Source organism: Barbatula barbatula (assembly GCF_947034865.1).
Source record: "Barbatula barbatula genome assembly, chromosome: 2".
NCBI classification, from domain to species: Eukaryota; Metazoa; Chordata; class Actinopteri; order Cypriniformes; family Nemacheilidae; genus Barbatula; species Barbatula barbatula.
The window spans coordinates 20,642,917-20,787,095 of record NC_136767.1 but is presented as its reverse complement, the minus strand read 5'-3'; the positions used below and the strand labels follow the sequence as shown (position 1 = coordinate 20,787,095).

Sequence of the window (144,179 nt, the reverse complement as noted above, 5' to 3'; positions counted from 1 at the left end):
GACGTACGTGTCGGAGGGTCAGAAGTTCCACATAGTGTCCCGGTCATTTGGCAGAATGCACGAAAGAAAGAAGATGAGTACTTCTCTCCAATTGAGGCATTCTACGTAATGTGTCAAAAAAAGAATAAAACAGGCATTCAATTCACGTGACTTCTCACCATATTAAAAACCATGTACCATTTACCAGGAGGTGTTCTTGTGTGACCCAGCTATCAGGTGGAAATTCACCCAGCCCGGAGAGGAAAAACTGGATGCAGGCGTTCCAGTGCATAATAAGAAACAGCACCACTGCAACAAACAAGGTTCTAAAGAGTCTTCTCACTGCTACAAGCTGGATGTGTAAATCCTACAAGCACGTACGAAAACACCATGCAACCATTACAATCACTCTCCATACAACAACAAAAATGTCTACTTTTGTATGCAAGAAACTGGCTATTCCTTACTTCTTCAAGTTCCAAGAAAAACCTGGTGAGTTTCGGGACACGGAGCAGACGTATCATGCTCAGAATCCTCACAAACATGAGGATCCTCATGATCTTTGAGGCCATCAGCGAGCTCGTGTCAACGTGATAGTTTTCCTGAAACAAATCAAATATGGTTTTATAGTAAGACGTCGAATAGTTGATATCATCAATGTGACTGATATTAATAAGGCCGAATAAGCAAACTCACCAAAATTATGATGAAGACATCCGCCGGAAACGCAGCCAGCAGGTCTGGAACAAACCACGAGCTTAGATAGTCTTTCTTTATCAGCTGAGGATCAAGAACGAGCACCTAGACGGAACAAAAAAGTGCGGACTGAAAATCTGTTTTGAATATAAAAACATAGACAGGTGCAGCTAAGTAAGATAATCATATTTACGTTGTTGTCATCAGTTAAACTGGACTATTTCTAAAAATGTGTGATTGGCATTATTAAGGCGTTCATCAGTAATCTGGCTAATGCAAAGGTTTAGTTTTCATTTCGTTTCTTGTTTTTCACCCAGAACGCTGTTATGGCTGGTTTCCTACCTGACCATGTTCCTTGAAGAATCCCATTCGAAAGTTTATCAAGATGTCAAAACAGAACACTATGTCTGAGATGACATTTAAAGATAACCAAATCTTGTGTGAGCTTTTGTGGATATCCTCAGAAAAGGCCATGTCCAAAGGGATGGCAAACAAGTTGAAAGATGTAAGGATGATCATGAACAGCAGGTATACATTTCTGCGGAAAAAAAAAGGCTTTGAAACACAAAATCTATTGTATGTTGCTTGGTTAGCTAATTCACTCAAAGTCCCACCGCATTCAATAATGTGTCGTTGTGTCACTCATCTTTTAGCACTGAAATAGCATCTGTAAAAGTTTTTTTCCTGTGATTATGATTTATTCATGCCTTAAAAAGGCTGAAATGTAACATTTGTACTGTATACATAGATGCTTCATTTGACGTGTGAGCAGCGTGTGCTGGTGTTGCAGAAGCAGAGCTGAAACATCAGTGATGGTTATATACTGTATGTAGTATATGCACCATCCACATCTATGCCTCACATGAAGTTGTAAACAGAGGCAGTTTCAAACAGCATTTTTTAAACCGTCTTTGGTAAATATATGGAGAAAATACTCTACAATGGATTCAAGTATTGAAATTGCACACGGTTTATCTTAAAGCGTATATAAAAACACGATTATCGATTTATCGATTGTTCAAAAGAGGGAGTTTAACTCAAATTAAATTCCTTTATGATTTTGTTTTCACATTTTCCTTCATATGCAAAGATATTTCTAGTAACAAAAAGTCCAGGGCCCTTTTCCAGTGGAAGGAATGAATGCCTTTCATGATTTAACCTCCTCAAATAAGCATTAATACAAATGATTTGTACCCCGACCCCCAAAAACACAAGATTTTGGTTAAATGTGGTGGTGCATTATTAATAAAATGAGATTTTTCCGGTTACCTGGCCCGACTCCGCGGATGTATAATACAAGTCTCTTTGTCAGACGGTTCTCTGTATTTCAATGGCATCCTTCCTGTAAGCAAGTTTCAGCGAAAGGTGAAAGACGATCTCTTCTGATGCTGGTCGTGAAGCGAAGTGTACAGTTGACCGTTGCCTCCGTTGTTTTTTAAATTGCATCGAGTGAATTTGAATGATGCAGATCATCGTCATATTCATGCCGCTCCACCAGCAGCGGCTCGCCCATAGAGGGCGCTGGGGTGCCGACCTCCCTGCCAGTTTTTTATTTGTATTTAAAAAAAAAAATCTTTTAATAATCTCTCATTTTGAAAAATAATCTGTGTTAATTACATGATATTAATGGTTTTAATCTAGAATGTGTTTAGAACTCTCCAGAATGATATTTGGATGTTGGTGTAGTAGTAGTAGCCAATAGGCTGTCTTCCCTGGGCTCCAGTTCGCTCAGCCCTACAGTGCTGGAATTTAAGCCAATGGTTCCCCGGTTGCTACGCAAAAAAGTTTATATTTCGCCAATCATCGTCGTGTAATTTTAAGGTTTAGGGGCTCTGAAAATATCGCCTGTAGTACCAAGATTAGTGATGGGCGATACCACATTTTTTTGATGCGATACGATACCGATATTTTTTCTTTAAATTTAAGCGATACTGATACCGATACCGATACTGCTATCATTTTTAAAGTGTATGAGAATTTTTCATTTTTATAATAGAATATAATTACAATTAAAGACAAATTACGACTTGTACTGGCCATTAATAACATATTTATTATAAAAGGTTAATTTAACAAAAAAATTAAATGTTTAAACCACATTCTTCCAAAAATTATGATGAAATAACGTAAATCCTAAAAACATTAACTGTGCATTTTTTCACTGTCATTTTAAACAGGCCATTTTTCTTGAACTGTTACACTTACTGTACAGAACTATTACTGAACTGTACTGAAGTTTCCTATTGCAAACTTTCATTTGTGTGCGCGCACAAACACACTTATTTTTATTTGCCTATTTGTACCAAGTGACAAGGGATTACACGTAATAGGTTAACTAATGACCAGCTCTTTGTACCTGGATACTTTTTGCCTCCCTGGAAAGTCTCCTGTAACGTCTTTTGTCGGACAGAGGAAGACTGGGCACGGGCAGCTTGGTTTCGTTCAACCTCTTTATAAGTTTGTAAATGTTTAAAAAGGTTGCTAGTATTATTGCTGTGTGCCACTTTTTTATCACATATATTGCATCGTGCAATATTGTAGAAAAATAGCACCACACCACGCTACTTTTCCTCTCTGCCATCGTGCCGCTCTGTTTAAAATGAATGCGTCGTCCACGTGACCACACAACTCGCGCTGCACCATCAAAATACACCCGCAGTGCATGCGGGTATGACATCAATTACGTATGGGTAAAGTCCACTACGTCATCGCGCTACAGACTGCACGCACGCACAGCCGGCTGGAAAGTTTTAACATTTTAAACACCGCCACCGATTGACATAAACACTGCACAGCTTTGATAACATTTAGTCATGCCTTAATTAAGATATCGATACTTTATATGAAATATCGATACCTAAACAGTAGCTTTCGAGTATCGATATATCGATACTATAGCATCGATGTGCACATCCCTAACCAAGATTAGAGCAGTGCACCACTTTTTACCTTTTACCTCAGAGCGGAGTGCGAGTGCAGTATGGCGGCGCCGGCGACGTTGAATATCAATAATGTAGTCGTGGGAGTTAATCTTGCCCCAAATTCAGTAAAATCTCTACACCTGTATCCATTCGAAAGAAGAACATTAGCGGAAAAACTAATTGTAAAAGAACTCGGACCAGACAAGCCAGAAGTGAATATAACGCAAAAGGCGCGAGAAAAGGAGAAAACCTACAAGAGAACCTTTCCCCGAGGTTGGTTCGATCGAAAGGTTTGGCTTACTAGCTGCGGTTACGCCAATGCAATCTTTTGCTTCCCTTGCTTACTGTTTAAAACAAGTGCTTGTGATAGCTGGTGGACACAGACAGGGGTGACAGACCTGAAACATATGTCAGAACGCATTAAGAAACATGAACGGGCAAGAGTGCATATGGACAACTCTGTGAAGCTAGCCATGCTAGGCCGAATTAGTATAGCCACACAGCTAGATGAGGGACACCGCATTGCCATAAGAAGGCACAACGAGGAGGTGGACAGGAATCGGCATATTTTGTCAAAGATCATTGATGCCGTGAAATGTTGTGGTGCCTTTGAACTTGCTTTGCGTGGTCACGATGAGAGTGACGCATCAGAAAACCCTGGCATTTTCCTGGGTCTAATTGATCTTATGGCCTCAATCGACCGTGAGTTGGAGGTGCACCTGGAGAACGCCACTGTTTTTAAAGGCACTTCGAAGACCGTGCAAAATGAACTGTTAGACTGCGCATGTTGTCAGTTCTCAGAGACCGCATTCTGGAAGAGGTGAAACAGTCGGACTATATTGCCATTCAGGCAGACGAGACAACCGACATCTGCACTCATTGTCAGCTTGTGCTTGTGCTACGGTACATAGATGGCCACAACAACATTCAACAACGTTTTTTTGAGTTTATCGCGCTTCCAAATGCGACCGCTGATACGATTGCCACTGCATTATTGGAAAGGCTGAGCACCATCCTTCCTGCGGGACAAGAGAGAAAATTAATTGCCCAGGCCTATGATGGTGCCGCAGTGATGAGGGGTGCTACAGGTGGAGTGCAGCGTATAGTGCAAGACGTCTACGGGAGTGCATACTACGTTCACTGTTATGCGCATCAGTTGAACCTCATTATGCAGCAGGCAACATCCCACATCCCAAAGATCGGGCAGTTTTTTTCAGACATTGGGGGGTTTTCTACATTTTTTTCCAAGTCATTCAAACGAACGGCAGTGCTGGATGAAGTGGTGGCACACAGACTTCCAGGAGCTTCAACAACGCGATGGAACTTCCACAGTCGTGCTGTTAACACAGTTTACGAGCACAAAGATGAACTGGTTAAGTGCTTCCAAACCATTCGAGACAGAGGAGACTTTGATGCCATATCGAAGAGAGAGGCCGGGGGTTGTATGAGAATGTTGGAAGATGAGGTTTTCTGTTTCATCCTGGCGTTATTCCACAAAATCATGCCACATGTAGACATGCTGTTTAACCATCTGCAGAAGAGGAACATAGACTCTGTCTTCATCGCAGGGATCACCCAGAGGTTCACTCACAGCATACAGGTGATCAGGTAGGCTATGATTTTGCATATTGGCTAAAAACATGCTTATGCAGCCTAAAGAATAAAAACATAAATCCATATGGCTTAGCACAACAGAACCTATCATAAATATTACAATTTTGCCACCATGTTAGACTAGTGAATTTATTTGTGATGAATCTAGATAACATTGACTAGGCCCAACACAACAATAGCACATATTTTAATACAGGTTTATTAAAATTATGTTTATATCTCCAGCAAGTTGGTTTCTGATACAGTAATTTCAGGGTGGACAGTGACTTGTGAAACTTATTTTGGATCAGGGACTCCGTTCCTTCTCTAGTTGAGGATGAGGAGTATAGGGGACCCGTACAGGAACCACCCCCGAAGAGACGGAGGGCAATGGGAGAAGAAACGCAACAGCATCTGGCAATAGAGGTAAGCAGTAATAGAAATTCTGTTTCTGTATTCTATAGCCTATATGTATTTGTGTTTGTTTGCACATTTTTGTATTCTGAATTGTCGAATCTATCTACTTTTTTTTCACATTTGTGATTTTATTAATTAGTGCTATATGGTGTGTATGTGTGAGTGAGTGAGCGAGAGAGAGAGTGATAGAGACCGCCAATAAAGCGAGTGAGTGAGTGAGTGATAGAGACCGCCAATAGAGCGAGCGAGCGAGCGAGTGAGTGAGTGAGAGCTAGTGTCTGTATTGTAATTAATAAAACTTACTTGCTCATAACAAAATTGTAACTGCTATGAATATGCTGATTTTGTTGTATTGTTGAACTGAGAAATGTGAAAACTTAATGTTTTCTGTGCTTACTCTTCTACAATTATGTCTAATTTCATAGGTGTGTGATACCATTATGAGCCATGCCAAGGAGAGGTTTTCTTTCACCAATCATCTCATCAGTGCCACTCTGTTGCAAGGAGACTTGTTCCCACAACACAGCAGAAAGTTCCCAGATTCAGCACTAGGAACCACGGTGGAAGCCTATCCCATGTTGGACAAAGCCAGACTTAAAACAGAACTGTCCCTTATCTATGAAAATGAGGACTTCCAGGGTTGCAGTGGTGCACTGGCTCTCTTTCAGGTTGTAATGGAAAATAACCTTCAAGACACATTCACTGAAACTGTAAGTCTTCTCAAGATCCTCATCACCACCACACCAATGACAACAGCAGAATCAGAGAGGTGCTTCTCTACTTTAAAGAGGATCAAAACGTTCCTTAGGAACACTATGGCACAAGATCGCCTCAACGCTCTGGCTATGCTCTCTATAGAGAAGAAACTCACACGGGACATTCCAGATTTCAACACAAGGGTCATTGAGAGATTTGCCACTCAGAAAGATAGACGAGCAAAGTTCCTGTACAAATAAGAGTTCTCCATCCCCTTCACTCACTCACCCCGTTCAATTAATATTGTCTTTTTAGACCATTGGTATTGACTGGTTTGAGTTCTTTTATTGGTATAGGCAAGGGACATGGACTAAAATGCACCAGAATGCAGGAAATCACATCTATGAAATTAAAAAATTTCTGGGGGAGGATCCCCCCAGATGCCCACACACACACACAAACAGCCCCACCTAAAATATTTTTCACCAGCCGCCACTGGTGACAGGTCTGCACGCGCAGCTCACTGCATCACAAGCCTTGCTGTCTTTGATCTCATGCGCCTATTTGACACTTAAGCATTCTTGTTGTATTGCCAAAAATGCAAGTTTTTACTGCAACATTGCATGTAAACACGTTCGTGCAGAACACCTGTTTTGGCAGATATCCATAAATCAGGACAGGGAAACACCACTCCCACAATCCGACAATGTGTCTATTATTCTATTCTCTTGAGGCGTATTCTCCTCCCCTCGCAGTGACAAAGATTGTTGCATTATACACCAGGGAATGTTATTCTAACTGTCAACGTCTGTGACACCCAGACAGAAAGTAAGAGTCCCCGGCATGGAGGAGAGAGCGTGGCGGAGGTCCTGCGGGCTCACGGGGTCAAATTCGTCTTTACGTTGGTGGGAGGACACATCTCGCCCATCCTGGTGGCCTGTGAGAAACTGGGCATCCGCATCGTCGACACGCGGCACGAGGCCACGGCTGTGTTTGCAGCCGATGCCGTGGCGAGACTTTCCGGTAAGAACAAATCTAAGAAAGCAAGAGGGTCCTTCGTGTTGCATGAGGATGTTAGATGGTGATAATCTAGTGTTTTGCCCCTGTAGGCACAGTGGGTGTGGCTGCAGTCACGGCCGGACCTGGACTGACCAACACTGTCACTGCGGTGAAGAACGCTCAGATGGCCGAATCTCCTCTGCTTCTTATCGGTGGTGCAGCTGCTACTCTACTGCAGGTCAGAAAGTTACTTCAAGGTGCACTTTACATACTCTCTGCTCAGCCTGGCGTGCTGGAACACCTCTGCCTTATCTGTTCCTCATATCGCTATTGGTGTGAGATTATATCAGGTAACTGTCCGTCACAGAGGTAACCCCCTGACCGCAACAGTGAGGCTCTGAAAGTAGAAATCATTTTATGAATTTAATTCTAAAACTTGAATATAACATTTCATGCGCAAGTTGTGAGTTTAATATTGAGTCTGTCAACAACTGTGTGTATAAGAATGCTTAACATGCTTTCTCTGCACTCATGAGATTGTGGTAGTGATGAAATTACAGGGTTTTATCTCCATGTATCTCTGACACAGTAAACTGGATGTGTATTCATCACCTCACCTCAAGGCTTATCTTAACTCTCCTGGTTCCTCCCGCCCAGTACAAGTGTACACACAGAGAGCAAATAAGTCAGCAATTACTTTTATATTATTATTGAACCGCTCTAACCGGGATCTTACGAAGCATGTTGAAGAGAAGAAACGCACTAGAAAGAAAATAACAAAGCAAATGATCTCATTTCAGTATGAACAGAAGAACAGGTGTACAGGGATGAAGCTTAAGGAACGGAGCTAAAGAAGAAACTTCAATGTTTGCTTCATTTTTTCTTAAGAATAAAATGACATGCTTTGTTTCTACTTGCCCGGTCAAGAGCTTACAGTATACTTATCTATCAAACCTTTCAGTGTAACAAGCACATCGCATTCTCATGTATATATTAACACGAAGTGTTGAGTGACATTAATGATCAATTATTGTGGAGGGATTCTTTCGCTCATAATTTAATATAGAGGAGTCTCTGACACCATTGTTTGCGCATAATATTTCCTTCTGGAAGACGTATGATGCCAAACAATAAGCTATTAAAAGTAAACTGTTAGCTAGCATTATGATGTTGTGAACACTTATTCTTGTATTATAAAGTCGTTACTTTATATTTGTCGGAATACTTGTGACATTCAATGTTTCGACTTGCTCTGAACAAGAATGTCATTATATCATCATCATTATATTCAAATGAAATTCCGCACTGCTAAAATAATTTATATTTTTGACGAAAAAGGGTTTAAGGATAAAATAAATAAGTCTATTTATCACAAAAATCTATTTATCACATATAAAAAGAGAATAGTTACTTTCACACTAAATGCTAATGATTTGTAAAAAAAAAAATTTCGGCCAATGGTCAATAATCTTTTTTACATATTTAAAGCACAATAAAATGTAAATGTTCCCCTAATTATTTTATATATTTTAATAAGTAAAATTCTGAATTTGTACATATTGTGTTACGCTGAATGACAATGTAACAGTATTTCAACCAAATTGTGACTTTATTGTCCAAGAAACTTTACGGTGTAAGTAAAAAGACATTTTACTTACATTTAATGTGCTTTCTATGGACACAAAATCACTTCATTATCAATTTATTTCAACCCATGTATAAAACATCTGTGAAGCTATTCTAACTTCTGATGATCTTTATGGCAAGAACATAAAACTCCTTTTTTTAAATAAAATTAGGATGTGGATATAAATATGTGAGTATTGTCCTCCTAAGAATGTTTTGTCAATCTGATCCCATAAATTCTCATTGGTGCTGAAAAGTTGCAGACATAGTATATCTTACTGTAAAATACATTTGATATGAACATTCTGTTGAGTCGTGTGTGTAACGTAGAAGAGATCCTAGCTTAAGACATTCATTGTTTATGTTAATACAGCGAACAGTAATATTTTAAGTGTGTGTCATATGTGATGGTTTTGTGATCTGTTATAAATATGAAAATCTACAATTTGTACAAGAATAACCCACCACTCTTCCTCTTGACATTCGATTTTTGTGTTTTTTAGGGTAGAGGAGCCCTGCAGGATATTGACCAGATGTCTCTCTTTAAACCCCTCTGTAAGTTCTGTGCTTCAGTGAGAACAGTGAGAGAAATCGTTCCTACTGTGAGAAAAGCATTGGCCGTGGCACAGTCTGGCACACCAGGTTATGCTGCGAATGACCATTTTTTCATTTAATCATTTATCATTTTTGTGAGTGATTGAAACATGTCACTTTTCAGACAAGTTAAGATATAGTGAATCACACTTTTTAGAGAGTACATGACCTGACTCTGTGTGCATAAGTACAGTTTGATGTGTATAACAATTTCACAGGCCCAGTGTTTATCGAGCTTCCCATAGACACGCTGTACCCTTTCCATGTGGTGGAAAAAGAGTTTGCCCCTAAAAACACTCCCAAAGGTCTTATGGGCAAAATCACTGCACGGTAAAACATTTCTCACTTTTTATTTCCTCCAATTTTCTTACGCTTTATTTCATTATTAAAGGAAAGGCAATCACTTTTACGTTGAAAGTGTTTTTGTTTGTTATCCGCCAGGTATCTTAAAAATCACTTATCTAACTTATTTGCTGGAGCTTGGGAAAACCGTGATCCCTCCCCACTTCCCGTTCACATCCCGCAGGCCACAGAGGATGAGGTGAGACCTGTCAATCATTTAATGGCCATTTGAGATGTATTATTAATTGCTTTTATGGTTGCGTCACATTAGATCTCATTTGATTCTCATCATCTTTAACATGAACCATAACAGGGCAGAATGAAACGATCTAGAAAGCTGTGACTTTTACTTCAGACATGGCAGATTAGATCTTATTTACATGACTCGGTATTCAAGTTGTTTCATTCATTTCCAGATTCAAAGATGTGTGGAACTGGTGAGCCGAGCCAAGAAACCCGTCATACTGTTGGGCAGCCAAGCAACCTTGCCGCCTACACCTGCAGATGATGTCAGGTCATTTAGCCATTCTGTCTTTACCCAGTTTGTGTCATACTCGTTCATGGAGTAGTTCATCAATCCCCTTCTGGATATTAAACCTATTGTCTTTGTGGTGCCAGTCTAGATATTTAAAGACACCCCTCTTTCATTAAACAGTAAACATTAAACATTTAATATTGACATATACTGGTTGACACCTTTACATTTTTTTAAATCATATCGTGAAAAAACCCGTTCTGCTACTTTAGACCTGCTTACTATTTATTTTTCTTTGCAATAAAGGGCATTAGAAGTATAAAATAACACTCAAAAAATTTTTTCTCAAAAAATTATATTCTCATGTGGTTCAAAACTTCTGGTTCATTTTTATGTGGAAAAGAAAATATGTTGAGAAATCATTTTGGGGCCAAGTCAATGGGGCGGTGTTGTTTGGCTACCAACAAATATCTTCTTTTGTATTCTGCAGAACAAATATTTATTTTTCTTACAAAAAAAGAGTTTAAATCTTGGTGTGAACTATCCCTTTAGGTCCGTAGTTCTCAAACGTTTTCCTTGTTGTACAGTGCATTTTCGACCCTCCCCAAAATAAAGTCGCATAATCCTAAACTAGAATTTTAAGAAACCAAAAACATATTCAGTTATACAATGCTGAAACATAAATAATTTTGGTTATTTTTCTAGTGTTTGATTGCGTGAAAAGTATGATACAAATTCCGTGTCCCCCTGGATCAATCTTGGGGCCCCCAGTTCGAGAACCACTGCTTTAGGTCCAAAGGGTTTTTATGCTCCATATGCAACCAACACAGTTACTGTATGTATTGAATAAATTGATCATATAGAATAATGCTTTAGTTGTGTAAGCATGAGCCAAAAACGGCAACAATTATTGATTTATAGCACCCGGACATGTAACTCATGGTTGAAGTTTGAACTCTCTTTTTGGATGTGTGTCTTACAGAAAGGCCCTAGAGTCTTTAGGCATTCCTTGCTTCCTGGGTGGGATGTCTCGGGGCATGCTGGGAAAGAACAGTCTACTGCACATCAGACAGAACAGGAGAGATGCCTTGAAAGATGCTGATCTTGTGCTGCTGGCGGGTGAGTAACAGCGCCATCTAGTGTCTTTTTATTTTCTATGGTTTTATACTGTTCGGAATGCTTAGAAAACTAAGCTATTCTTTTTCTAGATGTCAATACATGATTTGTTTTGGTTTGTAGGCACAGTGTGTGACTTCAGATTGGGTTATGGAAGGGTGCTGAACCGACGGAGTAAAATCATTGCAGTTAACAGAGACAGAAGTCAGCTATTGAAGAACTCGGACATGTTCTGGAAACCAACAGTGGCCATTCAAGGTGAAGAAGTGCAGTTTAATTTCTTTCCTGAATACATAATGTATAATACATTAATGAAAATAAAATTCTCTGTACTATAGTATTAACTATAGTATCTAACTAGTTTTAATTCATTAACTGTAATAGGCCTATACTTAATTGAACACCCTATACCGGAGTATCTTGACATGATCAAGATGTTTTTCAGAAAAAGGATATTGTTGCATGTATGTTCTTTGACCTGTGATGTCATATTACTAACCATGGAAATTATTTACTTGAATGTTGTTGTACCGTACAGTTCAACTACGTGTAAAATCGCTTTAAAAGAGAAGTCTGGGTCACAGTTATTTACCATTTTTGTTATTTAGTAATTTATTGTTGAGTCTTCCGTAGCACCTGTGACATTATAGGATTGCATAGTGTCCAGCAGTTGTACACTCAAGGAATACAGCAGCACTGACATTTGACTTTCTTCTATACTGTATTTGGATACAAAAGTATGAATTCGTTTTTTTCTTGTTTTCTGCTTGCAGATTATCACATCGTAGCTGATGGCTATGGGGGCAAGGGTTACCTGGTTGGGCGACAGGATGAGTCACAACTTGATGACATCATTAAAAAGGCACAGAAGGAAAGAAGAGAGCGAAAAGCCATTCTGTTAAAACCAACAGTGGCCATTCAAGGTGAAGAAGTGCAGTTTAATTTCTTTCCTGAATACATAATGTATAATACATTAATGAAAATAAAATTCTCTGTACTATAGTATTAACTATAGTATCTAACTAGTTTTAATTCATTAACTGTAATAGGCCTATACTTAATTGAACACCCTATACCGGAGTATCTTGACATTTTACTACAGTTTACTACAGTAAATATTATAGTATACTCTACTACAGTATTTTATCATTTGGGCACATCATTTACATTACACACTTACAATCTTGTGATCAATGTTTTGTAAAGAGACTGTACTTTATTGTGTATATTTATATGTATATAAAATATGTGGTCTTAAAGCACATGGGACATCTTTTGGGACCTTTTGAAGTTTAAAAAGCTCTGCACTAAATAAACTAGAATCAAAATCCATCTGTAGTGGACATGAAATGGTAAATGCGTCACATGATTTGGGAGGGGTCGTGAGATATGTAGGAAGTGGTTATCGGGCACCTGCTCACCTGTTGTGGGTCAGGAGGGGGTGAATGGGGAGTAAGTGTACTCTTTGTTGACCAGCAATTTATTTTTGCAACATGTTTGTGGAGTAATAATTGGAGTATTGGAAAGCTTTCTGTTTTTTGTATGTATGATGTCCTTTTTGATGCGTCACAAATACAGCACTCCCAGTTTAGCCGCTCAGCGGATTACAGCTACATCATATTTGTATAACTTAAGTTATAACCTGTGTATACATACAGTACATATACACTACTAAAAAAGGGGTTCTACACTGACAATTTATTTTCCAAATGTTTCAGGCGATGCTGGCTCTTTCCTCCTGCGTCTCTCTAAAGCCCTCAAGGGACACAGATGCCCAGAGGAATGGCCTCAAAGTCTGAAAGAAGGAGATTACGTCAAAGAGAAAACTAAGAGGTGAACTTTCCCCACCTTTTCTATTCTTGCTTGCATGTCAGCTTTGTCTCAGGAGACTGAATGTGTAAACCTATGACCTATAACTCCCTTTAGTTTCATCTCGCTGCCTATTTGTTTATCTCAGAGCCAAAGCAGATGAGAAGACAGAGATGCATCTGAATCCTCTGAATGTTCTGCACCGGGTGGATGAGCTTTTGAATGAGGACAGCATCATAGTGGCCGCCGGGGGAGATTTTGTCGGCAGTGCTGCTTATATCATGAGGCCGCGGGGCCCGCTGCGCTGGCTAGACCCAGGTTAGCAGGACTATCGATATTTTTTGACCTGTTTGTGAACATCTAAAGCACCGTTTTGAAGGAATTGATGATTCTGTTTTCTGCTATTCACTCCAGGAGCTTTTGGGACTCTGGGTGTTGGAGGAGGTTTTGCTCTGGGGGCCAAGCTCTGTCGACCTGACTCTGAGGTAAGACTGTAAAGAAGTTAAATTGTATTGAATGCTTTGATATTGATCTCTGTTTGACCAGAGGACCTAGCTGACCTGACTGTAGTGACATTTGCCCCAGTTATTGAAACAGCTTTTCCCACGTGGTGCGATGTGTGTGTTACAGGTTTAGATTTTTTTTGGATCATTTACGGTGATGGTTCCCTTGGATACAGTGTAGCTGAATTTGATACCTTTACACGCCACAAGGTGGGGAAAACACGGCCAAACCTCACATATAAATCCCTTTTATGTACTGGGGACAAAGTAGTTTACATATCTATTTAAAAGACAGGACAGGGCGTAATAGGGTTTTGGATTACATTTGATTTATTTACAAATGAATTAAAAAATCATAACATTTTTAACCCTTTCCATATGCGATCAACAGCAGATGAAGCATGTTATGTGATTGTCCCCATAGACTTATATTGTAAGTGCATAATGCATAAATGCAGTATATAAGCCAGAACGATTGTAAATGAGCTGTTTTTTCACGTCATGTCAGACACCGGTGATCGCTCTGGTCGGAAATGATGCCTGCTGGAGTCAGATCTCCAGAGAACAAGTGCCTTTGCTCGGGAGCAATGTAGCCTGTGGTCTCGCCTTCACAGGTGAGATGGTTTACTCTAATAATATTTTCAAAATGTTGTCATAAATGTAGGATTTAGCACGAGTTTGAAGTTTACAGTACACCTCCCGAGTCTTCAAAAAAATATGTGGATCAAGATGTTTTTCAGAAAAAGGATATTGTTGCATGTATGTTCTTTGACCTGTGATGTCATATTACTAACCAGGGAAATTATTTACTTGAATGTTGTTGTACCGTACAGTTCAACTACGTGTAAAATCGCTTTAAAAGAGAAGTCTGGGTCACAGTTATTTACCATTTTTGTTATTTAGTAATTTATTGTTGAGTCTTCCGTAGCACCTGTGACATTATAGGATTGCATAGTGTCCAGCAGTTGTACACTCAAGGAATACAGCAGCACTGACATTTGACTTTCTTCTATACTGTATTTGGATACAAAAGTATGAATTCGTTTTTTTCTTGTTTTCTGCTTGCAGATTATCACATCGTAGCTGATGGCTATGGGGGCAAGGGTTACCTGGTTGGGCGACAGGATGAGTCACAACTTGATGACATCATTAAAAAGGCACAGAAGGAAAGAAGAGAGCGAAAAGCCATTCTGTTAAACGTTCTGATTGGGAAAACCAACTTCAGGGAGGGCTCTATCTCCGTCTAAACAGCGACACTGTGCACGATCCTGCCTAGAAACCCAAAGTTCTCTTTTATGTTTTACATTTCAATTTTATGTTTTAATTTTAAAGCCTAATTAATTTATATGCGGTGCACATTTCAGTACATTTACAGACTGACTTGTTAAAACAAAAAGAAGTTAAGTTATTGGAATGGAAGCAGAGTATCAAATGTGTGCAACAACATACCAGATTGCAGCGGTGTTGTAACTAGGACAGTTTTTAAAGTTAAATTGGGTGAAACTCAGAAAAAGGACATGTTGTGGTCATCTTTCTCTCCACCAGAAATAAGACAATATTTCGCTCAAAGAGAGCTGATGTTTAATACATTTTTACATTGTGACATTATTTTATAAGTAAGCACATACATTTACCCAATGTCTCAGTGTTGTATTGGGGAAATAAGGCTTATTTTTTTCTTGTAATACTTAACTTGACAAGTACCATGTTGTAGAATTTGTTGTACTGGCTTTAATTTATGCTTATTTTATTTATATTACGTACTGTATTACAGTATGAGAATCACCATTTAGAATAATGAGAATTATTGAAACCTCCTATACAGGACCCATAACAATGAATTTTTTTGATTAATGTACTTAAAGTAGGTCACAATGTCACAATCGCAAAAATTATTTATTTAAGAAAAATATAAGTTGTATACGGTGGCCTGGACATGTTTTTTTTCTTGAAGTTCACCCATTTCCTTAAGGAGCAGCAGTGCCTTAGTGTGTCGCTTTGGAAGATCAGAAATGTTGTGGTCCTTTCAATATTTATTTCATGTTTTCCAAGCACATTAATATATGACAATGAAGGACTGATCTGTGTGTTAGTGTGGCTGCTTGTGTGATATATGCAATAGTGTTGAATCTTTTTCATTCAACGGTGTGCCTGAAGCTGAAGACCATGACTTTGCAGTTACAGTTATTGTGCATGCTTACTGTATGACGGAATCAGTGGATCATCAAATTGAAGTTTAGAAACATGTTAGTTTTAATCTAAGTATGACCGTAAAATATATTTATAAGAACCTCTGGAAATAAGTAGTCTGTATTTTTTCAATCTGAGACCTTTCTATATCACAGTTCTTTTCCTCAGGTTTGTGATTCACAGAATCATTTAGGTATTGTTATATAATTCATCAAGATGTTTTGATTGCAATAAAATCACGAAAGACTCATAAACATCATTGAGAACAGCATCTTATTTCACGCCTTCTGATATTCAGAAGCTTCTGGGGCTTGTGAGTGGGCTCCCAGTGGAGAAGATGATTCTGGTAAAGGTTGCTGGACAACCTGGTCTCCTTGGTCCGGCCTCAAGCTGAGTCTCTGGAGCATTTGAAGAAGCCGCTTTAGGACCAAAGGCCTTAACCAGGATCGCTTTAAAGCTGATTTAGGTCATAACCACCAAATGTGGATTTATAATCCCGCTTACTTTCTCCTTCCTCCATAGCATTACACTACTGCAAAGGTATTTTCATCTTCAAATAATGTCAAATTAAAAGATAAGATGGCCAAAACTGTGACTTGAGCACTAAAGGGCAAACCACTAAATGTTTCCATATGTTAACACTAGTATTGACAAGAACCAACGAAGCCCAAAAAATCAGAGACAAGTGTGTGAACGTTTCTTAGTTTTAATTAATAAGCACTCCATCTTCTTCACACTTGATCTTCATTTTCATCCTCCGCAGCACCTTCTGTAAAGCACACAAACAAAACACTTTAGCAGAGAGTTAATGCACACATAATACACCAACATAAGCTGAACTTCTGAGCTTTGTTTTGAGCATTGCTAAATGGACTGTAACGTCACTGGCATTGTTTTTTCAGCATAAAGACTTTTTTTAAAGCCACTACACCCAGTCTGACTGCTTTGAAAAGGCTTCGTACGCTCGATATCTGAAAGGTGCTGATGAGCCGCTTCCCGCAGATCAGCGATCACATCAGGAAAGCTCTTCTCAAGTTCCTGCAGCTTGTCCACAGACAAGGAAAAAAGTGTGCAGGAACTTAAGGCACGAAGTTGAGCAGGCTGCTGTCCTCCCAAGAGCAAACTGATCTCTGCAAAGACATAACAGAGAAATCCAAATAGAAAAAACATTCAATATATAAGCAAGAAACTTAACTACAAGCCAAATACGTCATAACACTTTTATAGAGTACGGCATTTCTCCATCAAATGATGAAAACAAGTAGATCTACAGTAAGTCAACATAAAAAGTAGACTGGCGGTACAGTATATACTGTATGTATATTTTCTTTTAAATATACCAATGGCACACTTAAAGGTTTTTCGGTCGTTTTCCAAGTTGTCCGAATTATGTCTGAATTCTTTCACACATACTACCAGCTTCCTGTCAAAAGTAGGAAGTTCTTGGTAAAAATGATATGATGTGTGTCTCTGTAAAGTTCAAACTGAATTAAAGCAAGTTTCTCATACACCACCTCCAAAGTACTCTCCAGACAAGAGCTCCTGCTGGAAAGACTTGATCTCCTCGTGTACCCGTCCACGCTCGATGAAGAACATCCTGTCAGCAGGACCGTTCCGTTGGATGATGATGTCGCCTGTCTGGAAGATTTCGCACTCCAGCTTCATCAGAACGGCCTCGATCAGCGTGACATCGCCACTAGCAAACAGCCATCCCTTCATCAAGTTTGGGCACATGACTTTCATAACATCCTACAGTACGAAACATGAATGTCTTTTAGCTTTGAGCTCATGAATATGCTAATTTGCTCCTACACATGAACAAAATAAACGTTTAGAAGGTATACACATTTACACTCTTTTGATCGGTCAGTGACAACATTTGACAAAATGGTATAACTGCACACGTCAGTTCATATTTTAAAAAATCTAACTTTCTCAATTTGACAAACCTTTTTTAGCGATTCTTGCAGGAGGCCAAGACAGCTCCTTTTCTGTTGCCATCTGTAGCCTGCAATGGCACGCTTGCGCAATGCCTTGGGCAGATGTTCGAAGTTTTTCAGCTACAGATGTAACATATCAAATATGCCATTATATTATCTGACGTACCTTCAGTTCATTTAATAAAAATGAGCAAATGTTACAAAAGAGCACCTCTTTTACGTTCGCATTGCTAGCTGCAAATGTTGCTATCTGCCATGCAACAAGTGCAATAAACATCGATCCGCCAATCACAGTACTTATGATGGCGGCCCATTGTTCTTCAATACCTACAAATCAGAGAAACACATCCATGCAAACGCCATTATTGCATCTTTTTACATCCTTTTTGAGTGCTGCTTGCTTTTACTAGGTTGTGGTAAGTTTTATTGTTAAGGATTTGGTCAAAGCCCTGAGTTCGTCTAAATGCAAGCATCGCTGAATTTAAGTATTTCGAATGCATGTTGGAAGTGTGACGTACGTGTCGGAGGGTCAGAAGCTCCACATAGTGTCCCGGTCATTTGGCAGAATGCACGAAAGAAAGAAGATGAGTACTTCTCTCCAATTGAGGCATTCTACGTAATGTGTCAAAAAAAGAATAAAACAGGCATTCAATTCACGTGACTTCTCACCATATTAAAAACCATGTACCATTTACCAGGAGGTGTTCTTGTGTGACCCAGCTATCAGGTGGAAATTCACCCAGCCCGGAGAGGAAAAACTGGATGCAGGCGTTCCAGTGCATAATAAGAAACAGCACCACTGCAACAAACAAGGTTCTAAAGGTTCTTCTCACTGCTACAAGCTGGATGTGTAAATCCTACAAGCACGTACGAAAACACCATGCAACCATTACAATCACACTCCATACAACAACAAAAATGTCTACTTTTGTATGCAAGAAACTGGCTATTCCTTACTTCTTCAAGTTCCAAGAAAAACCTGGTGAGTTTCGGGACACGGAGCAGACGTATCATGCTCAGAATCCTCACAAACATGAGGATCCTCATGATCTTTGAGGCCATCAGCGAGCTCGTGTCAACGTGATAGTTTTCCTGAAACAAATCAAATATGGTTTTATAGTAAGACGTCGAATAGTTGATATCATCAATGTGACTGATATTAATAAGGCCGAATAAGCAAACTCACCAAAATTATGATGAAGACATCCGCCGGAAACGCAGCCAGCAGGTCTGGAACAAACCACGAGCTTAGATAGTCTTTCTTTATCAGCTGAGGATCAAGAACGAGCACCTAGACGGAACAAAAAAGTGCGGACTGAAAATCTGTTTTGAATATAAAAACATAGACAGGTGCAGCTAAGTAAGATAATCATATTTACGTTGTTGTCATCAGTTAAACTGGACTATTTCTAAAAATGTGTGATTGGCATTATTAAGGCGTTCATCAGTAATCTGGCTAATGCAAAGGTTTAGTTTTCATTTCGTTTCTTGTTTTTCACCCAGAACGCTGTTACGGCTGGTTTCCTACCTGACCATGTTCCTTGAAGAATCCCATTCGAAAGTTTATCAAGATGTCAAAACAGAACACTATGTCTGAGATGACATTTAAAGATAACCAAATCTTGTGTGAGCTTTTGTGGATATCCTCAGAAAAGGCCATGTCCAAAGGGATGGCAAACAAGTTGAAAGATGTAAGGATGATCATGAACAGCAGGTATACATTTCTGCGGAAAAAAAAGGCTTTGAAACACAAAATCTATTGTATGTTGCTTGGTTAGCTAATTCACTCAAAGTCCCACCGCATTCAATAATGTGTCGTTGTGTCACTCATCTTTTAGCACTGAAATAGCATCTGTAAAAGTTTTTTTCCTGTGATTATGATTTATTCATGCCTTAAAAAGGCTGAAATGTAACATTTGTACTGTATACATAGATGCTTCATTTGACGTGTGAGCAGCGTGTGCTGGTGTTGCAGAAGCAGAGCTGAAACATCAGTGATGGTTATATACTGTATGTAGTATATGCACCATCCACATCTATGCCTCACATGAAGTTGTAAACAGAGGCAGTTTCAAACAGCATTTTTTAAACCGTCTTTGGTAAATATATGGAGAAAATACTCTACAATGGATTCAAGTATTGAAATTGCACACGGTTTATCTTAAAGCGTATATAAAAACACGGTTATCGATTTATCGATTGTTCAAAAGAGGGAGTTTAACTCAAATTAAATTCCTTTATGATTTTGTTTTCACATTTTCCTTCATATGCAAAGATATTTCTAGTAACAAAAAGTCCAGGGCCCTTTTCCAGTGGAAGGAATGAATGCCTTTCATGATTTAACCTCCTCAAATAAGCATTAATACAAATGATTTGTACCCCGACCCCCAAAAACACAAGATTTTGGTTAAATGTGGTGGTGCATTATTAATAAAATGAGATTTTTCCGGTTACCTGGCCCGACTCCGCGGATGTATAATACAAGTCTCTTTGTCAGACGGTTCTCTGTATTTCAATGGCATCCTTCCTGTAAGCAAGTTTCAGCGAAAGGTGAAAGACGATCTCTTCTGATGCTGGTCGTGAAGCGAAGTGTACAGTTGACCGTTGCCTCCGTTGTTTTTTAAATTGCATCGAGTGAATTTGAATGATGCAGATCATCGTCATATTCATGCCGCTCCACCAGCAGCGGCTCGCCCATAGAGGGCGCTGGGGTGCCGACCTCCCTGCCAGTTTTTTATTTGTATTTAAAAAAAAAAATCTTTTAATAATCTCTCATTTTGAAAAATAATCTGTGTTAATTACATGATATTAATGGTTTTAATCTAGAATGTGTTTAGAACTCTCCAGAATGATATTTGGATGTTGGTGTAGTAGTAGTAGCCAATAGGCTGTCTTCCCTGGGCTCCAGTTCGCTCAGCCCTACAGTGCTGGAATTTAAGCCAATGGTTCCCCGGTTGCTACGCAAAAAAGTTTATATTTCGCCAATCATCGTCGTGTAATTTTAAGGTTTAGGGGCTCTGAAAATATCGCCCGTAGTACCAAGATTAGTGATGGGCGATACCACATTTTTTTGATGCGATACGATACCGATATTTTTTCTTTAAATTTAAGCGATACTGATACCGATACCGATACTGCTATCATTTTTAAAGTGTATGAGAATTTTTCATTTTTATAATAGAATATAATTACAATTAAAGACAAATTACGACTTGTACTGGCCATTAATAACATATTTATTATAAAAGGTTAATTTAACAAAAAAATTAAATGTTTAAACCACATTCTTCCAAAAATTATGATGAAATAACGTAAATCCTAAAAACATTAACTGTGCATTTTTTCACTGTCATTTTAAACAGGCCATTTTTCTTGAACTGTTACACTTACTGTACAGAACTATTACTGAACTGTACTGAAGTTTCCTATTGCAAACTTTCATTTGTGTGCGCGCACAAACACACTTATTTTTATTTGCCTATTTGTACCAAGTGACAGCGGATTACACGTAATAGGTTAACTAATGACCAGCTCTTTGTACCTGGATACTTTTTGCCTCCCTGGAAAGTCTCCTGTAACGTCTTTTGTCGGACAGATGAAGACTGGGCAGAGGAAGACTGGGCACGGGCAGCTTGGTTTCGTTCAACCTCTTTATAAGTTTGTAAATGTTTAAAAAGGTTGCTAGTATTATTGCTGTGTGCCACTTTTTTATCACATATATTGCATCGTGCAATATTGTAGAAAAATAGCACCACACCACGCTACTTTTCCTCTCTGCCATCGTGCCGCTCTGTTTAAAATGAATGCGTCGTCCACGTGACCACACAACTCGCGCTGCACCATCAAAATACACCCGCAGTGCATGCGGGTATGACATCAATTACGTATGGGTAAAGTCCACTACGTCATCGCGCTACAGACTGCACGCACGCACAGCCGGCTGGAAAGTTTTAACATTTTAAACACCGCCACCGATTGACATAAACACTGCACAGCTTTGATAACATTTAGTCATGCCTTAATTAAGATATCGATACTTTATATGAAATATCGATACCTAAACAGTAGCTTTCGAGTATCGATATATCGATACTATAGCATCGATGTGCACATCCCTAACCAAGATTAGAGCAGTGCACCACTTTTTACCTTTTACCTCAGAGCGGAGTGCGAGTGCAGTATGGCGGCGCCGGCGACGTTGAATATCAATAATGTAGTCGTGGGAGTTAATCTTGCCCCAAATTCAGTAAAATCTCTACACCTGTATCCATTCGAAAGAAGAACATTAGCGGAAAAACTAATTGTAAAAGAACTCGGACCAGACAAGCCAGAAGTGAATATAACGCAAAAGGCGCGAGAAAAGGAGAAAACCTACAAGAGAACCTTTTCCCGAGGTTGGTTCGATCGAAAGGTTTGGCTTACTAGCTGCGGTTACGCCAATGCAATCTTTTGCTTCCCTTGCTTACTGTTTAAAACAAGTGCTTGTGATAGCTCGTGGACACAGACAGGGGTGACAGACCTGAAACATATGTCAGAACGCATTAAGAAACATGAACGGGCAAGAGTGCATATGGACAACTCTGTGAAGCTAGCCATGCTAGGCCGAATTAGTATAGCCACACAGCTAGATGAGGGACACCGCATTGCCATAAGAAGGCACAACGAGGAGGTGGACAGGAATCGGCATATTTTGTCAAAGATCATTGATGCCGTGAAATGTTGTGGTGCCTTTGAACTTGCTTTGCGTGGTCACGATGAGAGTGACGCATCAGAAAACCCTGGCATTTTCCTGGGTCTAATTGATCTTATGGCCTCAATCGACCGTGAGTTGGAGGTGCACCTGGAGAACGCCACTGTTTTTAAAGGCACTTCGAAGACCGTGCAAAATGAACTGTTAGACTGCGCATGTTGTCAGTTCTCAGAGACCGCATTCTGGAAGAGGTGAAACAGTCGGACTATATTGCCATTCAGGCAGACGAGACAACCGACATCTGCACTCATTGTCAGCTTGTGCTTGTGCTACGGTACATAGATGGCCACAACAACATTCAACAACGTTTTTTTGAGTTTATCGCGCTTCCAAATGCGACCGCTGATACGATTGCCACTGCATTATTGGAAAGGCTGAGCACCATCCTTCCTGCGGGACAAGAGAGAAAATTAATTGCCCAGGCCTATGATGGTGCCGCAGTGATGAGGGGTGCTACAGGTGGAGTGCAGCGTATAGTGCAAGACGTCTACGGGAGTGCATACTACGTTCACTGTTATGCGCATCAGTTGAACCTCATTATGCAGCAGGCAACATCCCACATCCCAATGATCGGGCAGTTTTTTTCAGACATTGGGGGGTTTTCTACATTTTTTTCCAAGTCATTCAAACGAACGGCAGTGCTGGATGAAGTGGTGGCACACAGACTTCCAGGAGCTTCAACAACGCGATGGAACTTCCACAGTCGTGCTGTTAACACAGTTTACGAGCACAAAGATGAACTGGTTAAGTGCTTCCAAACCATTCGAGACAGAGGAGACTTTGATGCCATATCGAAGAGAGAGGCCGGGGGTTGTATGAGAATGTTGGAAGATGAGGTTTTCTGTTTCATCCTGGCGTTATTCCACAAAATCATGCCACATGTAGACATGCTGTTTAACCATCTGCAGAAGAGGAACATAGACTCTGTCTTCATCGCAGGGATCACCCAGAGGTTCACTCACAGCATACAGGTGATCAGGTAGGCTATGATTTTGCATATTGGCTAAAAACATGCTTATGCAGCCTAAAGAATAAAAACATAAATCCACATGGCTTAGCACAACAGAACCTATCATAAATATTACAATTTTGCCACCATGTTAGACTAGTGAATTTATTTGTGATGAATCTAGATAACATTGACTAGGCCCAACACAACAATAGCACATATTTTAATACAGGTTTATTAAAATTATGTTTATATCTCCAGCAAGTTGGTTTCTGATACAGTAATTTCAGGGTGGACAGTGACTTGTGAAACTTATTTTGGATCAGGGACTCCGTTCCTTCTCTAGTTGAGGATGAGGAGTATAGGGGACCCGTACAGGAACCACCCCCGAAGAGACGGAGGGCAATGGGAGAAGAAACGCAACAGCATCTGGCAATAGAGGTAAGCAGTAATAGAAATTCTGTTTCTGTATTCTATAGCCTATATGTATTTGTGTTTGTTTGCACATTTTTGTATTCTGAATTGTCAAATCTATCTACTTTTTTTTCACATTTGTGATTTTATTAATTAGTGCTATATGGTGTGTATGTGTGAGTGAGTGAGCGAGAGAGAGAGTGATAGAGACCGCCAATAAAGCGAGTGAGTGAGTGAGTGATAGAGACCGCCAATAGAGCGAGCGAGCGAGCGAGTGAGTGAGTGAGAGCTAGTGTCTGTATTGTAATTAATAAAACTTACTTGCTCATAACAAAATTGTAACTGCTATGAATATGCTGATTTTGTTGTATTGTTGAACTGAGAAATGTGAAAACTTAATGTTTTCTGTGCTTACTCTTCTACAATTATGTCTAATTTCATAGGTGTGTGATACCATTATGAGCCATGCCAAGGAGAGGTTTTCTTTCACCAATCATCTCATCAGTGCCACTCTGTTGCAAGGAGACTTGTTCCCACAACACAGCAGAAAGTTCCCAGATTCAGCACTAGGAACCACGGTGGAAGCCTATCCCATGTTGGACAAAGCCAGACTTAAAACAGAACTGTCCCTTATCTATGAAAATGAGGACTTCCAGGGTTGCAGTGGTGCACTGGCTCTCTTTCAGGTTGTAATGGAAAATAACCTTCAAGACACATTCACTGAAACTGTAAGTCTTCTCAAGATCCTCATCACCACCACACCAATGACAACAGCAGAATCAGAGAGGTGCTTCTCTACTTTAAAGAGGATCAAAACGTTCCTTAGGAACACTATGGCACAAGATCGCCTCAACGCTCTGGCTATGCTCTCTATAGAGAAGAAACTCACACGGGACATTCCAGATTTCAACACAAGGGTCATTGAGAGATTTGCCACTCAGAAAGATAGACGAGCAAAGTTCCTGTACAAATAAGAGTTCTCCATCCCCTTCACTCACTCACCCCGTTCAATTAATATTGTCTTTTTAGACCATTGGTATTGACTGGTTTGAGTTCTTTTATTGGTATAGGCAAGGGACATGGACTAAAATGCACCAGAATGCAGGAAATCACATCTATGAAATTAAAAAATTTCTGGGGGAGGATCCCCCCAGATGCCCACACACACACACAAACAGCCCCACCTAAAATATTTTTCACCAGCCGCCACTGGTGACAGGTCTGCACGCGCAGCTCACTGCATCACAAGCCTTGCTGTCTTTGATCTCATGCGCCTATTTGACACTTAAGCATTCTTGTTGTATTGCCAAAAATGCAAGTTTTTACTGCAACATTGCATGTAAACACGTTCGTGCAGAACACCTGTTTTGGCAGATATCCATAAATCAGGACAGGGAAACACCACTCCCACAATCCGACAATGTGTCTATTATTCTATTCTCTTGAGGCGTATTCTCCTCCCCTCGCAGTGACAAAGATTGTTGCATTATACACCAGGGAATGTTATTCTAACTGTCAACGTCTGTGACACCCAGACAGAAAGTAAGAGTCCCCGGCATGGAGGAGAGAGCGTGGCGGAGGTCCTGCGGGCTCACGGGGTCAAATTCGTCTTTACGTTGGTGGGAGGACACATCTCGCCCATCCTGGTGGCCTGTGAGAAACTGGGCATCCGCATCGTCGACACGCGGCACGAGGCCACGGCTGTGTTTGCAGCCGATGCCGTGGCGAGACTTTCCGGTAAGAACAAATCTAAGAAAGCAAGAGGGTCCTTCGTGTTGCATGAGGATGTTAGATGGTGATAATCTAGTGTTTTGCCCCTGTAGGCACAGTGGGTGTGGCTGCAGTCACGGCCGGACCTGGACTGACCAACACTGTCACTGCGGTGAAGAACGCTCAGATGGCCGAATCTCCTCTGCTTCTTATCGGTGGTGCAGCTGCTACTCTACTGCAGGTCAGAAAGTTACTTCAAGGTGCACTTTACATACTCTCTGCTCAGCCTGGCGTGCTGGAACACCTCTGCCTTATCTGTTCCTCATATCGCTATTGGTGTGAGATTATATCAGGTAACTGTCCGTCACAGAGGTAACCCCCTGACCGCAACAGTGAGGCTCTGAAAGTAGAAATCATTTTATGAATTTAATTCTAAAACTTGAATATAACATTTCATGCGCAAGTTGTGAGTTTAATATTGAGTCTGTCAACAACTGTGTGTATAAGAATGCTTAACATGCTTTCTCTGCACTCATGAGATTGTGGTAGTGATGAAATTACAGGGTTTTATCTCCATGTATCTCTGACACAGTAAACTGGATGTGTATTCATCACCTCACCTCAAGGCTTATCTTAACTCTCCTGGTTCCTCCCGCCCAGTACAAGTGTACACACAGAGAGCAAATAAGTCAGCAATTACTTTTATATTATTATTGAACCGCTCTAACCGGGATCTTACGAAGCATGTTGAAGAGAAGAAACGCACTAGAAAGAAAATAACAAAGCAAATGATCTCATTTCAGTATGAACAGAAGAACAGGTGTACAGGGATGAAGCTTAAGGAACGGAGCTAAAGAAGAAACTTCAATGTTTGCTTCATTTTTTCTTAAGAATAAAATGACATGCTTTGTTTCTACTTGCCCGGTCAAGAGCTTACAGTATACTTATCTATCAAACCTTTCAGTGTAACAAGCACATCGCATTCTCATGTATATATTAACACGAAGTGTTGAGTGACATTAATGATCAATTATTGTGGAGGGATTCTTTCGCTCATAATTTAATATAGAGGAGTCTCTGACACCATTGTTTGCGCATAATATTTCCTTCTGGAAGACGTATGATGCCAAACAATAAGCTATTAAAAGTAAACTGTTAGCTAGCATTATGATGTTGTGAACACTTATTCTTGTATTATAAAGTCGTTACTTTATATTTGTCGGAATACTTGTGACATTCAATGTTTCGACTTGCTCTGAACAAGAATGTCATTATATCATCATCATTATATTCAAATGAAATTCCGCACTGCTAAAATAATTTATATTTTTGACGAAAAAGGGTTTAAGGATAAAATAAATAAGTCTATTTATCACAAAAATCTATTTATCACATATAAAAAGAGAATAGTTACTTTCACACTAAATGCTAATGATTTGTAAAAAAAAAAATTTCGGCCAATGGTCAATAATCTTTTTTACATATTTAAAGCACAATAAAATGTAAATGTTCCCCTAATTATTTTATATATTTTAATAAGTAAAATTCTGAATTTGTACATATTGTGTTACGCTGAATGACAATGTAACAGTATTTCAACCAAATTGTGACTTTATTGTCCAAGAAACTTTACGTTGTAAGTAAAAAGACATTTTACTTACATTTAATGTGCTTTCCATGGACACAAAATCACTTTATCAATTTATTTCGACCCATGTATAAAACATCTGTGAAGCTATTCTAACTTCTGATGATCTTTATGGCAAGAACATAAAACTCCTTTTTTTAAATAAAATTAGGATGTGGATATAAATATGTGAGTATTGTCCTCCTAAGAATGTGTTGTCAATCTGATCCCATAAATTCTCATTGGTGCTGAAAAGTTGCAGACATAGTATATCTTACTGTAAAATACATTTGATATGAACATTCTGTTGAGTCGTGTGTGTAACGTAGAAGAGATCCTAGCTTAAGACATTCATTGTTTATGTTAATACAGCGAACAGTAATATTTTAAGTGTGTGTCATATGTGATGGTTTTGTGATCTGTTATAAATATGAAAATCTACAATTTGTACAAGAATAACCCACCACTCTTCCTCTTGACATTCGATTTTTGTGTTTTTTAGGGTAGAGGAGCCCTGCAGGATATTGACCAGATGTCTCTCTTTAAACCCCTCTGTAAGTTCTGTGCTTCAGTGAGAACAGTGAGAGAAATCGTTCCTACTGTGAGAAAAGCATTGGCCGTGGCACAGTCTGGCACACCAGGTTATGCTGCGAATGACCATTTTTTCATTTAAACATTTATCATTTTTGTGAGTGATTGAAACATGTCACTTTTCAGACAAGTTAAGATATAGTGAATCACACTTTTTAGAGAGTACATGACCTGACTCTGTGTGCATAAGTACAGTTTGATGTGTATAACAATTTCACAGGCCCAGTGTTTATCGAGCTTCCCATAGACACGCTGTACCCTTTCCATGTGGTGGAAAAAGAGTTTGCCCCTAAAAACACTCCCAAAGGTCTTATGGGCAAAATCACTGCACGGTAAAACATTTCTCACTTTTTATTTCCTCCAATTTTCTTACGCTTTATTTCATTATTAAAGGAAAGGCAATCACTTTTACGTTGAAAGTGTTTTTGTTTGTTATCCGCCAGGTATCTTAAAAATCACTTATCTAACTTATTTGCTGGAGCTTGGGAAAACCGTGATCCCTCCCCACTTCCCGTTCACATCCCGCAGGCCACAGAGGATGAGGTGAGACCTGTCAATCATTTAATGGCCATTTGAGATGTATTATTAATTGCTTTTATGGTTGCGTCACATTAGATCTCATTTGATTCTCATCATCTTTAACATGAACCATAACAGGGCAGAATGAAACGATCTAGAAAGCTGTGACTTTTACTTCAGACATGGCAGATTAGATCTTATTTACATGACTCGGTATTCAAGTTGTTTCATTCATTTCCAGATTCAAAGATGTGTGGAACTGGTGAGCCGAGCCAAGAAACCCGTCATACTGTTGGGCAGCCAAGCAACCTTGCCGCCTACACCTGCAGATGATGTCAGGTCATTTAGCCATTCTGTCTTTACCCAGTTTGTGTCATACTCGTTCATGGAGTAGTTCATCAATCCCCTTCTGGATATTAAACCTATTGTCTTTGTGGTGCCAGTCTAGATATTTAAAGACACCCCTCCTTCATTAAACAGTAAACATTAAACATTTAATATTGACATATACTGGTTGACACCTTTACATTTTTTTAAATCATATCGTGAAAAAACCCGTTCTGCTACTTTAGACCTGCTTACTATTTATTTTTCTTTGCAATAAAGGGCATTAGAAGTATAAAATAACACTCAAAAAAATTTTTCTCAAAAAATTATATTCTCATGTGGTTCAAAACTTCTGGTTCATTTTTATGTGGAAAAGAAAATATGTTGAGAAATCATTTTGGGGCCAAGTCAATGGGGCGGTGTTGTTTGGCTACCAACAAATATCTTCTTTTGTATTCTGCAGAACAAATATTTATTTTTCTTACAAAAAAAGAGTTTAAATCTTGGTGTGAACTATCCCTTTAGGTCCGTAGTTCTCAAACGTTTTCCTTGTTGTACAGTGCATTTTCGACCCTCCCCAAAATAAAGTCGCATAATCCTAAACTAGAATTTTAAGAAACCAAAAACATATTCAGTTATACAATGCTGAAACATAAATAATTTTGGTTATTTTTCTAGTGTTTGATTGCGTGAAAAGTATGATACAAATTCCGTGTCCCCCTGGATCAATCTTGGGGCCCCCAGTTCGAGAACCACTGCTTTAGGTCCAAAGGGTTTTTATGCTCCATATGCAACCAACACAGTTACTGTATGTATTGAATAAATTGATCATATAGAATAATGCTTTAGTTGTGTAAGCATGAGCCAAAAACGGCAACAATTATTGATTTATAGCACCCGGACATGTAACTCATGGTTGAAGTTTGAACTCTCTTTTTGGATGTGTGTCTTACAGAAAGGCCCTAGAGTCTTTAGGCATTCCTTGCTTCCTGGGTGGGATGTCTCGGGGCATGCTGGGAAAGAACAGTCTACTGCACATCAGACAGAACAGGAGAGATGCCTTGAAAGATGCTGATCTTGTGCTGCTGGCGGGTGAGTAACAGCGCCATCTAGTGTCTTTTTATTTTCTATGGTTTTATACTGTTCGGAATGCTTAGAAAACTAAGCTATTCTTTTTCTAGATGTCAATACATGATTTGTTTTGGTTTGTAGGCACAGTGTGTGACTTCAGATTGGGTTATGGAAGGGTGCTGAACCGACGGAGTAAAATCATTGCAGTTAACAGAGACAGAAGTCAGCTATTGAAGAACTCGGACATGTTCTGGAAACCAACAGTGGCCATTCAAGGTGAAGAAGTGCAGTTTAATTTCTTTCCTGAATACATAATGTATAATACATTAATGAAAATAAAATTCTCTGTACTATAGTATTAACTATAGTATCTAACTAGTTTTAATTCATTAACTGTAATAGGCCTATACTTAATTGAACACCCTATACCGGAGTATCTTGACATGATCAAGATGTTTTTCAGAAAAAGGATATTGTTGCATGTATGTTCTTTGACCTGTGATGTCATATTACTAACCATGGAAATTATTTACTTGAATGTTGTTGTACCGTACAGTTCAACTACGTGTAAAATCGCTTTAAAAGAGAAGTCTGGGTCACAGTTATTTACCATTTTTGTTATTTAGTAATTTATTGTTGAGTCTTCCGTAGCACCTGTGACATTATAGGATTGCATAGTGTCCAGCAGTTGTACACTCAAGGAATACAGCAGCACTGACATTTGACTTTCTCCTATACTGTATTTGGATACAAAAGTATGAATTCGTTTTTTTCTTGTTTTCTGCTTGCAGATTATCACATCGTAGCTGATGGCTATGGGGGCAAGGGTTACCTGGTTGGGCGACAGGATGAGTCACAACTTGATGACATCATTAAAAAGGCACAGAAGGAAAGAAGAGAGCGAAAAGCCATTCTGTTAAAACCAACAGTGGCCATTCAAGGTGAAGAAGTGCAGTTTAATTTCTTTCCTGAATACATAATGTATAATACATTAATGAAAATAAAATTCTCTGTACTATAGTATTAACTATAGTATCTAACTAGTTTTAATTCATTAACTGTAATAGGCCTATACTTAATTGAACACCCTATACCGGAGTATCTTGACATTTTACTACAGTTTACTATAGTAAATATTATAGTATACTCTACTACAGTATTTTATCATTTGGGCACATCATTTACATTACACACTTACAATCTTGTGATCAATGTTTTGTAAAGAGACTGTACTTTATTGTGTATATTTATATGTATATAAAATATGTGGTCTTAAAGCACATGGGACATCTTTTGGGACCTTTTGAAGTTTAAAAAGCTCTGCACTAAATAAACTAGAATCAAAATCCATCTGTAGTGGACATGAAATGGTAAATGCGTCACATGATTTGGGAGGGGTCGTGAGATATGTAGGAAGTGGTTATCGGGCACCTGCTCACCTGTTGTGGGTCAGGAGGGGGTGAATGGGGAGTAAGTGTACTCTTTGTTGACCAGCAATTTATTTTTGCAACATGTTTGTGGAGTAATAATTGGAGTATTGGAAAGCTTTCTGTTTTTTGTATGTATGATGTCCTTTTTGATGCGTCACAAATACAGCACTCCCAGTTTAGCCGCTCAGCGGATTACAGCTACATCATATTTGTATAACTTAAGTTATAACCTGTGTATACATACAGTACATATACACTACTAAAAAAGGGGTTCTACACTGACAATTTATTTTCCAAATGTTTCAGGCGATGCTGGCTCTTTCCTCCTGCGTCTCTCTAAAGCCCTCAAGGGACACAGATGCCCAGAGGAATGGCCTCAAAGTCTGAAAGAAGGAGATTACGTCAAAGAGAAAACTAAGAGGTGAACTTTCCCCACCTTTTCTATTCTTGCTTGCATGTCAGCTTTGTCTCAGGAGACTGAATGTGTAAACCTATGACCTATAACTCCCTTTAGTTTCATCTCGCTGCCTATTTGTTTATCTCAGAGCCAAAGCAGATGAGAAGACAGAGATGCATCTGAATCCTCTGAATGTTCTGCACCGGGTGGATGAGCTTTTGAATGAGGACAGCATCATAGTGGCCGCCGGGGGAGATTTTGTCGGCAGTGCTGCTTATATCATGAGGCCGCGGGGCCCGCTGCGCTGGCTAGACCCAGGTTAGCAGGACTATCGATATTTTTTGACCTGTTTGTGAACATCTAAAGCACCGTTTTGAAGGAATTGATGATTCTGTTTTCTGCTATTCACTCCAGGAGCTTTTGGGACTCTGGGTGTTGGAGGAGGTTTTGCTCTGGGGGCCAAGCTCTGTCGACCTGACTCTGAGGTAAGACTGTAAAGAAGTTAAATTGTATTGAATGCTTTGATATTGATCTCTGTTTGACCAGAGGACCTAGCTGACCTGACTGTAGTGACATTTGCCCCAGTTATTGAAACAGCTTTTCCCACGTGGTGCGATGTGTGTGTTACAGGTTTGGATCATTTACGGTGATGGTTCCCTTGGATACAGTGTAGCTGAATTTGATACCTTTACACGCCACAAGGTGGGGAAAACACGGCCAAACCTCACATATAAATCCCTTTTATGTACTGGGGACAAAGTAGTTTACATATCTATTTAAAAGACAGGACAGGGCGTAATAGGGTTTTGGATTACATTTGATTTATTTACAAATGAATTAAAAAATCATAACATTTTTAACCCTTTCCATATGCGATCAACAGCAGATGAAGCATGTTATGTGATTGTCCCCATAGACTTATATTGTAAGTGCATAATGCATAAATGCAGTATATAAGCCAGAACGATTGTAAATGAGCTGTTTTTTCACGTCATGTCAGACACCGGTGATCGCTCTGGTCGGAAATGATGCCTGCTGGAGTCAGATCTCCAGAGAACAAGTGCCTTTGCTCGGGAGCAATGTAGCCTGTGGTCTCGCCTTCACAGGTGAGATGGTTTACTCTAATAATATTTTCAAAATGTTGTCATAAATGTAGGATTTAGCACGAGTTTGAAGTTTACAGTACACCTCCCGAGTCTTCAAAAAAATATGTGGATCAAGATGTTTTTCAGAAAAAGGATATTGTTGCATGTATGTTCTTTGACCTGTGATGTCATATTACTAACCAGGGAAATTATTTACTTGAATGTTGTTGTACCGTACAGTTCAACTACGTGTAAAATCGCTTTAAAAGAGAAGTCTGGGTCACAGTTATTTACCATTTTTGTTATTTAGTAATTTATTGTTGAGTCTTCCGTAGCACCTGTGACATTATAGGATTGCATAGTGTCCAGCAGTTGTACACTCAAGGAATACAGCAGCACTGACATTTGACTTTCTTCTATACTGTATTTGGATACAAAAGTATGAATTCGTTTTTTTCTTGTTTTCTGCTTGCAGATTATCACATCGTAGCTGATGGCTATGGGGGCAAGGGTTACCTGGTTGGGCGACAGGATGAGTCACAACTTGATGACATCATTAAAAAGGCACAGAAGGAAAGAAGAGAGCGAAAAACCATTCTGTTAAACGTTCTGATTGGGAAAACCAACTTCAGGGAGGGCTCTATCTCCGTCTAAACAGCGACACTGTGCACGATCCTGCCTAGAAACCCAAAGTTCTCTTTTATGTTTTACATTTCAATTTTATGTTTTAATTTTAAAGCCTAATTAATTTATATGCGGTGCACATTTCAGTACATTTACAGACTGACTTGTTAAAACAAAAAGAAGTTAAGTTATTGGAATGGAAGCAGAGTATCAAATGTGTGCAACAACATACCAGATTGCAGCGGTGTTGTAACTAGGACAGTTTTTAAAGTTAAATTGGGTGAAACTCAGAAAAAGGACATGTTGTGGTCATCTTTCTCTCCACCAGAAATAAGACAATATTTCGCTCAAAGAGAGCTGATGTTTAATACATTTTTACATTGTGACATTATTTTATAAGTAAGCACATACATTTACCCAATGTCTCAGTGTTGTATTGGGGAAATAAGGCTTATTTTTTTCTTGTAATACTTAACTTGACAAGTACCATGTTGTAGAATTTGTTGTACTGGCTTTAATTTATGCTTATTTTATTTATATTACGTACTGTATTACAGTATGAGAATCACCATTTAGAATAATGAGAATTATTGAAACCTCCTATACAGGACCCATAACAATGAATTTTTTTGATTAATGTACTTAAAGTAGGTCACAATGTCACAATCGCAAAAATTATTTATTTAAGAAAAATATAAGTTGTATACGGTGGCCTGGACATGTTTTTTTTCTTGAAGTTCACCCATTTCCTTAAGGAGCAGCAGTGCCTTAGTGTGTCGCTTTGGAAGATCAGAAATGTTGTGGTCCTTTCAATATTTATTTCATGTTTTCCAAGCACATTAATATATGACAATGAAGGACTGATCTGTGTGTTAGTGTGGCTGCTTGTGTGATATATGCAATAGTGTTGAATCTTTTTCATTCAACGGTGTGCCTGAAGCTGAAGACCATGACTTTGCAGTTACAGTTATTGTGCATGCTTACTGTATGACGGAATCAGTGGATCATCAAATTGAAGTTTAGAAACATGTTAGTTTTAATCTAAGTATGACCGTAAAATATATTTATAAGAACCTCTGGAAATAAGTAGTCTGTATTTTTTCAATCTGAGACCTTTCTATATCACAGTTCTTTTCCTCAGGTTTGTGATTCACAGAATCATTTAGGTATTGTTATATAATTCATCAAGATGTTTTGATTGCAATAAAATCACGAAAGACTCATAAACATCATTGAGAACAGCATCTTATTTCACGCCTTCTGATATTCAGAAGCTTCTGGGGCTTGTGAGTGGGCTCCCAGTGGAGAAGATGATTCTGGTAAAGGTTGCTGGACAACCTGGTCTCCTTGGTCCGGCCTCAAGCTGAGTCTCTGGAGCATTTGAAGAAGCCGCTTTAGGACCAAAGGCCTTAACCAGGATCGCTTTAAAGCTGATTTAGGTCATAACCACCAAATGTGGATTTATAATCCCGCTTACTTTCTCCTTCCTCCATAGCATTACACTACTGCAAAGGTATTTTCATCTTCAAATAATGTCAAATTAAAAGATAAGATGGCCAAAACTGTGACTTGAGCACTAAAGGGCAAACCACTAAATGTTTCCATATGTTAACACTAGTATTGACAAGAACCAACGAAGCCCAAAAAATCAGAGACAAGTGTGTGAACGTTTCTTAGTTTTAATTAATAAGCACTCCATCTTCTTCACACTTGATCTTCATTTTCATCCTCCGCAGCACCTTCTGTAAAGCACACAAACAAAACACTTTAGCAGAGAGTTAATGCACACATAATACACCAACATAAGCTGAACTTCTGAGCTTTGTTTTGAGCATTGCTAAATGGACTGTAACGTCACTCGCATTGTTTTTTCAGCATAAAGACTTTTTTTAAAGCCACTACACCCAGTCTGACTGCTTTGAAAAGGCTTCGTACGCTCGATATCTGAAAGGTGCTGATGAGCCGCTTCCCGCAGATCAGCGATCACATCAGGAAAGCTCTTCTCAAGTTCCTGCAGCTTGTCCACAGACAAGGAAAAAAGTGTGCAGGAACTTAAGGCACGAAGTTGAGCAGGCTGCTGTCCTCCCAAGAGCAAACTGATCTCTGCAAAGACATAACAGAGAAATCCAAATAGAAAAAACATTCAATATATAAGCAAGAAACTTAACTACAAGCCAAATACGTCATAACACTTTTATAGAGTACGGCATTTCTCCATCAAATGATGAAAACAAGTAGATCTACAGTAAGTCAACATAAAAAGTAGACTGGCGGTACAGTATATACTGTATGTATATTTTCTTTTAAATATACCAATGGCACACTTAAAGGTTTTTCGGTCGTTTTCCAAGTTGTCCGAATTATGTCTGAATTCTTTCACACATACTACCAGCTTCCTGTCAAAAGTAGGAAGTTCTTGGTAAAAATGATATGATGTGTGTCTCTGTAAAGTTCAAACTGAATTAAAGCAAGTTTCTCATACACCACCTCCAAAGTACTCTCCAGACAAGAGCTCCTGCTGGAAAGACTTGATCTCCTCGTGTACCCGTCCACGCTCGATGAAGAACATCCTGTCAGCAGGACCGTTCCGTTGGATGATGATGTCGCCTGTCTGGAAGATTTCGCACTCCAGCTTCATCAGAACGGCCTCGATCAGCGTGACATCGCCACTAGCAAACAGCCATCCCTTCATCAAGTTTGGGCACATGACTTTCATAACATCCTACAGTACGAAACATGAATGTCTTTTAGCTTTGAGCTCATGAATATGCTAATTTGCTCCTACACATGAACAAAATAAACGTTTAGAAGGTATACACATTTACACTCTTTTGATCGGTCAGTGACAACATTTGACAAAATGGTATAACTGCACACGTCAGTTCATATTTTAAAAAATCTAACTTTCTCAATTTGACAAACCTTTTTTAGCGATTCTTGCAGGAGGCCAAGACAGCTCCTTTTCTGTTGCCATCTGTAGCCTGCAATGGCACGCTTGCGCAATGCCTTGGGCAGATGTTCGAAGTTTTTCAGCTACAGATGTAACATATCAAATATGCCATTATATTATCTGACGTACCTTCAGTTCATTTAATAAAAATGAGCAAATGTTACAAAAGAGCACCTCTTTTACGTTCGCATTGCTAGCTGCAAATGTTGCTATCTGCCATGCAACAAGTGCAATAAACATCGATCCGCCAATCACAGTACTTATGATGGCGGCCCATTGTTCTTCAATACCTACAAATCAGAGAAACAGAGAAACACATCCATGCAAACGCCATTATTGCATCTTTTTACATCCTTTTTGAGTGCTGCTTGCTTTTACTAGGTTGTGGTAAGTTTTATTGTTAAGGATTTGGTCAAAGCCCTGAGTTCGTCTAAATGCAAGCATCGCTGAATTTAAGTATTTCGAATGCATGTTGGAAGTGTGACGTACGTGTCGGAGGGTCAGAAGCTCCACATAGTGTCCCGGTCATTTGGCAGAATGCACGAAAGAAAGAAGATGAGTACTTCTCTCCAATTGAGGCATTCTACGTAATTTGTCAAAAAAAGAATAAAACAGGCATTCAATTCACGTGACTTCTCACCATATTAAAAACCATGTACCATTTACCAGGAGGTGTTCTTGTGTGACCCAGCTATCAGGTGGAAATTCACCCAGCCCGGAGAGGAAAAACTGGATGCAGGCGTTCCAGTGCATAATAAGAAACAGCACCACTGCAACAAACAAGGTTCTAAAGGTTCTTCTCACTGCTACAAGCTGGATGTGTAAATCCTACAAGCACGTACGAAAACACCATGCAACCATTACAATCACACTCCATACAACAACAAAAATGTCTACTTTTGTATGCAAGAAACTGGCTATTCCTTACTTCTTCAAGTTCCAAGAAAAACCTGGTGAGTTTCGGGACACGGAGCAGACGTATCATGCTCAGAATCCTCACAAACATGAGGATCCTCATGATCTTTGAGGCCATCAGCGAGCTCGTGTCAACGTGATAGTTTTCCTGAAACAAATCAAATATGGTTTTATAGTAAGACGTCGAATAGTTGATATCATCAATGTGACTGATATTAATAAGGCCGAATAAGCAAACTCACCAAAATTATGATGAAGACATCCGCCGGAAACGCAGCCAGCAGGTCTGGAACAAACCACGAGCTTAGATAGTCTTTCTTTATCAGCTGAGGATCAAGAACGAGCACCTAGACGGAACAAAAAAGTGCGGACTGAAAATCTGTTTTGAATATAAAAACATAGACAGGTGCAGCTAAGTAAGATAATCATATTTACGTTGTTGTCATCAGTTAAACTGGACTATTTCTAAAAATGTGTGATTGGCATTATTAAGGCGTTCATCAGTAATCTGGCTAATGCAAAGGTTTAGTTTTCATTTCGTTTCTTGTTTTTCACCCAGAACGCTGTTACGGCTGGTTTCCTACCTGACCATGTTCCTTGAAGAATCCCATTCGAAAGTTTATCAAGATGTCAAAACAGAACACTATGTCTGAGATGACATTTAAAGATAACCAAATCTTGTGTGAGCTTTTGTGGATATCCTCAGAAAAGGCCATGTCCAAAGGGATGGCAAACAAGTTGAAAGATGTAAGGATGATCATGAACAGCAGGTATACATTTCTGCGGAAAAAAAAAGGCTTTGAAACACAAAATCTATTGTATGTTGCTTGGTTAGCTAATTCACTCAAAGTCCCACCGCATTCAATAATGTGTCGTTGTGTCACTCATCTTTTAGCACTGAAATAGCATCTGTAAAAGTTTTTTTCCTGTGATTATGATTTATTCATGCCTTAAAAAGGCTGAAATGTAACATTTGTACTGTATACATAGATGCTTCATTTGACGTGTGAGCAGCGTGTGCTGGTGTTGCAGAAGCAGAGCTGAAACATCAGTGATGGTTATATACTGTATGTAGTATATGCACCATCCACATCTATGCCTCACATGAAGTTGTAAACAGAGGCAGTTTCAAACAGCATTTTTTAAACCGTCTTTGGTAAATATATGGAGAAAATACTCTACAATGGATTCAAGTATTGAAATTGCACACGGTTTATCTTAAAGCGTATATAAAAACACGATTATCGATTTATCGATTGTTCAAAAGAGGGAGTTTAACTCAAATTAAATTCCTTTATGATTTTGTTTTCACATTTTCCTTCATATGCAAAAATATTTCTAGTAACAAAAAATCCAGGGCCCTTTTCCAGTGGAAGGAATGAATGCCTTTCATGATTTAACCTCCTCAAATAAGCATTAATACAAATGATTTGTACCCCGACCCCCAAAAACACAAGATTTTGGTTAAATGTGGTGGTGCATTATTAATAAAATGAGATTTTTCCGGTTACCTGGCCCGACTCCGCGGATGTATAATACAAGTCTCTTTGTCAGACGGTTCTCTGTATTTCAATGGCATCCTTCCTGTAAGCAAGTTTCAGCGAAAGGTGAAAGACGATCTCTTCTGATGCTGGTCGTGAAGCGAAGTGTACAGTTGACCGTTGCCTCCGTTGTTTTTTAAATTGCATCGAGTGAATTTGAATGATGCAGATCATCGTCATATTCATGCCGCTCCACCAGCAGCGGCTCGCCCATAGAGGGCGCTGGGGTGCCGACCTCCCTGCCAGTTTTTTATTTGTATTTAAAAAAAAAAATCTTTTAATAATCTCTCATTTTGAAAAATAATCTGTGTTAATTACATGATATTAATGGTTTTAATCTAGAATGTGTTTAGAACTCTCCAGAATGATATTTGGATGTTGGTGTAGTAGTAGTAGCCAATAGGCTGTCTTCCCTGGGCTCCAGTTCGCTCAGCCCTACAGTGCTGGAATTTAAGCCAATGGTTCCCCGGTTGCTACGCAAAAAAGTTTATATTTCGCCAATCATCGTCGTGTAATTTTAATGTTTAGGGGCTCTGAAAATATCGCCTGTAGTACCAAGATTAGTGATGGGCGATATCACATTTTTTTGATGCGATACGATACCGATATTTTTTCTTTAAATTTAAGCGATACTGATACCGATACCGATACTGCTATCATTTTTAAAGTGTATGAGAATTTTTCATTTTTATAATAGAATATAATTACAATTAAAGACAAATTACGACTTGTACTGGCCATTAATAACATATTTATTATAAAAGGTTAATTTAACAAAAAACTTAAACGTTTAAACCACATTCTTCCAAAAATTATGATGAAATAACGTAAATCCTAAAAACATTAACTGTGCATTTTTTCACTGTCATTTTAAACAGGCCATTTTTCTTGAACTGTTACACTTACGGTACATAACTATTACTGAACTGTACTGAAGTTTCCTATCGCAAACTTTCATTTGTGTGCGCGCACAAACACACTTATTTTTATTTGCCTATTTGTACCAAGTGACAAGGGATTACACGTAATAGGTTAACTAATGACCAGCTCTTTGTACCTGGATACTTTTTGCCTCCCTGGAAAGTCTCCTGTAACGTCTTTTGTCGGACAGATGAAGACTGGGCAGAGGAAGACTGGGCACGGGCAGCTTGGTTTCGTTCAACCTCTTTATAAGTTTGTAAATGTTTAAAAAGGTTGCTAGTATTATTGCTGTGTGCCACTTTTTTATCACATATATTGCATCGTGCAATATTGTAGAAAAATAGCACCACACCACGCTACTTTTCCTCTCTGCCATCGTGCCGCTCTGTTTAAAATGAATGCGTCGTCCACGTGACCACACAACTCGCGCTGCACCATCAAAATACACCCGCAGTGCATGCGGGTATGACATCAATTACGTATGGGTAAAGTCCACTACGTCATCGCGCTACAGACTGCACGCACGCACAGCCGGCTGGAAAGTTTTAACATTTTAAACACCGCCACCGATTGACATAAACACTGCACAGCTTTGATAACATTTAGTCATGCCTTAATTAAGATATCGATACTTTATATGAAATATCGATACCTAAACAGTAGCTTTCGAGTATCGATATATCGATACTATAGCATCGATGTGCACATCCCTAACCAAGATTAGAGCAGTGCACCACTTTTTACCTTTTACCTCAGAGCGGAGTGCGAGTGCAGTATGGCGGCGCCGGCGACGTTGAATATCAATAATGTAGTCGTGGGAGTTAATCTTGCCCCAAATTCAGTAAAATCTCTACACCTGTATCCATTCGAAAGAAGAACATTAGCGGAAAAACTAATTGTAAAAGAACTCGGACCAGACAAGCCAGAAGTGAATATAACGCAAAAGGCGCGAGAAAAGGAGAAAACCTACAAGAGAACCTTTTCCCGAGGTTGGTTCGATCGAAAGGTTTGGCTTACTAGCTGTGGTTACTGTGGGGATTTTAATGTGTTTTAGAAGTGCTATTACATTTAATATGTTTCATATGCATTATTACTTTTATTCATTCATATGCTTCATATGCAGTATTATTCTATATGCATCATTACTTTTAGAAGTGTTTTATTATTCTATTACTTGCGTACAATAACCCTTAACCTCAAATAATGTGTTGGAGTTAACCATGAAAAGTTAAGGGCTGATACTGTGTACTTGAAAGAGGAAGTGTGGGTGTCAAAAGGGGAAGTTGCAGGAGACAGCTGAGGTCTCAGAATATATGCATGCAACTGAAACGCCAAAAAAGGAGAAAATGTACACACACACACATATTCCATTGTCTGACCTTTTAAACTATGTTGTTGCTGGGTAGAATTGGGCTGTGTAGGTTGTCATTTAATGTTTTGCAGACATTCTGAGAACGATGGGGTGAGAGCTGATTGGACTAATACCAGGCAACACGTCACCGGTCCACAGAGAAGATAGACGGCGTGAAATAACTATAAATATGATGCGGAACTGTTTTCCGGGGTTGTTTTCTGTAAAGACACTTTGTCTAAGGCAACCCAACGGCTGTTGTATTTTTTGAATCTTCTGATCAATAAACTTCAAGATTTACTTTGACTGGCCTCCCTCCAATTTTGAACACGCAGGGACACTTTAGAATGTCCTACATTACGCCAATGCAATCTTTTGCTTCCCTTGCTTACTGTTTAAAACAAGTGCTTGTGATAGCTCGTGGACACAGACAGGGGTGACAGACCTGAAACATATGTCAGAACGCATTAAGAAACATGAACGGGCAAGAGTGCATATGGACAACTCTGTGAAGCTAGCCATGCTAGGCCGAATTAGTATAGCCACACAGCTAGATGAGGGACACCGCATTGCCATAAGAAGGCACAACGAGGAGGTGGACAGGAATCGGCATATTTTGTCAAAGATCATTGATGCCGTGAAATTTTGTGGTGCCTTTGAACTTGCTTTGCGTGGTCACGATGAGAGTGACGCATCAGAAAACCCTGGCATTTTCCTGGGTCTAATTGATCTTATGGCCTCAATCGACCGTGAGTTGGAGGTGCACCTGGAGAACGCCACTGTTTTTAAAGGCACTTCGAAGACCGTGCAAAATGAACTGTTAGACTGCGCATGTTGTCAGTTCTCAGAGACCGCATTCTGGAAGAGGTGAAACAGTCGGACTATATTGCCATTCAGGCAGACGAGACAACCGACATCTGCACTCATTGTCAGCTTGTGTTTGTGCTACGGTACATAGATGGCCACAACAACATTCAAGAACGTTTTTTTGAGTTTATCGCGCTTCCAAATGCGACCGCTGATACGATTGCCACTGCATTATTGGAAAGGCTGAGCACCATCCTTCCTGCGGGACAAGAGAGAAAATTAATTGCCCAGGCCTATGATGGTGCCGCAGTGATGAGGGGTGCTACAGGTGGAGTGCAGCGTATAGTGCAAGACGTCTACGGGAGTGCATACTACGTTCACTGTTATGCGCATCAGTTGAACCTCATTATGCAGCAGGCAACATCCCACATCCCAAAGATCGGGCAGTTTTTTTCAGACATTGGGGGGTTTTCAAAATTTTTTTCAAGTCATTCAAACGAACGGCAGTGCTGGATGAAGTGGTGGCACACAGACTTCCAGGAGCTTCAACAACGCGATGGAACTTCCACAGTCGTGCTGTTAACACAGTTTACGAGCACAAAGATGAACTGGTTAAGTGCTTCCAAACCATTCGAGACAGAGGAGACTTTGATGCCATATCGAAGAGAGAGGCCGGGGGTTGTATGAGAATGTTGGAAGATGAGGTTTTCTGTTTCATCCTGGCGTTATTCCACAAAATCATGCCACATGTAGACATGCTGTTTAACCATCTGCAGAAGAGGAACATAGACTCTGTCTTCATCGCAGGGATCACCCAGAGGTTCACTCACAGCATACAGGTGATCAGGTAGGCTATGATTTTGCATATTGGCTAAAAACATGCTTATGCAGCCTAAACAATAAAAACATAAATCCACATGGCTTAGCACAACAGAACCTATCATAAATATTACAATTTCGCCACTATGTTAGACTAGTGAATTTATTTGTGATGAATCTAGATAACATTGACTAGGCCCAACACAACAATAGCACATATTTTAATACAGGTTTATTAAAATTATGTTTATATCTCCAGCAAGTTGGTTTCTGATACAGTAATTTCAGGGTGGACAGTGACTTGTGAAACTTATTTTGGATCAGGGACTCCGTTCCTTCTCTAGTTGAGGATGAGGAGTATAGGGGACCCGTACAGGAACCACCCCCGAAGAGACGGAGGGCAATGGGAGAAGAAACGCAACAGCATCTGGCAATAGAGGTAAGCAGTAATAGAAATTCTGTTTCTGTATTCTATAGCCTATATGTATTTGTGTTTGTTTGCATATTTTTGTATTCTGAATTGTCAAATCTATCTACTTTTTTTTCACATTTGTGATTTTATTAATTAGTGCTATATGGTTTGTATGTGTGAGTGAGCGAGAGAGAGAGTGATAGAGACCGCCAATAAAGCGAGTGAGTGAGTGAGTGATAGAGACCGCCAATAGAGCGAGTGAGTGAGTGAGTGATAGAGACCGCCAATAGAGCGAGTGAGTGAGTGAGTGAGTGAGTGATAGAGACCGCCAATAGAGCGAGCGAGCGAGTGAGTGATAGAGACCGCCAATAGAGCGAGTGAGTGAGTGAGTGATAGAGACCGCCAATAGAGCGAGCGAGCGAGCGAGTGAGTGAGTGAGAGCTAGTGTCTGTATTGTAATTAATAAAACTTACTTGCTCATAACAAAATTGTAACTGCTATGAATATGCTGATTTTATTGTATTGTTGAACTGAGAAATGTGAAAACTTAATGTTTTCTGTGCTTACTCTTCTACAATTATGTCTAATTTCATAGGTGTGTGATACCATTTTAGGCCAAACTGTAATTTCAGTAGACCACCACATGACGGAGACACACTCGTTTGAAAGAACCTTCTGTTAGAGCCACTCTTCAATAACATATTTAACCTCATACACCAGCTGACAAACTCCAAGGAACATACTACAATAAATACATTAAACTGGTTATTTGTGTAGACCTACTTCACTTGATCTGTTTAATCTGATTTGATCTCCTACATAAACAGCACACGCCCCCATGTGTCTAATTGATGGATGTTGATTCTGCTTCTGGACAATGATCTGTGGGTGTTTGTGGGCAGATTGTATGAATAGCCCAGCTCCTCTCTGCTATATAGATTTAAACCTCCCACAGTGTTCTTAAATCTCCCATGTTGTTTTAAGGTGTTACAGACAATATAGGAGATGCTGCTATACGATAAGACAGAGTTTATTTACACAAGCACATAGGCCTGCATATCTGTATGTTTACAACAAGCACATCACACCAAAATTCTATGAGTGTTGTATATGTAATTCTAATGAAGATTTGTATCATTTGTATCACATCTGCAAGTTATGCAAGTTTGAAAAATGAGGAGAAAACTCGGAGAAGCATTTACTACGTTGGGGTGACCAATGTAGCAGTCATCTTGGGCTTATACTGACACCTAGCGGTATAGCAGCGCATCAGCCAAAAGCTTCTGTCGCCTAAGCAGTCAGAGTGTAATTCCTTCACTGCGTGTTTAAACTAACCGAGTGTGAGAAAATACTGTTTATTGTGTGTATTGTTTAAATCAAACAGCCCAATTAAGTGTTAAAGGGCAAATTATCAACTTTGTAATGTCTCGCCACCACGCCGTTTCATACAAACGTAAGATAAATTGGCGACATCTTGCGTCTCACGCGGCTGCCAGTTGTAATAATGGGTTTGGACGCTGATGGTGGCCGTTGAAAGAAGGTAAGGACTTAAACAGTACACTTGGAAGTTCAAGAAACTGATAAGAGACACAAAGAAGACTAACTTTCTTACATTATTAAAATGTTGCGTTGTTGTGAGCATACAAGCGACACAGAGTAAGACTAGAGGCCGTTTCTCAAAATGCGTCCTTATCTGTACTACTTATGGACTTATGAGACGTCATCAGAAGCAGCCCAAGTACTGTTCCAAATCAAAGTTCATATCTAGCTGAGTACAGTTGAGTTCAAGTCCCTGGATCTGTTCTTGCTCCGCCCCTTTTATCAAGGTTGCATAGGGAGGTGACTTGTGCGGACTTGATCCGGGACATAACCCAGAATTGACTAATGGCGGAAGAGAGAACGCAAAACTGTAAGTAATTCATTTGGAAATACTATTGTTTTTATGTCACGAAATGTAGTTTTTGAGGCGAGAGTATAGTTGTTTAGACTTCAAAGCTGTATAATTTCCACACACGTTTTTCTAATTACATTTAATATGTACACTAAAGATAAAAAACGAAAATATATACAATGACACGAGGCTGAATCCAGCTTCTTATTCGCAGTTTCTTATTGACGCTTTCCGTTCCACCTTAAAAACGCGAAGCATCCGCTTTTCCAGTTTCTTATTCACGCTTAGCTTAGGGATCATCTCGCGTTTCGTTTCTTTTACGTTTTTAAAATAAAAACTTTTTATGTGTGCGCGCGCGGGTGTTGTGTGTGTGTGTGTGTGCGTGCGTGCGTGCGCGCGTGTGTGTGTGTGCGCGCGAGCGTATGTGTGTGTTTGAGAGAGTGCACAGAGGATGGGATGCTGCTTGCTGTCTAAGTCATGACATGCTGAATCCCCCTTGAGATGAACGTGAACTTCACGTGGAACCTCCATCACCCACTCCCCTTATCATTCTCTATATTACTTTGATAGAACCGTTTTTTAGGCAGGATATCTCCGCAAAGAATATTAATCATATCCAAAAGTACCTACAAGTTTGAAAGTGCAATATTCTAGTGAAGATGCAATACGGTTTATGCATAATTAAGTAAATGATGTGTATATTTGTAAAAAGCATAGTATACACCGTTTTGTTATACTTTGCATATCAATAATTAACTGTCCCTCTTACCTCTTATGTAAATTAATTATTTTCATCATTGATGTATTTTATTTTTATTTTATATATTTATTTTTTCCATTTCCTGTGTTTGTCTATACTGTATTTTTTCATTCTGAGCTCCTGAAACCACAACACGTTGCATGTCTGTGTGTGCACAATTGGAAAATAAAGCTTATTCTAATTTTTTTCTGATCCACTGCTCTTATACAATTTATTATACTCTTGTTGGTCTAAGCCATTGCGTATATTACTGCTATGCAGTTACATGTATATACATTTATGTAAACTTGTTTGAAAATGTGTTTTTGTACAAGCATGTCTTTGATGGTGCGTTAAAAGTTCCACAGCTAGGTTATACCTTGTCTTGATGTCTACCGTCAAAACAGACAGTTTTACTCTAACATTATGGGGTTATTGGGACATTATGAGGTGCTACATCTCGAGAAACTTTAAGGATGCGTTAAAAGTTCCACATAAGGGCTATACCCAGTATCCTTGACTACCACCTAGCCAAAAAGCAGACATTTTTACTGTAGCATTTTGAAGTTATGGACCCATGAATTCTGCATATTTCACAGTACTCTTCAATCGGCAAATGCACCTATGGGACATTTTGAGGTGCTACACTCGAGAACCTTTAAGGATGCGTTAAAAGTTCTACATATAGGTTATACCCAGTATCCTTGACTACCACCTAGCCAAAAAGCAGACATTTTTACTGTAGCATTTTGAAGTTATGGACCCATGAATTCTGCATATTTCACAGTACTCTTCAATCGGCAAATGCACCTATGGGACATTTTGAGGTGCTACACTCGAGAACCTTTAAGGATGCGTTAAAAGTTCTACATATAGGTTATACCCAGTATCCTTGACTACCACCTAGCCAAAAAGCAGACATTTTTACTGTAGCATTTTGAAGTTATGGACCCATGAATTCTGCATATTTCACAGTACTCTTCAATCGGCAAATGCACATATGGGACATTTTGAGGTACTACATCTCGAGAACCTTTAAGGATGCGTTAAAAGTTCCACATAAGGGTTATACCCAGTATCCTTGACTACCACCTGGCCAAAAAGCAGACAATTTTACTGTAGCATTTTGGAGTTATTGACCCCTGAAGTTGGCATATTTCACAGTACTCTTCAATCGGCAAATGCACCTATGGGACATTTTGAGGTACTACATCTCGAGAACCTTTAAGGATGCGTTAAAAGTTCTACATATAGGTTATACCCAGTATCCTTGACTACCACCTGGCCAAAAAGCAGACAATTTTACTGTAGCATTTTAGAGTTATTGACCCCTGAAGTTGGCATATTTCACAGTACTCTTCAATCGGCAAATGCACCTATGGGACATTTTGAGGTACTACATCTCGAGAACCTTTAAGGAAGCGTTAAAAGTTCTACATATAGGTTATACCCAGTATCCTTGACTACCACCTAGCCAAAAAGCAGACAATTTTACTGTAGCATTTTGAAGTTATTGACCCCTGAAGTTGGCATATTTCACAGTACTCTTCAATCGGCAAATGCACATATGGGACATTTTGAGATACTACATCTCGAGAACCTTTAAGGATGCGTTAAAAGTTCTACATATAGGTTATACCCAGTATCCTTGACTACCCCCTGGCCAAAAAGCAGACAATTTTACTGTAGCATTTTGAAGTTATTGACCCCTGAAGTTGGCATATTTCACAGTACTCTTCAATCGGCAAATGCACCTATGGGACATTTTGAGGTACTACATCTCGAGAACCTTTAAGGATGCGTTAAAAGTTCTACATATAGGTTATACCCAGTATCCTTGACTACCACCTAGCCAAAAAGCAGACATTTTTACTGTAGCATTTTGAAGTTATGGACCCATGAATTCTACATATTTCACAGTACTCTTCAATGGGCCGTTGCACCTATGGGACATTTTGAGGTGCTACATCTCGAGAACCTTTAAGGATGCGTTAAAAGTTCTACATATAGGTTATACCCAGTATCCTTGACTACCACCTGGCCAAAAAGCAGACAATTTTACTGTAGCATTTTAGAGTTATTGACCCCTGAAGTTGGCATATTTCACAGTACTCTTCAATCGGCAAATGCACCTATGGGACATTTTGAGGTACTACATCTCGAGAACCTTTAAGGAAGCGTTAAAAGTTCTACATATAGGTTATACCCAGTATCCTTGACTACCACCTAGCCAAAAAGCAGACAATTTTACTGTAGCATTTTGAAGTTATTGACCCCTGAAGTTGGCATATTTCACAGTACTCTTCAATCGGCAAATGCACATATGGGACATTTTGAGATACTACATCTCGAGAACCTTTAAGGATGCGTTAAAAGTTCTACATATAGGTTATACCCAGTATCCTTGACTACCCCCTGGCCAAAAAGCAGACAATTTTACTGTAGCATTTTGAAGTTATTGACCCCTGAAGTTGGCATATTTCACAGTACTCTTCAATCGGCAAATGCACCTATGGGACATTTTGAGGTACTACATCTCGAGAACCTTTAAGGATGCGTTAAAAGTTCTACATATAGGTTATACCCAGTATCCTTGACTACCACCTAGCCAAAAAGCAGACATTTTTACTGTAGCATTTTGAAGTTATGGACCCATGAATTCTACATATTTCACAGTACTCTTCAATGGGCCGTTGCACCTATGGGACATTTTGAGGTGCTACATCTCGAGAACCTTTAAGGATGCGTTAAAAGTTCTACATATAGGTTATACCCAGTATCCTTGACTACCACCTGGCCAAAAAGCAGACAATTTTACTGTAGCATTTTAGAGTTATTGACCCCTGAAGTTGGCATATTTCACAGTACTCTTCAATCGGCAAATGCACCTATGGGACATTTTGAGGTACTACATCTCGAGAACCTTTAAGGAAGCGTTAAAAGTTCTACATATAGGTTATACCCAGTATCCTTGACTACCACCTAGCCAAAAAGCAGACAATTTTACTGTAGCATTTTGAAGTTATTGACCCCTGAAGTTGGCATATTTCACAGTACTCTTCAATCGGTAAATGCACCTATGGGACATTTTGAGGTACTACATCTCGAGAACCTTTAAGGATGCGTTAAAAGTTCTACATATAGGTTATACCCAGTATCCTTGACTACCCCCTGGCCAAAAAGCAGACAATTTTACTGTAGCATTTTGAAGTTATTGACCCCTGAAGTTGGCATATTTCACAGTACTCTTCAATCGGCAAATGCACCTATGGGACATTTTGAGGTACTACATCTCGAGAACCTTTAAGGATGCGTTAAAAGTTCTACATATAGGTTATACCCAGTATCCTTGACTACCACCTAGCCAAAAAGCAGACAATTTTACTGTAGCATTTTGAAGTTATGGACTCATGAATTCTGCATATTTCACAGTACTCTTCAATGGGCCGTTGCACCTATGGGACATTTTGAGGTGCTACATCTCGAGAACCTTTAAGGGTGCGTTGAAATGTCAACATAGGGGCTATACCCAGTATCCTTGACTACCACCTGGCCAAAAAACAGACATTTTAACTGTAGCATTTTGGAGTTATTGGCCCCTGAAGTTGGCATATCTCACAGTTTTTAAGGTGGAACGGAAAGCGTCAATAAGAAACTGCGAATAAGAAGCTGGATTCAGCCTCGTTACAATGACGCTGATTGAAGCATGAGGTGCTTAGCTGCACTATCAAGTACGCGGCTGTTCCATTTGTAGAATAACTGGACGTGCCTTCTTGTGTCTTTGGGAGTTCATTCTTCTGAGTCGAACTTGCCAAGTCCCATCTTGGAAGGATGCAAGTCCGGACTCTGCAAACTTGGTATTGAGAAATGGCCTAGGTTCTGATGCTCAATGACCTTGTGCAGGTTGAAATCAAACCCAGCTTTAACATTAGGATAAATAATGTAAAACGCATGTGCAAATCAATAAAACTGGTTAGAAACAATAAAGCGTGTAAAACCTGCACCACTTGTTTGTGTTTTTCATTTCATTTTTATTACTGGTTTGCTCAACTACTGGAGGCTAGAAAGATTTGTATTTTCAAGTTTAACTGACTTGTAAAATTATAACAGTTAACAATAATAATATTTGGTTAACAATTTTTTTGTTATAATAAAATACACTTTGATCTACGTGGAGCAGGATTTTAAAGTAGGCCTTATGTAGTCAGATTATTAAATATGATCAATTTGTGCTCCCACATATATTATCCAAAACTTCAAAATACATAAACACTATTATTGTCTGTCCTTGCCTTTCACAACCTTAGGAATCACTAGTAGCACACAAAAGAGCTCGCAGCTGTGTGACCTCAATTTCACAAGGGCTTGATTCTCCTGCACTACTGCTGCACAGTTGGAGTGGTGTCAGAGGAAGAAAAATCACATCACCTCACATCATTACATAGGGCATATTCATTCACCCTTACCACTTATCAAACTTTAAAAAAGTGTGGATAAATGACTGACAGGCTCCCAGAAGAAGCCAATGATAAGACTTCCTCCTTTAAATTGAAAACCAAATTCTGAGAATATACAAGTTTTTCTTCAGGACACCAGAGATTCTTTATCCAGGTTTACATTTTCCGAACTGACCCCAGATCAGCACGAAACCACAGCGCACCAAAATGAGGTCTAGTTAGCTTCCTTCAGCTTCTCAGCTCAACATCTCTGCTGTATAATAAAAACATGACATTTTATAGCAAATTTTAACATTCCCACAGGTGTATTCGTAGAACATAAAAAATGTGTGTTGGGGGCAATATACTTCTTGATAGTAAGATTTTCTTCTTGACATTGTTCTCCCCTCCCAGAAACACCTTTAGTGTCAAATTCACTGCAAAATGACATCATTTGTTGAGTGTGTCTTGAATGTTATGGGCCTTATTATGTGCATTGTGCACTAGAACTGTCGGCTAAATCCTGCATTACAAGCTTTGTTGCATCTTTAAGCATGGAAAATGTCCCTAGAGGATGGACGACTAGTCGCTTCCCATCCCCCATCTCTCCTTTTTATTTTCTCTGTGTTTGTGTTGGGAGACTGGAGTTGCCTAAGGAAGAAGCTGTGACATCACTGGAGGTGACCTTGGTTTCCCCCTCAGCCGCGGCCGTATGGAAACTGGTATGTGAATATGTGTGTGTGCCTCTCAGTGTGTGTCTATGGGCGCTTGTACTGTATCCGAAAGAGTGCGTGCATGTGTGAAAATGTGTGTGAGCTCAGGCAAAGAGCTGTGCAGTGGCTCTGAAGCAGAACACAAGTTTAACTTTTAAGGTGAATTTGCCTAAAGCCTGGATGGAGGAATAAACCTGATCTCCACATGTTTTCTTGTCTTGTCTAGGAGGCTTTGTCAAATAAACCCATTAACAGAGCTAAGAGACCACAATTCCAGTGTAAGCTATGCATGTAAGATTCATCTTATTGAGCTCACAAACGGTACCCGCTGTTTCAGTCAAGCAAATGAAATGTCCCATTGTAACTGTATTGTTGGCAATAAATTGATGTGATTAGTTCTGATTAAACATCATATGTGAAGGAATCATTTGCTTACACTTTTAAGACCAAGTCAGAATAATGACTTTCTAAATGACCCCTTTCCCTAGCTTACACAAAAATAAAAAGAACAATGGCTGTCATCCATGATGGACCCCAGGCCCTGACATGTCACATTTGATTCTGGCAGGGAAAAGTAACTTCAGCACAAAAGAATGGTTCCACACTGTGTACAAGCCTTTATAGTTTCCTCTCTATGAACAGCTCATGAAAAAAGCACCAGATGGAGGATGAAATACAATGCATGGCAATAACCACCAAGTAAACAATACTGAAATCTGCGTTTATTAACCATTGGCAGCTATGTTAATAATGGATCATTGTTTTAGCTAAAGTTATCAGCCACATTTTCCATTTCAGGACTTGTATTTTAAAGAGTTTTTAATTGCTTCGTACCTCACACCACAATGCAGTCTCAATTCACCATGACTGCTTTGATCGCTTTGGTGATTTATTATGATGGTATGAGGTGGTAAGGCCATTTAACTGTGAAAGTCACGCAGAAAGCAGCTTTTAAATTCTAGATGCCTATTTACCCAGAATTCCTGTAGAGAATGTAAATGAGCTGATGGGAACATAAATTGCAGTCCGCCATAAGCCTAAGAATGGAATGAGAACAGAAGAAAAGAATATACAATCCACAGGAGCTTTTCCTCCCAGGCATTCGTCAGAATCTCAGAATAGTTTGCTGTGGGAATGATAAGTAGGCTGAAGTCTTTTATTGTAATAGAGGAGTCTATTATATGATTAGGTTATTAGAAACAAGAATGTATGGGCATTACCAAACACATAAATATAAAATATATATATGCACACATATTATATACATGGACATACGATGAAAATTTTGCAGAATATTAGTTTTTTCCTTTATAAAACGCACTGTACTAGGTTATTTAAATGATTTTAGGAAGATATGGGTGTTTCCGATAAAATACTCTGTGATAATCTATCCACTCAAATGTGTGTCAACCTTTGTTTTAAATGTCGCCAAAGCATTACATTTACATATTTAGTGTGATGTATAAAGGGGATACAAACCTTAAATTTACTAATCAGATGTGATCATTTTGGTTTGTGGATGGAATATCTTATAAAATGACAACGTAATCCTTATTGAGATTTATTAAAATATAGTTTTGAAGCTAATTGAGGATAGTATAAAGAAACTAACATTTTGAAAGTTTGGGACCTCATGGCCACCAGGCATGATTTGCATTTTGCCTTTCCTCCTTAAAAAATAGTATATTTTATTTGGATAGAAAAGTGCTAAGTTATTTGACTGCTCAATAACAAAAGTGATTCTTTGCTGTTTTGCAAAGGATCCCAAAGTAGAGTTTAGCCTAAAGGCACATTCCTGTTAGTGTCATCCTGATGAACCGCTTCCCACGCAGCCTGGCATCACTTCAAATCATAATCAAGATTTACTCTTAAGGTCAATGGATTTTTTCAGGGTGAAAACAACTTTAGGACTATCGGGGCAAACACTTGCCCTTAGAAATGTAAATGCAAACACGAATTATTACAAGGTTAACGTCACCATCCAATCAAACATGAAAATTCGAAGTGTTTTAGACAGTGTTGCAGTGACTATTATAAATGATGTATCCGTGCACACCATTGTTATTTATTTATTTATTTGCACTTGTGATCTAATCAAAAACGTTAAGGCGCTCTCTCCCTCTGAACAAAAACTCTTCACCACATGACGTCAGCAACAAAAAAGAGGCAAGACTATACTGACTGTCCAATGGCCAGGCATTTTTAGCCCCCCCTCCAGTCCCAATTTACAACAAACCAATCAAAAAGGGAAGTGCTAAAATAAAGCCCCGCCCTACATTGTTTTCTAATTTCAGAAACCGTTTCACTCTGATCCACGTCTTGATACGGAAAATAACTCAATCGCAACTTCCGTTTCATGGTGACTTTAATGATAACAGTTTGACAAAAACAAATGTGTATTTTCTAGTCTAAACACCTGATACGAAAAGAATATTCAAATAGGTGTATGCTGTGTTGTTTTGTTTTAAAAAGTGAGGCGTTTGCATATATACTGTGTAACAACAGTGCATAACAAGCTGTGGACAATCAATCTAAGTCAGCATCACCTTCAAGCAAGTCTTTCTAATTTGTGCACTACCCTCTTGTTATTTATACCATCTTGTACCGTCACTACTGCAGGAAAAAACTACTCCTGTCGGTCAGCCAATGAAGGAGAGCGGGGCGGGGAACGCTCTGCAATTGAACTAAGGACCGCAGGCACACGAGCATCCTCTTCTACAAACGCGTCTACATCACATAGTCAATGGATTACACCTTGTCCCTCCAAGTGCAACACCATTTGACTGTGTATCCAACGCACTTATACCAGGGCTACAGCGTAGAGTTACAGGTATGTTTTAATAAATGAAGCCAAAGTCAGCGCGAGTGTATTTAACGGAGTGCGTTGATGCAGAGATAACCTTTATATATTTTTTGTACATTCTTTTATACTTGTCAAACACATGAATGTACTGCATGGCCGTACTGTAATATGTCTTTGTGACGCTGCGAAAGGAGCGTGAGGTGGTAGTCTTTGCTCGAGCTCGGCAACAATGTGTCGCGTGGTGTGATGTTTACATGAAGAGGGAGACCGTACAGTGCAACATGAGAAACTAGATGCACTTCATGTCAACGTACAGTGACTCGCATCCCAAATCTGTGCAGCCTTTCGTTTCTTTAATGTCTTTGATGTTGCGAGATGCGAAGATGACACTGAAAAGACACTCGTTGCTCGAGTTGTACTTGCTTCGTGTCTTGATTGATGGCACTCGGTTTCTTTAACCTGACAGCTGTTTTATTCGCCGAAAATGATAAATTATGCATCCCTGTATAATCTCGAAAATCCCGTTGAAGCGGGTAGTCTTTTTTTGCAGTCAAGCACGCTTTGATCTTCATTTTCACCTGTTCTGATGTGTGTCATTTACTGAGATGAGAATTACGGATGCCCCTGTGACGCTGTCGTGGATGCTGAAACTAACTGTCCTGTAACTTCAAAAACAAATTATTTAGATTGCGCAGGTATTATATAAAATAGTTGTAATGTATTTTTAATACATGGGAAAAGAGTTAAACAAAGTATTTCACAAATATGTTGTTGCTGAATAATCTTGTTTTTACTTTACAGCAGCTGACGTTTAATACGCTTTTAAAGTGAATCCGAAAAAATCATAAACGAGGGGCAGAATGTTGTACACCTTTTGTAAACTTGAGAATACTCTTTTTTTAATCAAAATATGCCCAAAAATGTGATAAGTTGTTTTGGAATGAGAGACTGTTCCTTTAAAGTTAATTCTCCAGGTGCTGCTTACATCATCTTTATGCAGAACAATGGCAGCATTAATATTCTCTTTCATATTCCTCGAAATACGTGACATAAAATCAGATCTGTCTTTGTAGTAAGATGTTATACTCATGTTTAACCCTGGATAGATTTGTTCTGTCACTGACTAAATAATTTCTTTTAGCAGGTAGATGTGTTTTTATATTAAAACATGTCAATTTGAGTGTAATAAATTATAACCATATAGTCAAATAGAGTATTTTAAGTGCCACTTATCATCATCCATCTATGTAATCTGTAACTGTACTTTCTAACAAGCTTGTCGGATCAACAGTTTGTAGAGCAGAGTAGAGAAGATATGAATTATTGATGTTTTCTTGACGCTGTTTTCCTTTGCAGAGGGAAGAGGCTCATCTTTGATTTCTGTTATTATGGTGTGTTAACAAATTAGCATTCTCTGCCTCCTTCTAGACAGTAGAAAACTGTGTAAGGAAAGAGTTTGAATCCCTTCAATTATGTTTGCAAATATGTCTGAACTGTCCCGCTGTTGTATGCTTTTTAGCGATAAGGGAGTATAAGAACTTCAATGTTTATTTATTTGACGTGTTTTTTGCTTCTGCTTTTGCATGCATGCCACCCTGACTGCTTTATGACACACTTTAAAAAATTTGTCATTTTGTCAGTATAAGGGACAGTGAAATTGCAATGCTTTTCGTGTGTGGTTTAATTATTCTGCGAAACGGTACATCTGCACCACAAGGTGGCCCTGTTAGTGTAGACTCTTAATCTCCGAATTACTGCTGGTTCTTAAAAAAACACTCAATCCTGTGCAAAGGGTAATCTCAGCCTTGTAGGAGCCTGTCATACAAAAGCATTTTCTGTTGAGATTCATTTTAGTAGACTGTCCTATCTTTGCTAATGGACTGCCTTAAACTTCATACATTGTTTACTGCGTGATAAAATCACAGTAATTGAGAATTCAAAGAGCTGTTGTGCAGATCATGATGCATAATTTATTATGCATCATAATTCATTAAAATAAGAACAGTTGAAACACACTTTGCCTGAAGTTTTAGTTTTAAAGAGAAATGCATGGCCTTCTTTAGCAGGAAAGAGCATCATAATTCATTTCTCAGGGCTTGTGAGCCAGCTGTGACAGGCCAGTGCCTTTCCAATACTGTTTATCCACTGGGAGCTTCAAAACCCACGATTCTTGAGAAGCTTATGGAGAGAAAAATGCCTTGCTAAAGCTCAGGGACATGATATTATCTTCATCTTCTCTCTATTTACGCTGACAAAAAATTTGTAGTAAAGATGAGGTTTAGATCATTATACCGAATTTTTAATACACACATATATATATATATATATATATATATATATGCCTTGTTCTTTTTACTGAAAAAAGAATCTAGACCTACAGTATATTCAAATAATTCTTTTTTTATTCAACATAAGACATATCACTCACAATAAAGTGTGTTATTTCTCATTAGCATTATTATTGGCTTGTTCTCATGCATGTTTCTAGTCAGTGAGGTTCTAGTGTGATTAGGAAAATGGGTTTTCTAATTCACAAGTTTACTAATTGTGTCATTTATAATATGGCCTACCAGACACAAAACCCCGATTCTACTTTGTCATCTGCTTAAATTCTGTGTCATATTCTTAATTGGTATGAGAATGAAAGCACTATGCAAATTTTAAAAGTGAAAAATATGTTGGCTTTAAATAATTAGCACACAGCATAACCAGTTGTTGGTGCTCATGGTCAGTTTTTGTCCTGCGACTCAGGCAATAGATTGTGGCCACCTTAAAGACATGAGCTGAACTCTAGTAACTGAACTATTACATTGTAAAAATTAACTATTACATAACATGATTTATGTGGAATTAAATCAAAAAGACACATTTTATCCTGATGTTTTCTATGGCTTTTGGCTGATTCAGTGCTTAGGTGAACGAAAGAGAGAATTTGAATTGTCCCACCTCATTTACAGTGCGGCATTGGTGCACACAGCATTGTTTTTTCACTCTAAAGTGGGTAACAGATAGATATGCTAGTATTGTATAATGTGAGTTCCTGAGATAATTTTTGCATGTTTGCCAAAACCCTTGATATCTTATCATATGCGAGTGTACAGTTTTTTTTTGTTGCCGTCCTTCCAAAACCTTGGATGTCCAGATTAGCTGTTTTTAATGAAATAGAAAAAACACTGCACTTTTTAGGGATAGTCTCAGATTGTTCCAAACTTGCATTTATTTTTCTGCTAAACACAGATTGTTGAAACAATGTCAGTAACCAAACCGATATCATGCCCCATTGACTCCCATAGTAGTCTATTTATTTTCATTACTATAGCAGTAAATGGGGGCTGAGATGTCTTTGGGTACTGACATTCTTCCAAATATCTTTCTTTGAACAAAGAAATCTATTTTTTAAATACTGTGTTGCCAGGCACTTTTGAATACTTTTTATTGGTGACATAAAAAACTGTGTCAATCATTAAGGGTGACTAATAATAAATTATGTGTTATTAACAAAGTTCGGGAGGAGCGCGTGCAAATAATTTATCCAATTTATACGTCATCAGCCATTTCATCATCTGTCCAATCAGCATAAGAGGAAGTCCCTATAAATATAGACAAACCGTCTTACCTTTATTCTCTCGACTGTTTTCAGCATCCCTCCACCACCCCGACTCCACACCTTTAACACTTTTTAATTAGATGACTTTACTAGAAAATTGCGTGAAAATCCATTGCAATAAACAGTTTTAGTTGACAAAAACAGGTAGCTCTTTAATTTACTCAAATTGTTAATCAAAAAACAAGTAAAACAATGGTTGTGTAAGCAAACCTAGACACACATTAAATAAAAAAAAAGATTGTCTTTAAGCTTGAGAGTAGTTGAGATGCAATACTGCATGACCAAATAGTCCAAAGAGAATGCATACTGTTTTTGGCAAGTATTTGATGCATTCCATCAATGATCTTAATTGAGGCTGGATTCAGACTAAGGGAAGATGGGAACACAATATCCGCCTGCTCCACAAAGAGTTTTCCAAAGTCATTGGCGAAATTACTCATAATTGGCGAATGTCCTAAACAGAGCACATTCAAGACATTTTATTAAATAGCCATAAGCCGTCAATAATGTTCAAGAAATAGTCTTGTAATGACACAGACAGAACGTGTGAATTTGGTAATGACTGCTGCTGGAATGAGGTTAGTTCATCCAAAAATGTTGTCATTTTCTTGCCTTCATGTCATTCCAAACCCATAGGACCTATTTTTATCTTCAAAACAAGAATTAAGAAATAAAAAATGGAGGGTTCTGTCCGTCCATTCAAAGTTATCAAATCATTGTATGTCGTCAAAATAGTTTTTTAAACCTTTAAGTTCAGCTTACCTGGACTTTAAAGAAGGGACACAAATGTTTCAGGTTTTATTGAAAACATTGTTTTTAATTGTGTTCTGAGGATATATGCCTTATACACTTGTATTGTTTGTCTCAACACAGCTATCCAACATTTCCTCTTTTAGATCAGAGATCTCAATTAGACGATAACTGTGTTGATCAACGCTTGATGTATTTTGCTTGTAGATTAGCTAGGCAGTGAGCATTCAACTCACTGCCATTCATTATGTTCCACTGCATCCTCATGTAAGCAATCTGCCAAATTCTAAAGCCGAAAGTTAACGAACAACACAATTATTGGCAGGGGAAAAAGGATTCGACTCTGAATCATGCGAACGAGTCGTCTGTCATTCTAAATTCATTTCCAGGTAGGATTTGTGTCACAATGCCCGCCTACGTTCCATTTGTGACACTGCACGTGGAAGACTAGACCAACTGACCAATTAGATCAGAGTAAACTGACAGAAAGGGGGCTTAGACAGATGAATCGCAGAACGATTAGTTTGAGAGTCAGTCAAGAAGTAAGGTAATAATAACTGCCTATTATTAGAAAATGAAAGCCTTGTGCATAAACTTATTGTTTGACACTCCATAAACCAAAGTAGGACCTTTAAAATCACAATATATTTACTTTTAAATATTTTGTCTCAGTAATACAAAGAACGAATTAGATTAGCAGTGACAACATTTTTTGAAAACATATATAAAGAATAAGCAATGACCACTCAAATGTTTCATTAACACAAAAACCGGGTTTAGAGTGTATTTGACTGTACTTCTTGTTTTCTTTTTTTGCTCTCGAGGTCCATATGAATGAGCAAATCATCTAATTAAGGCACTAGAACAGGAGAATGGTTTTGACCTTCAGCTCGCCACAGAGAAGAAACAATGAACTATGTGCTTGTTCTGAGAATTGAACTGACATTGAAAAACTGTATCATGTTTCAGATGAGTACTGTATGTGTTTCCTGCGTTAGGTAAATTTTTTCTTTCTTTCTTTTTGATTGTGTGCTATGCATGATCTGTTCTAACTATTGCTGGTTGCCTTCAAACAACATTTGGAATAAGATTATGTATTATTTAGCATAGAATGATCACTTCACTGAATAAACTCTCAAAGTCCATTAACACTAAAAACACATTCTAAGAATAAAAAATGTGTGGTAATATGGTTATCATTATAGTTATCATTGTTGGTGTAAATTGGCCATTACTTTTATCTCTATAACTTAATGTTCTCCATGAAAGTCAGCTCACCATGACAAATTAGTATTATAAGCTGTCAGGAACCCGTCACTGCTGACGGTTACCAATTTTTACTCATCACGCTACAATACATTTTATCTCCCTGCTCCTCTGCACACGACAGCAGATGTTTTCCACATTCCCTGGACACATAACACCATTGTCTTCTGTAGGATGGTTTAAAACATGTTGTACTTTATCCATATAACAGCCCATGTCCAGGAACATCCATAATTCATTAGTCCAGCAAAGACAGGTACTTTGTTCTTGTGCACCAGAGGCATCTGCTGTGTAAGAAAATCCCCTCTGTCGCTTTATCTTGAAAACGAAGAGGTGGGTATCTGGGGGGTTAGGAGTGGACCCGCCTGGTGTTTGGCATCTAGAACTGTTGCTGGGGGTGTCGAGTTGATAAAATGTAAAGCAGGATTATTTTTTCTCATTATCTCTGTTCATGGTGGACACAAATTCTGAATTATCCATAAGCACTCCAGGAGGAGATTTTTTGTGTTCCTTTCAGGGAAACGAAACAACTTTATGTAACAGAGCATTAGAGAGATTAGCAGAAGAGAACAGACAGGCACTGAACAGAGCGAGGTTACTGTTCTCTATTTTACTTCATCTTGTTTTCTTGAGAGGTATCTTCTGACAGTCCTGTTAACTCGGAGTTATTCACAATGTGTTGTTTTGTTAGGGGTAATGGATGTTATATGCATCAATATAGTTTTTTCAAATTTGTTTTTGTGTTCCCTGATCTGTTATTCTGTTGTCCTTGGGCTGACTTGTATAATAGACTTACTTCCGGCTTATATTTAATGAAGTGTTGCAAAAGTCTGTGATATAGTTTATAAAGGCCTTTCTAGCTTTATCATGTGTAAAAAGCAGAGGTGTAAAATGTACTCACAAATGTTACTCATGTGAAAGTACAAGTACTGAGTGAAAAATTTACTCATGTGAAAGTACAATTATCTGGCCAGAAACATACTCGAGTAAAGGTAAAAAAGTACCACATTAAAATTGTACTTGAGTTACATTTACATTTATGCATTTGGAAGACGCTTTTATCCAAAGCCACTTACATTGCATTATCCTATGCATTTTACATAGGTATCTGTAATGCCCTGGGATCCAACCCACAACCTTGCACTGTAAACGCAATTCTCTGAGCTATACAGGAAAGCTCAGTTAAAGTAAATGTAACTATAAAACTATAGAGATTCTTGTTCAAGCATTTCATCTTTCACAATATGAAGTGAATGAACCACATGCAATGTTTGATTCTGCTTTAGAACCGATTTTATTTAATTTAATTTAACCCTTGCAGTCTATCAAACTAATATGCAACATGCTACTCAAGGTTGTAAAACCTCTGGTTTAACTTCAGCAGAAGCTGATTTTCAAAATTGTTAGAATCAAGGTATAGGCAAATATTTCCTTGGTGAGTGGGAGACAAAGAACACACTTCATCTTATAAGAATCCTTATTCATTCCTCTACAAGAAGGTCACGCTTACTCTTGATCCTGTAGCGGATTTTGAAATGTATTGGCAGCTGAATTGTGTTCCTTCATTTTCTTCCACTGATTATTTTTCTCAGGTCCAGGTCAAGCAAGGTGCTGTGCATTGTGGTAATTGATGTGAGATGACGTCACTTCGAAAGGATAAATTAACATGTCTGGCCAATTTCATTGAATGTAAAAACTAATCTCATTGGTTCATTAGTAGTAAGGCAAGATAGTGGAAAGTGAACTCCAAAAGTGAGTACTTTTTGAGTATAAATAAAATTGTAAGGAGCAAAAAGTACTTTTTACTCCTTACAATTTACAAGTATTCATTTTTAATTGGACTCAAGTAAAGTACTAATCCCCCCAAATAATAAAGTAGAGTAATCTCTACCTTTGGTAAAAAGGTCATGAAAAGTGAGCAGTTGTACGTCTCTCATCAGTTGTACATCTCTCATTTGTTTCACTACCTAAATGAAAAAGTTTTAATGTTTTTATAAATTAAGATGAAAAGAAGCATTTAATTAAAACAATTGTGTTGCATCCAGCATCTGAATTTGATATTTTTATAATGATTTACATTAACATGGTCTCTTCATTAATATAACTGTATACACTACATTATATGGACCAAATAAACTTTAAGTCCAGAATCCCACTTCATCAAAATAACTAATTGCAAAGAAAAACTCCATCAATTTATTTACCCTCAAGTAATTCAAAATCTGCTTATGACTCTTGCTTCTCTTGAACGCAAAAGAAGATATTTTGAGACATGTCTCAGTGTTCAAACATTAGAAATAAATGAGGGCCAATGTTGTTCGATTACCAACGTTTTTTATAAAATATATTCTTTTTGTTTTCTGCACCAGAAACAAAAAGGGACATACAGGTTTGGAGTCACACGAGGGTGAGTAAATTATGAAAGACCCTTAATTTTTGTGTGAACTATCCCTTTAATGGTTAAAACCATTGAGCGGATAATCTGCACAGTCTTGACAAGTAAAACAGCTGTTTTGGAGTTCCCGCAGTAATTCAACAAACTACATTCAGCTTGAGATCTATAATGCATCAGTTATTAACATCCACTCTGACAATAAAGAGTGATGAATAGCTCTTCAGTCATAATACTGTACTTGATTTCAGAACACTCTATGATAACAATGACTTTATATTCATTTCTTTTCGGTTGTGCTTTAGAAAGTAATCAACCCTGAACCTTCATTCTTCCAGGAGAGCTGCTTTGACACGGCTGCCTGCTGTCTATGTTAATTCTCATGGATGTAGAAGACACACAGACCCTTTCTTTCATTTCTTTGTGCGTCGTGATATGTTGCATCAGAATGTTAATGAGCTCAACTAGCCATTACTCAGCAACCAGGGCAGATTTGTGTTCATGCGTGTTCTCAGCACCACCGAATTGGAAACGTACTCCTGACAGACCTAAATTTAAATCGATATTATAATCCTCCTCTCCAGTGAGCTGTTAATCACCGTGACAGGATTATTGAGTCAGAATTCAAGAAGCGGATCAGTCTGATTTGAGGAAATATCATTAAAACTTTTTCAGTTTGTAGACTGGATAAACTGATTCATCAAAAAGATTCAACTGAAATTGGACATTGATACTTCTATTGTGAATAGTTTGGGTAGAGGGTAAAGTTTTAAGATTCTCAGTACAACTTGAGTCTGTTCCTCCAACAAAGCAATTGACAATTGACCCTTTGCGTGGAGTTTGATTGACAGGCGACTGAACGCCAATATTAAGCGCCCCTGTTGCTACTCGCCATTTTGTCCGACAGTTAAACCGGCTGCGCATTATGCGGTTTTAAAAAGTAATTTGCGATTGTTGCTGGTCATCACTAGGGCTGTTAGATTCAGATTTTTTTGTGGGAGCGCCCTGGCTGATGTCAGACATAGCAAAAGGGAGGGGCTTTGCAAAGGGTCAATTGTGTAGCTTAAGAATAGTTTTGAATAGTGCCAGTCATATGAACCACTTTATATGATACTTTGATGGTGCCTTTGCTTTTTTTAATAGGGATAGTTCACCTTCAAAATGAGAATTCTGTCATGCTCTCTTGTCATTTCAGAATCTGCAGAACACAAAAGAAGATATTTTGAAAATGTTCGTAACCGAAAACCGTTGGTCCCCATTGACTTGCACTGGTTTTGTATCCATACAATAGAAGTCAAAGGGGACCAACGGTTTTTGGTCACCAATATATTTCAAAATATCTTCTTTTGTGTTTTGCATTTACATTACATTTACATTTAGTCATTTAGCAGACGCTTCGGTCATTAGTTGTACCACTAGTTGTTGTTCCTTTGCAGACCGCAGTGATCTGGCAGGAACATAGTTCTGCATTAGCAGTGAAGATACGATGGTGCAGACCCGGTGGTGGTCTTGTAGGCCAGGAGCATAGCTTTGAACTTTATGCGGGCGGCAACAGGGAGCCAGTGTAACCTGATGAAGAGCGGAGTTACATGCGCTCTCTTCGGTTCAATGGAGACCACTCTAGCCGCTGCATTCTGAGTGCTCTGATAGGAAAGGTCTCATTTTCCTAATGTTGTAGAGGATGAATCTACAGGTCCGGGTGGTGCTGGCCACATGACTTGTGAGGTTAAGCCGATCATCGATTACCACCCCCAGGTTTCTGGCTGTGCTGGACAGTGTAATAGTTGATGAGCCTAGTTGTATGGCAAGGTTGTGGTGAAACTTTGGGTTAGCTGGGATCACAAGCAGTTCCGTTTTTGCAAGGTTCAGCTGCAGGTGATGATCCTTCATCCAAAACGAGATGTCACTCAGACATGACGCAATGCGAGCAGAGACCGTCGGATCGTCCGGTTGAAATGAGAAGTAGAGTTGTGTGTCATCTGCATAGCAGTGATAGGAGAAGCCATGCTTCTGAATGACCGTGCCGAGGGATGTCATGCAAATTGGGAAAAGTAGCGGTCCAAGAACTGAGCCCTGTGGCACCCCTGTGTTGAGTTGTTGGGACGCGGAGACCTGAACCATTGCAACGCCATTCCAGAGACACCCAGAGCACTTAGAGAAGACAGGAGGATGTGTTGAGCAGCAGACAGATCCAGTAGGAAAGAAAATCACACAGTTTTGCAGTGGAAAGAAAATCACACAGGATTAAAAAGGCACTGGGGATAGTAAATTATTAATTTTCGTTTTAAAGGTGACTTTCTATTCCTTTAAACATAAAAATTGTAACACTGTGTCTACATCGGATGCGGCATGGTGCGATGCGAAGCGTCAAAAGAACACATTAGGACCCCTTTTAATTTTCATTTATTCTACAGTGTATCATCATGTCCTGTCACGTGCAAATTTCTCTTTTTGTATTTCACTGAAAATTGAAGCCACATGGCCTATCAATGTCAGGGTAAGTAAATGATGAAAGAAGTATAATTTGACTCTGATTTACAGTAAACTGTAAAGACTATAACATCCTGTGATACTCTTAATACATTTTGACCCATATAATAAATACACTTGAAGTGTCAGTTTGACACCCGGTGTTAAATTTAGTCTGCCTGGGTATGTTTAACATTTGAAACCCAAATATCCTTTCCACAAAAGGACTTTCTCAAGCTAATGTGTGTCAGAGAGAGGAAGACCTTGAAGCAGCTGCTGTCCCGCTTTGTACCTCCCATTACGGATTACAGCACACCTGTGACAGTGGGAACATTTGTCAGGGCCGCCCACCACACTGCCCTCTCTAAAGCTCTGATGCAGCCCACATGCATGACTGTGGAAGCGCAAGCAGATTTACTCAAAATCGTATTCTGTCCTATCAGGTTCACAGAGAAGAAAGCTGTAGTCATGTGCAGTTTGTGGTTTGGAATAGTTTGAGTGATGGGCAGGTGAATCCGTTTTCTCTTGTTTATCTACTTTGAAGCGGTAGGCTGAATTTGGATACAGACCATGAACACCATGCAAATGCATTTCTGGAATGTTGTTTCCGAGTAGAACATAATATAAAATTTTGACTTTGGTACTTATTGTATTCAGGATTTGATTGGATCAAAACACTTTCAACATGACTTCGTTATATTTTCCATATTTGCTTGTCATTCAGTAAGTTGAGCATAAAAGTTGTTTCAGAAGCAAATTTGTGATGAAATATTATTTATGTTTTCCCCCCGAAAAACACGCTATGATGAATTGTGCACAGAGACGTTTATTAAGAAAGTAAACAGATTAATTATGTTGTCTTAATCATGTTCGCATGCAAATAATGACAAACGTTCTCTGAGAAAAAAAATTCTCCAGGCTCAGTCAACCCAAATTTTTCTCTGAGCAGGCCTCCGACAGATTAATAATGCAATTGTTTCTTAGATGTGGTTGTGTGTGTATGTGTGTTTGTCAAAGCGATTTTGCTTGGACTCCAGTGATAGCATTTTGCCTGTTTTGTTCTGTTGAATTTATGCACTGCTTTCTCGGAGAAAGAGACAGACAGAGAACCGCCCCTCTTCACACCCTCTATCCATTTCTTTTTCTTTTGTATTTGCTCCAACTGCTTCTATATTCTGCAGCATTCTGGGTTATCTTTCATACTCTTTATTCTCATCTCTGCTAGCTTGTGCTGTTGCAGCACATGTCTGTTGCCCAGAGCCACTTCAGACACAACAGAGCAAACTTTCTGTCCTGAACATTTTTCTGGAGAATGTTGCCTTTTTCTGATGATCTGCTGTGGTTTTTGGATGGGTGAGATGAGGACACACACAGAAGCCGAAAGACCTAAAGAAGGGGTTTCATATTGCTGGATGTTGTTGTAGATGCGTCACAGCAAGAGCAGAGTGCTTTCAATGATGCATTGCATTGATCTTTGAGAATAGAGAATAACGCCAGAAACTGAAGATTGCAAAAAACAATTTCAAGGGCAGAAGTGCTTTGGAATATTTAAAGACACTTTAAATCTGACGCATGCAGCATTTATAAAATATTATTTAGATTAGTGACTGGGATAAATTTACATTATCTGATGACTAAAAGATTATAATAATTACATCTGAATGACTTGAATGTGATAATGACATTATACCTTATTTATGCATGAATTAATATCACTTGCTCTATTTGGGAACTGCTCAGTATGTTTATTTATTCAGTCTTAGGCAAGTTGCAAAGTCATTAGCATTTGAAAATCGGAGCACGCTAGAAAGTGAAAATCCCAGTGTCTTAATCTGGCTTCCTGTAAGAGCTGTGGTGCAAATAATAGAATACAAAAGACTGCCAAGATTAAGTCTTTAAAAGACAATTCAACAACGTGGATGCCAAACTCAAAATCATCTGGCAAGATAGTGTGTTTTGAGATTCAGGCCTGATCAACCAGACACAGCTATAGGCAGAGACCACTTAACCAAAACTCCAACACAATATGGTGCCTTAAAGGGACAGTTCACCCAAAATCGAAAATTCTGTCTTCATTTACTCACCCCCGAGTTGTTCCAAATCTGTATACAATTCTTTGTTCTGATGAACGCAGTGAACGTTATGTGGAACAATGCTTGTATCCAAACAGTGCTTGGCCACCATAGACTACGATAGTAGGAAAAATTGCAATGGTAGTCAGAAGTGCCACAGAACTGTTGGCTTTCCTACATTCTTCAAAATATCTTCTTTTCCCAACGTTCTTCAAAATATCAACAGGACAAAGACATTTATAAAGCAATGTTTCCTACTATGGTGGTCAACTGTGTTTTTTAGTAAAATCAAAAAAGGGAAACATCAAAATATCATATAAAGTACACGCAATAGAGGTACACTACCACAGTTTTTTATGTGGGTTGTCTGTCACCTCAGCACGGGACAGTCAGGACACCAGCAAAGCGCTTTGGGCTGTTAGTTTTGTGGTATTCGTGGCTTGGTAGGGTTTGGAATCCTTGCCTTTACAGCTGTGAAAATATTTTAGTGATGATAGTGCTCTAATTGGACTTTGAGGAACTACAGTGATCAGTTTCTGTATTACCCACAGGACACACAAACAACTAAAGTTCTCCAAAATGGAGATGTAAATAAAGAATGCCGAATTTAAGCATCTATTCTGAGACCAGCACCTCTCTAACTCAGTAGAAACGTTTCAAGTGTTTGTTATTACCAAAGTTTTCCTCCTGTTCCTTAATCTCTTTATTACTTTTTTAAAGTTCTACCTGCATCCAGAGGCAACTGTCAAACAATGTATGAATTGTAGCCTCTTGAGCTTTGGACTTTTTCACTTATCATCCACAAAGCACACGGTATTGAAGACGTTAAAAGCTAACTTTGTGAAAATGCATTTGTTTTATTGGTTTTTGCTTCTCGATTTCTTCTCTTCACCACAAAAAAAATCACATGAAGGTTTTTCCTTTTTGGATTATGACCTTTGCAGTTTGTTATAAGCCGCTTCTGAGGGGTGCTCAAATGAAAGCGTATCATAGACATGTCAAGTCCTGGTGCAGTGTTTTAAAGTGCATGCTGAAATAATTCAAGTGATGGAAACAACATGTTGTTATGAATAATTGATGTGACACGTGATTATGACAGTGCTGCGTTTTACCTAACGTTCGTCTAAAATAGCAATATGCTCTGTGCAGTTGTGTTCTGCTGTTTTAAATATGTTAAGTTGGACGGTCTCCATTAACTGTGTCCATGAAATAGACGTCTATAGGCACCAATGGTTTTTGGTTACCAGCAATATTTAAAATATCTTCTTTTGCGTTTCGTAGAAGAAAGTCAAACAGGTTTAAAATGTCAAGAGGGTGAGTAGATGACAGCATTTTTGACAGAACTATCAATTCAAATGTAGTGAGCATTGTTATGTTTAGTAATATTAAAATCGTCTTTGTTTTTGTCTAGATGAAGTCAACACAGGTGGACCACAGACTTTTCACAGACAGTTACTGCAAAGTGTGCAGTGCACAGCTCATCTCAGAATCACAGAGAGTGGCACATTATGAGGTGAGATTTGCTTCTTGTCCCTGTCCTGTGACAGAAAAATATGTCTGTCTTGTGTTAAAAGCTTTTTGTCGAAGTGACTTATAGGAGAAATCCCTCAGGAGCAACCTTTGGTTAAAGACCTTGCTCAAGGGCCCAGTAGCAATAGATCATGGATGGTCATTATTTACTTTTGCAATTTCCCATCATCATCTTGCTTTAATCCCTTAATAGTAACATTTATGCATTCATCAATTTTTCATTCTAAATGTTAAAAGATGAGCTAACACACGCAGTTTGAGCCAATCTCATATTAATCTAAATTGTCCATGTTAAAGGGGTCATATGGCTCGTTTATAACATCGTATATAAAAGGTAGAACAGTTAGCAATAGTTTTGAACTATTTAACATAATGTTCTTTTAATAAAAGCTGACAAATCCTTTACATCCTTACCTGGATGTATGTATCGGCTTGATGATCTTCACTTTCCGGATGAGATTCGGGCTTGAGTTGATATAAGGAATTACCGATGACATTTTATCACCTGTCAGTGCAATTGCTTAGGAACCTGATGTTCCGAATATGTTAAGAGGCGTTACATTTCTGTAATACAGCTTGCAGTATTCGACCAATCGCTACGCACTGGTTAACTGGCCAATCATTGCACACCTCGCTTTTCAGAGTGATGAGTTTTTAAAAAATCTGCGCATTTCAGAGAGGCGGGGCAAAGAGGAGATACAAACATGCACGGTTTGTAAAAAATCTGAGTTTTAAACCTTAAATCATGCATACACATTGCATTACATCTAAAAAAACGATAATATTAATTTTAGCCATTCCATATGACCCCTTTAAGCTTGAGAAGCTGCACGTTTAACCGTGTGAAGAAGTCAGAATGCATGAAATAGCATGTTACCTCCACATTAACCACAATACAAAGCTGTGAGATTATGAAACAATGTAATTTTTCAGTGCAAGGTACTGCCACACTGTCTAGAAAGCCTACTTTCTAGAAATGTGGTATAATCACATAGAAAAGGCTTTGCATGCATGTCCTCGGATCTGTGTTTCGTGGAAGAGCAGCTCATCTTTGGGTGCGTCTTGGTGGTTGTTGTGGAGAGAGTTATATGGCCACTTGTCAGCAGAGGTGTAATCTAAGCCGGCCCAGACGGGATCATTATGTATTTGCTCAGACAAGCATAGAGTACAAGAAGGATGTTGGCTGGTGTATGTAAAATATTAATTTTGTTTTTGTTTGGTGTGAGCACGTCAGGTGCGTCACTTGGCTGACTTGCCCTGTGTGGGTTTATGTAGCCTGTTATGTTAACTGACTTGTGTAGGCATGGTGTGCAACTGACATTGCTGGTTAAATTGCTGAAATCTGTTAAAAATATTTTTCGCTGATTTTTGCATATTTGTTTTATGTAGCTCTCACAATGTAGAACTTTTTTGCTGTCGACAAAGTTTTGCAAACCACCACCACTAACACACAAAAAGGGCTGGTTGTGGAATATAGTTTTCAGGCTGCTAATGTGTAAAGACGTGCAGTGGGCACTGTAATTGGGTGTGGAGACCTAGATTTTTGGAGGAGACGTTCTCTCTTTCTTCAGGCACGAACTTCCGCATGTAGCTTGATCTCCAGATGCCAGCTCATGTATCCACAGAGTGTTTATCAGTGAAAACATTACTGATTAGATTTAACCTTATGTCTTTGTCTGAATAATGAAGAAGTTTAGTCTTAATCGGTGTAACATTGTGAAATTCAGATGATGTTAAACATTTGGATGTAAATATTGCTATAAGGATAAATCATATTCAAGAGTCAAACAGACATGAAAACTAGCAAGGTAAACAGAACGAACCGAGTAACCCAGCCTACAAATGTCAATATCTGACCGGGATTCCTTGAAATGAGAGAAATATAAACAGTGAGAAGCCTTCAAAAGGATTTAAACAGACATGATAAGAAATGGCTGTGAATATAGAGGGATTTGAAATGGATGAAGGCCAGCAAATATCGCTGCTTTTGTTTTGGTTAGTATTTATAGTGCACATTGTTTCAATAAATCTCTTTTAAAGAAGTTAATTGAAGTTTCTTGATCTAACGAGAGACACTGTTCCAGTAAAGAACTATATTAATGTCTAATTGTATAGTACAAAATATTTTTCATCCATTTGTGAAATGTGTCAATGTTAGGAATGTGATGTGTGAAGGTAATGTCAAAACCGCTATTTCGAGAATTTTTTGAAATTATGCTGAAGTGACAACTTTGCTTTGCGGTGAGCTTTTAATCCTCACCCCTGAAACATCAAAGACAGGAAAGGAGAAAGAATTCAGATATTTGAAGTTAACATTCAACAGCTGCTGTCTGCAATGTATGCATTATTATGAATAAGACAATTGTGGCTAGGAATAGCACCTCCTCCACTGGATTTCATTTAATAGTCCTCATGGTGCTAATATTAATGTGCTCTTCTGTTCTCGCGGTTATATTTTTGTGTTATGAAAGACTATGAGAACATCACAGGTAAAAGTCTGATAAAGGTTATTGCTGAGCCCAGGGCAAACATTTTCTTAATTTTAAGTGTAAATTGTCTGGTACAGCATTTGATTATAGATATCAGGTCAGATATCAGGTCACTTCCCAATATGATTATGACTGATAACACAAAATAGATTTGGCATATCCTTAATGAATTTTATATACCACTATTGTAAGAAGTTATTTTGGACCAAATAGGTAACCTGTCTCCTATGGTCTCTGTAATATGACATTAAGCTCAATTTCTACCCCAATTTGCAGTCAGGTCAGTCAACGCTAGTTTTGTTGAAGCCATTTTGCATATTTTGGGAGCTGGAGAAAACATATTTAGATGAACAGCATTTTTTACTCCTACTTGCATCGGATCTTAATCTGATTTTGTCCTGGTGTCATATGTTGGCGTGCAATTCTTTTTTATCTTGCGTCTCTGTGCGTACCCTCAATTTATTTGTTTTCCCTATGCAATTCCAATCAGCATTCTCTAATTAATCCATATTTATGAAAGGCATAGTGGTAAGGGGAAAGACTCTTATTTGCGATTGGCCACGGCGATATTATTAGTCTTCGATGAAAAACCTCCCTTTCTTTATCCTAATTGTGTCTTCAGATCAGTGTGTCTTTTGATAAGACCTCTGACTTTCACACATCTGTTTCAGTGTGACATCTGTAATGTAGCCGCACAGACATTTCTAGTTACACAACACATCAATTCCATACATTCTGAAATGTTTCGTAATCTACCGGTTGTGGTTGGGAACCAGTTAGTAATTTAAATATTTTTTTTTAATATTCTCTGTAGTACAACTAATTTGACCATAACTATTTAGGGACTTTTTTGGAGAGTTGGAATACTTTTCATTTATATAGATAAAAAGCAACATATTGGCAGCAACATATCAAATCGCATTTAAAACAGTATACAAAGATGTTTAAAAACTTTTATAGAGTTCGACGGAGGGGCAGCAGGCCATGGGCAGGGCGGAAAATAAAAAATTGAGGAATTAAAAGGCTAAAGATAAGTCTGCGCCGCCAGCGGAGGCATGTTTGTGCTTCAAAGGCGGCTTGTGGTGTTGTGGGCCAGCATGGATCTCGGAAGGTGGCGGTGATGGGCTCGGCTGAATGAAAAAGCAGTCGGGGATAGCAGCTGTGGAGTTTGGGGCGCGGCCCAGGCTTGCCAATGGCCTGCTAATGCAGCCTGCCAACCGTAGACCCTTTCTTGTGAGGGCAGGGGTTTGATCTGGACGTTCTCAATGAAAAACGCTGTTATATCTTCAAATTGCTGTGCACATCTGTATGAGTGGACCACGATTAATGATTCCGGAGTTAACATTTGCAGCTGGGGTCGTGAGTCCGATATGCAGTTGTGTTCGGGTTGGCAGACGAGAGACGATGGAATTAAGCACCGGTCAAATATACTGCATACCGCTGTTGTTGTAACGTAGAAGTAATGGCTGCGTGCGTTATTTTGGGCCAGATGTTTAAGTTTCGAATCAGCAGTCACTTCCGGAATCACAGATTATATTTATCAATCTCCTGAAGTTTACGTTCGGCTCAAATGACATTCTCTGAACAGCACAGGCGCAGAGGAAGTGCGCCAGTGCTGGTCAGCAATATCTCACGCTTGAGTGCAGCAGTGGCAACGCGAGGTGACAGAGGATAAACCTTAATATATATACTTAAAGTAGAAAGATTGTTCTCACCCAGCTTCTTGCGTAACAGCGTGTTCGGCGGTTCAAACACAAGTAAAATGCAGTTTATAAAAGACTGGCTAATGAGGCATGGAATTCTGGTTGATTAGAACGACTGCAAGGCACGACAGAATTAATAGTTTCCCCCAGGATGATTGTTTCCCTCTTGGGTGGGCCTTGACCAAAAAAAATGAGATAAGTTCCAGGCCTTCAGTATGAAGATCTGGCTATGCGAGACTATGTCGCACACATCTAAACTGAAATCTCTGTGAGCTGCGAGAGGTCTAACTCTGATTCAGCACAGCCTACTTAAACACATCTACTCTATTATTACCCAAGCAAGCATCAGTAATGCCTTTAAATTGTTGCTATATAATTGGCTGCCACAATTACCTCCTCTGGGGTTGGCTACGACAGAATGTTCGATTAATCGCAATCAGTATTGCAAAGTTGCGTGGTTGGAACTAGGGCTGCAACAACGAATCGATAAAATCGATAAAAATCGATTATTAAAAATGTTGGCAACGAATTTCATTATCGATTCGTTGTATCGCGCGACTATAACGCGCGCCGCATGTTTGAGTGGCGTGAGCGTGGCGTTTCTGTTGCGTGTCAGCAGCGTGTCAGCTCTGTGGCGGCTGCGTCGTGTTTTCTGTATCTTTGCACACCAGCACCGTGCCTGACGCGGCGCTGGCGCGCTGCTGCTGCTATAGGTGACATAGAGGGAGGCCGCCGACAGACAAGGGTCTTGTATTCACGACAAGTTTAAACTTTTTTCACATAACCTACACCTTCCAAAATCCGAAAAATGAGTAAGTAGGCTGTCTGTTTATTTAAATAACATTTCCAAATGTTTTGTAGCTTTATTACCTGATGTTGGACCGTCACTCAGATGACACACTAGACTACGTTGTTATTAGTGTGTCATATTTTTTTCCATTTTAAATCACATTGTTAAGAGCATAAAAAACAAAAATAATTCAGTCACCAATACATTTTGGGGTTTAATACGAACCACAATTCGTATTAAGATGATTCTCAGATATGTTATTAAAGATGTAACGTAATCAATTGATGCACGAGTTTACTTTATGCAATATGTGTTTAAGATGGACATAAATTAATATTCCCATTCAATGCAATGTATCTTTTCATTGGATATAGCCTAAGCATTTTCTTGGAGGAAGATTTTATGGAAAAAAGTAGTTAATTGGAGTATTCATTTGCAACATTTTAGTAATAATATCTCATACTTAATAGGAATATTAATGTATAATTTATTTCAATATTCACTTGTTGTTTCTCCAAAAATGCATTATAAACATGATTTAAGTCCTGATGTTTTCTACAGTGGACATGTAAACCCCGTAACGTGTAGATGTTGGTTTAATGAAATTCAATTTGAAAATACGATCAAATAAATGATGATTAGCTTTCAAACATCAAAATGGCATTCATTAATATGTATTCGTGTACAAAATTACATATAAACATCTTTTCCTATTCTATTTTGCCTGGAAACGCTTCCAACACGCTTGCGTGTCTCGTGAAAAATAGGCGTCGATTCAATTCCTAGCATGCACGCGTTTTCCGTGCGGCTCGTCTCACGCAGGCAGTGTGCAAGCTCTAACCTGTTAACATGGGAGCCGATTTAAAAACGGTCACGCCAGGCTTCTGAGGCGCTCACGCCACGCATCTAGTGTGTCACAGGACTAAAAAAAGTTGATCGCGCCGCGCGCAGCATAGCGGAGAAAAAATAAATAAAAAAAGCAGAGCGGAGGTAGAGGAAAGACCATCAGAGAGACCCGAAAAAAACAGCAAACCATGAGAGGCTTCTTGATGGGAAATGCATCATGTAAACCACAGCAAGCTGTAATAATAATATAATAAGTAATAATAAAGCTTTTGAAATATGTTTTGCAATGTCAGTTCTATTTTTCAATAAAGGGTTGAAAATGAATGCTTTTAAAAATTTGTATCCGATTCATCGATTAATCGAACAAATAATCGACAGATTAATCGATTATTAAAATAATCGTTAGTTGCAGCTCTAGTTGGAACTACAGGTCTAGAGCTGTGGTTAGAAGCAAAGTTTATTATTATTATGACATTTCGACTTACATCATGCTTTTGAGCAAAGTAAGCAAGCAACATGCTTTTTTTTACATCTTTTACATCTTTACATCTTTTAGGCCCGATTCACATTTATCGTCTTTTCTGTGCGCATATTTATAATTTTGAATGTAGAACGCAAATAGGGGGTGACGTGCATGCGGTGCGGTGCTCACATGGTTCTAGGCATGTAGGCGCCTGTCTATGGCGGGAACTCCGGGCCAAAACCTAACGTCCGATCGACCGACCGACCGTCCGTCTGTCTAACCGAACGTCTGACCGGACCTCTTGAACGTTTGTGCGCGTGACCCACGTGACGACCTGACGTGACGTCAACGTCTCAAAATAAGCGCTTTTTAATCGATAACACATCGACATTACAAGCATTAAGTTAATTTTTACTTAAAAACGATTTGAACTGCTTGTGCTGTACTGTTTTTATTAACACTGGGTGTGTTTGAAATGTATTTCAGTGTTTAAAGTGTTTACCATTATGTTTTACTCTGTAATACAGGTTTACTATTTGATTGTTTTATAAAAACAGGGGGTTTCAGATGGATTTCAATGTTTAGAAATACGTCAATTTGCTCTGTGTGTTTTATTGGTTACACTCTGTTTTAAGTTTTAAAGATAAGCAATAGTGCCTCCAGAATTTAACTGTACAGGCAATTACACATATAACAATAAATGCATTGAACTTCAACTGCAGTTTTCATGAGAGGATTCATCAGAATTTATTCCTTTACAAAAAATGTATAGTTTAAAAAATATTTATTCTTATCAGTGTAAAAAAAGAAACAGTACATTACAGTTTTTCTCAGTCCAAATTGCTTAACTACTTTAACTATAGTTTAACCATGGTCATTTGTATTTTACTAAATGTAATCAATCCACTAAAATGAAAATATTACCACAATTTTACTATAATAAAATACGGTTTAAACAAGATACAATTTTAACTTTATTAAGAAGAGCTATAGAAACATAGAATAAAGTTGAATAGAACTGTTTAATTACACAGTGCCTCACAAATAAAAGTCAGGAACAAAAGTGTTATTTTATGAAGCGCGGTTTTTAATTTAAACCTGTAAACAGATAAATATGCTGTGTTATGAATTTACCGTCACCAAGACTTGTTTGTTTTCATATCAGCCACAAACAACCAACTGGCCAAACAATCTTGCTACATTTCTTTCATTAAAACCCTATAACACGTTCTTACGTGTGTTTACATGTTGTTAACACGTACCAATAGCGCCCGGTCGACAGAGCCGGTATTCTATCGTCTTAATAACGTGTTTTCCACCTGTAAGAACACGTTTAAACACGTTTGTGTTTGCTTTACCTTTATTTAACATCGTATGATTCAGTATCCTCCAGCTAATCCATTTTTCATTCATTTAATGTCTGGTTTAGACGGTTATATGATGTAGAATGTTATTAAAGTAAAATAAAGTGTAATCCTTCTTCGGGGTTTATTTTGGTTGCGGACCGATATTAGTGGCGCATACCGCCATCTAGTGACGGAGTGTAAAGTCCCATAGACCCTAGAGACCACATACTGCGTTACTTACGTTTGAAATATGTATTTATTTAATAGTTTGCAGCTTCAGGTGAAAGCTTTAAATGTCCATGTTTTTAGTTTTGTAGGTGTTACAGTAGTAGACTAATACAATTGTTCCCACATGAGAAATACTCCAGTACACTTTTAATATAGTAAACTGTGATATTCCTTCATACTAAGTGTTAGATCTTTTCTAAAGTAAATATTAAAATATAGTATTTACCATTAACAAGTAACTATATTCTAGTATACTACAATACTTTTTAAAGACGTATATGGTGACCATACCCGAAATGTGACCTCTGCATTTAAACCATCCAGTGATAGTGAACACACGAACACACGGAAGAGTGGGCAGATATCACTGCAGGGCCCGGTGAGCAAGTGGGGGTAATGTGCCTTGCTTAAGGGCACCTCAGCCATTACCCGTCGGTGCTGGGAATAAGCAGGGGCAACCTTCTGATCACGAGTACGATCTCGGACCGCTGGGGCACGACTGCCCACTAATCCCCATACAGATTTTCATCTTGATGTTCAAATTAATAGGACTGTTTATTTTGTTCATTTGTATCAAAGACAATTCATTCATTGTAAATGCTCCTGAAATTAAAGGGTTAAATTCCGACACAAAGTGATATATATTGCACTGCACAGTCCTTTAATATTATTTTTAATTAACCAATATATGATTTTTAAGGTTATAATAAAACATTTTATTTTATTCTTCAGGCACCTTGCAATAACGACAAGACTGATCCCTTGTTAAGAAACACGAAGCTAGTAGGGAATGTTGCAAGAAGTTTGATAAATTGACGGCATTTACACCAGAATTACTATTCACAAATAGACATTGTGTAGTATTATGGGATATTGTACATATTATATACATATATTGATCTATACCATATTTAATAATTAAAATGACTATTATGACTGCTGGACACACACACACACACATTTGGAAACAGTTAGGAGGCACTAAAATTGCTTATCTTCACAAGCTTTTTTAAAGTTTCACCATATTGTTATTGTTAAGCAAAGGAGCTGAAATATATATACATTTTTTTCATTTTTCATCAAGGTAAAGACAAAACTTAAAACAGAGAGAAAGCAATAAAACACACAGAGCAAATTGACGTATTTCTAAACATTGAAATCCATCTGAAACCCCCTGTTTTTATAAAACAGTACAATCAAACAGTAAACCAGAGTAAAACATAATGGTAAACACTTATTCTATAAACACTGAAATTCATTTCAAACACACCCAGTGTTAATAAAAAACAGTACAGCACAAGCAGTTCAGATAGTTTTTAAGTTAAAATTAACTTAATGCTTGTAATGTCGATGTGTTATCGATTAAAAAGCGCTTATTTTGAGACGTTGACGTCACGTCAGGTCGTCACGTGGGTCACCCGCACAAACGTTCAAGACGTCCGGTCAGACGTTCGGTTAGACAGACGGTCGGTCGGTCGGTCGATCGGACGTTAGGTTTTGGCCCGGAGTTCCCGCCATACCTGTCGAGATGGAAAGAGTAAAACTTTTTGGAGTGCCGTGTGCGCACTGCAGGTCATGTGAAAAGAGAAAGAGGTGCGGTTCACATTTTCCGCCTAATTTTAGACACGAAATGTGAATCGGGATATGCGAGAAAGTTACTATGTTTTCGAGAAAACTGTCGCAAGTAGCTTTTAGTTTTTCACACGATGCATCAAACTGTGGTGGTTAACCAACAAGTTATGTCTTTGTTCGGGAAATGCACCCCAGCATGGTTTTACACCCCATTACCTCTTTCAGGATATTTTTTTAAAAACAAAGCGATAGTAATGGGATTTCTTTAAAGCCAGACATAATTTATGGGTGAAGTAGCTCATATTTTACAGTCTAATGAATTCATTGTCAGTAGAAATAACCAATGTTTTTCTTTGATAGTGAGCTCAGATCAAAGGCAGTCATGCATGTTAATCCAGCCGACCTGGCTAATTGCTTTCAAGCACACATACTGTACTGGCAGTCCAGATAAATTTTATTTTCAATGTATTGTAATTGTAATGCTGCATAAAAATAATTACAACAAAATATGTATTGCTGATTCTAAAACATTGACTTCACAGTTCAAAACCAATTATTAACACAGTTATACAAATAGATATCGTTTTAATAAAATAGATACATTGTTTTTTTTTGACTTAGCCCTTGTTCAGATATTTAAAGGCGCAGTCTGTGAAATTCAAAACAGATATGTTCAAAACAACAACGGCGTATCTTGTTGACGGTGTGAAGGAGCGTGGAATAATGTGAATAGTCATTTTCAACTCCACTAATCAATGACGTGAATAAGAAATCAAATCACGTTTATGGATGATGTAAAGTAATAAAGTGCATTATAATGAAATAAATGTCATTTCTAAATTTGATTTATTACTATTTAGTCAGATGATCTGAAAACGATTACTGCTTGTTCAGTAAATACATACTTAATTTATAATTTACTTGTGCTAAATTAGGAAAATGACTAACCTTGTTGATCGATATAATAATTATAATTTTTTTGTCAGTAAAGGAATCTAAACAGCGCATGAATTCACATCTTCGCTTTGATCTATATCAGTGGTTCCCAAAGTGGGTGGTGCTGCGACAAATGGCTTAGGGTGCCACCGAATCTCAGCTTTTTTCCAGTCCATATAATGATTTTTTATATCATATGTTTTAAATATATCAAAACACCAACATATGAGCATGTCCAAATGAAAATTAACATGCAAAAAAAACATTGATATGTTTTATACATATGTACAGTTTAAATATATATTTTTACCGCGACTTGGACTGTTCCCAAGGAGAAAATCGTTCCGCCAAGCTCCACCCATTGTACTGATGTGCACTCATGTGGGTCACGAGTACAAGGGTTTTTTGGGGGTCAGAACCGTAAGTCGTTTGCGTCATCAAGCCTGAAGCTGCTTACCCTGTCGCTTGTAGCAACGAAGCAGGCGGCAAAATGCATTACATTGCTCGCTTCACTTTCATACATTTATGGTTTTGAACCGTTAGTTTTGTTTCCATAGCTTTAGTACATAATGGCACTTTAGTCTGTCAATGTACTGCAAAATGCTCTTAAGAACGCTGAAGGCGAACAGAAATGAGATATAGGCGCAACTGCAGTCACGCTCGTCAGAAAAGTGAGTGAAACACACACACAGGCACACAGTTTTAACAAATATTACGTCATTAATAGTGATTCACTTCCACGAATTTGTACCATTGCATTCATATCAGCAGCGAAACGTACTGGAGTTCACATGAACCGCACCCAGACCTCCCTTTTTACTCAGGTACAGTTCGCTGGTGCGCTCCCGCGGTCACATCATCCAAACGAACCCAACTCTGCGATAATCGAATCCGGGTGCGAACCAAAAGTGCTAATGTGAAACCGCCTGACTGCGCTGTCATAGTGCGGTTGCCATTTTCAACCTCCTTCTTGTGTGAGCTAACTTTCTCATCCCTGACGTACATGAAAAACAAAGAAGGCAGTGCCTGTCAGTGGAGCATGATCTATGAGTTGCACTATCCTCAATCTACCACGTATTACGTATGGAGGACCTAAAACTGAGCCAAAAGCTGATTGGTTGCATCACCTGTGTACTGTCCAATGGCATTTCTTTTACTCGATTGACAAATGTAAAATTAAAAGCATTTAGCAAAACGACAAAGAAAAGCAATTGGCAAATAGAGAGAGAAATGCATTTGGCAAATGCTTTTTTAAAACGATTTAAAATGTACATTTGAAATGTGCATAATAAACCTTTTTATTGTTTTATTTTTTAAGCATGAATTAAATAAACAGTTTTAAATGTATATATTTATTTATACATTTATTTTTTTTATTTCACGTTTTATTGTTAAATTTGACTACATTTTAAATCACAAATCAAATAAACCATTTAAACTAGTCTATTAATTTCTCTATTTAAAAAAGTTATTTTAATTATTAAATTGATCAATTGATTCTTCATTTTATTTCTAATCGGCACCCGGTCCTCCACAGTCAAGAGGCTGTTCTCCCAATAGCAGGCACTGTATCCCATTAAAATACCCAGCACGGTTCCATGCTTTTCCGTTGTATGGTCAGGTTTGAACAAAGCAAATAAGAACCTAAAGAAAAAAGTAATGTGAGTTGTCTATTATTATTTAAAGAATTAAGTATCAATCTTTATTCGAATGTGTTTTGTTCCAACTATTCACATGTACAGCAAATGCTTCATATCAGTCTATAAGATTTGTTTACATGTGTCATTGAGTTGTTTTTGAATGAGTTCATTTGAATGAGTTGTCTCCCTCACATAATGTCTGTTGTAATGCATTTGTATTCAAAAAGTTTAGGAACCACTGATATATATAAAGGTTCTCCATGCGCCATAATTTAAGAATGTCACAGCAAAGAATTTTCTTTTAATCTTGTTGCGGAAATATTCCTATGTAGTTTTCTTTAAAAAAATGTATGCAACACATCCAGGTTATGTTTTTCTTTCTAATAATGCACTCTCATAATTAACAACATCCATTTTAAGATCATTGCTTTGTCAGAAGACGCTTACATTAGAACGTGTGTGTAAGCTTGTTGGAGATGCCTTCATACATTTCTAATAGGAAATTAGTGGAGATGGTGACTTTTTCAACAAAGTTTTCAAATAAATTTGTCTGGCCTAGTTTTTGTTCTGCAGAAGTGCTTTGATTGTTGTCGACCGATCTGAGGCAGCATGGTGCAGTTGCTCATGTAAGGAGTTGTTGGCCTAAATCAGAAAACCTACTCAGTTTGCTGGCATTGTATGAGATTGTGTCTGCTCACAAAACTGGGGCTCAACATGATCTATTGACTACCGTATGAGGCCAGAAAATTAAAACTGCAGTCTAGTGTTTAGATATAAAATATACATTGGAACTGCAGCATGTTAATATTCAAGTTTATCTGATGCGGACAATTAAATAGAATTTATAACTGTACATATAAATTCAGCACCATTTTAGGTATTTTACATTCTTTTGTCTTGCATAATCATTAGAAGTCTACTGCTGTGAAAAGGAAAACCCATTTTGCCAATATTGAGTTATAACTGATTATGATCTGTCCTGTGACAGAAGAGTTTGGCTAAAATGCAAAGAAAAGTAATTTTCTCAGTGATTGATAGTTTCTTGATTTTGCCTTTGTCAGGCTGTGTATCGGTGCGGGATTGTATAGGTTTTGTTTTATTTAATTGTTAGATTTGTTTCCTTGATATTTCCTGAAAATATAAAATTTTATATATAAAATATAAAAAATGTCCATCGTCATTAGCACAGTTGGTTACTTCTAGGAGTCACAACTGAAAGAAAGTGTGCAATAATGCAAGTTTTCGTATTCACAAAATGAATATATATTTAAAAAAAACTGAATTGAATGTCCTTTCAAAAAGTGGTGCTTTGCCTTAAATACGTTTTCAGCTACAAGACAAAAGTCATATAAGTGTTGATTTGTTGTTGAAGCTTCTCAAAAATGCCTCTCATCCTGGAAGTGAACAGTTTACAGCTCGCCAAGCAGTTTGGAACTTGTTTAAGTTTCTGCTTCCTTTTGGCACCCTCTGTCGGGTCTGCTTGGTCCTTGATGGATCCATTAAAAGCTGCACTGAGAAAAAATATCATAATCTGAAGGTAAATTAGCATCAAAGCCTTTAAGAAAGTGCAGCATCATCAGTACATAGTGTAAACACCATTGGTTAGGAAAGGAAAGGCAATATTGCTGGTAAAACTGAATCAGATTCAGAGACTGTACTCGCTTTTGATATAAAAACACAAACCCTGAAGGAAGCACATTTTAGCAAACAGTCCCTAACTAGTGGATTGCGGGTCCCTTTACAGTAATGAGTCTTGAAAGCTTTCTGTATTTGGCAGTTATTTTCCCCTGTGCGTAACCATGAGTAGGGCTTGATGTTTTCCTCGGGCTAAATGAAAGTAGGGTTTGGAACATCTTGTGCTTTTGGCTCAGAGTTAAATTGTGGACTTCAAAATGTATTGCTTTGTCAGTTCAAAGCAATACAACCCCAATCTAAATTGTACCCTTATACCCGTTGAGACAAGCTAGTTTAAATATTTTAAGTTTACACACCGTATGCCCGGATCACGTGTTGCTCGGCCCACATCACCTTCTAAAAATGTTTCAAAACTGGTGAGCCCCAGAATTTGTTAATATTCCTTGCATTAGGTATTAAATAACGTAATATTAAATGATTAACAATATTTCATTCATTACCATAATTTGTTCGAAGCAGTTGTTCTATGTAAATTGATATTCGTTCTTTACAAATATATTAAATAGTGCTAATTTCAGCTACTTGAAACATGAAAATATACATTTCACTGCAACTAATGTTAATGAATTTGACCGTATAAGACTGGTACCTTTTTCCATACCCAAAAGCCTAAATTTTCCTTCCAAGAAGTTCAAATAGGGTCGTTGCCGAGTTACTTAAATTTGCACGGATGCTTTTTTGATTGTTTTAAAACGCGCAGTGATTCCTTGGTTACTATAGTTGAACCATAGGCCTGCCTTATCTGTTGATGCAATGCAAAGCTAAACAAGACAGACACAGACCATGAACGACAAAGAAATCTATTTTTATGAGGTGCTGATCAGCAAGGAATGTTTTCCTCAGATGGCAGTTACGTAATAAACAAGGAAACAAGCACTACAATGGCTCCGTCTTTGTTACAGGGTATTTTTTAGGATCTTAAAAGTCCGCGTTGAGGCATCAAGCCGTTTACTTTATTTATAAACAATAATGCCAGATATTGTTATCAGATCTGGGTTTTGTTACTGGGAGATAGACGAGCATCGCGTTTTCACCGCTGTTGGCTCGATGGCTGTGTGCCCTCTGTTTGCCTTTTGTGTTTAATAAATCGTCTTCTTCGAGTGTCCAAATGGATCCTTGGTCTTCGCTTCGGAAACCTCCTGTCCCCACGTACTGGGCCAAACCCATGCAGCTCTGCAGACTGCGCCTCTCGGCTAGGGAGAAGATACGTTGTAAAAATGATTGAGTGTGTCTTTATTGTGCGGGACAAGGCCACCAAGCCACTGCTTGTCTGCTAAAAGCCAGCGTACGTCGGTAACCAAGGGAGTCCTGGCGAGCAGCACTACAAGCTCCCCAAGCCTAGGAACCCACACCCTCTATCAGTCGTGCTGACCTTGTCTCCTTCTGTGACTTGGCTCTTGTGGATTCGGGAACGGAAGGCAATTTTGTGGATGAACCATGGGGTCATGAGAGAGGGCTTTCCCTTTTTCCTCCCCGTCCACCCGTCCTCGCACACTCACTGGACGGCAAGGTTATCAGCACGGCTTCCTTCACCACCACTTTGGTAGTACTCATCACCTCCTGCAATCACCGCGAGGAGCTCCCCTTTTTTGTCATCAAGTCTTCTGTATTTCACCTTATTCTGGGTTAACATTGGCTTTCAAAACACAACCCTGCCATTAACTGGGCGGATCATTTTGTTACTGGTTGAAGTGTGTATTGCCATGTTCACTGTCTTGGTTCTGCTTGTTCTTCTGTTCCTTCTTCTCTATTACCTCTATTAAGTTGACCTGGCTCGAGTTCCGTAAGGCACCACTACCTGCGAGCGGTCTTCAGCAAGTCTCAGGCCACATCTCTTGTCGCTGTCTGTACGACTGTGCCATAGACCATCTTCCAGGCACCTTTCCGCTGTGCGGTCTGCTTTTCTCCTTATCTGCCCCTGAACGGACAGCCATGGAGAAATATTTGAGTGATTCCCTGTCGGCAGGTGTTATTCGTACCTCCACGTCTTCGGCTGGTGCAGGGTTTTCGTTAAGAAAAAGGACGGCTCATTGCGTCCTTGCATAAATTACAGAGGGCTAAATTACATAACCATTAAGAATCGCCATTCGTTGCGAGCTATTGCAGGATGCAAAGTTCTTCATGATGCTAGACCTCCGCAATGCTTACCATCTGGTCCGGATAAGAGAGGGGGAGGAGTGGAAAACGGAATCGAGGTGCTTCGAGGGTGTCCAGCGAATCTCCTCTTTGTTCATGAGTCTGTCCGTGCTGCCACGTGCCACCAAGGTGTCAGAAGATCGCTGGGTGCCGTCCACGAGAATTTCTGCTAGCTGGGCATGTTCCCTGAACGCACCATCATCTGGGCTGCTCCAACCCCTTCCTGTTCCTTCCCGCCCTTGGTCCTATATTGCCCTGGATGTTGTGGTCGGTCTCCCTCCTTGCAGTGGCAATACGGTAGTCCTCATGGTATTGGATTGATTTTCTAAAGCGTTCCACTTCCTGGCTCTCCTCAAACTCCCCTCTGCTAAGGAGACAGCCCAGGCAATTGTAGCGTCTCCCAGGTTTTACGGTCGTTGTTTCCGACATGGGGCCCCAGTTAATTTCCTGCTTTTGGTGGGAATTCTGCCGACAGATTGGCGGCTCAGCCAGTCTGTAGTCAGGATTCCACCCGCAGTCTATGGCCAGTCCAAGCACGCCAACCAGGAACTGGGTCAGATGCTCTGCTGCCTGGGTTCTCATAACCCTTCTTCTTGGAGCCAGTAGCTCACGTGGGCGGAGTACACTAACAAGTCGTCTACTGGGTTGTCCCCTCTTATGTATTGCTTCGATAACCAACCTCCTTTGTATTCTTCCCAGGCTCCCGAAGCTGCGGTTCCCTCGGTCCGAGCGTTTATTCGCCGTATTGGATCCCCTCTTATGCTGAATGTCGTTCGCTCCTTGCCTGACCTCGCCTGTCTGACCATGCACTCCCTTCACCCCCAGAAACACTGTTAGCTTTCGTGTAGCTCAGTGGTAAGAACATGGCATTATCAACCCCAAGGTCATGGGTTCGATCCCAGGGGATTGCACATACTTAGAAACAAATGTATAGGATAATTTTATTTACAATACTGTTCCAGAACGGTACAATCCGAATATTCAAGTTTGTGGAGCTCATTTCACGGATGATTGCTTCACGAACCTGGGAGAGATCATGGCTGGCAGTGCACAAAAGTTTTTGTTAAAAACCAATACAAGTTGGACTAACGAGTTGAGTTTGTCTTGTGTTTGTAGCGCATGTTGTTTTTTTGTGTGATCTGAAAATGCAGACACGCGCACAACGTGAAAATAGACAACATAAGTCCTAATAATCAGTAATTATGTTTCAAGTAGAAACAACTAATGTCATGCTTATAATGGGGTTTATTGTCTTTGTTGAGTCGCGATGAGACATGGCATAACACTGGTTGATCAAGAAGGGCCAAAGCGTGCGTGTTATTTATTGTTCCGAATATGGTAAGAGGCGTTACATTTACGTCACATGCTTGCAGTATTTGATCAATCACTACACACTGGTTAACTGGCCAATCATAGCACAACTCGCTTTTCAGAGTGATGAGTTATGTAAAAAATCTGGTCAGAGAGGCGGGGCAAAGAGGAGATACAAACATACACCGTATATTGAAAATACAGGATTTCTGAACTTTAAATCATGTATACACTTTGCCTTACATCTAAAACAAACAATAATATTCGTTTTAGCTGTGTCATATGTTGAAGGAAAATCAAAATGTCTGTATATCTGGGCTTCCAAGGTGCTCAAGAGGCATCAAGTGATTATTTCAAATCTTCCTAGTGTCTGTCATTCTCAATAACTCTGGCTTCCACTCTCTGCCTGTCTCTGGTGATCTCTCTGTTTCTGTCATCTTCCATATTACAATATAACTTACATTTTACAACCCCATTCATCTGTAGTCAACAATCTGTCATCTTCCATATTACCATATAACTTACATTTTACAACCCCATTCATCTGTAGTCAACAATGTAAATAGTTCATCCAGGTCCATGTGTTCAGAAAATCTTTCAGTCCTTTAAGTGGAAAAGAGTGTGTTATATTTTACGTTTATCAGTGTCACTCACTGGCCGTTATATCCGCCCTTTGATTCTTTCCTTTGTGTTTAGGGTGAAGTTCAATTACCTTCTTGTCAAACAACATCATTTTCAGGTAAACTGAGCGATGAATTGATTTAGCCCGCTCTCTGAAAGCCACTCTGTCAAAGCCAAGAAATGTATGGCTTGGTGGCTTCGCACTCACTTAACGTCAGCTGCAATAATTATTTATTGGCCTGTGCATAGGGCTGGGCGATAAATCGATTTTATCGATTAACTCGAATTTGACGTTTAGGGCGATTTTTTTTTAATGAAAATCGGTTTTCTCTTTAACTTCTACGACCGACGCTCTCGAGTGCTCACACCAAACGCGAGTTGCGCGAATAAAACACGCTATTCGCGAGTAGTTGGACGCTTGAACATTTTGATTTTACTCGCTTCATTCACGCGTGTAATTCGCGCCATTCGTGAGTGAAATACGCATCATGGGAGGGGCTTCTGGCAAGCGGCTCGCGTCTAATTGCGACATGGATTTTGTTGAGAGTGTAGCGGCACACCCAGACACTGATGCACTTCAGTGGTGGAAGCGTCACGAACCAAACTTCCCAAGGCTCAGTAATCTGGCCAAAAAACACTTGTCTGTCCCTGCTACAAGTGCACCATCAGATAGGCTTTTCAGTGTGGGAAAGGGCATTGTTACATGTAACCGGGCATGCCTCAAGCCAGAGGTAGTAGACAGGCTTGTCTTCCTGGCTAAAAATGTGTAAATGAAGAATGTTGAAACTAAAGTAATGGATGTAGATGTTTCATTTTGTTTACAATTTCAGGGATTCAGGAAAACTGTTTAAAGTTTTGTTTGCACTTTATGAATACCACTGCTGTATGTATTTTTGTACAATCTAATTTAGTCATTTTTGCCACATTTATTTGACCAAAAAGGGACACAATTAAATTATTTTTTCGTATTTTAAGTTATTTTGAAGGTGCATTGTGTCACTGTAAGTTTGAGGTTATTAGAAAACTGATAAGCTACATTTTCACTGTTTACAATGGCAGGGCCTGCCATCTCGTTTATAAGCATGTTTTAAGGCTTGTTTCCTGTTACACTTATGCCCCAATGGGAAATTTAGATTAAACTGCATAAAGGAAAATCAGAACAAAATAAAGAGTACATTTGTTTTGAGCAATTTCTTTGTCAGTTGTAGTTTGTTTTTAAATAGAAAAAATAAATCGATTAAAATCGAAAATCGGGTTTGTTGTGAAAAAATCGGAGATTTTTTTTTTAAGCCATATCGCCCAGCCCTACCTGTGCATAAGGTTGGCTCTTCCTGTTTGCTTCCATTCTCCTGTTCAGTTTTCAGTTAATTCAGTCTTGTAATACTCACTGATTTGCTGATTTGCATTAAGGCATATAAGAGGCAAATATAAATAAATGTAAAAGTCAATTGTAAAAGCATTTCTAAACGTGTAGCAAAGACAATGGAAAAAATTTGTTTAAAATAAGATTAAAATTAATAAAAAGAAAATACAATACATACAGAGTTATTACAGTTGTGTTTTCAGTGTAGTTTTGCAAAAATTTAAATGGTCTTTTCCTTTGATATTTAATTTTTTTAAATATTTTAGTTACATTTATAGCAGTTTTGTTATGTGCTTTTTTTTGTTTGCTATACGGTATTAGCTGAATTTATTTTTATTTCATATTTATTTTCGTTTTTTATATTTTTCCATTAATTTATTTTAATTCATTATTGTTTCTACTTTTTACTATTTTCCAAACAACTTTTAGGCAGATCTTTTATTTGACTTAAATTAACAGAAAAGTTTTATTAGTTTTTGGAAACCATGAAGCTGGTTAAGGTGGCTAGCCAGCTATGTTTCAGTTTAGTTTGTGCCAACCCTGGGTTCTAGGTACCATGAAAGTAGCTCGGCTTTAATCGGTGTTCGTCACCATGGTATCTTACGCTGCATGGCTAACCTGCTCCGTGGCAGGTTATGTTCTGGATTCGAGATCTCAGACTGAAGTTTCACAATCAGCTGTGAGCAAAGAAACATATAGGTGACATAACTAATTCCCTGAGTCTGTTCTCTGTTGCAATGGCTTCACCTTTTCTCCCAAATCCTGTGGAGATCTCCGCGCAAATTGTTAGACGAGCACTTCAGAGAGAAAGAGTCCATATGTCCATAAAAGAGGGATTTTATAAAATTGCCGATAAGATATCTTGATAGGGTGACATCACATGAACAAATTTAACCTTTCACACTAATTTTATTTTCTAAAAAAAAGCATATTTCACACTTTTTTCTGTTTGCTGCAAACAAGTGTTTGTGATTAAATGTTCACAAAAATAATAAAAGGTTGTGGTAAATACTCACCGCTTTGAATTATATTTTTATATTTTGTCTTGATCTGCTGCCAGGAACGTTTGGAGTTGGGGTTGCATCTAAAAATCAATGAATATTAATCTTTCTTAGGATGTAATAGTTTAGCCTGTACATTCACATTTTACATACACGTATGTATGTAGATTAGACTATGTATGTATTTATGCATCATGCATGTATGTATGCATGTATCGACACAAATACACATATTTTCATTTTAGCATTTAATACATTTTAATGCTTTTTAATATAGCCTACATAATTTTACATCAATTGTTTAATTTGTGCATTAACGTAATCAGCAATATTCCTCCAAGATTGTTCTCTTGCTTTGGCAGCAGATACAGTGTTACTGCGTGCTTGAAAAACACTTTTATATTCATCGCATTTCTGAAGAATAATCTCTTGCTCCTGCGCGGAAAAATATATCGCTCTCGCTCCATCCATATTGAACGCGATTGCTTATTCACTGCCGACGTCACTCTTTTATGTGCACGCACGCGTGGAGTAATCATAGCTTAAGGATCAAAGCCTGAGTTGACAGCGAAAGTTCATGAGCTGCGTCATGGTACCAATAAAGCCTGATTGCATCGATTTGGTTTTGTCGACTCAAATCCAATCCTGTAACCCAGAGTTTGTTCAACTACCATCATGGTACAGGCCCCTGAGGACTGGTGTGCTGTTTATTTTGGTTCCGCTCAGAATCTTGCCAGCAGTTTTCAGTACAATGCTTGTATACCAGTGTAATGCATTCCTTATATTTAAGCTAAATAATACTTTTTCTCTGCTCATCCCTTTCAGAGTCGAAAACATGCAAACAAAGTGCGTCTGTATTACATGTTACACCCAGTGGATGGAGGGTGCCCGGCTAAGAAGCTCAGAACAGATGATGTGAGTGTCCCATCCCTTATGTTGACGCCTCTCTGATGTGTTCTTAAATGCCCATGCAGGTAATATCACAGCATGCATCACATAAAAGCTGCTGTCAAACCTTTTGCCCTCTTTCAATGATCGGGTGGTGAGTTTTTTCTCTTAATGGGTCTTTACAGCTATTGATCGCTTTCTGTCCACTCAGTGAATAGTTATTGTGACCGTTGACCTATTTGTGGGTAAATGTTGAGGTGATCCAGGAGTCATGGCACGTCAGTTAAGCTTTTCATGAGCTGTTTTTTGTTGTTCACTATGAAACTTTTTCGAATCTAACTTAACTCTGAACATCAGACATCTTTTGAAACGAGTCTAGCTGAGATGACGGTCTGTCTGCTGCACTGCTTCTGCCTTATAGCCATGTTTGATGGACCATTCAAACAATGAAAGAAACTCACAATCACAAGTTTGTGTGAATGTTGTTGGATCAGCCTTTTTTTGTGCTGAGATGGGCTATGATGCCTGTGGTTTGTACAGATGTTACATGTTCTTTATTCTTCCGCTAAACAGACCGGCAAACCTCTCACTGCAGGATGCCAAAAGCTCATGTTAGTGTTTATGTGAGAGTCAGATGGTGAGAAAATGTAGCCAGCAGCTATGGGATACAGTCAGAATGAAATTGTATTTCATTTGGTCTGTTGTATTGATATACAGTAACAATTTACGGTATAATAAAAGCAATTGGTATGTTCATTGTTCATTAGGCAGATTTCAAAAGACTGCGGTTCTTTTTGAATTTTTGCAGTGAATTTAGCAATGTACTTTGATAGATCGATGGCACCAACCAAAATACATGCATCTGTCATCTATCACTATCAGTCAATAGACTTTATAGTCATATACAGTTTTATAGTCATATAGACTGGACACAGTGATTTTAATGAGCCATTATCTACTGAAGATGATTTTAATGCAGTAGAAATAAGGAATTGGCTTGTAAAAAGGGCCAAGAAATGATTTTAAACTGTGATGGATCACGGAGACTGGATGTGCTCATGTCTCCTGTTTCTTTCTAATCTTGATGTTTATTAAATTGTCTGATGACAGGCAAGCACTTATTGCTCTTGTATCAAATAAGTTAAGTTTGAAATAATGAAGTTTTAATTATGCTAAATAATCATCATTTAAATAATCTTCTTAGGCTCTTTAATCATTTATCAGTTAATGTACAAACTAAAATGAATCCCCTGAAACAAAAAAGTGCAAGATCTGGAATTTCTATGATTACCTTTTCTCTGTCATTAACACATAATGTGATAGAGGGAAGCTCAGGAGTCAGGAGGTTGACAGTCCTCAGAATCAGCATTTTTCATAGTGGAACCAAGGGAGTGGAGTGGAACTGAAAGCAATTATTTTTCCACTACATTACCCTTTCTGATATTTATAGATCAATGAGCTGTACTGTACATGGCTGTTGTTGTGTTCTGCCTTCAGATATTGTCATGGTTTAGAATTCAAAATAAAATAAAATGTATTTTATTTACACTCTCATTTTTCCTCAAGTTCTTCTTTAAGGAGCTCTTATGACACCACCCATTGGAATGCTTGATTCTGATCGACTAGTCGCGCTATTTGCAGGTTTCTATTCCCAGATAACAACCTCTCAAAACTTATAACTAGTGATGCACGATAGAAAATCGGCCATATCAGTATCAGATGATAAATGGTAATTTTTACTGTTATCTGTATCCGCTGATAATAAAATGAGGCCGATATATTATAGTCGATATATCATAAATAATTTCCTCTGGTTAAACTTCTTCAGCTGCACGCTGCTCACAGTTAAAATACAGTACAGTACTGTCTTTCTGTCATTAGCAAACTGCTATTAGCAAAACATTGTTGATGTAGGTACAGTATGTAGATACAGTATTTATTAATGTGTAAATTATAGGAATAGAAGAATATTGTTTGAATCTGAATCCTTTCTGTCTTGAGACCTGTTAGACTTTTGTCTATTAACAAAATATTTCTGGGTTGCTCGGGAAGAATATCTATAATTTGTTTGTTGAATAAAAAATATACCAGAAAAGTTTGAAGGTTAAATAATCTTGTAGTAAAATAGGCCTGGTATATGATTTTCAGGGGAAAAAAAGAGAACTAACGGTCACATTGTTTTCTGCCATGAATGTTTTCATGGAGCTTTAATTTAGCTTTGAGCAAGTTCATATGAAACCACCACCCCATGTTTTCCCATGAGGCCAGGTTGGATATACTGACTAGAAAAACATGTAAGTGTTGATATTAGAAAAGATACTTCAAAATTTGCATAAGTCTCACGGTTGCGTGATTGTTGAGTTCATTTTTATTTTATTATATTTAAACATTACTCACAATAAATTGACTTGTAGACAGCCCTAAAACTCTTACACTTAAATATTATATGAACCATTTAATTATACTGTCAACTATTCTAACGGCACCCGTCAGTCAGTACTAAAACCAAATGCTGTCATTCATTTTCTTTTTAGCACGTTTTTCACAGCAAAGGGTTGTGTTGGGGAACTAGCCCTTGAGCACTCTGAAGATGCAAATCTATACCTGCACCAAGAGTCAGTGAGCAGCCAAGTTTTAACTGGCTGTCCTCTGATCCCTCAACGGCTAATAAAACAGCAGCCGATCGTACATGAGATCACTGGCCACATCTATCTGTTTAACACAAATCAGCTGTCTGCAACCGCTACTAATAGCTACATGGTCCCCTAAGGACACTTGAAAAATCTCTCCCCAAGTCTCCAACACTGTAACTCAATACGTGGGCCGTTGCAGAAGATACAATTAGCAGCTTGGGACAACTCCTGCAATGATCGAATAGCCCATCGGACACTGACTCCTGTTTAATTAGCGGTGATTAAACCAACCCCTGCCAGGACTCACGTTTCCAGGGGGAGGAGGCGGCAAGGCGGCGCACAAAGGAAGAACCAGGGAGAATGTAGAGTGATGAAAGTGAACTTGAGCTGGTGAATTTGAGAACGTGAACTTGAGCTTTTCGGCAGTTCTTCATTTCACTCGGTTAATGAGAGATCGGTGACTAAGTGTGAAATTCACACGTGAGAGTGAGACATCGGCCCACGCTTCATACGAACTATTAGTTTGTGTTTCTTTTTTATTCTTATGCATTGTTAGACTATCCATACTATTTAAAAAAAAAAAAAAATACACTTTGAAAGAGAGGTACTGCTGCTTGTGTTATTGACACCTCACATATGTTTTATGATGCCACATTAATGTACTGATACTAATCATAAAGATGTTCACATATTTAGATGTTTTTAAAAGAACTGTCTCTGCTATGCTCTGATTTATACTATCTGAATATTGTGTCTGAAACTTTGCAGTTTGTATTACTGGCACATCTTATGATGATTTGTATTCATCAACTGTAAATTGCTTTGGATTAAAGTGTCTGCTAAATGTAAATGTACACTAATGAATTTAGTGCATTTAGTGAAGCTAAAAATACAAATACAAAAGGCAACCCTCTTGTCATTTCCAACCTGTATGACTTTCTTTCTTCCGCAGAACACAACATATGATTTTTGGAAGAATGCTGTTGTGCTGTTCATTTGCATTGGTTTTGTCGCCATACAATAGAAGTGAATGGGTACCAGTACTGTTCAGTTACCAACTTTCTTATAACCAAGTCATAAAGATTTGAAATGACAAGAGGGTGAGTAAATGATGATGGAATTTTCTTTTTTGGGTGAACTATCACTTCAGGTTCCAAGTTGAACTCAAAAGTAAATCCAATTATTTTTACTTTAGTTATTTTTATTAACATTGAGTAAATGAGTCTGTTAATATTGTAAATTACAATTGTACTCATTTTGACCAACATTATAAAACATATATATAATATATATATTGTTCATTGTTAGTTCATGTTAGATATGTATTCTTTTATAAATGGAACCCTACTGTGCTCTTACGTGTTAATGGATGTGTTACGGAGTGAATTGTCTGAATTAATGGAGGTGCACATTTTTTATCTTCTGCAACTCACTAAACCACTGTGTCAGGGTCTGTATCTCTGTCAGTCTTCGTGGTGTTGGTGCAGCAATTACAGATTCAGCACCCACGGGCCGGTTCTGCTGTTCCAATCAGATGGTTATCAACTTCCTGATTATTCCATCAAAGGCTTGATAAACCTGCCAGACTCCTAACACTTCTGTCTGTGCCACTGCTTAGTTTGAAAACTCGCAGTCATTCCCCTGTTTGGATTGATCTTAGAAAATTCCACAGTCCTATTTCTCAGAGGCTGCTCTTTTTTCGCTCATGAGACTATTTATTTTTACTGTATACTCTGATTATAATTACAGCTATTCATGATGTGCTAATATTATTGTGATAGGAAAAGCACTGTGGTAGAGTTCCTGTTTTGTGTTGATAAAAAGTGAATTGACCGCTAGCAGATACAAAAAGATGAATGAAGAAGACACAAACCATTTTGCTGAAGAGCAATGCATCTTTCTAAGTGACAAGCTGTGAATCGCAGTGTTGCTGCATATTTCGGCTGCAAAAAAATTCAATTTTCTTCAGCTTTACACATAGCTTTAGAATAGGTGAGCCATATAGGCTATGTCTGAAGAATCAAAATGGAGATTTAATCTACAGGGAAACAGCTGAGTCATGAGTTTTCTTTTGCGTTTTTGCATGAAAAAGGGGAATGTCATTTTTCTTGTGAAAAATGCCATTAATAGACACTTTTTGATGCCTGAATAAACGCATGGATTTGGTGAACGATCTGTTATAAAGGAATAGGCCTACCATAAATAACAATTCGTTCATCATTTATGCTTTCCTGCGTCATTCCAAACCTGTATGATTTTTTCCATTTCATGAAACTGCGGGAAAATGTCGATGTTGTTCTCTTCCAAATAGTGAAAGAAGATGGTGACTAGAAGCTCAATGTTCAAGAAGAACAAAATACAATTAATCAATAAATCTAATTTGACATGTCTTATATCCCCTTGGTAAAGACTGATGAAGAGAGAAAGTCTTATTAGAGATAATAAAGATGGGGTGAGTAACTGACAGAATTTTTACCTTTGAAAACTACTTTTCTAAAAGTGCTGTGTGTAATTTTTTGGAGGATCTATTGACAGAAATGCAATATAATATACATAACTATGTCAGAGGTGTATGAAGACCTTACATAATAAAGTTATGTTTTTATTACCTCAGAATGAGCTATTTCTATCTACATACACCGTATTCTAGCCCTAAACGGACAAAACTGCTCTAAAGAGCGCGTTTCTTAAATACGTTATCTCCTTCGGCAACGAAGACATCTAAGTTCTGTCTCGGCTATCGTAGTGCTTCAAAAGGGAGGGGGGAGCAGGGGAGTGAGCCGTTTGTTGCAATTTCATACACTGGGCCTTTAAGATGAATCATTTAAAAAACAAAAGAAATGTTAATATAAAATCTTGAAAATCTGTATTAATATCACAAAATCAGCGTTATTTTCTTTCACGCAAGCTGTTATGTACAATCATGCTATATGTATCAAAGTCATACTTTCATACCGTACTTTTCAAAACCTACCGCGGACAAAACTTTAACAGTTAAAATATATTTTGCTTAGCAAACATGTTGACTATTAATGCCCTGCAGCTGACAGTCAATAACTCTGTGCAAACCCCAATTTGCTTTCAATAGAGTGTCACCCTGTTTTGCTTTTGGCTGCGATTTCTTTTTACTGTATAACAGTCAATGTAATTGCAAGACTAGGACCAGAAAAAACTGTATAACAGTCAATGTCATTGCAAGACTAGGACCAGAAAAAATTCAGTGCTTGTGTGGGTGAAAAAAAATGACTAAAATGTAGAGCAGGTGAAGAGGTAATGTATATGTACTGTGCACAAACTTTAAGGTTACAGAAATTTGTGCAAGACATCTGCACCTCTTAGAAATAGTAAGGACTATTTATTTCTTCTGACCATGACTATCAGGACGGCCATTATAGCTGTAATCTGCCTCCTTGTCCAATTGTGCTCCTTGAATGTCAAGCGCATTGTAATAGTTGGTTCGGCTTTGTAATTTAAGAGAATTGCGTTTCACATGTGCATGTTGTTGTTTGCATGCTACAGTGCATACGTGTGTGTAAGAATGCCTGAAAGCAAAACTTAAGTCCGCTTGCACTACAAATGTCATATCTGCTTTCCCTTCTTGTCGTCCAAGTCTTTGTGTGACAATGGTTAAAAATTGCTGGAAAATGTATGCAAATAAGAGCCCTGTTTTATTCATATCTAAAAACTGAGCTGAAGGGCAACCGCTGTTTAGATAACTATCAATATAAAGTGTTTTTCTGTAATTACATTAAACAGATATGACGCCTGTTATCAATACGCCAATCCGTTTTGGTTAGTTTTAACAAATTTAGCAAAACACCAACTTTTTTACAGTTTGCACACAGATTGTCAGGGTATGGAAAGGCTCAGTGGGTTTAAAGAGTACTCCTCTCTGCTCAGTTAAGCCTGGTCTGAGCTAGTCTCTCTCAGTATGCCACATGTCAGACGGATTGACGGTCTGCCTCCATCCCCTCGGAGTGGGACAAAGTTCAAAATAAACAAGGCCAAAAACCAACAAAGTTCACAGTGGAAGCTTTACAAAATTACAGTGTTTTAGGCAAAAGAAAAAACAGGAGGAAGAAGAGACAGAAAAGGAGACATCGGCATCTTAATTCCAGGGTTGCTGTGCCTGTACTTTTTTTGGAGGGGGAAGTGGCAGTACTGACTCAATTGTTGTCCTAGGTTCAATGACAAAAGTAGTTTGTCTTTTTTTGGCATGCAAGGGGACTTGGTTTCAAATTCTGACCTTTACCACATATTCTTTTGAATAGACTTTGCAACTGAATTGAACACATGGCGATCCGAAAATATTTTTAAATAATTTTAAGCAGCATGAATTTTTTATGACTTGTAAAAGGTGTGACTAGACCAAAATGTAATGTCAAATACTTACCAAATTTAGACATGCTTCTATTATTTCTACAACCATAAAAACATTTTACGGGTTATGTGCATCAGTTATCAAAGATACAAGTTCAAATGCATGAAAAAGCCACATCAGGCTTCAGGGGGGCTGTAGGGGTATAATGGAGGCCATCATTCAGTTTGTGAAGTGATTTTATTAAAGTCCCATCCCAAGCAGGCAAATGCTGCTGGGAAAATGAAAGCAGTCGTGTGAAATGGCTCTACGGTTTCCCCAGCTGGTGTATGGTATATAATATATCTCATGGCAGGCCGTACAGATGGAGGCTGATGGGTCCTCGCTTTCCGTCTGTGATGGCTCAATCGAACCGGCCCTATTACAGTTAAATCACCCCTATTTGCATCCCACCGGGAACCACATAAGCATTTCCCAGAGACATTTGCACTTGCTCTCCTCAACGGTTACATTCACTGCACATTTAACCTGATGTATCGCTAGATGGTTTTGACCCCAAAGTTCGACGCAATATGGGGATGGCACCACTTACAATGTTAAGCGTTCAAAGCTCTTGATTTCACGTCTCATTTTTATACACTTGCTCCTGCCGACCTTCTGACCCCATCAAATGCGTTTGTTGTGTTGCAGGGTAGCGATGACGGAGACGTGGATAAGAACAAATGCTGTACACTGTGTAACATGTCCTTCACTTCGGCGGTGGTAGCTCAGTCTCATTATCAAGGCAAGATCCATGCCAAGAGACTCAAACTTCTGCTGGGAGACCAACCTGCCATAACAGCCAAAGGTAAGTCTGTCGTAAACTTAAAATGGTTCTGTGCATCTGTCAGGAAGAGTGTCTGTATTACAGGAGTTCTGTCAGTGTGGTCTGTGTACAATATGTCCCTCCAGTGGTGTGTGAACAGGCATTCGAAATAGCCCGACACTCTCAGTCTAGCACCGCACATCAGCACTCACCGCTTGCTTGCCTACAGGGGTAATCGACCTAAAAATTAGGCTGAAGAGAGAGAGCGGGTGTGTCTGTCTGTCTATCGGTCTAATACATTGGGAGTTTCAGCCAACTGGAAATGTGACCGTCATCATACGCCTTCTTATGTCCGTATCATGCAGTGCTTTGCTGTACTCATTGCGTGTTTGGTTTTTGGAACCGTACAGCTCTGTAATAGCGTAACATTTTCTCCAACATGAGCAGGGAACACTTGGGGATACAGGCTAACTGTGTAAGCGAATGGAAGGATACACAAAGGAAATGAAAGTGTATATAGCGAGAGGCTCCGAGCCTTGCTTTGATTTCAGTCAGGGAGAGAGACTCGGTTCTTTTCAACATGCATTAGTCACCAGCTCTCCTACTGGCTGTGGCTGGCGTTTATTAATTACAGTCTTCCTCGGACAGCTGCGCCACATATGGGATAGTTAGGAGGGCCAACACGAGCAGTGTTTAAGATCAATTACACAATTCTAACGGTTGAGATGGAAACACAGATTGCCCACCATCAATGTCAAGTTGATAAGATGTAATGGGCATACATGGCAGTTTGGCGGAGGGAGAACTAGAGCAGTGTGCATTCTTTTCCACTGGACCAGTTAAACAGTGCTGACATTGGTAATCAACCCCATGAAGCATATTATTGTGTAATGAGGTTCAGTTTTCAATTCATCAGATTTCGCTTTTAACGCTACAGTATGTTGCTGTGCTTAAAATGAATTGCCACTGTATTCTTGTTTTTCCTTCAGCGCACTCTCTTTCTCTGCTTGTTTCTCCCATGTTTCCTGTCACTGACTGATGCCATCATTAGCTATGCCATCTGCATCTGATGGCTAGAGACAGACGAGGGTTGTGTCCCACTCCGAGGGGATGGAGGCAGACCGTCAATCCGTCTGACATGTGGCATACTGAGAGAGACTAGCTCAGACCAGGCTTAACTGAGCAGAGAGGAGTACTCTTTAAACCCACTGAGCCTTTCCATACCCTGACAATCTGTGTGCAAACTGTAAAAAAGTTGGTGTTTTGCTAAATTTGTTAAAACTAACCAAAACGGATTGGCGTTTTGATAAGTCACATAGTAGGCGATGGTTTAAAGAGGTTTTAAAGATGTACGCAGTTTCATTTTCAGCATTAGATCCAATATGTGCTATGTTTTATATTGTAATTTGTTGAAACTGAATCAAAATGTTTAACAAATATATAATATATATTATAGTTTATAGGAGCTTTTATAAACAAATGAGAAATAGAAAATGAAACCAGGAATGCCTCTGGACCAGGAGCATGTATATACGTATACATATATACATGTTTGTGTATGTGTGTAAGTGTGTATATATGAAGAATTTGGTTCCAAAGGGAGATCTTTTGGATTAAAATCTTAAAACATGTAAAAAATAATTTGAGTTGAATATTTTAAGGCCTGATAACTGTAATCATAATAATTATATAAGCATCCACACCAATGGACAGTAACAAATGTTTATTCTAAGCTTGTGTACTACTGTATGACAAGCCTTTGCAAATGCACAAGCCTTTTAAATACAAATAGATTTTATTGGCCGTCATAATTTTTTCGTTCAACAGCTGAAAAAACCAAAGATATTGTTCCTTTTTGTTGCTTTCGTTATTGTTGTAGACAGTGCTGTTCTCTGAACGATTGTTAAAACTTTATCTTCATAGATATCACCCTTGGTTGAGAACTGGCCTTATGAAGAGAACATTTATTCCCTAAAGGCTTGAGATCTGACTGTGTAAAGGATAAAGCCAGGCCATTCACAGGCCACACTTATTGATTTTTGCCCAACACTGAGAAGTGAAGCGACTGCCCTGTGCCCCCTCATCTCCTTAGAAAGACTGTTGTTTAAGGCTGACATCAGCCAATAACACAAAACATCCCCTCCCTTCCACCGGAGGACTGCATGTATTGACCTACATGTACATTTGTTCATTTATACATGACATTTAAGGCTGCTACATCCATCTGATCAAATTACTCGGCAGTGTGATTTGCAGTCAGGTCCAGCCTCATGTGTAATTGCTTCCTGTTACTACAGTAAATGTTTTTTTTTGCATCTGGTTGATTCAACTTTCTATAGGTGTGAAGCAGGTAAAGCATCTTACAGAAACTGTCATTTTCAAGGCACACAATTCCACTTATGAGAGAAGTCAAGTTCTCTGTATTTGTTAATTGTAAAATATAATTTCTTGTTAAGACTTCAAACGTTTCTTTGAAGTATTTTGTTCATTTTTTATAGACACACTAAATATCTGCTGCATCAAAAATGTGCAGGCTTATAAATGAAGGATACAGGATGAGATTCAGCAGTAAGGAAATCGTAACTCCAGTAAAGACTTCAGGGAGGAAAGCGGATAACTGCAAGGATTTAAAAAGAGAAAAGTCCTTTTCTGGTTGATCCAAAATCTTTCATACCTCCATTGCATTAGGATAAGACTGCATGTGAAATTCACTTTCTGAAGTCTATGTCCTTTTCTGCAAGTTAAAGCTGTTTACAGTGCTCTTGTATGAGATATGAGTAAAACCAATGAGTTTATTTAGAAGTTTGTTAACTGAACTCAAATTTTGCTTTAGGTTTAAAGGATTAGCATTAAAGTTCTCCCAGAGACAGAAATTCCTTTTGTACTTCTATAAACCAAATGTTGCAGTGCAAATCTTAAAATGGCAGTGCAGCATTTTAATCATTGTAGTATTCTCAGCTTAACACATTTTAGAAAAGTGAAATCTAACTACGTTACGCATGACCAGGCTACAGAGGGTAAAGTGAGAGTAGTTGTTCAACAAAATATTGTTGTTGGTAAGACTCTTTTATAGTTGCTCTCCGTGTCTATGTTTTCCAAATTCACAAGCTGTGTTTGTGCCTACAATAAATCTTGCGCAAGATGAATTTCCCCATATTGCAAACTGTCACCTGAAATTACCTGGTGTTTCAATGTTATTTTCTGTCACAGAACCCCATTAATGTTTAAAATCTCTGTTTGCTGATGTCGGAGTATTATCAATCTGCGTATGTCCTCAAAGAAAAAAACACAGTCAAGTGTCAATGAACAGATTTTTATAAGAGACTTCAATACACCCCTTCCCTGGTATTCACTCTTCTCAGCCCTGCAATTCCTTTACCGTACCTAATTCTATTCCCGTTATATATAGCCTTTCCTTAAGGAAATACTCAGGAGCCTTCTAAGTGATTTTAAAGTGCTTTTATATGGCAACTACAGTATCCAGGCAAAGGCCAGCGTATAAATGGAAGGGTTTTTGTGGAAGATCAGACATGAGCATCGCTCTTTTCCGGGACCGGGTACATAAACCACAGTGGGGGAGCTAACAGTAAGGTGCTAATGATACACTTAAATGATGTAGAAGAGCTGGTTTCATGCCCAAAACCAGAGTGGGGAGTAACAGTTATAAATGAGGTTATGGCCACCCTTGGTGACCATAAAAACTACAATTGAGATATTGGTAATGAATGACTTTACAGTCTTTCACAGGCTTCTGATACCCGTGGCACTGAACTTAATTTAAGCAAAATGGAAGAACTATTAAGGCAGATGTATGGCTGCAGTAATTATATTTGGCGAGACAGTACCGCCCGCATCGGTACACTAGCGATTGTGAGTGATAGTGTTATTGGGGACGCTCCCTGGGAATATATTTTTTTTGGTGCTCAGTGTCTCAGCTATTAAGATGTTAAATGTGCCCAGAATTTGCAGACTTGGAAGGAAATGGATCGCTTGGTGATCTTTCTGCAAGGACCTCCGGCACAGTTAATGCCACACATCATATGTAAGACATGCCACACTCTTTGAATAATAAAAATGCTTAGCCTGTAACATTTTCATTTAAATAAATCAGATTAGAAATTATTAGCACAATGTATATGTCATGATTCTGCCGCATCATGTCATGTTTCTCTTGGTTTAGTGGCAGGATCATGACAGAACCTCATGTTAAATGTGGAGAGAGACAATTATTGTTCTTATGGCCTTCCATACTCTCTCTCCGGTCTCGTCTCTGTTCCCATCCTCTCGTTACCCTCGTTATTGATTAATGCCCTTCACCTGTTCCCCTCTTGATTTGGTCCCTTATTTAATGCCCTTGTGTCTTCTGTCTTGTGCTGGTTCATTATGATTTGGTTGGTGAGTTCATGTCTTGTTAGTGTAGTTAGTTGTAGTTCATGTCAAGAGTTTATTTAAGTCTTGTTTAAGTGTAGTTAGGTTTAGTCCAGTCATGTTATTATATTCTCATGTTTTGTTCTTTTACCCCCTCGTGGGTTTTGTTTTGTCTTTGTTATTTATTAAATATCTTTTAACCCCTCACCTGCTGTCTGCGCCTGGGTCCTCTGTCCTTGTCTCACCACTCGAGAACCATGACAGTATATTTAGAATTTTGTGTCTGCAGCAAAATAGCTGCTTTATACTGAACAAGAATTGACTTGTTCTTGCGTTTGTTTACTGGAAACAATAACTTTTTTTGATGGATGCCATTTTGTACACCTCTGAGCTTGTAAATCAATAGTCCAATGTTTCAGTGCCAGATTCTGCTAATATCCAAAATGTTTCACTGCTATAGAGTCTGTCGGCTACTTCAACTATAACTGCAGCCAGGGCTAGATAGAGTTTGAGTTTACATGCGTTATATTAGGGCTGCTCGATTATGACAAAAATCATAAGCACGACTAATTTGGTCCATATTGAGATAACTATCATTTAACACGATTACTTACCGACTTTTGAAGCATCATAGGAAAAATTAAATAAATTTGTCTTTTAAACTGAATACAACTGAAAAATAAATGTAAGAATTAGCAGAGCTGAACCATTGTTAAGGAAAGGCGTGTGCTGTGAATTTATACCACAAAAAAAGAGGGGATTCTTGCTAAATGGAATGCAGTGCAATAATGAATTTACCTCGATTGTTTTATTTTTGGCAAAATTTACTATTACGAATAATTCTCAATTAATTGCATAGCCCTACTTTATTTTCCTATCACTTAAGTATTTGCCTGTTCTGCTAACATTTTATTTGTTGTAGGGACAGCCTGTGTGTCCACAGATGCCTTGTTTTCTTCTTTAGTCTTGCCACACTGCAAACTGTGTTTACTTACAATGACAAAAATATCCGTCAAGGAAGTAAATTAGATTAAGCTTTATTAAAATAGTTTACTCATGCTTTTTGCCTCTGCTGTCACGTTCTCGTGTGGCAGAGCATTCATCTTCCTTAAATTTACATCTCATGCAGCGTTTTAATTTATGGGATCAAATGTAATTTTCGCAGAAGTGGCTGTTAATTGCACAAATTAAATTGGATCCAGACTGAGTGTGTTATTTCATTATAAACCTTTCTGGAAATGAAATGCAAGACTGAAGAGTAGAAAACAGAATGGAGGAATAATGCATATTTTGGCACTGTAGCATTTTCTTGGCAGAATACCCTTCTCTTTCAACCTCTCTCATTCGTAGTTGTCCCAGTTTTCGCAAATGTGCTGATAAATCAAAGATTTCTGTAGGAGACTGTATGTGGAGCCCCAGCTATAGCATTACAGTCACTACTAAAGCTATTAAAATATAATACATGTTCAAATGTGTTCATTTCCTAAGCCGATGAGAATAAGAAATAGCTACATTATCTGAATAGTTGATTGAACAGTCACTTGGTCATATAGCACCAGTGTTGCATTGTTACTACTTTTTTACATTCCATAGCATTTACTTGTAAATGTTGTTTATAGAATGATATAAAATATATAAACACATTTTTGTAACTTCTGTCACTTTTATAAAGAAGACTGTGCAAAAATTGTGGTCGAGCTTGTAAAAAATATTGACCCTGCTAGCACAAATCCTACATACACACCCATCTGAGCCAGCAGAAAAAAAATCGTATTGTTTATCCCTTATTTTTTTCCCTCTTTGGACTGTGTGTAGAGTAAGTTCAGCAAGATAAAGTTATTGTGTAAAGCATAAAGATATGAATTCAGCTTAAAGACAGAGTTTCTTGGGTTTTATTATACAGATACAGAAGTTGTTGCTTCGTCAAAATGTCTAAACTTGCATTTGTCTTCCCCCTCTGTTTCCTGCTCACTTTAAATCCCTGTTGCAGTGAAGCTGTCATTGTAAATGTTAACAACCTCTTTCAGACAGATATTGGGTCACTTTAGATCACTTCCACCTCTCTATGAAACCTACTGTATATACACTGACAGACTTAGACGCGACGTGGCCAATTCTCTTCATTCGCCGCATAATAGGATGTGATGTGGATGCTGAACCGAGTTTTTGTAAACGTTGTCTGTGGTAGGATGGAGAATGCACTCAATTGTTGAAATTGTTTATGAGGCCCTGCATTATGATTCTCTGGTGATTTGTGGTGATGCTTCTGATGTGTGATAATGCCTGCATTCAAGCATAGGGATGCATAATTGGCCTTGTTTTAAAAAAATGTTGTGTGTATGCTTGAACGCTGTCAGAAACAATGGAAAGCTTCATCTTCCTAATAAAGGCTTTGACAACAGCTTGTTATTCATATAGTGGTGTACAACTAAACAGAGGGGTAGAACAAATTCCAGGAATCAGAAGCAAGCTTTTCACAAAACACACAGTTCAATTTAAAAAGCTGCACATGCTGTTTGTTTAATAGGGCTATCCAAGAAGTAAAAAGTACTCAGTTAGCTGGGAAAAAAAATTGAAATAAATGGGAAATGCTTCTCCCTGTTGTTTTGTGAGCCTAACAGAAAATGTCTAGAAGCTGTGTCAGCTATCTGGATTGCAACCAACATATAGAGAGTGTGAAAGCAATATAGAGAGTTTAAAGAGTGCCGACATCTTCTCGAAAAACACTTAGTGTGAGCTTATCACTAGGCTACCCTGCATTTTGTTTGTTAAACCCTATTCATTCCTCTGGAGAAGCACGGGAATTGCATCCTAGATCCTAGAGGAAATAATGCTTCCCTAAGTTTATTCAAACAGAATTCAATGTCACCATTGACCAAAAAACTTTATCAAATTCAATATAGAGAAATAATTGAATTATGAACTTCCGGTCCCTGCTTGCTACTCTTTGCAACATGCTTTCTGTTGCACTGAAGTCTAACTATGCATTAAATATCGACCCCATTTCTAAGTCTCTGCTTACTGTTTTATACCCTCAGAGGAGGCACCTAGTCCCGTGAAGACACCCTCCTCAGAAACCTCACATGTTAGCTTGAACCGTCAGCACCGGGACTCCGACCGCTACTGTCAACTCTGTAATGCTTGGTTCAACAATCCTGGAATGGCGCAGCAACACTACGACGGCAAAAAGCACAAGAAGAACGCAGCACGTGCAGACCTGCTGGAACAGTTGGGGAAGACTTTAGACGTAGGAGAGATGAAAGGTAAAGAGTCTTTATCCCTGTCATCATGCCAGTTTACTTGACTGCTTTTTTGTACTGTAGGTGTTTGGTGGGAATGATAATGATGATGGTAATGGCCATTGCTGCGACATAGTCTATATGTAATATTGGTTGTGTGTAACGTATCCTATAATGGCTTAGTATTACTTTGTTGCAACATAATGTTTTCACTTTTTCTGAGTCAAAAATTCTATCCATTTTCAGGTTTGAATCCTAGATCACATTATATTTTCAGGCGAAATGGATTTTGTTTGCTCCGCTGTTTGAATTGACATTACATTATTGCAGCAATCACCTTTATTCTAGCTTTTTATATTTTTTGTGAGATCGTGAAGACGGACTCTTTTGCGACACTGCTTTGTCACAAATGTCAACTCTTTTTCTTGTTTCCTTGACGTCTTAAATGTTTCAGATTTTTGCATGACCTCTTTGGTAAACCTCAGAGAAACATCACAATGCCACCACTGTGAGGTCGCCATAAGGGACTTTGTTTCTTCATATTATGTTTAATTTAGTTTATCCCCAGCTCACAGCAATAGTTGGTGTCATGGGGGCCACTTCTCAATAGATTAATGAAAGTGCTCTCATGTAATACAATAAAACCTCATCTTAACGTTTATCATAGTTCTATTGCCTCCTCTCCAGCTTGGGCATCAATAGGTTTTGTGTGTCTTGAGCCCTCTATACAGGCTATTAATTTCAGAGGGATGGGGAGTTTGCTCCCGCATTGTCTCAAGGCTCGCATTATGTCAATAACAATTAAGAATAAATTTTCTCTCAGCCGAATGGGAAGCAGTACAGGCTAGTGGTCATTCCAGCGAGGTCTCTCATGAGTCTGGCAGAACATGATGTTATGTAACATAGAATGTTTCCACTCATTAAACTTAAAAGAGCTTTTATCAAAGCTTTGGAGCTATTGCAATTCTGAGACTGAGCTGAGGTTGGGTTTTAGTTCATTTTGACTTGAGGTTATACCAAGCTTAGAGTGATGGATGGTGACCATCCTTTGCTAATGGAAGACACACTGGAGGATTGGCCAGACTATCGCTCTGGCTGTGTCAGCACTAGATTAAGGTAGGGAACAATTAGACAGAATGAGAGAAGCTCAGAAATTCCACAGCAGGTAAACCAAAGATAAGATGTTTGACTTGATTCAGAGAGAAACATGTGAGAGTTTGTATACACTTCCCAAAGTTAAGTCCATTAGGTGTTTTTTACCTCAGGTATGTCCTTTCCATCAAAATAATTATGACAAATAGCCATATGTATTGCAACACTTTACAGTATTTTATTAAATATAATACAAACAACATAGTGTGACCAAATTATACTAGAATAAACTTTAAAAACTAAAAAATGTTAAATGAACAAATTCACATGTAAAATTATTTTACTAATTAATGTGTTTAAGGGTTTAAGTGAAACCACCATTTCTTCAAAAATCCAAATAAAATGTTTTTTTACATTTATTTGCAGAAAAATTTGACAGAACCATCTGGTCAAAATAACAAGATGCAGTGTTTTCAGATCTTGAATACTGCTAAGTAAACAAGCTCATATTCATTAAAAAAAACACAATAATAATGTTTTACATGTATTTAAAAGCAAACACTATAGAACTTTTGCTCACGGTTCCCCCATGTGATTGATAAGCGCAATTGTATGTTACCAGTGTCGTAAATAATGTCACTATATAAGCTTCCTCGTGGGCAGCGCAATGCACATGAATTTGTTTGCTAAGCAAATGCAGAAACGTCGTTTGGAAACCATCATGCCGCACTCTTAAACAGGCAGGGGATGGGGGCTGTGTGTTCCGACCCGAACAAAGAGGGTGGTTGTTGCCGCTATGAGGCTTCTAAGGGGCCGTTTACACAAGACCGTTTTCAAGTGAAAGCGCAAAACAATTTATGCGATTTGGCTGTCCGTTTACACGGAAACGGTGTTTTAGGGGACTGATAATGCAAACTTTTGATAACGGGTTTCAAAGTGCAAGTTTTTGAAAACCACAGCGTTCTCATTTCCGTGTAAACCCTGCAGTACTAGAGAATGAGAAAATTACATTGTGCGCATGCGAATTTGGTGTGGGGGTGTGGTATGCGGGTGTACACCCAAACACTACGAAAAAGAAACAAATAAAACACTGGCGGATTACATCTTTTTTTTTTGTGCTGCGCAATAGTTTGTTAATGCTTCTCCAGCAGAGTGTAGATTTACTACACCAGTGCTATAACCATCAGCGGACAATAATTATAGCAAAATCATTTTCATTCACTGCGATGAAGGGTTTTTAAATGGCGCTATTGGATCAGACCCGGGAGGACGAGAAAATGGAATGAAAACCTTCGTATGTCCAAACTTTCCGCCATCTTGTTTGTTTGTTTGTATATGTGCACACGCTTCTCTTCACTATGAATGCAGCGCTCTGTATCGTATGGTCTCTTAAGCGACGGAAGTCTGCCTTCCAATAAACCGTCAATCAATCAGCAGGGACTCTGGTATTTTTTCTTTACAAAGTGATGTCCCCAACTACTGGCGTGGCATGAGTAATACAGCGTTTTAGTCATTTTTGCGGATCTGTGTAAACGTGGATTGTTATGATAACACTGTCGTGTGTACGTGAAACTTTTCAAAAACGCAAAAGAAAAACTTTTCAGTTTTTCATCGTGTAAACGTGGCCTAAGTTAGCAGCGGTTGTTGAATTAATCCAGTTAAGAGTTGTTCTACCACTGAAATAGTTTGATAGACATTATTTTGAAGGTTGAAAATCTACAAAGTGTTGCTTTAAGAACACTTCAAAATGTATATTTGATTTAAAAAGTCATATTTTCACTCTTTGTCTTTCACATTGCTATTGGGCGACTTTGTCATTCCTGAGGTTTGTTTCTGTTAGAATTTAACAGACGGTGGACAGGAATGGCTGCAATACATGTACAGTTGAAATGCTGTTTAAAGGCAAAACTGGCAAAGCTCTTAATTTTGTTTCCGAGTTGTATTTCTAACGCTTTGTAATGTAATTTGAATGAATTTGCATTTGTTATACCACCCTAACATTTACACCAGTACACCAGGACTAAAATGGGCCTGTAAAAAAGTCCAGTCATACTGTACCACAGCTGATATTTCCAAACATTTCCTCTTCACTGGGTTAACGTGGGGAAAATAGATGTGCCAAACATCTCTGCAATTTTCCCCTTGGCTGCCCGCTTGCACTGTCTGCGTCGCAAGGTCTCCCCTAATGTCACCTAGTCATTACTCCAGCCAGGAAATGTCAGCGCAGCCGCCGCAATGAGCGGTTGTACTCCTCTGATGGCTTCTCGCCAACGTGATTATCAATTAGTAATGATGTGGCAAATCACCCTAACGGTCAGAGCAGGCTGAGCGAGAGAGCGTGTGTGTGTGTGTGTGTGTGTGTGTTATTTGGCATAGAGAGAGAGAGAAATGTTGCAGGAGATCTTTCTGTCTCATCTTTCACACAAAGTGTTAGCACCTATAACACTTCAGCAAGTGGCTTGTGTGGACGTCTGGTTCTCTCTCTCTCTTTCTCGATAGCTGTCATCTAATTTTCTTTTGCTCTCTGCTTTGCTTAGATTTTCTTCTTTTTCTGTCATTGCATAGATCTGTCTCTGCTCTGTCCTGTGCATGCTGGGAGCGTTATCTGATGTTCAGAACATCAGAGAGGGAGACAGCAGTCATACTTTGAAGACTGCAACATAATGAAATATTCATACAGTAGATTTTCTATTGAGCACTGTGTCTGTGTGGTTTTTCATGAATGTGTGTGTACTCTAGCTTTGAGTGCATCGCACGTTTGCTGTTCCTGAGGCTTTGCCACTATAAAAAATGCTGTTGTTTTTCAACTCATGGTCAAAAAGGGACAAACCCAACCATTGGGTTAAATCAATCCAGAAAACATTTAATATTTTCCCAACCATGGAATGAAACAACCCAGCATTTTGGGCTGAAACTACCCAGCATATGTTAATTTAGTCTCTTTAGATACAATCATAGGTTGAAAATAACCCAGCATTTTTGTATTTACATGGGATATAAATGGTGAATAAATGATGTGAGAAGGGGGGGGTTCATGCAGTATACTGTAAAAAGTTATTTGCAATTTGGTTACAGCAGTGGTGGACCAATCGACCAGTACATTTTGTTGGTAGAACATAATGTAGTCAGGTAATTTTTATAATATGAATCCTTTGGTTTTTCTGTTATATTTTTGACTTTAGCGCATTTGAGGTTACCTACCAAGCATTTTTTATAATATAGATGCCTGTACGGGGGTGTCATCCTTTATCCTCTTGTCCCTAAAATTTAATTTCCTTTCAATTCATTCTTGGCAGCTTTTGGAGACCCAGCTGACCCCATTTCGATCTTATGATGGATTCAGTTTTTTCTTTATGTGCACAGAGATGATTCCCTGATCAATCTAAATTCAGCCAGTACAGTTGAGCTTTTTGGCGTGTAGAGTAATGCACATCTTAATCCTGTCGTATTTTTGTTTTTCTACATTTATATTTCAGTTTTTCTACAGTGAACTAAAGGCATGATTTTCTCTCACTCTATTTTCCCCATTCATGCTCTTTAGGTTTTTCATCAGATATATAGTGGCTGTAGTGATACTAATGATTTTCTATTTTCACTTTCACACGCACAAAACCCAGCTCATTACGAGGACCAATCTGCAGTCATTTAGAAATAGAGGCAGCAAATGCAGACTACTTTCCTCTTTTGCAGCAGTCCATTAGACAGCAAGCCCTCATGATTTAAGCCCTCATCTCAATGTGTTCCTGGAATTATACATAGTGTCCTGTTTTATCCATGATAAAAGCAATCTGTTTCACCCCGATGCCGCTAGCATGTTCTGGCATTCATGTTGACAGCCTTTGAGCTTTGCCGATATCTAAATTACTTTGAATAAATAAATAAAGTCCTTTGGGTTTACAGTGTAGTCAGTGTACTCATTTAAAGGGACATGCTTACAGTGCAGTTTTGCAGAGCTGCAGTGTCCCAAAATGGTACAAATTTTCACTTCACTTGCTTTTCAATGCATTTACTGGTAGTGTTTTTGTGTACCATTTATAATCAATATTGTAGTGACTACCATATGTTTATCTTCAAAGCAATTTATTGATCAAAAATGAGTCGGTTTTACAGTGTAGAAAACATTACTGGCTTTTGGAAGAGATGGTTTATTTGACACTTTAGTTTGTCCTTCCAAAATATCTGATTTAGATACACACACGTCATGATTAAAGTCAACTGATCATGGCAGACAATTTAGATTCGATTAGATTCAACTTTATTGTCATTACACATATACAAGTACAGTGTAACGAAATGTAGTTTAGGTCTAACCAGAAGTGCAGTTAGCAAGTGCAGGATATACAGTTAGAATAAATACAGAATGCTTATTTAATCTTAACTGATGATTTCACAAGTGATTTTTTTATATACGTCAAGAAGCCAGTCAGAACGCGCCTGTGACAAACTCCATCTATCCAAACACTGTCCTGCTGGTCAATTGGAAAGACAAGTTTGGAGATTCAGTATAATTTTGCTTGTCTGTTGATCAGCTATTTCACACTGAAGGATTGTGCTTCTTTCTAGCGCTTCTGTTCATGAAAGGTTTTATGCTCCAACCTAAAACGCAAGCTTAAAATGGCAAGCTTAAATATTGTTGTGTTGTTATGTAGTATTTGGAAGTATCTTGGAGTTAAGAGGAATCTGTAATTGAAATTATCATTTTACAAGGAATCATCATTTGGGAGGGAAAAGTTTTGGAAATTCGTATGTTCAGTGCAAAAAAATAATACAAATTCTTTACCAACAAAAGTGATGTAAAGTATAAAATCTTGTTTCCTGAAAGAAAATATAAGGATATGCTTAAAACAAGCAATAATATTTGCCAGTGGTGTTAGAAAAATAAACCTGAATTAAGTTTCACCTTTTTATTTAGTACTTAATATTTTCTTTCCGAAAACAAAATGTAATATCTTAGGGCACTTTCCCTGTCGTGTAAAGGCATTTTATGTATTTTACTGGAAAACAAGACAAAAATACATAAATAATTTTTTTCAGTGTTATGTATGATGACAAATTAATAAAAACTGTAACATTTTTCACTTTTATAAGTCACTGATCAAAAAGGCAAATCTCTTTCAGCCCTTTTGTTAGTATTTGAATAGAATCAGGTAAGATGATATTTGTGATGTATTATATTTGCACTGCTAATACAGGCACTATAGCCATGGGCTTTTTCAATTTAATGTGGTTGATGTGTCTGGAGCAAAAGTGAATCAACTTTTGCTGAATTACCCAGCACTTAGATGCCTCTGCTATACGCTGCACAAATACTGGCATATTATTCTAATTCATTGTTGTTTAGCATAATTTTTCTCATATACATTAGAACATGAACATTAGAGCAGAACCATTTTTCGTTTACAGTACAATGCAACCCAAGCCACTGCGACACCTAATTGTTTAATAATGTGCACTTGGATGTTTTAAAGCTGACCCTTGCCCTCACACCCAGAACATGAATCACTGCTCGTGTTCACTGATGAAACTATTTGGAACGCTTCGTACTCTACAGAATCTTAATATACTTAAACATATGCTTGGGTTTTCTGGCTGACTGAATGAGTCAAATTGACGTTTGTGCCATCAGGCAGGCAGATGCCTAGAGGTAAAAATAGATGAACCAGCACGGCCCTAAAGTTCATAAATGATCAACCGGCAGTGGAAGAGAAGAGCTTGTTCTCTGCTGCACTATCTAAAGAAGCTCTGTACCTGCATCAGAAAGGTGAACGTGGAGAGATCACACACTAGATAATTTCATCCGAAAACTTAGACTTACATCAGAACTTTATGTAATGTATTTGAAATGGTGTATGGTATAACTTGGTTTTCCAGTACATATATCTAATAAATCAAGATTTACTTGACAAGGAAAGTGACCTAAGATATTAAGGCTTCCTTCCTGAAAGATAAGTGGGTTTGTTCATAAAACCAGCAAAAATATCTGCCAGTGGTGCAAAAAACTTGAATTCTTGAAGTCTTACCTGCTTATTAAGTATTTTTTTATTTTTATTTGAGTAGACACAAGTTAATATCTTAGGGAATCTTGATTTATTACAGTATATTTGTACTGAAAAACAGACAAAAATACTACATAAGAAATACATTTTTGCAGTGTTGAGTTATGATGTAGAATGAATAAATTGATGAAATCATTTCATCAGAAGGCTCATACTTACATCAGAACTCAATGTAATATATTAGAAATGGTGTGTGGTATATAACTTCAGACTATGAGACATTTTGTAAATAAGTGCGAGTTATTGGTCAAATTGCGTTATTAGTTAATATCATGTTCTTTTTCTTTTGAATCACACCAAAAATACAAGTGTAGGAAAGCGAGTGTACAGTATCAGTAATTAAAATTGTTATGTTCCATGTTTTTAATCCATGTCGATCAGTAAAGAAACTTTTTAAAGAACAGTTCACCAAGAATTTCATTTACTCTTCGTCATGCCACCCTAGGTGTCTTCTTCTAGCAAACACAAACACAGCTGGAGTAGTAATAATCCAAATCCTGGATGTCCCTGGTTTGGTAATGCAAGTGAATAGAGACCAAGTGATTAAAAAAAACGCATATATCTAATGAGATTGAAAAGTGGATTTTGAAAAATTGAGCCTGCATGCAGCCATTTTGAGTGAGAACAGTGATAATCATATAAACATCCAAATATGACTAAACTATCTCAAAATATGAATCGATTTTGCTTGCAAATGTGTCGTTTTATGTCATGAGACATATTATTAACCCTATATATAACCCTGAAGCAGTGAGGATTCAATTATGGCAAAAATGTCATTCTAGGGTGAACATTTCCTTTAATGCATTATTTGTGGGATTAAATCGTGTTTACATACTTGGCATGGGCTCTGTGAATGTGTTATTTTTCCTTTTGAGGTTTATGGTTATTCCTGCTCTCCTCATGAAAGAGTCCAGCGGCATTTATCAGTAAGGAAAGAAATGTGAAAGAGTGTGAAAGAAATTCATCAACTAAAGCCTGTTTGAAGTTGGTTGCGGAAACATCTACTGTATTTGGTAAACATTAGTATCTGTTTGAAATCCAGTGAAATGGGGAATCTGTCCAAGGGCGTTATATAAGTACTGCTGGGAAAAATTATTTACTCTTAGTGTGTAATGGATAGTAACTAATAGTCTAACTATTATTGCAACTGGTTTAAAATTGGATAGACAGATGGGAATCTAAAAAAAGAACAGCATGTCGGAAAGCTGAGGTGATAATATCCTTTGAGGCATCATTAAACTTTATTGTTTCAGAGATCCTTCAAAGGGTTTTCCAGTGCGTTTTGCCTTTCCAATAATTTAGCATTTTTATTCTGAATAATATTCTCAATCCCAACATGTTATTTATTAAAATTCTTACATTTCTATATAAGAGAGTATTTGTGTGCGGTAAAACAAGGGAAGCAGGCACACTGTGATCCTCGCTCTTCAAAAAGTAAGATATACATTCAGTTCAGTCGCAGAACAGGGATTGCAAGATGGATAGCAAAGAGGCAACATTCGATCTCTGTTCATTTATACCACTTGTGGTTCCTCTATTCCCATTCAGAAATTGTTTCGTGTTAAGAGTAATAAATCTTTGACGGGGCGACACAGATGAGAGAGACTTCGTAGGAGCTGCGCACTGGTTTGCCCTTCATTACTCATGCGTACCGTGGGCAGCATGACAGGCGGAACGGTTCTCTAAAGTTGATGAATGCTCGGGCAGTGCACCATTATTTCACCTTTTCAAAAAGCGTTTGAGAGGCATCCTGTCAGAGGGCCAGCTGGGAAGTCACCCCAAGCCTTCGTGACACCGACATTTCCCCTTAATGTCAGTATCCAAGAGCGTGTGTGTGAAGAAGGGTTTAAATAATGGACTGTGATTAATTCTGACTGATTTAAGAATATGCTTATCAACATGGGAATCGAGTCGCCAAAAAAGATGTCAGACCTTATTTTTGACTGTATTACTGTAGGGAATATTGAAGTTTTTATTATAAATAATATGTGAGCCCTCCTAATCTTTAAGGTTTCCCATTCCCTTCCGAATAGCATCTCTTCTCGACAGGTACATAACTCATGTCTCGCCCTGAGGGCAGGACAATACTGATCGTCCAATGGCCAGGCTTCAGACAATCCAATCAAGAATAAAATTTAGCCCGCCTTACATTTTTATCATTCCAGAAGCCATTACACTCAAATAAACAACACCATTTATAAGAAAACACCATCACTTCCCGTTTCATGGTTACTTCAGACAGTAAAATAATTTCCTCACCCTTGTTTGTGAAAAACTAAAATATTAAAGATGAATTTTATGCTCTTTCTATACAAGGACAGTAAATATTAATGTAGTATAAGATTTATAGTAAAGCCATCGTATGGCTTCAGAAAGACTTTAGAGCATGTCCTAGGGACTAGTTTATAGTGCATTTGTGGTGCTTTCTGTCCTTTCAGAGGCTTGTAGTCTCGTTCTTGTCCTTGATGGGGCTTCTAATGTGGAGGACAACAGGGTGAACATAATGGTGAATAAAAAACGACAAGTGTCATTGTTAGATGAACAGTAACTTCAAACTTCCAAAGCCGAAATCAATTTTGTTTATGACCCTGTATAAAGACGCATGAAAAGTTTCTGCTGTGGTTTTCAGTTTCTCTGTTGCTGATATGATTAGCAACTTTCAAAACTCCTGCTGGTTGCACTGGCAGAAATAATCAGACACTTGTGTGTAACAGGACAGACACATGAAAGATTTTGTTCCCAGCCTGTCGCCGTCCGTTTTTTAGACAGACTGCTGTAATGCAGCGCAAGGCCGTATCGTCACAGGCAGCACGCTGTAGATGTATGAGAATGGATAAAATTGGACATGATGATGAATCAACAGTAAAGCGTTCGTGCCCTTCTCCTCCAAATGATGTTTATGGGTTTAACTTATTTTGGAGAGGAGGTTGCCAGGGCCATATTTCAGCGTGCAATATTATTAGTGCAACATGACAGCAATTACACGGGACACTTAATCCATAACAGGGGGTGCCGGCATAAACAGCGCTGATAGCCAGGGTGTTGCTGCATCGTGTCATTAGTCACAAGCTGTATGGCTTCCAAAGTCAACAGACCACGACTAGTAATATAAGGTGTTGTTTTGTTTCACCCAAGTTTCACTTTTTTCTCCACCAAACCTCCCTCCCTTTAAACATTGATCTGGTTTATGGAGATAGTTGTTTCAGGGGCCTGATAAACCTAAATAAATAAAAGACTCTTTGCTATGTATGTCTCTAATTGATTCTCTCCGCACAGACACATTCCCTCCGGGGTCCAGTAATCAGGAGAGTTGATCAGGCAGAACTGCGAAACACAGCCGAGCATTGACCCGTGAGACGCGGCCAAGCGAGAAAAAGAGAGGGACCAGCGTTATCTCATTCCCCAGTTAGTCCTTCTGTTCTCAGGAATGACATGATAAGGGTTTATTGACCAGTCTGTTTTTAGCTCAAGCATGGTGGATAGAGGAGAGAGAGAGAGAGAGAGAGAGAGAGAGAGAGAGAGAGAGAGAGAGAGAGAGAGAGAAGAATATGCTTGTAATATTAATTTATCAGACTGACCTGTTCTTCAAAAAATAAAACACCCTTCCAAATTTTTATTTCAAAAGCATTTCTAGATGTATTGTGGTCATTACAGACCAGTCTTTGTTGAATTTCCAAAAAAAAAAAACCTCAGGAATGAGATAAAGTCATCCAACAGCTATGTGAAAGACTGACAGCGTGACAAGACACACGGATGTGATTATTACAGCTTTATTGTTTAAAAGTGAATTTGAACTTGTTTTCTTTGCCGTATTTGAGGTCTGGAAAATACAGTTATATTGACCTGTTTATCCAGTGTTCATTTTCTGCAAAAAAATGCAAAAAGAAATGTTGTTAGTAGTTCACAGAATAAAAAATGACCAAAACACATACAGATACCTATAAATAGTACTTTTTAAAATCAGACAAATTGTCTCTAAAGTGGTTTCTTCCTTTTTTTTCTGCGTCTGAATAGTTGATAGCTATATTGGATAACAGTGCTTTTACAGATGAGTGATCGCTCTGCGTTGTCTGTGTCTGGCTATGTGTGTTTGTATTTTGATAAATGTGTGTCTTTTCTCTTTAGGTCTGAAACGCTGCTACACGTGTGACATCTGCAGCGTCACGCTAAATTCAGTGGCACAGTATCACGCACACCTGCAGGGCTCCAAGCACCAAAACAAGTTAGTTTTGACACGCACACATAACCTGACAAAAATACAAAATTCAACACAAAGACTGCACATATAGAGTAAGTTACTGTGACAGTTACAGGTTAGGAATAATTTCCTAGTGCTCTGACATATGAATAATTCAAAAATGTAAGTACATCCCAAAGCATTTATTGTAGCATTCTTGAATTTGGGATTGTTCTTAAATGATTCGCTAAAGGAGGAGTTGTACCTGTAACATCATGTATTTTTGACATCATTGCAACTGAGACCTGTCTAAATCAACAATGATCTTTTCTTTATGAGTCTACAGCTTGCACCCATTCCATCAGTCTTCTCACTTGGCAGTCAGCCTGTTTGTTTTGTGCTTTCCTCCTCTTTTCAACACTCGGTTTAGAGCGAATTTGAAGCAGTTACTCTGTAATTTTTGTCCTGACCCCAATTTCTCAGATTACACACACATGCTGGTCATTAACTGTGCAAACATTAGGAGCACATCCAAATCTGAGGGAGCATAGAGACTAGTGCATCAGTTATCACATCTCTCTGTTTCCAGTTAAAAATACTTATTTCTAACCAGTACACAATAAATCTGCTGCTTGTAAAAATGTGTAGCTCACATGCACCACCGAAGTGCAGCCCGATTTCCATCTGCAATGGCTCTCAAATGTCCAGATTTTTGTGTCATCTCCTGCCCTCAGATTGGATGTCTTCCCTGTCCTTGTCGACCAGTAGCATATGTGTCCCACACTCAACCAGCTGATCTTTTTCCAGGTGATATTTTAAAGCGTGTCACCTCCATGAGTTGAGTGACTGACACACGCATATTGACACACAGCCGCTCTCAGTTTATTAATCAAACCCATGTGTCACGCTTCAGTTACCCTGACCAGTCTGTTCCCTTCTTCTCTAATATATTCAGTTTCACATATTTCATGCCAAACGCAAAAGGGTGGAACAAATATTCCCTAAAGAACCTAAAAGAAACAGTCTACTGCACATACATTACAGACGATCATATACACAGACACCAATAAAACAAACACTCACTGGTCATTTCATTGCCAGGTTTTCGATTAAGTACATTTACGTTTGTTCATTTAACAGTGCTTTTATCCAAAGTGACTTACAAATGAGGAAACTTCACAAGCAATTTGTCATAAAAACCAACATGAATGTAGACTAGTGCACAATGCCAGGTCTATAATATGGGTTTAATACACAATCTTAATGAGAAGTGAAAAATATTTATTTCATCATAAACGTTTTCATCAATTTATTAAATTTGCTTTGTCAAACATTTGCTCTTTAAACTGTCTGTAGAATTTGTTAAGGGCTACTCCACTCCACTCCAAATAATAGTCATCATTTACTCACCCTCAAGTTGTTCCAAACCTGTATACCTGTTGAACACAAAGAAGGATATTTGGAAAAGTGACTACCATTTTTTCTGTTGAACACAAAAATGTGATATTTTGAAGAGTTTAGGAAAAAACAAACACCTCTGGGTCACCTTTTACTACCATTTTAATTTATCGTACTATGGTAGTCAATGATGTCCCAGAAATGTCAGTTGCTAACATTTTTCTAAAATAAATAATGGTCCGATCTGAAGTTGGGGGCCAAAAAAGGCTTGCCTGTCCCCGTCAGAGTGTGTCTGCGACTGGAGGGGATCAAGCAGTGTGTGCAGCATTGTGTCTGAGAGGGAGGGAGACAGACATGGGGGTTACAGGGAACCAGGTAAATCACTTTATTGTTTATCAGAACAATTAATCCAAATTAAAATTGCACAGAATGTTATTGTTTTGTTGTTGCACTTCCAGAAGATGGGGGAATACAAGATGATGTAGAGACTCCTGGCGCTCAGTCCGCATGGCACACGTGGCCGGGTGCTGACTGAGGCTGTACTTCAAACACAGAGGGACACAATTGATGGAATTTGCCTCATTGCAGTTGTGTTGTGTTGTGTGACATTGCATCTTCATTAAACTATGTTGTTAAAAAATGAACCTTTGCATTGTTGTCTCTTCCCAAATGCCGCTTCACTGCCTTGCGGTACCTTGCTCCCTGATGATGCCGTTCATGTTGGAGAGGGGGCTGTGGGTCAGGCTCCTCATGTTGCTGGTAAGGGAGGTCGGGAGGAAGAGGGAGACCATTCCTCAGTGCCATGTTGTGTAGAATGGAGCATGCCATGATGATCTGGGAGACATTTTTGGGTTGATATAAAAGGTTGCTGCCCGAAGCAGCAAGGCATCCCCATCTACACTTGAGGCCAATGGCTCTCTCAACTACCGATTGTGCACAACCATGGGCATCATTGTAGCGCACTGGACTCTGGGGGTTTTGGAATGGAGTGAGGAGCCAACGTCTGAGGGGGTAACCACTTTCACCTGTTAACAGCATGAGAGAATAATAGTACAGTATTCTCAAACTTTAAAAACAGACCATTATATGTATTATTTTAACTTACCAAGAAGGCAGCCATTGTGCACGGTTCCTGCCTCAAGTCTAGTCCCTACATTGCTGTGCGTTTAATTAAAGGAGAACTAGGCCATCGTGCCACAACATTTGTCAGAATCATGTTGGGTTCACATATATAATAGCACATTTTCTAGTCAAGTAAATTGATATGTTTTCATGTATTGCAAAATGGGTGCAGTTAATTGCTCCGATTACATTTGGAAAACGGGACATTGCTGCAAATTACCTTTTGATATTGGCCTGTTCTCCAGCAGTGTATGAAAACTTTATGTATCGACTCGTCATTTTAATATTACCCCTTTTAAAACAGCAGGAAGTAAGGAGCTCAGCGATAGCTGTGAAAACCCAGACCAACTACAAATTAATAGTGTAACACAATTACAAAATTGGCTTTGCACAACAAAAAAATACACCATGATAATTGTAAAGTTACCTATCGGCTTATTCCCACTGGTAAGTCCCGGATGCCAGAAAAGCTAAAACTGAAAGGACTTGGCTTTCTTCCGGGATGGTGCAGTTCCGTCCTGTTGTCCTTTTTAATGTTGGGCCCAGTTCAGCACACAGATCCAAGAGCATGGCCAGGAAATCTTCATGGTCCCTGAATACTCTTTCCCTCCTAAGCCTGCCATTTGCACAATCCTCTAGTAGTGCCAGTGCATCATGTTGTAGGCCTACTACATGCACAAGTGTCACCATAGTATTTATATGCTTGCACCAATCACATTAAATTCCTTACACATTGTCATTACAATCAATGGTAAACCCTATACCAACCTTGAGATCATGAAAAAATTTAAGTTCCATTAATGTATCTTATACTAGTATGTGGTAACAGTGATTTTTGAGCAACATGTCGAGTTAAATATTTTAAATTTCTTTAACTACCACCAGTTCCCCTGCTCACTATCGAAATCACCAAACCGCTCTCCAAAATGTCCGTACACATGAGTTAGCATGCAAATGCTCCGATTTTCCCGTCAAGTATGTTTTTATAAATCCCATCTTTTGCGTAGGAAGTAGCACGTTTCGGGGCATGTTTTGTGCATATGCAACGGTAATAAATGAGACCCCTGAGCTGTTTCAGTCTATATTTTCAATCACCGTAAAGGACTTTAGGAGTGTGCGCAGGTTACAAAATTCAATGAGGAAATTCAGTTCTCACTATTTGTAGGGGATGGTGAAACAAATTACCATCTCATGATAAGGATACGGATAAGTCTCCCAATCAATAGACACACTCCACGTCTCCTCCAGCAGCTTAAATCAAAATCCTGCCTCTTACCCTGCCCCGTTCAATCAAACCCACGGCCAGCAGATGAGCTAAACATGTTGCTCCTGCCGAATTAGGTAATTTGGTTTAGCTCTGAAGGGTTTATTTATTCACCACTTTCTATTATAGTAAAGTAATTTCCTAAATTGTAGAGTGTAATATCTCTATCCAGCTGTGTTTGTGATTTGTGATGGATCAGACAGCGGTAAACTGATGTCTGATGTGAAGATAGATTGAATCTCTGTTTCAAAACCTTGTTAACCGCCTTTCTGTCTACCACCTACATAGGAACGAAAAAGGAACTGTAAAAGTGAATTATTTGGAAATGCTTTATATAGATAGCAACAATGAATAGCACACAGAAACATTGGGCATACACTCTAAAATCAGCGTATTACGAGTGTATAAAATAAATTCTGTGCCCTAGAATAACCATTTTTGGTTTCCCAAACAACCAAAGATGAAAATGTCTCTAACTTTGCTACCTTTTAAAAATAATTTTATTTTGAAAGAGGAACATTTCTCCAGATGTTAAATAGTTTTTTGTGAAACCATGCAGCTAAAGGGGGCTTGTTTGGCGTGGTTTAGCACTAGTAGGAAATCTCCTTTTTAAATATAAAGCAAGATTTTGTATTATTGTTTTTTGATACAGAGGTTGAATTTCTGAATTTCTCTAAAATACAAACAATGTAACCTGTCACTTATTAATGCTGTTTACACACGCACATACAACTGACCAGAAGCTCAAGGGTTTGACGTATATCTAATTAACACAGAAGACAAGAGGGTATGAAGAGAATAAGAACGAGAAAAGAGTCATTCCTCCTCTCCTTCAGTTTCAATAGGTCAAGCCCAGTCGACAGACTCATTATCATGGCATCATTACACTTATGTTGCATCATTCATCAATGTCCCATCACCACACATAGCCGCAACACGTGCCCTGTACATATAGAAACACTTACCCCTCTTTACACATGTTCTGTTCTGATAGGAGTTGGGAGATGTTAATGGGTTGCACATTACACACTGGGCCAATCCGATTGGAAATATGCCCTACTTACTATGAAGGGCAACGCTCATGTAGTATAGTGTAATGAAGTTCCATAAAAGGGAAAGAAGGAGGCGGGAACCGGCGAACATTCAACAAACTTTAATACAATCAAATAAACAATAACACAGCCACAAAACATAATCACAAACTTAACATATGTCCGGGCTCGGTCCTCCCTAGTCAACAGTCCTGCTGCTCGTCCTCTTAAGCTCCCAATTTTCTCCTTGAGATATGCGCGACCGGTGTGCGCACAGCGGTTTCCAAATATCATTCACGCCACCGGCCCCGTCTCACGGCTCTCGTCCCGCCTTCCTCACCACATATAGACTTTGAAAGGAGCAAAGCGTTATTGTTTAATATGTGAACAAAAACTTTCCCTCATAAAATGTGTGTTTATCATTCCTGTGTGTTTCTGTAGTGTTTCTGTGGTGAAGCATTGCGCTTGAAGCGCAAAAGGTCACGGGTTTGATCACACGGAACATCTGATAAACTAATACAATTTTATATCCTGAATGCACTTTGAGTCACATTGGATAAAAGTATATGTCAGATGCGTACATGTAATTCATACAGAATTTCTAATTATGTATTGTCTCTCAATGGATCCCTGAAAATCCCAAGTATAAAGTCCCAATATTGGGTTATATGATCATACTTATTTCCTGTACACATTTGTTTGAGACTAAGGGACATATTGTAACTGCTCACCCCACACACCAATAGTTAATACTTGATACACTAAATACGCTCTAAAAAATGTACCAGTTATTTTACATATAACAATTTAAAAAAAAAAATTTTTAAAGCTGTGAAATCAATAAAATGGGCTGTTTAAATTGTTTAAATGTAAATAATTAATATGTAAATATGAGTAACATAAATATCTATATTAGAATTCGCCCAAAATAATAAGTGTATATTAAAAATATAATGTGTTAATTAAATACTTGTTTTTTCATTAAGTAACCTAAGTAATGTAAGTAAATGTCAGAGAAATTAACTGTCGGATTTTAATACATTTTTGTCATTTTCAATACATTTTTAATACATTAATTCATTATGTCCCACTGAAGAAAATAGTGATATGATTTAAATATAATTTTAAAAGATTTTAAGTAAATATAAATGTTTATTTAATGATATTTACTAAGCCATATTATTTTTTTCTTTTAGAGTGTATGTTGTATTTTTTTAGAACAATTTAATAAAAAGTTACTAAGTACGTTTGTAATTAAAAAGCTTTCCAAAACAGCCACTCTTTGCAGCTTTGCAAGTTTCTAAAAATGCATTAGGGATCTCTTCTGGTCTGTTTTATTCTCATCTTCCTTTATTTTTCTTGTTCCGTACATTAAACTGAGCGGTACGCAATAAGATGTCAGCCTTATGAACTTCATCCACATCTCCCCCATGAGCATTCAGTAAACCTGTCCTCAAACCTCCACTTTCACCCTCCTGGTTAATGAAATATTTTCATCCTGGGTCCCTCTCCTGTCTGTCAACTTGTTCCCTGTGGTTCTTATGCTCAGCAGCCTTAAAGTCAGAAAGATCTCTCTCAGAGCAGTCACCTTTGATTTCAGACTCATCGTATATGCAATGAGCTATTTGCCCCTGGGGGGAAGCTTGATTTTTCAGGTGTGAAATAAACTTGTCCTTCTCAAAGAGCAATAAAACATGAAATATTGATTTCGTTGTAGTGAAAACAAATAGGCTGAGACAGTCTTCAAACAACATTGTTTGCTTTTGGCACACACTGCTTGCTTTTGACAAGTGACAGGACCAAAATCAGTGGCAGTGAGAGTTTGTGCGATATTAGAGACAAACAATGATTAAGCCTTTAAACCTAACATCACACATTTTAAAATGTGTTTTTCTTAAAAATTGGTGACTTAATGGCATTGATGTGCTATTCAGATACTTGTTGAACAAATGAGTGCCAGCATCTTTACTCTAAATGCTGTCTGGAAATAGTATAGCATCACTTAAACATGAGCACTTTCACAATCTCAAAATTTAAATGCACATTTTAAGCCCCAAGAATTTCATTTTCCTAATTGCAGTTGCAGATCACCATGACTATGTGATGTCTCTATCCCAGGGGTCTCCAAGCTTTTTGTAAGCGAGGGCTACCAAAATATCTAAAATCCTCTAGAGGGCTACTTGTTGATAACATACTTTCAAACTTTAAACATGTGAGGCCTTATTTTAATGCTCACAGAACCAAATTCAGTCTTCTTATATTAAAGAATATATTAAAGCTTATAACACTTGCTTATAAGAAAACTTTCATGAAGATGTAGCACTTGGCTGATCGGTATAGTCACAGATTTATTATTGGTGAGCCCTGTGTTTAGCGGGCACCTTACAGAGTTCATGCGGGCTACCAGGTGCCCACGGGCACCACGTTGGAGACCACTGCTCTATCCTAAGACAACCACCCTCCTCTAAAGGCAGAAAGAGTAGAGCACTGAGCATTGGCTTGGCAACAGCAATTTAGTTTAAATGTGATACCTAAAGTAGAGAAGAATATTATGTAAAATGTAGCTCATGGCTCTTTTGTTTTGCTTAATTTGGAATGTAAGACATGTTACCGTCTGACTGTACAGTAGATGGGCATGTTTTTCCAGTACTGTATGAACCTCGTATGAACTCCACTTTACTTTAGATTTTTATTTTTACCAGTCATGCAAACTATTAATCGGGATTAATCACACCCAGAATAAAGGTTTGTGTTTTGACATAATCCGTGATATGAATAACGCCATTATAAATTATTTTACGCATTAGTTTTTTCAGTAACGAGTAATAAAACGAATGAATGTTTCCCCCGTTACAACGGCGTTACCATTACTGACATGGAGGTCAAAAACATTAAACTTTTGGATGTCCGGTATTCTGTCAGGGAAAGGATCAAAAGGATCAAAGTATCACAGAGGGTACACAAAACGGTGACAAGCACATAGGACATGGAGTAATAACACTGACATACGAACAATACCGATGGGGCAAACAGAATGAGTATACTGTACAGTATATTGTCCACTGATGATGAGGGGATCGCTCACAGATGAGACAGGTGCGGGAGCGTGAAGGATCGTGGGAAGTGAAGTCCTTGTGGAAAACACGGGAGAAACAGAAGGGAACCGTGACAGTTGCGACTGGCCAATCAGAAACAAGCATTCCAACGAGCTTTGTAATAAGTATACATCAACTTTTATTTTGGATGCGATTAATCGCAATTAATGATTTGATAGCTTTAGTTTTTACACAAAAATAAAAAAGAGAGTTATTCAAGTGTGCTATTAGTATACATGCAATCTAGTACTAAACTAGTAGTACTGAGAGTATAATTGAACTTTACCCAGGTATAATAAGATGAAGAGGATGTGCACTTATATTTTGTAAGATTGCCACTCTCTACATTTTATAGACATTGATAAACATGGCTTCGGGTGAATTTGTTCTGAAACATAGGTCCAAAGAAGCCATCCAGACAGTTGTCTCACTTGCATTTTTGTCAATCTGTTTACCTCTGTCAGAAAAACAATGCTTTTGTTGCAGCTGTCTCAGCTGCCGGATCAATCTACACACACAGTTTGATCTTGTGGTTATAAAAAGCAATAATTTAGGCCAGTACCATCTAGTGTTTTTGCTTTGAATTGCATTAAAAAGACATTTGCAAAATCACAGGGGCCACTATGACATATTTAGCTCTCCAATCCAGTACTTTTTATATTTGTATAGTTTTTGTTACCGCCTTACTGTATCTCAAATGTTACAAAGCTTACTGCATTCCAAATTATATGAATCATATTAAAAACAACAGTCTGAAAGAGGTACAAACGTTTTAATGAATATTTCGAAAAAGGGTTTGTAGAATAGTTATTAGAAGCTGTTAGTAGCATAAGTGATTGCCAAAAAGCCTTGACCTGGAGTGGGTGGATCTTGTCATTTTCTCGAGCTATTTAATAGAGATTGTGTGTTATAGAGTTCCTCTGTATAACCCTCTAAGGCGTGGCATTTTGAAATGAAGGATGCTTTTATTGGTAATGACTGTAATGCAAATTGACATTTGAATGTGTAGCAGGAGATTTCCTTAGTTAAGGTAAAGAGGGTAAACAGTTTTGTGACTGTCTTTGTATAAATTGATCTAACCCCAGTTCTTCTAAATGTCACATGATGATGTTTTTACAAGGCTTTTTTATCACTTTCCTTGGCTAATATACGTTGTAACAATTCTAGAGCGACAGAGATTAAAGCTGTAATTAAAACTCTGTTAGTGTTCTCGGTGGTGTTGTTATTGCTCCACGTAATCAGTTCAAGCATTACTCTAATGGTCTGCTTTCTCATTACCAACCCATGTTAACATGTCTTCACTGTTATTTGGTTTTTGGTTATTATGTACCAGTATCCTATCGCATAGTTTACATGGAAATATTTTATAATGAGATTGGATGATGTAATACATTAGCTTACACAAACTAACAATGAACACGGCTTCTAAAGAATTTATTAATCTTAGTTCATATTCATTTCAGCATTTTTGAATAAATTTTTTCAAGGTTGTAACTGCTAACATTATGTAATCGTAATGGCATTAAAGGGACAGTTCACCCCAAAATAAAAATGCTGTCATCTTTACTCACCCTGGGGTGAAATCTGTATAATTTTCTCTGTTCTTTTGAACACAGAGAAAGATATTAGGAAGAATGCTAATAACCGGACAATTCTTGGCCACCATTGACTACCATAGTAGGAAAAATTGCTTAACAAATGTCTTTGTTCTGTTGAGCACAAATGAGGATAATTTGAAGAATTAAGGAAAGCAAAAAGTTCTGGGGCACTTTGACTACCATATTCATTTTTCCTACTTTGGTAGTCAATGGTGGCAAATGAGGACTGAATTTTTTAATTTGGGCGAACGGTCCCTTTAACCATTGTCAAATAAATGATGAAAACTGTATTCAAATGATAACTATAATTTGTTCATGTGTTTTTCAATCTTTAGTTACTTTTATAACAGAGAATTCAATATTTTACTGCTTTCACCACTTCGCTCTATCTTTTCTGGCCAAATGTGCAACCTTTTATACCACAGTGTAAAACCAGTTCAGAACAGCAGAATAACTCGAGCCTCTCTCGCCGTTTGAAAATTTGCTTGTTACAATGTCACAGTCACTTGGCATTATATCATTGCAAATATTTCATGAGATGTTAACATGCTTTACAGGATAAACTGTTGAACTGATTCTGTAGGCCTCAACATAATCTTGCTTTCATCTTTTACTGCAAGATCTTTACCTAAATGTATCTTGTTGCATCAGAGTACAGTGCTTATGATAATGTGTAATGACACAGCACCCTTGTGTTTTGCGCTCCACACTATCATCTTTTGTTTTAGTGTAATTTTGCACAGGCTTTCCCAGTCCTGTATTTTGAAGGACGTGGGCATGTAATTTTGTGTGGAGTGCAGGGTTACTTTTACTGTGTTTTGACTTTCGCCTAGCTTTTAACCTACTTGACAGAGAGATGCAAATCAATTCAGGATGTAACACAGAGCCCTGAAAGGCTGTTCTCGAGGTGCTGGTGAAATGACTGGGTTGGAAGCAATTCAAGGGTTCTAGACCAGTGTGTAAATTCAGCTCTTCTAATGTTACAGAACATACTGCATTATAACTAATGAGACGTCAGATAATGTATGTTAATTTTATAATATACTGTATCACAAAAATATGCTTGTTTTTTCTCTTTTTAGCTTAAAAAATCAACTTTGTGTCCAGTGAGCCATAGGAGAACCAAGATGATTGGATTGATGTCAGACAAGCTGTGTACAGCTTGCCCTGGATTTTCTGCCTCTTGCTATCTTTCTCTCTCACAATTTTGCTCCATTTTACTTTGTTGACTTGCTATCAACTTGACCGCAAAAGAAGATCCTCTTAGATATCAGCCTTCATTCCCAATTTCCCTCTTCCTCTAAGCCTCTTCTGCAGCAGTCCTCCTCCTCATGACATCAGACATCATGCCCTAAAACTCTGGAGCAGATGTGACTTCATCAAGCTATGCCCACCTGCCAGTTCTCGGTTACATCACCATTTAGTCATTTAGCAGACGTTTATATACTGCATCTAATCTCAGTCAGTTGTTGTGTGCATGACTGAAAACCCTACTTGTGGTCACTCTTTCAGCGAAGCAATATCTGTCCAAAAATCTGCCAAATTATTTGTCAAGAAAATTGTAACAAAAAATTTTACTTCTATGGAAACTGTCGTCCACGATTCATGTTTATGTCTTATTTTGTATGTGTGCATTTGGGTTTCTACAGAAAACTTTGCTAGATGTGTTTATATATGTATGTCTTATCTGTAAGTAGCTGTTTTTGGTGTGTTTGATGAATGGGCATTTGAGATGATAAACGTGAACGCACAGCTAATATAAACTTATTTAGACTTCTGGTCTGGTTTTTAATATTTTTTTAAAGTTTTCAACAGATTTGAATGAGGTTGCATTATAATATTAATAATTGTGTAGACTTAAGCAGAGAAATGCTTCATCTGTTTGTTGTTCACATATTCATAGTTTGCAATACATGCCTGCTGTTTTCTTTGACGTGTGAACATGAAAAGGTATGTACAAGATTACTGTAATCGTCTGTCTCAGAATATTCTAATAATACTTTGAATTATTATTAGAAGTGTACTGTAGAAGATATATTTAATATATTTATGAAACTGTCATAAGCTGCAAAACTGGTGTGCTCTCAAGCTTTTACATTTGCACTGATTGCGTCTCTTTATTTTCTCTCTTACAAAAAAGCGTTCATAACGAGAACGCTTGACTTATTCTTGATAGAAAGATGTCAGTTTATTCCTTGGTACAATCAAGTTATAACAAAATCATGGAAATGATTTAAAAAACCGGAAAACTAAAAAAAAGTATAGATTACTCAGCCAATCATGGTAGAACGAAATCTGTTATGATGTATGTAAAGATTTGAATTTTAACAAACAAGTGCACAAAAAAATTATCAGCTCTCTGTTTCGAAGATGGAGAAATCCATTTGTGCATTGTTTCATTGGAACTAATGTGTGTTCCCTTTAAGAGAGCAGGCTGTTGTTCTCCCTCTTTGTGATCTGGGTCATGTGATCGATTGTGTCTGAAATGAAATAAAAGGCACTTCAAAACCTTTTTTGGTGACAGCGTTTGATTCTACATTAATTCATGAAGACCGAATGTTTACAGAAAGTATGCCCCCGTTTTAAAATATGGAATGTCCTTTTTTTCCAAAATCGTCGTGCCGTGAGTGGCACAGGTTCCTAACTCTCTCTGTAGACAGCACAGACCTTCATCAAACTTAATTAACATTCAGTTTCTGACACTAATTCAGTTGCAGCATAACAAGAAATCGCCTGCAAAAATCCCACTTTGGTTCTTATATTTCACCTTAGATTATAAATCAGCTGCTGGGGTTTCTATAGCCTCGCTCTTTCAAAGGAGAGATATTAAGTCATCAGCGTTCGTTCCAACTGCCTCTTCACCGTCAGGCTGCAAGTCAAAGCTATTTATTTGATAATGAACTTTTCTAATGAAACGTTCCACTGTGGTGTCCTTTTTCATGCATCCTGACCCGTAGAGATAGATTATTCTAATTAAGTGACGACGGCGACACCTCATCAGGAGGACCGAGTCATTCATTATTCTGCTCGTGAGAAAATTTAAATAATGGAGAATGTAAATGGAGAAAGTTCCCAAAAGCATCTGACTATGCCGGGACATTAATGTGAGAAAATAGTAGTTTAAAGCGAAATATGGAAGTGAAAGCTTTGATGCACTGCATCTGTGTTTGCGTCACTGTAACGCAAATTGTTGGCTTCCTAAACATTGATTTCAATCTTTGAAATGGCCTTACTCGGTTTTTATGAAGTTACCAAGGTTATATTTCAACAGAATGTACTTTTCATTATGATGAATGATGTTGTGTATAGAAAACAGGAAGTAACAAAAAGGAAGTTAGCTGGGTTTTCACCGGCAGTGTCACATTTGTGTTAAAAAGAAAACACATCTACAAAATTTAAATGTCAAGACCCCATTAAGTTTTTTGGTGGAGTCAAAAAAGCCTTTTGTACAAGTGTATATGTATTTGGTTTAAAAACTAATTAACACTATTTCTAACCTCTGGGTCAAAGCTATTTTCTTCTATAAAAGAAAAGTCTGATTTTGTGGAAATAGGACTTGTCATGCAAAATGAGTCATCAGAAACAAATAAAGAACATAAATCAATGTTTAATGGTGCATTTACATGAACATTTTTCCTTTCTGCATTATTCAGCATTCAGATCCCTTTATACTGCAAAACGTCTCGGTTACGTATGTAACCTCTGTTCCCTGATGGAGGGAACAAGACGTTGTGTCGAAGCCGACAGATGGGGTTCGCCCTTGAGAACCAATCATCTCTGACTATTTTGAAAAGGCCAATGAAATTGGCGAATGAAATTTGCATGCCGGGCTCCGCCCCCGGATATCCGGGTATAAAAGGGGAGCCGGCGTGCTCATTCATTCACCTTTTGTGCTGAGGAGCCTGAGAGCATCTCGTGACTGCTGCAGCGGACGGCTATTGTCGTGGCAAGAAGGACACAACGTCTTGTTCCCTCCATCAGGGAACAGAGGTTACATACGTAACCGAGACGTTCCCTTTCTGTCGGTCTCTCGACGTTGTGTCGAAGCCGACAGATGGGGTTCCTATGGAAAACGCCACGGCACTAGCCGCGTCACAATCTCTAGCGAAGCGACGTTGACCGGCCTGGGCGAGCCACACGTGAGCGCTATCGCGAAATTTGTAACCTTCCAGTGGGCAGGCAGGGGCTCCCAGAGCTTTTGGCAAAGATGAGTAGCCCCTGCCCTCTGCCAACTCAGACGGCCCCATTGGCGAGGGCCATCCAGTCGTAGGGCTACTGGGTAAGCGCTGTTCCTTCAATGAGGACGTGCGCTACGGAGACCACTTCCCACCCTAGGGGGGAATACAGTGGAGACACCAACATGGTCTCACCAAATAGGGGAGAACTCATGGGAGGTATGTGCGGAATGCCGTAAGGTGGATGTCCACCTGGGGAGGTCATGGGTTGCCACGCGGGGAACCATCTCATGACGACATCTCAGACGGAACCACCCTAGTGGGGGGTTACTACGTGTGGGGCACTAGGTCCGGTTAGAGCTATATGTAATAACTCAGCTTGATACCCGGCCATAGGCGGCAGGGCTGCTCCGCCGAGCCCGCCGCCCTGAGTGCTATTGATGGATGGACGGACTGCCTATTCTTCACCCTTGGGGAAAGAAGGGAGGCAGCCCATAGCGCACTGGTCCACCTCAGAAGGGGAATGGCGCTATGCGCAGGCGTACGCCCCACGACTGCTGGTCTCACCTGCTGGCAAGACTCGAGCTGCCGACTCCCCACGGAGGTTGCAAGCCTCTGCGAGGTATAGCGTAGCCCAACCCGCAGCTCTACAGATGTCTGCCAGAGAGGCGCACTAAGCCGATGCCCACGAGGAGGTCACACCCCGAGCGGAGTGTACCGTCACTCAAATGGGCACGGGCTAGGATCGGCACGCCGTAGTGACGGCGTGTGCGACCCAGCGCTACAACTCTCCTCGGATACAGCACTCCCTTTGCTGACCTCCATAACAGACAAGAGCTGCTCAGGGCCTTGAAGCCCTCAGTGTGGTTCGAGTAGAGGCGCAATGCGCTTACTGGACACCCCACGTACAGGTTGGGTCTTTCTCCCGGTGTGGGAGCGCCTGCAAGTTCACCACCTAGTCCCAAAGGGGGGCGGCGGAACTTTGGGCACGTAAGTCGGCCGGGGTCTCAGGATCACGTGAGAGTCACCGGGCCTGAAATTTGGCAATCGGTGGACACGGAATGCTTGCAGGTGCCTCACCCTCTGGATGGACTCGAGCCCCAGCAGGAGAGCCAACCCCCCTCGCAGAACGAGGAAGGGGCTCTCGGCAGGGCCCGAAAAAAGGGGACCCACAGGTCCACCTTAAGGTCCCAAGAGGGTACGGGGCGCGGACGAGGCGTTAGCCCCTCGCGCCCTAGAGGAACCTAATAATCAGGTCATGCCGCCCCAGAGGCTCACCAGCAACTGGTACGTGATAGCCGCGACAGCGGGTACCCACGTTCCAATGTGGAAGGGGAGATTACTCCCCAGCCTCTCCTGCAATAGGACAGCACGTTCCTGAGCGAGCAATTCCGCGGGTCTTCTCCTCGAGAAGAGCACCAGGACGAGAAGGGGCGCCACTTAAAGGCATCCAGCCTTGTGGGCATGGCCCTTGCCTGAGTGACAGTCTCCACCACTGAGGGGGGTAGGTCATCCAGGAACTCCTCGTCCCATCCAGGAGCCAGACCCAGAGGTCCGGCTCGAACGCCACAACGTGTCCATCCCCTGCGAGTAGGCCCTTCGCCAGGGGATTTGGCCAGGGGGAGTTGTCGTCAGGAGTATTAGCTCCGAGGACCAAGTGTAGTTGGGCCCGTAAGGCGCAACTAGCAGCACTTGATACTCCCTTCCCAGACCTTGCACAGGACCTGCGCAATGAAGCTCACTGGGGGGAAGCGTAGTTCCGCTTGTCCCGCGGCCAGCTGCGCGCTAGGGCCTCCGTGTCGAGGGGGGAGCCTCGACCAGGGAGTGCCCAGCGGCACTGGGGGGTGTTCAGGGAGGCAACAAGTCCACCTGTGCCCGCCCAAACCACACCCAAGCCGGCCGCAGTGGTGGAGTCGTCACTTCGCACGAGGTGTCAACTGACGAGAGAGCGCTTGGCTGTCTGGTTCAGGACACCCGGTGGGCGTGTGACCTGCAGGGGCCTTGCCACCTGCTGTCTCCACCAGGGGTGGAGTCGTCACTTCCCACGAGGCGTCAACTGATGAGAGAGCGCTTGGCTGTCTGGTTCAGGACACCCGGTGGTTATGTGACCTGCAGGGGCTTTGCCACCTGCTGTCTCCACTGGAGGCTGCGCGCTAGGGCCTCCGTGTCGAGGGGGTCCTCGTCCAAGGAATGCCCAGCGGTACTGGGTGGTGTTCAGGGAGGCGACAGGTCCCCCTGTGCCCGCCCAAACCACACCCAGGCCAGCCCGCAGGGGTGGAGTCATCACTTCCCACGGGGTGTCAACTGACGAGAGAGCGCTTGGCTGTCTGGTTCAGGACACCCGGTGGGCCTGTGACCTGCAGGGGCTTTGCCACCTGCTGTCTCCACGGGAGGAGGCGTTTTGGGCGAGTTGCGATGACTGCAGCGAGCGAGTGCCACCCTGAGGTTTAGTACGCTACGCCGGTCGTGCTGTCCGGGCCAGTATGCTGGCTCTGCACGAGAGGCCGGAGCCTCATCAGTGCAAGCAGGACAGCTAGCAACTTGAAGGCAGTGATCTGCCGACGCAGGCGGGGGCCCGTCCAGCGACCCGACACTGCGCGCCCATTGCACACCGCACCCGCACCCCGTAGGGAGGCGTCTGTCGTTCCACGACCGGCCTCAAGACCTGCTCGGGGTTGGATGCGACGGCAGCAGGCGTAATGACGATACGCCTACTGCCAGTGCGCCACGCTCTCCAGGGAACTCATCTCTGTAGTCAGTGCTGTCGCGGTCCCATGTGCGTCAACCCGAGGGGGACAGGCCACCCCCGAGGACACCATGCCCAGGAGCCTCTGAAACTGATTTCAGGGGACCGCTGGCTGCTGCCTGAAAGTTCAAGCAGCTCAGCACTGACTGTGTGTGCTCGTGAGCGAGCACACCGTCATGGAGACAGTGTTGAGTTCTCTACCAGGAAAAGGGGGAGCTCCGCGCCAGGGAGAGCTGCTCTCTTTTTCCCGGCTGACCCGTTACTGACATGCCAGCCCCTCGACAGTGCCGAGGGAAACTGTACATGAGAGTATGCGGTCAGTTGTCATGAACCACTCCTGGCGTCTGACAGACACCAGGACGCGCTTCTGCGCCTCCCGAACGGCACCCTTGCAAGGTGCTGCTCAAGGTATGCAGCGACCCCTGGTTTTGGGGATGATGAAGTGCGGCTGTCGAAGCCACTGGACATCTCGGCCGAGGGGACGGTTCGATCGCCTTCGCCAGAGGGGTGGCAGCCCCGGCCTGGAGCACAGGAACATCCCTGCCTCTGCTGAGGTAAGAGGATGCCTGAAGTCCGGCGGAGGTCTGGCGAGCTGGATCGAATGCCGAGACGGACCACACTCCCAGCCACCGTGATGGTTTGAAATGCTAACCAAGCACCCAGAGACCTCACAGGGGGGGCTGCGATCTACTTCATCAACCCGCGGGGGTTGGTTCAATGACTAGCAGTGCTGTTCTCCCCGGGGGGAACGGCTCCGCTAAATCACCTGCCAGGCGATGGCGCAGCTCGACGCACCGTCGAAGCGAGAGTGCTGAGGGCTGCTTTATACTCGCCATTGCGTGCCGCCACGACGCAACGTCGAGTTGCCGAACACCATCTTTCAGAGGGTGAGAGCGGCTGCAAGTGGGACCCAGAGAGAGACCTCTCCTTGTGAGAAGGCGGGCACTAGGCCCCCGAAGGGGCCCAGAAGGTGTTTGGGACGCGGCAGGGACCGCCCCAGTCCGACCATCCAGCAACCCAGGCTGGGTCGGGCCCGATGGTTCAATCTCTCTAGGTGGTCCTCCTCTCAACGTCTTCCTCCGGGGGGCCACCTGCGGGGGCACCAGAACCGGAGTCGACGCTGGAGAAGGCCAGGGCTGCTGGGGGCAGACCACGTGCGAGACCTCGACGGCCGAAAGGCGGCCGGGTCACAGCAGGCCGGTCTGTTTCTACACTGTCAAAAGGCTGCTGGAGCAGTCCTTGACAGCGCCACCAATCAGCCGACCTTGCGAGAGGGGAGTCGGGAAAGTGGCCTTTCTCGACATCGCCCCCCTGCGCAAGATTGGGTCCGAGGCATCTTTCCGGGCCACTGATGTGGACATCGTCCGACCCAGCCTGCGCTGCCACCGCGGTCCCCGGAGGGCCAGTCGGCGGCGGCACTACTTGGGTCGGTCTTACCCCGTGGGGCTCTCTTTAGCGCCCTGGCCTGCAGGAAGGCCATGCGTAAGAGTGGAGGCAGCTTGGTCCACGGCACTGCCAGCCTCAACACCAGAGATGTTGAGACCTTACATGCCCTGGACGGTGAGTCTAGGTCAAGCCCCCCAGGTGGCCGCCGTCTGCGGATACCCGCGACTGCATGCTCCACCCAGGGTGCATTGACATAGTCCCTAGCTGCCTCCCCGCCCCGAGGGAAGAGAGGGCGATAGAGTCAGCTAGACGGAAGCGCGCCGAAAGGGACGCTCCAGGTCATACTGAACTCCTTATGCAGCTCGGTAAAACTTGGCACTTGAGCCGGGCCCAATGTGCGAGTACCCAGCCGCGAGCACCAGGGCTGCACCGCAACCCGACGCTCACGGCGGTCCGAGCGAGCATGGCTGACATCTTGACGTCTGCTCTCACCTGTGCTCGACCTCCCGAGGGAGGGAGCTTCAGGGAATCGCCAGAGTCTGATGCCAGCAGGTCGCGCTCCGATGTTGCAAGAGACACCTCATCTCCACGGCTCGTGTCCGAGCGCGTGGCTGAGGAATAAGATGGCTTAGGACCATCCTTGGGGACCTGCTAAACAAGCGAGACGGGGCGCGAGCGGTCCGCGAGCCGACCGGCTGACGGATTAACGCTCACGATAATCCCCACATCACCCTCGCTGCTCGCCGCCGCTGACGGCAGGGCCGTAGCCGCTGCGGTCACAGAACGGGAAGCAAACGAGGTGGTGGCTTGCTCTTGACAGAACGTAGCCAACGTGACGCAACGTCTGAATAGCCGTCCGCCCGCAGTGACGCAACGTCTGACTAGCCATCCGCGCGCAGTGACGCAACGTCTGAATAGCCATCCGCGCGCCGTGCGGGCAGGACGAATCCACGAGGCTGCCACAGCGATCGGACCCCCGAACACTTGCGGCAACCACCGTGTCCGTCCCCGTCCTCGATGAGTGTACTGCACCCAAGAGATCAGCGGGCAATGCCACGCTGAGGAAATTGCTCTTTTAGAAAAATACCTCAGGAACTGCCAGGACGCCAAGGGGAATCTCCGCTGCACCGCGTCGTAGAAACCGGCAATTCGAAGAATGTCATCAGATGCGAAGGCTCCGAAGCACAAAAGGTGAATGAATGAGCACGCCGGCTCCCCTTTTATACCCGGATATCCGGGGGCGGAGCCCGGCATGCAAATTTCATTCGCCAATTTCATTGGCCTTTTCAAAATAGTCAGAGATGATTGGTTCTCAAGGGCGAACCCCATCTGTCGGCTTCGACACAACGTCGAGAGACCGACAGAAAGGGAACTGGCCTGCTGTGTTTTTGTTACTCAGGAGTATTTCACTGAATATTTTGCACTAGAAAGGGAATGAATTCAGTCTCACATACACAATTACCAAGTACACCCCATGGATCATTTTCAGAATAAACCACACCTGTGAGAAACTGATAAAACAAACTGCCTCCTTGCTTTCCCCAAAACACCCGAAAATCGCCAAACACAAAGATGCAGCAACCAAATTCCTACACAGCAACAGTCAAGATCAACACTAGTTGTGGAATCTTAATGCAATGAGTCATATAGTGTAGGTTTATGAATGAGAGGAGGGAGGAATAGATAAGCTGCTGTCAGTTCCACTTTGTACTCGCATGGCTGGAGCGTAGCCTTTAACCAGTGGGAGACATTCGGGTTGTCAAGGTATATACATCTGGACCGTCCCCCATGCTGCCCTGTATGCCTATCTGTTGCTGTGCTGTATAGAGGTTATTTGCTTTTAGGCTGTGTGTGTGTGTGTGTGTGTGTGTGAGTTTGTAAACAGCTCTCTCTCTCCTGATTTCCTCTCTCTTTGACATTAATATGCTGTTGGCAGAGGGGGTGGAATGCCTGTCAATGCATGTTAGTTCGGCACCAGTCAAGTCCTGCAGTCAGAGGCTGCACAACCAGAGCCATGTTTCTGCCACTGCAACAGTCAGTATCACACAGCTCCAGAGAACCAGTGCCATACACGCCGGCACCGCTCCATTCCTGGAAAGTTGTTTAAATTGACCCTCCCATTCACGACCGCCAACAACTCCTTTCCTCATCCAGTCGCAGCTGCAATTTCCAATGGTGGGATGCACAGGGATCTAATTGCATTTACATTTATGCATTTGGCAGATGCTTTTATACAAAGCGACTTACATAGCATTATCCGGTACATTTTTGTTTCTAAGTATGTGCATTAGTTGAAATGTTCTGAGACTTTTCGACATGCGTTAATATTTGTAATGCTTCACCAGACCACAATTTATTCAGGTTGAATTGAGCCGCACGATAATATGAAACTGATTTAAATTTTAATGATTTGATGACGTAATTCAGGAGCCGGTGATGCTTATATGTATATTTTAAATGAAGCGAAAAATTGGCATATAAACAAAAGGTAATAGTCCGGAAATTTTCCATAAAAAATATGAGTTCAATCACGGGTGTAAAACCACAAAATTATCCAGTGGGTTGCGTCTTTACTGACTTCATAGGCTGTACCATAAAAGCACACAAGCGCAGTATGAAAAATATTCAAGTTCAAGTTTCTTCAAGCTTCAGAGAATAAATATTTACACATAATTCATGAGTTCGAAGGCCGACAGCTAGTCCAAAACTGCTCCTCCTTCTTGTTCCCATCACCCCGTCTTAGACAAACTCAAGCCGCAGCAGGTCTCCTGTATAATAATCCTTGTTGATTTCAGCTCAGCTGGAAGAGGAAAACAAAACTCCTCTTACATGTCTCATACCCACAGCAGCATAATAATCAGCGTTCAGATGACCAAAAACCTTCTCATCAAGGTCAAACCATCTGTCTAGTTAAATATTATATTCCCGGCAGATTTAAATAAAGGGAAATAGTAATTGCATGGCTAGATTCAATTTTTGTAATTTATGAAGGCCATGATACTGCATAAATAACTTTCAGCTGTCAACTACTGTAAAGCTGCTTCTACCATAGTGGTGTTACCAAAATTGTATATGTAAAAGCATACTTCATTTCCTTTTCATTGAATTTTCATTACTTTAATGTGTTTATTTGAACATCATAGCAGCAGGGAGCGGTTGTTTTTCATGCGTTTGGGCATGCGTGCATGCATGTGTAACAGCACTCAGCGGTTGTACACTGTTGAATGTACTGTAAGTATTCTCCGAATTCATGACATGATCCGTATGTGCTTCTCTAGATTTGAATAATTCACTCATATGTTCAAGTTGACCTCATTTGAGAACCGCATCTTCTAGATAAATAGGCCAAAAGAAGAAATTCTTGCTGGCAAAACTGCAATCCCCTGCAAAAATCTACTATGAATACAATGCACATCTAGTATGTGGTATATATGTCTTTGACACCCAGGTGTATTTCTGCTGTCATTCCTTTATTGTTATGAGACAGGGACATAATAGTGTAGCACTGCAGACTGTTCCCTGGATGTACTGGAGGATGGATTGCGCCCATCCCATGTTTTTTGTCATTGTCAGCTAGATTTTCTTGTGTGTATTGATCAGGGGTAGGTGTCAGCAGGAATCATTATTGAATTAGATAGGGCAGATATGAGGTGGATAGGTCAAGGGGTACATATTTCGAGCTGTTAATTTTTTCAGGATGCAAGGAGAAGCGCAAGGTGATTGACTCTTAAACAAGTGTTGAGTAGCTGTATTAAAACAAGTTTGCTATTTCTTAGGCATCTTAATACACCAGATAGCCAACCTTCGTTAGCCTGTAAAATTATAGACAATACAGCCAATACTGTATGTTTATTGGTGAGATGGAGTCGTTCTACTTGCTCATTTGCTGAAATAATTTAGAACGTTCAAAATGTATATTTTATATATAAACTTCAGTGTATGTGTGTTTGCGTATGCTTGAGTCCTGTACGTGAATCAATCTTCTCAATCTTCTGCTCTCGTGTAATGTAGGTTTACATACTGTATACAAACAACTACGTATAAGATTACACAAACATATGTTCATGTAGGATGTAAAATAATATATGGCTCAGTCTCAGAGTTCTTCTCTCCAGAGAGCCTTTGACCCTTCGCCACTGGTGAAGGACATTTGCAATTTGTTGTAAATGAGCCCTGCTGCTCACTTAAAAACCCAGAGGGGTTACTATTTAAAATTGATCTTATTCATAATTTATAACACTTGTTTCAACATCACAGACACCTGATCTGTGGTAATATCGCTGGCAGGCTATAATATTCTAGGAATAAAAATGGACCTCATCATATCTTGGCAAGCATTATTTATGTCTTAGGAAATGATCTTCATCAATTTGAGATTCACCTGTAATTTATAACCCCCCAGTGGCAGATGCTTCCTCTTTCCAAAATTCACACAACCCCGGTTTGCTCACTGCAATCCTTCATCCATACCTGGATTCCATTCAATACATAAAGGTCCAGTGTATGACATTTAGTGGCGTCTAGGGGTGAAGATGTGAATTGCAACCCACGGCTCACTCACCCCACCATCCCCCTCCCTTTTGAAGCATGACGGCAGCTCACACAGGGCTACAGTTTTGCCTCTTTGCCAAAGGAGATAATGTATTCACAAAACATGTTCTCCTAGAAACAACATAGCGAATTCCATGCAAGGGGACCCACGGTATATGTAGATAGAAATAGCTCATTCTAAAGTAATAAAAAAAGCTTCATTATGTAAGGTCTTTGTACACCTCTGAAGACATAGTTATGTATATTATATTGCAATTCTGTCAATAGATCCTCCAAATTGGACCTTTAAATCACTGTTATTTGCAAATACTGTAAATTAATTTGATAAACATAGTCATTGTCTTTTTTGAGGTGGGGGATTACTGCTTATGAATTTCAAAGATGCTAACAATTGCCTCATCTTTAATACAAATCATTTCACTCTGAGTAGAGAGAAATTAAGAACGCATTAGTTATTGGGTCACAGTTTGTGGATGCCATATGCGCAATGTTTCATTTTATGGAAGTTTAGAGGCTACATCACAAATAGTGGATCCATTAGTTTTTATATCAAACATAATTTTTTTCTAATTGCAATACGATGTATCAAGAGACTGCAGCATTTGGCTTATTACTCACAAATGGTGTGCTTCATTTTTTTACAGTACACTGCCAAGTTTCATATTTTTATGATACTAATGCATCTAACAAAGCAATATAGAGTAGACATTAAACAGCAATTAGACAATGCATTTATGAGAAACAGATACATAGACAAGTTATTGTTGTCTATGATCAGACAATTTTCATCGGTGAACCTGCTTATTTGGGGTTGGAAGATTGGGTCTCTTTAGTTCTCCATTCAACTAAAGCTTTATGTCAGATGATGCCCTGGAATAATATCGAACCATTACGGGGGAAGATTATCTCCTTCCAAATAATGGAGGTTATTATTGTGCCTTTTTTTTCACTTAGAGTTTTGATTGATTCAGTCTCGGGCAATGAGACTTTATCACTCTCCTGCTTATCCGGCATGAAAAGAAATCCATCAAATTTCCGGATGCTGCAGTCAATTGTTATCAGACTGCATATCAATATTGTGAGTTTTCTGCCCATAGAAAAACAACCTTTTTGTTGAAAAGTTTTTTAATTTTCATGAAGAGGAAAAGTTGGTTGCGAAAATTGAAAAAATTGTTCGAGCATTTTTATCTCATATTGCGCTCCAGTGGCTTATGCTTTTATTTTATCTAATGCTAATGTGGTTTAATTGACAGATTCGCACACAGTCAAAAGTCAATCCGCTTCAACAAATGGATTGAATGTGTAAAGTTACACCGGAGACATAAAGCCAAATGAATGGGAATATGGGCTAATAATTCCTTAATAGCAACAGAACTAGACACTAAACATTGCCAACTTTCATACACTCTTAAAAGGGTGCTTCAAAAGCATTTTCGATGCCATAGAAGAAGCTTTTGGTTCCATAAAGAACCTTTAACATCTGAAGAACCTTCCTGTTTCGCAAAAGGTTCTTGGTGGCGAAAAAAGGTTATTCAGATTATATAAACTTTATTTTTAAGGGTGTAGCTTAGTTTAGAGCGAGAGAGAGCGAGAGCGAGAGGTCATAACCTGTGAATAATGCAGGACAAAGCTCCGGAGCCCAGCGCCTCTCAACATCAGTGCCCTGTTACTTGTCCCCAGCTGAGATGAGGAAGGAACATGTCAACTTGCTTTCAGTTGACTACTTGGTAGTGCCGTGGTGCTGGATAGATGATATGAGCCATCAGACCCTTTGAACTGTCAAGTATCAGGTGGAACATAGATGTGGAGGAAGACACGACACAAGCACTGACCCTTACCAGCCTTGCTACATTATGTGGCCTATAGGTCTATAGGAACCTGTTGCGGTTAAGCAAAATATAATTGGTCGGGTTGTAATAAGTTACAATACAAGTTTCTGCTCTTTTACAGAAGATACTGTAATACATAAGATAAAGAAATCTTAAACCATTATGTTTGCAGGTCACAATGAGCCTCAGAGAAAATGAGAAAAACTCATTTTTTCTCTCTTTTTTTCTCTCCGATTCTTTGACTCTCCCAAAACTAAAAAGCTGTTGTCTGTCATGCAATGGGTTATAGCAGGTCATGGTAACTCACTTCTAGCTTTATCTGACATGAAAGTTCTCGCAATATTGGTTTTGAAGGACATTCATGTCAGTCTTTCCTTTACCTGCCAGCCTTTTTAAACCAGACAAATACTTTTTTTCACCTCACTGCAGCAGAAAGAATGCTGTGCTTTAGAGCGGTCTGGAATTGATGCTTCTCTATGAGTAAGGAGAGCGGGGAGGAAAGTCAAAGGTCCATTTTAGCACTTAGAAAGTTTCTCGTGCCCATCACAAAACAAAGTCAGCTTGACATGAAGATTTATGCATAAATGATGAGTGTGTGCTTGCAGGTTTCCACATCAGCAACCCACAAGTCTGGAAACCATCTAGATCTGATCTTCACAAGGTACTGCTCCACTCATCACTCTCAGGTCACCCCGCTGCACACGTCTGATCACTTCTTCGTCACCCTCGACCTCACTGCTCCGGATATCGCAGATGTCTTACCGATGGTCACCTTCCGGCGCAACCTGCGGTCTCTCCCTCCCTCCTGTTTTTCCTCTGCTGTCTTCTCTGCACTCCCCCCCTCTGATGAGCTCTCTCTTTTGAATACAGACAATGCCACAGACACTCTGTGTTCCACGCTTTCATCCTGCTTGGACAACCTATGACCTTTTGCATCTGGACCAGCCTGTGTATCCCCATCGGATCCCTGGTTATCGGATGTACTGCGTGAGCATCGCGCCAGCCTCCGGTCAGCTGAGAGAAAATGGCGCAAGTCAAAAGACCCTGCAGACCTCTCTCTCTACCAATCTCTTCTCTCTTCTTTCTCTGTAGATGTCACCTCTGCAAAAACAGATTACTACCACTCGAGGATCTGCAACTCTCCGGACTCTCGAACGCTCTTCAAAACCTTCTCTGCTCTCCTCTGTCCGCCTGCTCCCGCACCTTCATCGGAGTTAACAGCTGCTGATTTTGCATCGTTCTTCGTAAAGAAAACTACTGCCATCAGCAGCCAGTTCTCTATGCCACCACCTGTCGAACCCGCCCACATCCCTGACACGTGTGTGCTCCCCACCTTTTCTCCTCTGTCTGAAGCTGATGTCTCCAAGGTCATTGGCTCCAACCACCCTACCACCTGCCCACTGGATCCCATCCCCACCCATCTCCTCCAGGCCATCTCTCCAACGGTTGTGCCTGCTCTGACCCACATCATCAACTCTTCGCTCACCACTGGGACATTTCCCGCATCACACTGCTTCTAAAGAAACCCACCCTGAACCCTACACTGCTAGAAAACTACAGGCCTGTCTCCCTTCTTCCCTTCATCGCCAAAGCCCTGGAGCGAGTTGTGTTCAACCAGCTCTCCTCCTTTCTCATGCAAAACAACCTCCTAGACAGCAATCAGTCTGTGTTCAAGACCGGTCATTCCACAGAGACTGCACTGCTCTCAGTCATCGAAGCCCTAAGACTGGCAAAAGCATCATCCATGTCATCTGTACTCATCCTACTGGATCTGTCTGCTGCCTTTGACACTGTCAATCATCACATCCTCCTGGCTTCTCTCAGTGCTATGGGTGTCTCTGAAATGGCGTTGCAATGGTTTGAGTCCTGCCTCTCGGGTAGGTCATTCAGAGTATCCTGGAGAGATGAGGTCTCCGCGTCCCAACAGCTCAACACGGGGGTGCCACGGGGCTCAGTGCTTGGACCGCTACTTTTCTCCATTTACATGACATCCCTCGGCTCGGTCATTCAGAAGCATGGCTTTTCCTATCACTGCTATGCCGACAACACACAACTCTACTTGTCATTTTAACCGGACGATCCGACGGTCGCTGCTCGCATCGCGGCATGCCTGAGTGACATCTCGCTTTGGATGAAGGATCATCACCTGCAGCGAAACCTTGCAAAAACGGAACTGCTTGTGATCCCAGCCAACCCAAAGATTCACCACAACCTTGCCATTCAACTAGGCTCATCAACGATTACACCGTCCAGCACAGCCAGAAACCTGGGAGTGGTAATCGATGATCGGCTTAACCTCACAAGTCATTTTGCCAGCACCACCCGGTCCTGTAGATTCATCCTATACAACATTAGGAAAATTAGACCTTTCCTATCGGAGCACTCTACGCAAGTCCTAGTCCAGGCTCTTGTCCTGTCCAAACTGGATTATTGCAATGCGCTTCTGGCTGGACTTCCTGCTTGCACAATCAAACCTCTCCAGATGATCCAGAATGTGGCGGCAAGAGTGGTCTTCAATGAACCGAAGAGAGCATGTAACTCCGCTCTTCATCAGGTTACACTGGCTCCCTGTTGCCGCCCGCATAAAGTTCAAAGCTATGCTCCTGGCCTACAAGACCAACACCGGATCTGCACCATCGTATCTCCTCTCGCTAATGCAGATCTATGTTCCTGCCAGATCACTGCGGTCTGCAAAGGAACAACGACTAGTGGTACCATCCCAAAAAGGAAAAAAGTCACTCTTCCGTACCTTCTCTGGATCTGTTCCACATTGGTGGAATGATCTACCAGCTGCTACAAGATCAGCAGACTCGGTTGCCATCTTCAAAAAACGCCTAAAAACGCATCGCTTCCGCCAACACGTCGCTGATTGATTTTTCCTAATACTCTTCCCTTTCCTTCTTTATGATAAAAAATAAAAAGGTACTAACCTCACTATTCTTAGCTTTTTATACTGTGCTAGGCTTTAATGGACTAGTTTGATGCACTTATGTATTTTGTTGCCTATGTTATTATAATTGCTTCCAATGTTTCCTCATCTGTAAGTCGCTTTGGATAAAAGCGTCTGCTAAATGACTAAATGTAAATGTAATGTAAATGAATGAGTCGAAGAAAGAGATAGACTCCTGCTGTTCAATGAAAGACTGACATCAAGCTCATGTATTTGTTTCACTACATGGGCAAATAAATCATATACAAACCTAATATGATAAACTAAAATTAAAGATTAAACTTTACTGTCATTGCACAAGCCAGTGAAATGCAGCCGTACATGCAGTAGCCTAGTTAATTTCACACACACATTGAATAATTTCATACATGCAGGGTTTTTTTACACTGTGAATTTTTTCGGCATCATAATGTTTCAAACATTGTCACACATTTACTTTAACAGACCCAAAAATGATTTACTCACTTGTCATTTCAAACCTGTTTGACTTTCTGTCCTCTGCAGAAAACAAAAGAAGATATTTTGAAGAATGTTGATAACCAAACAACACTGTCCAACCTTTTTATGGACACAAAACCACTGACAGAAAAACAAAGTCAGATATTGATCGACATGAGGATGAATAAATGACAATAGACTAAAATCACTTTGAACTATCCTTTTAACTATTTTGAATGTGTACAGTAAACAAAGCTAAACACATTACTACAGACAATCCTGGTGAATATTTATGTTAATTTTTAACAGCACAGAACATTTCTGCAGCACAGAACATTTCCAAAAATCTGTTCAGTTTCTCTAATAAATCATAATGCTTTTGTCTCATTTGACACAAGTAGCTTAGGCACAGAGATCAAAATTACTGGTAACACTTCACTATAGGGGGCAGTTCTCACTATTAACTAGTTGTTATTAGCATGCCTATTATTGGCATATTGGCTGTTTACTAATCCTACCCAGTACCTGAGCCTAACAACTACCTTACTAACCATTAATAAGCAACAAATTAAGAGTTTATTGAGGGAAAACTTGTAGTTAATAGTTTGTTAATAGCAACAATTTCCCCCTATACTGAAGTGTGACCCATTTACTAAAATAATAAAGTAACCTCAACAACGAAACAAAAAGGAAGCAAATAGACAATTATTTTAGGACTATGGACCTCTTAATCTTACACCACCAATGCACCAAACTTTATTGTCAGTGATTAAGATAATTTAGTTTTTTATGGATGCCACTGTGATGCTTTCATACTTCACTTATGTGGCTCATTATTATAACAGTTAAAATTACCTTGTAATGTTATAATAAAGAGGTAATTTGTAACCAAAGCCAATTTTCCATTAAATATTGAAGGTTACAATAGATCAGTTGGCCAGTTTTTATACAATTTGCATACGCTCTTCTCGACTGACGGCAGCTTAGGAAAATCTGTGTGTTAGTAAATGAGATAAAAGCATGAGAAGCTTTATTTGGAAGCAATTTCATTATTCATATCTGGGATCGATCACAATGCTGAACATAGATAAAACCATCAGCTG

The 144,179-nt window shown here is 39.5% G+C and overlaps 3 protein-coding genes across 3 annotated transcripts; all 3 read left to right on the top strand.

The window, feature by feature from the left end:
• Window positions 1-7,099: 7,099 nt before the first annotated feature.
• LOC306902685 (2-hydroxyacyl-CoA lyase 2-like) lies at window positions 7,100-15,230 on the top strand (the record flags this gene model as incomplete). Its single annotated transcript, XM_079471462.1, has 14 exons — window positions 7,100-7,325; window positions 7,412-7,539; window positions 9,431-9,569; window positions 9,740-9,851; window positions 9,963-10,062; window positions 10,280-10,377; window positions 11,321-11,457; window positions 11,578-11,712; window positions 13,173-13,287; window positions 13,412-13,581; window positions 13,678-13,748; window positions 13,905-13,976; window positions 14,275-14,380; window positions 14,835-15,230. Coding segments are annotated over 14 exons (1,788 nt in total), but the record flags the coding sequence as incomplete, so codon positions are not given.
• Window positions 15,231-23,185: 7,955 nt separating this feature from the next.
• Window positions 23,186-33,420, top strand: LOC306902681 (2-hydroxyacyl-CoA lyase 2-like; the record flags this gene model as incomplete). Its single annotated transcript, XM_079471447.1, has 15 exons — window positions 23,186-23,194; window positions 25,545-25,746; window positions 25,833-25,960; window positions 27,849-27,987; window positions 28,158-28,269; window positions 28,381-28,480; window positions 28,698-28,795; window positions 29,739-29,875; window positions 29,996-30,130; window positions 31,591-31,705; window positions 31,830-31,999; window positions 32,096-32,166; window positions 32,312-32,383; window positions 32,682-32,787; window positions 33,242-33,420. 15 exons carry the CDS (start codon window positions 23,186-23,188, stop codon window positions 33,418-33,420), a joined length of 1,773 nt encoding a protein of 590 aa, XP_079327573.1.
• A 19,756-nt stretch (window positions 33,421-53,176) lies between these two features.
• zmat4a (zinc finger, matrin-type 4a) lies at window positions 53,177-127,513 on the top strand. Its single transcript, XM_079487603.1, has 7 exons — window positions 53,177-53,715; window positions 67,656-67,757; window positions 88,740-88,829; window positions 96,444-96,600; window positions 103,965-104,189; window positions 115,442-115,538; window positions 126,084-127,513. The coding sequence occupies exons 1-7, from the start codon at window positions 53,629-53,631 to the stop codon at window positions 126,109-126,111; spliced, it is 786 nt and encodes a 261-aa protein (XP_079343729.1). The 5' UTR covers window positions 53,177-53,628; the 3' UTR covers window positions 126,112-127,513.
• Window positions 127,514-144,179: the final 16,666 nt, after the last annotated feature.

Excerpts from the sequence above, each read along its gene's own strand:
- zmat4a (XM_079487603.1), top strand. The coding sequence starts at position 53,629 with ATGGATTACACCTTGTCCCTCCAAGTGCAACACCATTTGACTGTGTAT. Across the intron at positions 96,601-103,964 it reads ACCTGCCATAACAGCCAAAG|AGGAGGCACCTAGTCCCGTG; the intron begins GTAAGTCTGTCG and ends TTATACCCTCAG. Across the intron at positions 104,190-115,441 it reads AGACGTAGGAGAGATGAAAG|GTCTGAAACGCTGCTACACG; the intron begins GTAAAGAGTCTT and ends TTTTCTCTTTAG.